At 42.4% G+C, this 144,179-nt stretch overlaps 2 protein-coding genes and 1 long non-coding RNA gene across 7 annotated transcripts; 1 reads left to right on the top strand and 2 right to left on the bottom strand.

Annotated features, from left to right (window-relative positions):
- Positions 1-46,152: 46,152 nt before the first annotated feature.
- Positions 46,153-81,849, bottom strand: ASAH1 (N-acylsphingosine amidohydrolase 1). The gene is made up of 14 exons (XM_008250904.5): positions 81,407-81,849; positions 66,190-66,236; positions 60,688-60,778; positions 60,141-60,227; positions 57,407-57,485; positions 55,119-55,193; positions 53,316-53,361; positions 52,569-52,713; positions 51,335-51,389; positions 51,143-51,224; positions 50,175-50,306; positions 49,619-49,742; positions 48,380-48,436; positions 46,153-47,249 (listed from the first exon to the last, which is right to left on the bottom strand). The coding sequence occupies exons 1-14, from the start codon at positions 81,485-81,487 to the stop codon at positions 47,160-47,162; spliced, it is 1,191 nt and encodes a 396-aa protein (XP_008249126.3). The 5' UTR covers positions 81,488-81,849; the 3' UTR covers positions 46,153-47,159.
- An 11-nt stretch (positions 81,850-81,860) lies between these two features.
- On the top strand, positions 81,861-82,511 carry LOC138848486 (uncharacterized). 2 transcript variants are annotated; one of them, XR_011386319.2, is made up of 2 exons: positions 81,861-82,049; positions 82,248-82,511. It is a non-coding gene; the product is annotated as an uncharacterized LOC138848486 (long non-coding RNA). The 2 variants fall into 2 exon arrangements; XR_016229086.1 differs by having other exon boundaries at positions 81,892-82,049; positions 82,179-82,511.
- Positions 82,512-101,420: 18,909 nt separating this feature from the next.
- FRG1 (FSHD region gene 1) lies at positions 101,421-120,381 on the bottom strand. Of its 4 annotated transcripts, none has more exons than XM_089325833.1 (9): positions 120,193-120,381; positions 117,720-117,790; positions 114,096-114,221; positions 113,267-113,324; positions 109,682-109,824; positions 107,322-107,426; positions 103,671-103,762; positions 102,686-102,796; positions 101,421-101,533 (listed from the first exon to the last, which is right to left on the bottom strand). In XM_089325833.1, exons 3-9 carry the CDS (start codon positions 114,141-114,143, stop codon positions 101,497-101,499), a joined length of 594 nt encoding a protein of 197 aa, XP_089181959.1. In that variant the 5' UTR covers positions 114,144-114,221; positions 117,720-117,790; positions 120,193-120,381; the 3' UTR covers positions 101,421-101,496. The 4 variants fall into 4 exon arrangements, with proteins under 4 accessions (XP_089181959.1, XP_002709550.1, XP_089181957.1 ...); XM_002709504.6 differs by having other exon boundaries at positions 109,682-109,796; XM_089325831.1 differs by lacking the exon at positions 117,720-117,790.
- Between the last annotated feature and the right edge of the window lie 23,798 nt (positions 120,382-144,179).

Below are 144,179 nucleotides of genomic sequence, written 5' to 3'. Positions count from 1 at the left end.
GACGATGCTATTTGACCCCAAAAGGGTCAGAGCATCAAGGAGGAGAATGAGATAGGGACTTGCAGAGGGAAAATTAAGGGCCCTCGATCAACGGGAATGTTCAGGACTCTCCCAGAACAAAGAAAGGGTGATGTGGCCAAACCATACTGTATGCATGCTCAACCTTATAGCTACCCTATAGCCTTAAAGAACCCAATTGGAATGTGTGTAACTATATAAGGTAGACAAAAGAACTAAGATTGTATATAAGGCAATTCCAGATTTAGGGCTTAGATTTTTTGGCTATGAATCCACTGGACCATATGCTGGCATAAATAAATCCTGCTTCCTGCTAAAGCCTTGGTATCCTGTTTCTCTGTCCAAGTATCCTGCAACAACTCTACCTTTCAAAAAATAAAAAAGGCCGGCGCCGCAGCTCACTAGGCTAATCCTCCGCCTTGCGGCGCTGGCACACCAGGTTCTAGTCCTGGTCGGGGCGCTGGGTTCTGTCCCGGTTGCCCCTCTTCCAGGCCAGCTCTCTGCTGTGGCCAGGGAGTGCAGTGGAGGATGGCCCAAGTGCTTGGGTCCTGCACCCCATGGGAGACCAGGATAAGTACCTGGCTCCTGCCATCGGATCGGCGCAGTGCGCCGGCCGCAGCGCGCCAGCCGCAGTGGCCATTGGAGGGTGAACCAATGGCAAAGGAAGACCTTTCTCTCTGTCTCTCTCTCACTGTCCACTCTGCCTGTCAAAAATAAAATAAAATAAAAATAAAAAAGGCTAAGAATTTTAAGGAAAATGATAGACAAATTTTATTCATTAGTAAAGTGAATTTGACAATAAAAAAGATGTTTACTGTGGGGAGCAACTCAGACTAGACTAAGTTACTGGAATTAAGACTTATTCTATGCATCTGCTCTCCCACAATATGGCACTGGGAGAGGAGGAAACAGCTTCTACACAGCTGCCTCTCACCAACTTGACAAGCTGCAGGAGCTGCTCCTGGTTGGAGGAGAGCAGCGTACTCGGCGTGTGGGTAGCAGAGTTGGGATTGGTGGAAGAGGACTATAAAGGAGGAGAGAGACAACATGCACCAGGAACATCTAAAGGGAACATCCGGATAACATCTGAGCAGCCCCCGAGAGAGCCGGCCGGCGGTGTGCCACTCCCCCGCGGAAGTGGGGAAAGTGGCAGGGGGAACCGCCCCTCCACGGAGGTGGAAGGGTCGGCAGCCAACCCGGGAAGAACCAGCAGCAAACCCAGGAAGGGCCGAGCAGACAAAAGAACAACGCAGGGTCCTGTGTCGTTCCTCCGCGAATGGGGGAGCGACAGTTTATATTGGGTTTACTTGAGGGAGGGTTATTATTGGAAAAACCTGTTAATGTGATTATTTGTAGGTTAAATTAAAAAACAAAGGACTAAGGGGTCTTGATAATCAACTTTCTTTTAAAACCTACCAACATTCTTAATGAAAAATTAAGACATTCTCATAAGAACAACAAAAAAAGAATACCCATAATTAAAAAAATCTTTTCTAAATGTAAGTTTTAGGTTTTATGTGTTGTAAAATAAGAAATTAAGTATAAAATTTGGAAGAGAAGAATTCATTGAAAATTTGTTAGGAAAGAAAATTTGAAGTCAACAAATCATTTGGATAACAGAAATGCATTTCATGAAATTTATGATTTTAGAACCAATAATTTTAAGACATTTTCAATTCTTATTCTTACAAAGGAAAGACTGTAATAAATCTTATAAGCTTTCTTGAAAGTCATTTAAAAATATTTCAGTAAATGGACAATGCTTTTGGTAACCCAGCTCAATGTGAAGATTTCAGTTTTCCAAATTAAAGATTTAATATAACCCATATCAGAATCTTAACATAGTTTAACAGTTCTGTGAATGCCTAATTTTCAAAGTAGTAGCAGGGGTCAGAGACCCCAAATAGCCAAGACACTCCTGAAGAATATGAGGTGGAGAGATTGGATTAAGATGGTGGAACATGGAGGGAGCTTGCTGCTCAAGTCTAGGAGAAGACAGTTTTTTTTTTTTTTTTTTTTTTTTTTTTTTTTTTTTTTTTACAGAGTGGACAGTAAGAGAGACAGAGACAGAGAAAAAGGTCCTCCTTTACCGTTGGTTCACCCTCCAATGGCCGCTGGGCCGGCACACCAGCGCTGATCTGAAGCCGAAGCCAGGTGCTTCTCCTGGTCTCCCATGCAGGTGCAGGGCCCAAGTATTTGGGCCATCCTCCACTGCACTCCCGGGCCACAGCAGAGAGCTGGCCTGGAAGAGGAGCAACTGGGACAGAATCCAGCACCCCGACCGGGACTAGAACCCAGTGTGCTGGTGCCACAGGTGGAGGATTTGCCTATTGAGCCACGGCGCCAGCCAACAAGACAGTTTTTAAAAAGTGGAAAGAGTGCAGTCCAAGGAAGAGTTAGGGAGAAAACAGCGGAGCAAACTCCACATCAATTTTAAGAACACAGTGGACCTACATGAAAGACAAAGACACCCACAACTTAAGACCCCACCAGCCAAGAGCCTCCACATCCGTGTGGGAGAGCAAAATGAGACCAGACTGCAGCAGCCCAAGCCACTGGCAAAAAAGCTGTGGCAAGAGTCTAAAGGGAATCTGGCTTGGAGCCCCATGAGGGACAATGTACCCAAACTAGAGGAAAAAGAAGAAAAAATATTGGGGACATGTTTTCTCACCCCAATCATCCTACAGAGGCATCCTGTAACAAGCTGACAGTGCAGTTGCCATTCTGGACATATGTAACAACTATGCCAGCTCATGTCCACACCCAGCAACCAGCCAAGTAAGAGGAGACTCCCGAGTCTGGTGGGGAAAATAGGGGGCTGGGTGCTCCCAACTGTGGGAGGCTTGTGTGCTGGGACTGTGAAAAGACTGAGGCTATGTGGGAGAATTCAGGATGTGGCTGGGACATTGGGCAGTCACTATGGGAGTTTCCACACAATCAGGAGTCCTTGGATACGTGACGAGAGACATTGCTGGGAAATCTGAGCTCATACTGAAAACTGCACATATCTTTTGTGGCAGAGCAGATGAACAATATACTCACTGGGGTTAGTGCCCAGGCACTGGTCTCCCTCAAGGAGAGGGGCTCAGCTGAGTCTATGCCAACAGACAAGAAGAAAACCCCCACCTCCAACTAAAAAAAAATTTACCACGTCAAACCTGGGGGTGTCAACTCAGACACACCCTGTACCCTGATGAACTGAACAGAGCTCCCTGGACTCTCCCACCACACACCTCTAGGTATTCCCCAAAAGCAGACACTCCACTAATCCAATCAGACATAGTCCAAAGATAAAAGACAACACAGCAAAAAATAAACAAATGAGTATCCCCACAAATGCCAAATATACCAATCGAAGAAACAAGGAAGACAATATATGACACCCAAAAAAGAAAACATCTCATACTAGATTGTGAAGACGAGATGCTTCTTCTTCTTGTGAAGAAGAAATGCTAGAAGTGGAATTCAAAAATTCAATCATATTTAGAAGTAATCAGAAGTGGTGCATGAACTAAGGAAATCCATGACATGAGAATTTCTCACAAAATTGAGATCTTAAGGAGAAATCAAAATGAAATTTTTGAAATGAATTCAATAGAACAAAAAAAAGTACAATGTAAAGCCTTAACAGAATCATTGAAGAAAGATTATCCAAGTTAGTCAAAGCACAGGAAATTATATAGTCAGACCAAACACAAGAAATTAGAAAACTAAAAAATAGTTGGAATAGAGGATACAATTAAATTACCCAACATACGGGTTCTAGTTCCTGAAGTTATGGAAAGAGAAAGGATTAGAAGGCCTTTTTAGGGAAATAATGACAGAAAATTTCCCCAATTTGGAGCGAAGAACATCCAAGTACAGGAAGCACATAGAATTCCTAATAAACATGACCAGCAACGATCTTCACCACAACACACTGTAATCAAACTCACAGTAAAACAAAAAGATTCTAAAATGTGCATGAGAGAAATGCCAGATTACTCTCAGAATCTCCAATTAGACTCACAGCAGACTTCTCATCAGAAACCCTACAGGCTAGGAGAGAATGGCAAGATGTATTCCAAGTTTTAAGAAGAAGGAACTGTCAACCCAGGATACTGTATCCTGCAAAGCTCTAATTTACAAATGAAGGTGAAATAAAGACCTTCCATGACAAAAAGGAATTGAATTTGTCACCACTCATCCAGGTTTTCAGAAGGTAGTTAAGGATGTGCTGCACACAGAAACAGTCATCACTACAAAAGGTAAAGGAGAAAAGCTCCAAGTACAAATGAAATCCAAGTATAAAATAGGAATATTTATGGAAAAATGGCAGAGCAAAGCCATTGCTTACCAATAATCACCTTGAATGTAAATGGCCAATGCTCCACTTACAAGACAGACTGAGGGTTGGCACTGTGGTGCAGCAGGTTAAAGCCCTGGCATCCCATGTGGGTGCCGGTTTGAGTCCTGGCGTCTCTTCTGATCCAGCTCTCTGCTATGGCCTGGGAAAGTAGAGGATGGCCCAAGTCTTTGGGCCCCTGCACCCACGTGGGAGACCCAGAAGCAGCTCCTGGCTCCTGCCTTCGGATCAGCACAGCTCCAGCCGATGTGGCCATCCGAGGAGCGAACCAGTGGATTGAAGATCTCTCTGTCTAACTCTGTCTTTCCAATAAAATAAATCTTAAAAAAAAAAAGACTGGCTGAATGGATTAAAAGACATAACTCATGTATTTGCTGCTTATAAGAAACATCTCACCAACAAAGATGCATGCACTGAAAGTGAAAGGATGTAAAACGATATTCCATGCTAACAAAAAACAAAGAGCTGGTGTAGCCATCCTAGTATTAGAAAAAAATAGACTTTAACACAAGAAACAACTATAAAGAGAGATAAAGAGCACTAAGTAATGATTAAGGGATCAATTCAACAGGAAGATGTGACTATTATAAATGTATAGGCACCTAGTTACAGGGCACCTGGCTGTTTAAAAGATATGTTAAGGGATTTAAAGGGAAACAGCCTCCAATACAATAGTAATGGGGGATTTCAGTACTCCACTTTCAGCAATGGACAGATCAACCAGACAGAAAAAAATCAACAAGCAAACACCAGAGATAATCAACACTAGACCAAATGGACCTAACAGGTATGTACATAACTTTTCATCCTACAGTTGCAGAATACACATTCTTCTCACCTGTGCATGGAACCTTCTCTAGGACTGATCACATACTAGGCCATTAAGCAAGTTTCAGTAAGTTGAAAAAAAAAAGTTGAAATCATAACATGCATCTTCTCAACCACAATGGAATGAAGCTGGAAATCACCAACTCAGGAATCTCTAGAGATTATGCAAACACATGGAGATTGAAAACATGCTCCTGAATGAACAGTTGTCACAGACATCAAAACAGAGATCAAACAATTTGTGGAAACAAATGAAGATGAAAAACATCAAAACTTATGTGATACAACAAAAGCAGTGTTAAGAGGAAAGTTAATAGCAATAGTTGTCTACACCAAGAAACTGGAAAAGCATCAAATAAATGAACTATCAAAGCATCTCAAGGCTCTAGAAAACAGCATACCAAACCCAAAACTAGAAGTAAAATAATTGAAATTAAAGAAAACAAAATTGATTCCAAAAAATACAGAAGATCAGCAAAAAGAGCTGGTTTTGAAAAAATAAAGTTGACACATCATTGGTCCAACTAATCAAAAAGAGACAGATGACCCAAATCAGTAAAATTAAGATATGAAAACAGGAATGTAATAGACATCACAAAAATAAAAAGAATCATCGGAAATTACTACCAATAGCTATATGCCAACTGGTAAACCTAGAAGAAATGAATAGATCCCCAGACATATACAACCTACCTAAATTGAACCATGAAGACATAGAAGAGCTAAATATACCCATAACCAAGATGGAAATTATATCAGTAATAAACACCCTCCCAACAAAGAAAAGCCCAGGACCAGATGGATTCACTGAACTCTACCAGGCACTTAAAGAACTAACTCCAATTCTTCTCAAACTATTCAAAACAATTGAAAGAATCCTCCTAAAATCTTTCTATGAAGCCAGCATTACCTTAATTCCTAAACCTGAAAAAGATACAGAGAAAGAATTACAGACCAATTTCCCTAATTCCCAAATTCTAGCCAATCAAATCCAATGCATCAGAAAGATCATCCACCCAGACCAAGTGGGATTTATCCCTGATATGCATGGATAGTTTAACATTCATAAATCAAAGTGATACATCACATTAACAAGCTGAAGAACAAAAACCATACGATTTGATACAGAGAGAGCATTTGCTAAAATACAACACCATTTCCTGATGAAAACTCTAAGCAAACTGAGTGTAGAAGGAACATTCCTCAACACAATCAAGGCAATTTATGACGAACTGACAACCAGCATCCTATTGAATGGGAAAAGTTGGAAGTGTTCTGGTACCAGACAAGGATACATGCTCTCACAATTGCTATTTAATATAGTCCTGGAAGTTTTAGCCAGAGCCATTAGGCAAGAAAAAGAAATCAAAGGGATACAAATTGGGAAGGAGGAAGTCAAGCTATCCCTATTTGCAGAGGACGTATTTCTATATAGAGAAGATCCAAAAGACTCCATGAAGAGACTATTGGAACTCATAGAACAGTTTGGTAAAGTAGGATACAAAGTCAATGCACAGAAATCAACAGCCTTTGTATACACAGACAATGTGGTGGCCGAGGAAGGACTTCTAAGATCAATCCCATTCACAACAGCCACAAAAACAATCAAGTACCTTGGAATAAACTTAACCAAGGATGTCAAAGATCTGATGAAAATTACAAAACATTAAAGAAATAGAAGACATTAAAAAAATGGAAAAATCTGCCATGTTCATGGATTGGAAGAATATCATCAAAACATCCATTCTTCTAAAAGCAATATACAGGATCAATGCCATATCAATCAAAATACTACAGAAATTCTTCAAAGACCTAGAAAAAACGATGCTGAAATTCATATGGAGGGACAGGAGACCGTGAATAGCTTAAGCAATCCTATATAATAAAAACAAAGCTGGAGGCATCACAATTCCAGACTTCAAGACATACAAGGCAGTGATAATCAAAACAGCCTGGTACTGGTACAAAAACAGACCAATGGAACAGCATAGAAACACTGGAAATCAATCCAAACATCTATAACCAACTCACATTTGACAAAGGAGCTAAGTCCAACCTCTGGAACAGGGATAGCCTCTTCAACAAATGGAGCTGGGAAAACTGGATGTCTACATGTCGAAGTATGAAGCAAGACTGCTATCTTAAACCTTACACAAAAATCCACTCAACATGGATTCAAGATCTAAATCTATGACCCGACATCAAATTATTAGAGAACATTGTAGAAATCCTGCAAGAAATTGGCATAGGCAAAGATTTTTTGGAAAAGACCCCAGAGGCACAGGTAGCCAAAGCCAAAATTAACAAATGGGACTACATCAAGGCTGGCGCCGCGGCTCACTAGGCTAATCCTCCTCCTTGCAGCGCCGGCACACTGGGTTCTAGTCCTGGTCGGGGCACCGGATTCTGTCCCGGTTGCCCCTCTTTCAGTCCAGCTCTCTGCTGTGGCCCGGGAGTGCAGTGGAGGATGGCCCAAGAGCTTGGGCCCTGCACCCGCATGGGAGACCAGGAGAAGCACCTGGCTCCCGGCTTCCAATCAGCACCACGTGCTGGCCGCAGCGCGCCAGCTGCAGCGGCCATTGGAGGGTGAACCAACGGTAAAGGAAGACCTTTCTCTCTGTCTCTCTCTCTCTCTCACTGTCCACTCTGCCTGTCAAAAATTCAAAACAAAACAAAACAAAAACAAACAAACAAAAAAAATGAGACTACAAAATTGAGAAGTTTCTGTACTGCAAAAGAAACAGTGAGGAAAGTGAAGAGGCAACCAACAGAATGTGAGAAAATACTTGCAAATTATGCAACTGATAAAGGATTAATAGCCAGAATCTACAAAGTGATCAAGAAGCTCCACAACAACAAACAACCCACTTGAGAGATGGGCAAGGACTCAGACATTTTTCAAAAGAGGAAATTCAAATGACCTACGGACACATGAAAAAAATGTTCAGGATCACAGTTGTCAAAACCACAATGAGGTTTTACCTCACCCCAGTTAGAATAGCTTTAACATAGTAACCAACAATAAAATGCCAGTGAGGATGTGGGGTAAAAGGTACTCTAATCCACGGTTGGTGGGAACACAAACTGGTAAAGCCAGTATGGAAGACAGTATGGAGATACCTCAGAAGTCTGGATATAGTCCTACCATACAATCCAGCCATCCCACTCCTGGGAATTTACCCAAGGAAAATTAAATTGGCAAATAAAACAGCTATCTGCACATCCTTGTTTATTGCAGCTCAATTCACAATGGCTAATACATGGAATCAACATATCAACATAAATGCCCATCAACAGAAGACTAGATAAAGAAGTTATGGGATATGTATGCTATGGAATACTACACAGCAGTTAAAAAATGAAATCTGGTCATTTCCAACAAAATAGATGAATCTAGAAAACATCATTTAGTGAAATAAGCCAATCCCAAAGGGACAAATATACATTCTTCCTGATCTGTGATAACTAAAAGAGCACCTAACAGGAAATCTGTAGAAGTCAAATTGACACTATTAGAAGCAATGACTTGACCAGCCCTTGTCCTGACTGTCGAGGAACAGTTTATTACTATTTTCTTTTTCTACTTAATATCATTGGTAGAATTCTTAAATTGTTTAAATCCAATTGAAAATAGATCCTAGTAAAAAATAAATAAGAGTGGTAATAAGAGGGACAAGATGTACAGTTTGGCCTATGTTCCCATGGACTTACCCCAAGGGTAAAGCTAAAACTTGTCATGAGACCCCAAATCCCATTAATCTAGGTGGTACTAATGCCATCTTACATGTTAAAGTGATCATTTTAACTGTGTAACTGATCATATAGGTAATAATGGTCTTGAACACCTTGAAAAAGTGTCCAGTAATAACAATAGCTAGGATTAAAAAATAATGATCCAACATGGGAAGCAGGCCACACAGCAGACTCACAGAATGACAAATGCCCTAAACAGCACTCTGACCTCAAAATTAGACCTTAAGGCACTCAGATCTGGCTGAAAAGCCCATGAGAGCATTTCAGGCATGGAAAGCCAAGACATTGTGGCAAAAATGACATACATGAAGTAGCTCTGTGAGAGGGACTCCAATGGAAAGAAGGGACCATCAAAGGAGGTACTTTTCTCTGAAGGGAGAACTTCCACTTTGCTTACAGCCCTATCTAAATACTGACGGAGTTTGTGGACTCAAAAGGCTTCAATAATCTTGGCAGCTCATGACAAGGGCATCAGGTGATCACTGACATCATAAATAAGAGTGTCAATTGTTCAATCAATAAAAGGGGTCATTGTGCACTTACTCCCCATCTAGGACCTCTGTCCTTAATGAGTTGTACTATGAGAATTAACAGTAAAACTTGTCTTCTAACAGTACTTCATACTTTGTATCTGTGTGGGTGCAAACTGTTGAAATCCTTACTTAGTATAGAGTTGGTCTTTTGTATATAAAGATAATTAAAAGTGAAACTTAATGAAGAATGGGATGGGAGAGGAATAGGAGATGGGACAAGAGTTGGGGTGGAGGTATGGGGAGGAAAAATATCCCTAAAGCTGTATGTATGGAATTTGTATTTATTAAATAAAACATTTCTAAAAAAAACTTATAGGGTACAGCAAAAACATTGTTAAGAGGCAAGTTTATAGCAATTGATGCCTACAGCAAAAAACTGGAAAGGCACCAAATAAATCATTTATCAGTCTATTTCAAGTATCTAGAAAAATAGCTAACCAAACCCAAAACTAGTAGGAGCAAAGTAATTAAAATTACAGAAAACAAAATTGAAAAAGAAAAATACAAGAGATCAGAAAATGAAGAACTGGTCTTTTGAAAAATAAAATTGACACGCCATTGGCCCAACTAACCGAAAAGGAGACAGAAGACCCAAATTAATAAAATTAGAGATAAAAAAGGAAATGTAATGAAACCACAGAAATAAAGAGAATCATCAGAAATTACTACAAAGAGCTGTACGCAGACTTGGAAACCTAGAAGAAATGGACCGATTCCTGGATACATATAACCTACCTAAATTAGCCATGAAGACATAGAAAAGCTAAATAGGCCCATTACCAAGACAGAAATTGATTCAGTAATAAAGACCCTCCCAACAAGAAAAGCCCAGGACGGAATGGCTTCCATATTGAATTTTACCAGACACCTAAGGAAGAACTAACTCCATTTAAAGCTAATAAAAACAATTAAAAGGTAAGGAATCCTCCCAAAATCTTTCTATGAAGCCAGCATCACCTTAATTCCTAAACCTAAAAATGGTGCAACAGAAAAAAACTACAGACCAATTTCCCGAAGAACATAGATGCAAAAATCCAACAAAATTCAGGCCAATTGAACTCTAATACATCAGATCATCCAACCAGACCAAGTGGGATTTATCCCTGGTATGCAGGGATGGTTCAACATTCACAAATCAAAGTGATATATCACATTAACAAGCTGAAGAACAAAACCCATATGATTATCTCAGTAGATACAGAGAGAGCATTTGATAAAATACAACACCATTTCCTGATGAAAACTCTAAGCAAACTGAGTATAGATAGAGCCTAGGGAGATTACTGACACCATAAACAAGAGTGTCAAATTGCTAAGTCAACAATAGGAGTCACTGTGTACTTCTCATGTGGGATCTCTGTCCTTAATGTGCTGTACATTGTGATTTAATGCTATAACTAGTACTGAAACAGTATTTTATACTTTGTGTTTCTGTGTGGGTGCAAACTGATGAAATCTTTACTTAATATATACTAAGTCAATCTTCTGTATATAAAGAGAATTGAAAAAGAATCTTGATGTGAATGGAATGGGAGAGGGAGCAGAAGATGGGAGGGGTGCAAGTGGGAGGGAAATTATGGGGGGGGAGCCATTGTAATCTGTAAACTGTACTTTGGAAATTAATATTTACTAAATAAAAGTTAAAAAAATTTTAAAAAAACCTGCGTATAGAAGGAACATTCCTCAACACAAGGCAATTTATGATGAACTGACAGGCAGTGTCCTATTGAATGGGAAAAGTTGGAAGTGTTTCCACTGAGATCTGGTACCAGACAAGGATGCGTGCTCTCACAATTGCTATTCAACATAGTCTTGGAAGCTATATCCAGAGCCATTAGACAAGAAAAGGCAAGCAAAAGGATTCAGCTTGGGAAAAAGGAAACCAAACTATCCCTACTTGCATTTGGCATGATGCTATATATAGGGAATCCAAAGGACTTCACCGAGAGGTTCATAGAAGAGTTTGGTAAAGTAGTAGGATACTAAGTCAATACACAAAAATCAACAGCCTTTGTATACAGACAATGTCATTGCTGAGAAAGAATTTTTTTCTTTGACAGACAGTGAAGGGGGGGAGGTCTTCCTTCCGTTGGTTCACCCCCCAAATGGCCACTACGCTGGCGCGCTGTGCCGATCCGAAGCCAGGAGCCAGGTGCTTCCTCCTGGTCTCCCATGCAGGTGCAGGGCCCAAGCACTTGGGCCATCCTCCACTGCCTTCCCAGGCCACAGCAGAGAGCTAGACTGGAACAGGAGCAACCGGGAGAGAATCCAGCGCTCCAACCGGGACTAGAACCCAGGGTGCCGGTGCTGCAGGCGGAGGATTAGCCTAGTGAGCCACAGCGCTGGCAAGAAAGAACTTCTAAAGATCAATCCCATTCACGATAGCTACCAAAACAAACAAACAAGGATGTTAAAGAGCTCTACAATGAGAATTATGTAACAAAGAAAAAAATAGAAGAGAAGATACAAAAAAAAGGAAATATCTTCCATGTTCATGGATTGGAAGAATATCAAAATGTCCATTCTTCTGAAAGCAATTTACAGATTCAATGCGATACCAATCAAAACACCAAAGACACTCTTTTCAGATCTAGAAAAAAATGCTGAAATTCATTTGGCAATACAGAATACCTTGAATAGCTAAAGTAATCTTCTACAACAACAACAACAACAACAAAAAAAACAAAGCGGGGGCCGGCACCATGGTTTACTTAGTTAATCCTCCGCCTTCAGCACCAGCATTCCATATGGGCACCGGGTTCTAGTCCCGGTTGCTCCTCTTCCAGTCCAGCTCTCTGCTGTGGCCCGGGAAGGCAGTGGAGGATGGCTCAAGTGCTTGGGCCCCTGCACCCCATGGGAGACCAGGAGGAAGTGTGGGGAGCAACCCGGACTAGACTGTTACTCGAATTAAGACTTATTCTATGCATCTGCTCTCCCACAATATGGCGCTGGGAGAGGAGAAAACAGCTTCTACACAGCTGCCTCCAGTTCAGCCAATAAACTGTAGGACTTGCTCCTGATTGGAGGAGAGCAGCGTACTTGGCGTGTGGGCAGCCGAGTTGGGATTGGCAGAGGAGGACTATAAAGGAGGAGAGAGACGGCATGCACCAGGAACATCTAAGGGGAACATCTAAGGGGAACACCTGTGCAGCCCCCGAGAGAGCCGGCCGGCGGTGTGCCGCTCCCCTGCGGAAGTGGGGAATGTGGCCAGGGGGAACTGCCCTTCCACGGAGGTGGAAGGGATAGTAGCCAACCCGGGAAGAACCAGCAGCAAACCCGGGGAGGGCCGAGCAGACGAAAGAACAGCGCAGGGTCCTGTGTCGTTCCTCCACGAAGAGGGGGAGCGACAGGAAGCACCTGGCTACTGGCTTTGGATTGGTGCAGTGCTAGGCGTAGTGGCCATTTAGGGGGGTGAACCAACAGAAGGAAGACTTCTGTTTCTCACTGTCTAACTCTGCCAAAAAAAATAAATAAATAAAAAACACAAAGCTAGAGATATCACAATTCCAGATTTCAAGACATACTATAAGGCAATTATAATCAAAACAGCCTGGTACTGGTACAAAAACAGATCGATAGACGAATGGAATAGAATAGAAATGCCAGAAATCAATCCAAGCATCTACAACCAACTTATGTTTGACCAAGGAGTCAAAACCAATCCCTGGAGCAAAGAGTTTTTGGAAAAGACCCCAGAGTAATAGGCAATCAGAGCCATTATAGACAAATGGGATTATATCAAATTGAGAAGTTTCTATATGGCAAAAGATACATTCAGGAAAGTGAAGAGGCAACCGACAGAATGGGAGGAATTATTTCCAAACCATTCAACTGATAAAGGATTAATAACCATATATAAAGAGATGAAGAAACTCCACAACAACAACCCAGTTAACAAGTGGGCCAAGGACTTAGACATTTTTTTTTAACCTAGAAATCTTTTATATAAGGTATACGAACTTCATGCATTTCATATATACAAATTTAGGAACATTGTGATTCTTCCCACCCTAACCTCCTCCCTCCCATCCACTCTCCAATCCTTCTTCCTTCCTTTCTATTCCTGTTTTTTTCTTTTTACAAAGATATATTCAATTAACTTTATACACATAAAATTAACCCCACACTATGTGAAGAGTTCAACAAATAGTACAAAGAAAACAAAAAAGACACTATTGTTCTGCAGTCAAGACCAGGGCTTTTCAAAAATCATCTCACCTCAAAGTGTAAACAGATATTTTTCAAAAGAGGAAATCCAAATGGCCAACAGACACATGAAAAATGCTCAGGCTCACTAGCATCAGGGAAATGCAGATCAAAACCACAATGAGGTTTCACCTCACCCCAGTTAGAATGGCTTTAATAATCAACAAAAACAAGTGCTGGTGAGGATGTGAGGAAAAAGGTACTCTGATCCACAGTTGGTGGCAATGTAAACTGGTAAAACCACTATGGAAAACAGTATGGAGATACCTCAGTAATGCAAGTGAAGACCTACCATTTGACCCAGACATCCCACTCCTCGGAATTTACCCGAGGGAAATGAAATCAGCAAATAAAAGTTATCTGCACCCCCATGTTTATTGCAGCTCAATTCACAATAGATAAAACATGGAATCAACCTAAATGCCAGTCAACGGAAGACTGGATAAATTATGGGATATGTACTCTATGGAATACTACACAGTGGGAAAAAATGAAGTGCAGTCACTTGCAACAAAAAAATGGATCAATCTGGAAAACATCAACCTTAGTGAAATAAGCCAGTCCCCAAAGGGACAAACACCATATGTTCTCTCTGATCTCTGCTAATAGAGCACCTAAAAGGCAATTTGTAGAAGTAAAATTGTCACTTAGAAGTAATGACTTGAACAGCACTTGCCTTGACTATCGAGGAACAGTTTTTATTTATTTTTTATCTTTTAATGGAGAATGGGACTGGGAATGGGAGAGGGAGGAGGAGGTGGACTGGGAGTGGGAGGAGGGATATGATGCAAAGAATCACTATATTCCTCAAATTGTACTTATGAAATTTGTACTCATTAAATACATGGTTTCTTTTGGGGAAAAAAAGGAATATGAACAGGATGAGATGGGATACAAAATAGGAAGATGTATCATGAGTATACTGGTTAGGACAGTGTAACCAGGCCTGGGGTAGACAAACTGAATAATGGGACTGGGTTCAGGTATATAAGGAGTCTTCTATTTTGACAGGACATTACAGAGCAGTGAAGAAAGGAGGAGCTAGTCAACATTCAGACAGTGACTACCTACCTAGAGATCAAAATTATATATCTGTATCATTGTATGCAAAACCCAACTACACATGTATAAGCACAAATGTGAAAGGTAAAATTTTTATTTATATTTATTTTAAGGGGGAAGAAGAATGAGTTTCTATCCACTAGTTCTGTCACTCCCCCTCTTCGTGGAGGAACGACACAGGACCCTGCGCTGTTCTTTTGTCTGCTCGGCCCTTCCCGGGTTTGCTGCTGGTTCTTCCCCGGTTGGCTGCCGTCCTTCCACCTCCGTGGAAGGGCAGTGCCCCCTGCCACTTTCCCCACTTCCACGGGGGAGCGGCACACCGCCGGCCGGCTCTCTCAGGGGCTGCTCAGGTGTTCCTTCAGATAGATGTTCCTGGTGCATGTTGTCTCTCTCCTCCTTTATAGTCCTCTTCCACCAATCCCAACTCTGCTACCCACATGCCGAGTACACTGCTCTCCTCCAACCAGGAGCAGCTCCTGCAGCTTGTCAAGTTGGTGAGAGGCAGCTGTGTAGAAGTTGTTTACTCCTCTCCCAGCGCCATATTGTGGGAGAGCAGATGCATAGAATAAGTCTTAATTCCAGTAACTTAGTCTAGTCTGAGTTGCTCCCCACAGTTCCCCCTTTCTTTTTATTTTTTGGCGTTGATACGCACCTGTCTTCGGTGCCCTGCGGCACACACTCTGCTCTGCTAGCTAGAGTTGCCCACAGGTGCTTACAAGCCCTACCAATCAGGCAAACCAAATCCAGGTCCTCTTTTCACCATGTTGTGAGGAGGTTTTTAGGCGCTGATGCGTGCCTGTGTTCGGTGCCCTGCAGCGCATGCTCTGCTCTGCTAGAACTGCCTGCAGGTGCTTACAAGCCCTACCAATCAGACAAACCGAATCTGAGCCTTCTCATTGCCATGTTGTGGGGGAGACTTATTGATGTTGATTTGTGCCTATCTTCGGTGACCTGGAGCGGATATTCTGCCTGCAGGTGCTTATCGCCTTACTAATCAGGCAGACTGAATCCAAGCCCTCTCATTGCCATGTTGTGGGGAGGCCTTATTTTTCTCTATTTCTCTATCTCCGGGCATTCCTATTTCTCCTATTTTACTTCTATCTGCCAGCATTCCTATTTCTCTCATTTTACTTCTATACTTCTGTTTCTCTTATCCCCGCGGCTTCGCGGCGCCGGCCCTGAGGCAGCTTCTCGGCGCCTCGCCCCGCAGCGGCTTCCCGGCTCTGCGTGGCTTCAGCCCATGCTTCTCTTATCTGCACGGCTTCCCGGCTTCGCGCGCGCTCCACGGTCTCTGCGCCCTTCACGCCTGCATCACGGCCTCCGCGCCAGCCCTGCACTTCCTATCTACTCGCACCCCGTGCACTCTCCCCGCTCGTGCCCCGTGCGCTCTCTCTGCACGCGGCGGCTTCCGCGAATCACACAGCCTAGCTCACGTTTCCGCCACCGGCTTTCAGTCCAAGTTCCTCGGGCTAACCTGACGAAATTCAACCTAGCTTACATCTCCGCTTTGGTTTGGCTTCCCGTCTTTTGCTCCCCGGGCTAATCTGACGGATTCCAACCTAGCTTACGTCTCCACCTCTGGTTTTAGTTTTTCGCCTTTTGCTCCCTGGGCTGACTTGACGAATCCCAACCTAGCTTACATCTCCGCTTCGGCCTGCCCCCGCGGGTTCATTTTCCCTAACATATTTTTCTCTACCCGGTATGTTTCCTAACTTTTCTTCCAACAATATTTCTCTCTCATTTCTCCTGGCTTCTCCCCACAGTCCATATCCCAGTCTGTTTGTTCTAGCTTTCACTTTCGCTTTTAATCTCCTAGCTTCCCGCCACAGTCCGCATCCGAGTCTATGTTTCCTCCAGCTTTCACTTTTGCTTTCAATCCTAACTTCTTTCGGCACTTTTTCCGTCCGGCTTTTCCCTAGGCTCTTCCCTAGTCTCTTTCTCCGGTATTTTCCCACTTCTTCCCGCTTCTTCCCGCCTAGGTTTCCTATCCGAGTCACGGCACCATTATCCCTCTTAGGCTTCCTATCCGAGTCACGGCACCATTATGTCGTTCCCCCTCTTCGTGGAGGAATGACACAGGACCCTGCGCTGTTCTTTTGTCTGCTCGGCCCTTCCCGGGTTTGCTGCTGGTTCTTCCCCGGTTGGCTGCCGTCCTTCCACCTCCGTGGAAGGGCAGTGCCCCCTGCCACTTTCCCCACTTCCACGGGGGAGTGGCACACCGCCGGCCGGCTCTCTCAGGGGCTGCTCAGGTGTTCCTTCAGATAGATGTTCCTGGTGCATGTTATCTCTCTCCTCCTTTATAGTCCTCTTCCACCAATCCTAACTCTGCTACCCACATGCCAAGTACGCTGCTCTCCTCCAACCAGGAGCAGCTCCTGCAGCTTGTCAAGTTGGTGAGAGGCAGCTGTGTAGAAGCTGTTTACTCCTCTCCCAGTGCCATATTGTGGGAGAGCAGATGCATAGAATAAGTCTTAATTCCAGTAACTTAGTCTAGTCTGAGTTGCTCCCCACATAGTTCACCCTCCTAAATACCTGCAACAAAAAGGTTAGGCCAGACCAAACCCAGAGTTTGATCCAGGTCTCCCACGTCAGAGGCAGAGACACAAGGACTTGAGCCATTATCTGCTGTCTCCTAGAATTCAGCTCTGCAGGAAGCTAGAGTGGGAAGTAGAGCCGGACTCAAGCCAGGTACTCTGATAGAGATGTGGGATCTCAAAAGCTAGGCCAAACACCTACCCCCAAACATTAAAATTTAAGAAAGTGTTTTCCCTTGGGCTAAGTAAAGCCTTCATTTTTAAAATGATTTGTGTTTTGTTAAGAGATTAACAATTTTGCTGCATGTAACAATGTGGACAGGTCTTGAATACAGAAGCTAATCAGATTACATACAGGTAGATCCCAGTTTCATTATGCTCACAATTAAACCAGTATGTAGTTAAGGATTACATACATATTCAGTTATTTTTTTAAAACTTAAGTGAGGAAGGAAGATGAAATTAGTGGTAGTAATTCCCTTCGAGGAATGTAATAGAAAGTCACGTGAAAAATACAGTTATTTCAATGTTACTGTTAGGTGATGTTGGCTTGATAGTTATCAATAATTATTATATGTCTTAAATGCTATACATAAATTGTAACAGAGAAGTTAAAATCTCAGCTACTTCAGCTCAGTCACAGGGGGATTATTCTTCCTTTCTCACAACTTAGAAAAATTAAAGTTTACTCGGCATAAAAGGAATGAATTAGTTTTCTTTTAAATTTAGGGTCTAGTGTAGGGGAAGAGTAAAGGGTCAAGCCAAGGAATGATGTTCCTTGTTTTGGGATATGAACAATACACACACCACAGTAGCATAGTCAAGTTCAGGAGGGTGTTAGAGGAGAACACTGATTGAAAGGAATACTGAGACTACTGGAAGAAGGACTGACGATCCCATTTAAAAAGTACTTAAGCCAAGCAAGCATATGGATGCTTCAAGCTGACACCTAAGTGGTTGAATTTGGACTTCAATATTTCCACTCATACTTTAAGGGATTTTTTTTTAATATTTTAAAGTCAGAGTTACACAGAAAGGAGTCAGAAAGAGAGAAGTCTTCCATCCGCTGGTTCACTCCCCAATTGACCACAACTGCCAGAGCCATGCTGATACGAAGCCAGGAGCTTCCCCCGGATCTCCCACGTGGGTGCAGGGGCCCAAGGACTTGGGCCATCTCCACTGCTATCCCAGACCATAGCAGAGAGCTGGACTGGAAGTAGAGCAGCTGGGACTAGAACCAACACCCATATGGGATGCTGGTGCTTCAGGTCAGGGCGTTAACCCACTAAGCCCAAGCACCAGCCCCTCCATTCATACTTTCTAATTAGTGTAGTGATACGGATGCTGTGGGTCCTTCTGCCATGTGTAGCTTGAAGACCTTGCCACCGTTAGACTGATCAAAGCAATCTGAATTTATCTACACAGTTCTTTGAGTACAAAATACAGTGACTGGGGACTGGGCCTGTGGTATATCGGGGAAAGCTGCAGCCTGCAGTGCCAGCATCCCATACATGCTCTGGTTTGAGTCGTGGATGCTTCACTTCTGATCCATTTTTCTGCTATGACCTGGGAAAGCAGAAGACGGCCCAAGTCCTTGGGCCCCTGCACCTGTGTGAGACCTGGAAGAAGGTCTTAGCTTTGCATCAGCCCAGCTCTGGCCATTGTGGCCATCTGGGCAGTGAACTAGAGACTTCTCTCTCTCTCTGTTCTCTGCAACTCTGCCTTTCAATAAATCTTAAAACAAAACAAAACAAACAAAACAAAACGTATAGTGACTATCTCTGATACAGGAGCAACTAGGAGCTTGGCCACCACCAGCAAACATTCCACACTTGCCATTGAGGCTCCATGCCATCTGCTTAGGCAGGGGGCTAAGAATCCTGGGACTTTTAATTACTGAAGGGTCATTGATATGTTCAAAGCCAGACGATTATTTACTGTATTTCCATCCCTCCCAGTCGCTCAGCAGCATTCAAGAGAGCCACAGCCACAGTGCTCGGCAATGCTTGCTGCATCCTAGAAAGGGTTGTCTAATTCTCCCTGTGTCTGGGCTGGCTCATTCATTTGTTTCACCCACTGAACCAAAAGTCAAATTTCTCCTTGATCTTCAAGAGCAACCCACAGTGTGTTATCTCCGAGTTTGTGTAACCTCTGCTTCTTCAGAGGCCAGGCTTGCTGCCTCTTGAGTCTCTGCCCAGAGCTTTACAAGTGTGGCTCTGTGCCAAATCCTGCTGGGCAGACAAGGAGCCCATGAGAACAGAAACCCACATCCTTATAAACCTCTGTACACTTGAAGGCAGTCTGTAATTTAACTGTGCTATTAAACTCCACTGAACCTGCCAATGATGGCTTTGTCAAAGCTTTCTACAGGGTGCTGTTATGGGATTCAGCGGCGTGTCCCATCGGGAGGGTTTTCAGGGACTAGGAAAAGGTAGCTAAAGCTACACATACCCAACATGCAAAATTCCTTGGTGTTAGTTGAGTACTCAAATTATCTGTCATACTCATTAATTTAGTAAATATCCAGGGAATTTTAAAATCAACACAGTTGCAGTGTTAAATTATCAGATACTCATTAACACAAGTCAATTTCCTTTAAAATCATGGCTACTGAGTATTTGAAGGTCAGGAAGGTTGTAAAGCTAAGTTTTCAAAGGGCTCTGGTTAGGAATAACAGGTAATTAACTTGTAACTAGATATTTTAGGCAAGAAAAATTCTTAAGTCATCACAACAGTTTTATTTTTCCCATTCCAAATTTTTTTATTTTACAAGTATTAGCAAGGGGTGTTTCATTTCATTTCCCCTTAATTTTCATCATTTGCCTGCCTATTGAAATGCTTATGGTGCCACTAAAAAGCAATCAACAAGTTAGCACCTTTGAATGATTCACTAACCCTAGTCACTTTTTGGTGGCTTGTGGGCTAATACATTCTAATACAAACCATTAGGCACCCTGTAATTTATTTTAGAAAATATTTACTTGAAAGACAAATTGAGAGGGATTAAACAGAGATCTTCCATCTACTGGTTCATTGCTCAATTGGCCCCAACAGCCAGGTCTGGGCCAGGCTGAAGCTGGGAGCCAAGAACTCTGTCCTAGTCTCCTACACGAATGGCAGGGCACCAGTACCGGGGGCCATCTGCTGCTGCTTTCCCAGGTGCATTAGTAATAGGGAGCTCGATCAGAAGCAGGACAGCCAGAACTCCAAACTCTGATATGGGAGGCTGGCATTGCAGGCTGTGGATTAACACACTGTGCCACAATCTGGCCCCTGTAGACCTATCAAAAATCAAAACATGGGGCCAGGGCTGTGGCATAGTAGGCTAAGCCTCTACCTGCAGCACTGGCATCACCATTGGATGCCAGTTCGTTTCTCGGCTGCTCCTATTCCAATCTGGCTTTTTTTTTTTTTTTTTTTTTTTGGACAGGCAGAGTGGACAGTGGGAGAGAGACAGAGACAAAGGTCTTCGTTTTTCCGTTGGTTTACTCCCCAATGGCTACTGTGGCTGGTGCACTGCAGCTGGCGCACTGCGCTGATCCGAAGCCAGGAGCCAGGTGCTTCTCCTGGTCTCCCATGTGGGTGCAGGGCCCAAGCACTTGGGCCATCCTCCACTGCATTCCCGGGCCACAGCAGAGAGCTGGACTGGAAGAGGGGCAACCGAGACAGAATCCGGTGCCCCAACTGGGACTAGAACCCCGGGGTGCCGGCGCTGCAGGCGGAGGATTAGCCTATTGAGCCACAGAGCTGGCCCTTGCTCTCTTCTTATGGTCCGAGAAAGTAGAAGATGGCCTGGGTGCTTGGACCCCTGTTTGGAGACCTGGAACAAGCTCCTGATTCCTGGCTTCATCAGGCCAGCTCTCACCATTGCAGCCATTTGGAGAATGAACCAGTGGATGGAAGACCTTTTTCTCTGCAACTCTGCCTCTCAAAATCTTTATTTAAAAAAAAAAAATGTTGGGGCCGGCACTGCAGCATAGCTGGTAAGCCGGTAAATCTGCCGCCTGCAGTACCGCTTCCCATATGAGTGCTGGCTCGAGTCCTGGCTGCTCCACTTCCTATCCAGCTCTGTTATGACCTGGGTAAGCAGAAGATGGCCCAAGTCCTTGGGCCCTTGTACTGCATGAGAAACTCGGAAGAAGCTCCTGGCTCCTAGCTTTGGATCAGCGTAGCTCTGGCCATTGCCACCTTCTAGGACGTGAACCAGCAGATCTTTCTCTCTGCCTCTGCCTCGCTGTAACTGCCTTTCAAATCAATTAATTAAAAAAAAAGTCAAAACACAAAACGCCGCCTGAACTTCAGGCCTGAGGACTTAGGGACCTAGCTTCAGTCACACATACATACATAAGTTTTGATCTTATGCAGAGATACAGGATAAGGGCTCAAAAGATCTGAAATTGTCCACATCCTGTTTTTAACATGCTCAGAACTATGGTCTTTCATCCAACCATCATTCCCATTCTGTGGACTGCCATTGCCCCTTCCTTTACCAGAGATCTCTCTGTTCTCGTCCCTTCCCCCACTCTTTTAGAGATCTGCTTCATTTGCATTCCTTAATTTGCCAGTCCCTTGCATATAGACTGAATGCTTCCCTGCCTTCACTAACCTAAACCCTTGGCAAACAACTGATATAATGCCCCTCCTCACAATCTCTGCCTTTAAAACCTATTTAAAATCTTGACGTCCCAGCACAAATTCACAACTGCTTAGATGTTAAGTCTTCCCAAGCTCTAAGCAAGCCCAAAAATCTTTGTTTTAGGAGGCTTGTGTCTCAGTTTCTCTTAAGGGCCAACAACCCCAATGTTGAAGGAATCTGCCTTAGCACAACAAGTCAACCTTGTAGTTATTAGTTACTACTGCTCATATATACCCTTACTCCCAACCCCAAGGTACACATGGAAAGCAGAAGTCAAAACTAGAAATAGAATGTACAACTGACGAGCCTCGGACTAGAAACAGGCCAAACTAACTCCATCTCACGGCTCCTTGCCAGCACGGACACACTAAAGAAAATAGGATGGAAGCCCATTGTAACAAAAATTTGCCAAAGGATAGATAGTATTTAGCTTTTGACAAAAACAAGCTGGGAAAAGCTCCATTAAGATTGCCCTTGCTTTCACAGTAGATAATGTACAACTCCTACATTTGCCCTTTAGAGATGATGTGTTCGAGACACACAGATACCCTTAGGCTGCAAGACCTCAGCAGCTTGGTCTCTTTTCCACCAGTCCTTCCCCTTTGTGGGGAGTGTCTTTTTCTTACTTACATAAAACTTCATTTCTACTGTTGTGTCTGGTCTCGTAAATGGTCATCAACACTGGGACACCAACCTGGACTTGTCCCACCAGTTTTCCTGCAACAAAACCTCTACTCACCAGGAGCCAAAGAACACATTTCTGCTCTTTTTATTGAGCCTTTTGCCCTGATGCAGTACCAGCCCTCCTGAGGAAGGTGAACAGGCTTTTGTAAGAATATAAAAAGATGGAACAGTCTCTATGAACAGAAGTAAGAGAACTCTATCCCAAACAAACGCAGAGCCTTGCTTCAAATTTGGATCAACCAATCCTAGCAGCCCTTGCCTGAGACAATGACTTCATAGATCTGCTGATATCAACTTCTTCCTTTTACATAGTAGGGTCACCATGGAAGGAGAGTCTGTGTCCAGGAAGAGAAACTGAGGAAGAAAATGGAAGGGGGGATTCTTTGATTTCTGAAGATCCCTGAAGGACAGGAATCTACCTTGTCTCTTCACTTTTGTTTAACATGGTAGCCACAATATCTAGTGGACCATCTATATTGTTTTCTATATTGTTGAATGTGCTCCTAATTAACATCTTTAAGATTTTACTTGGTAGAGTTACAGAGAGGGAGGGACACCAAGAGAGCTCTTCCATCCACTGGGTCAGTCTTCAGATGGCTGCAAGGCCTGCGCCAGAAAAGCCAGGAGCTTCTTTGGTGTCTCCCACGTGGGTGCAGGGGCCCAAGCACTTGGGCCATCTTCTGCTGCTTTCCCAGGCTATAGCAGGGAGCTGGATCTGAAGTGGAGCAGCTGGGACTTGAAGCAGTGCCCATATGGAATGCCAGCATTGTTGGCAGAGGCTGCAACTGCTGTGACACAATGCTGGCCCCGTATTTAATTATCCAGGGATAATTGACATGCAGTCAACTATATTTTAAAGTGTACAATTCAAGGTGGGCATTGTCCTAGTGATTAAAGATGCTGGTTAAAGGGGCTGGTGTTGTGGCACATTGGATTCAACAAGCCAATTTCCATATCAACCCATATCTGAACACCAGTTCCAGTCCCACCTCCTCTGCTTCCAATCCAGCTCTTAATGCCACTGGAAAACCAGGAGTTGGCCTAAGTGCTTGGGCACCTACCCATATGGAAACCAAGAGGAAATTCTAGGCTCCTGGCTTCAACCTGGTCCAACCCTGGCCATGGCAGGGTTGTAAACCAGCAGATGGACGATCTCTTTCCCTGTCTGTAATGCTGCCTATAAAACAAGTTACATCTTTTAAAAACTTCTTTTGATATCCTGTCTTTTGCAACAAAGTGTATGCAACTGGAAGCCATTATGCTTAGTGAAATAATCCAGACCCAAGAAGAGAAGTATGCTTTGATTTGTGGTAGCTAATATGTAGACCAAAACAACAAACAAAACCACTCAATGTCTAGACTGAAATTGACATCTTGTGATTTTATTGTTTATAGCCCTTGTCTATATTCCTGTGGAACAGTGAAATAAGTAATTTTTTGAAATCCGTGTTTTTGAGAGACCTTCGAAGTCCATGAAGAAACTAAGCATGAAATTTTTTTTAACTTTTATTTAATGAATATAAATTTCCAAAGTACAGCTTATGGATTACTACGACCTTGTCTAAATTGATCAGAGTTGGTGAACTCAAAAGGCTTCCATAGCCTTGGCAACTCATGACAAGAGCCTAGGGTGATTACTGATGCCATAAACAAGAGTCGTAGTCAAAGTGGAAGTTCTCTCCTCCCTTCAGAGAAAGGTACCTCCTTCTTTGATGACCTGTTCTTTTCACTGGGATCTCACTAGCAGAGATCTTTATATACAGAAGATCAGTTTAGCATATATTAAGTAAAGATTTCAACAGTTTGCACCCACATAGAAACACAAAGTGAAAAATACTGTTTGAGTACTAGTTATAGCATTAAATCACAATGTACAGCACACTAAGGACAGAGATCCTACATGAGGAGTAAGTGCACAGTGACTCCTGTTGTTGACTTAACAAATTGACACTCTTGTTTATGGCCTCAGTAATCACCCTAGGCTCTTGTCATGAGTTGCCAAGGCTATGGAAGCCTTTTGAGTTCACCAACTCTGTCCTTAGTGTGCTGTACATTGTGATTTAATGCTATAACTAGTACTCAAACAGTATATGCTAAACTGATCTTCTGCCATTCTATGGGTCTGCTGTGTATCTCGCTTCCCATGTTGGATTGTTCTCTCCCTTTTTTATTCTATCAGCTAGTATTTGTCGATACTAGTCTTGTTTATGTGCTCCCTTTGGCTCTTAGTCCTATCATTATGATCAATTGTGAACATGGGACATGTACTCTCTAGAATACTATACAGCAGTCAAAAACAATGAAATCTGGTCATTTGCAACAAGATGGAGGAATTTGGAAAACATCATGCTGAGTGAATTAAGCCAGTCCCAAAGGGACAAATATCATATGTTCTCCCTGATCAGCAACAACTAACTATGCATGAATTTTAAAATATTTTGGCACCAATCTCAGTATTGTTTAATTCCATTGTTCTATGAACTTCTTGAGGTACCCTTGTATATTTTCCCTGTTTATTTATTTTGTTAAATATTTATTTTTTATTTATTTCAAAGGCAGAGTTACTGGGAGAGGAGAAGTGACAGAGAGAGAAGAAAGATCCTCCACCCACCAGTTCACTCCCCAACGGTCAGGGCTGTGCTGATCTGAAGCCACGAGCCTGGAGCTTCTTCCAGGTCTCCCATGTGGGTGAAGGGGCCCAAGCACTTGGGCCATCTGCTGCTGCTCACCGAGGCACATCAGAGGGGAGCTGCTTCGGAAGTGAAGCAGCAGGGGCTGCCCGTGTCCCAGACAGAGGCTTAACCTGCTATTCCACAATGCCGGCCCTTATTTTCCCTGTTTACGGCTTGTGTTTTCATTCTCATTTCAGTGCCTATTGAAAAGCAGTTCATTTTTGTTTTTTAATTTATTTGAGAGGCAGAGACCAAGCTTCTAGCCATTGGTTCACTCCACAAGTGCCTGCACCAACTGGGACTGGCCTAGGGCTGGACCAGGTATGGGTGGCAGGAACCCAGTTACTTGAGCCATCACTGTTGCCTTCCAGGCTCTGCCTCACCGGGAAGCTGGAGTCAGCAGCAGGAAATGAGCCCAGGCACTCTGATAAGGCACACAGGTATCTTAACTGTCAGGCTAAACATTTGCTCCTGAAAGTTCTTGATTTTGATGAAGTCCAATTTGTTCATTTTTTTCTTATGTGCACTGTGTTTTTTAATACTGTAACTAAGATATTTTTCCTAACCCAGTCACCAAAAGTTGTCTTGTATTCTTCTATAGGTTTTATAGTTTTCATTTTATATGTAGGTTACTGATCCCTTTTGAATTAATGTTGATATGTGATGTGATATGGATCAACGTTTCATTTGCATTTAATATCCAGTACTCCAGCACCATTAGTTTAAAACACTATTACTGTTAATTGTGTGTTAATTACAGAGTTCAACCAATAGTATTAAGTAGAACAAAAAATACTAAAAGGGATAAAGTATTAAATTGTACATCAACAGTCAGGACAACGGCTGACTTAGGTGTTTAAATTTAACTGAAAAGTGATCCCTGTTAAATATAAGAGTGGGAATAAGAGAGGGAGGAGATGTACAATTTGGGACATGCTCAATCGGACTTGCCCCAAATGGTGGAGTTAGAAATGTGCCAGGGGATTCCAATACAATCCCATCAAGGTGGCATGTACCAATGCCATCTCACTAGTCCAAGTGATCAATTTCAGGTCACAATAGATCATAATGATAGGTCTAAGAGTCAAAGGGATCACATAAACAAGACTAGTGTCTGCAAATACTAACTGATAGAATAAAAAAGGGAGAGAACAATCCAACATGGGCAGCAGGATACACAGCAGACTCATAGAATGGCAGATGTCCTAAACAGCACTCTGGCCTCAGAATCAGCCCTTAAGGCATTCGGATATGGCTGAAGAGCCCATGAGAGTATTTTAGGCATGGAAAGCCAAGACACTCTGGAAAAAAAAAAAAAAAACTTAAATGAAAGATCTCTGTGAGATCCCAGTAGAAAGAACAGGCCATCAAAGAAGGAGGTACCTTTCTCTGAAGGGAGGAGAGAACTTCCACTTTGACTATGACCTTGTCTAAATTAAATAAGATCGAAGTCGGTGAACTCAAAAGGCTTCCATAGCCTTGGCAACCCATGACTAGAGCCTAGGGAGATTACTGATGCCATAAACAAGAGTGTCAAATTGTTAAGTCAACAACAGGAGTCACTGTGTACTTACTCCTCATGTAGGATCTCTGTCCTTAATGTGTTTTTCAATGTGAATTAATGCTATAACTAGTACTGAAACAGTATTTTACACTTTATGTTCTGTGTGGGTGCAAACTGATGAAATCTTTACTTAATATATACTAAATGGATCTTCTGTATATAAAGATAATTGAAAATGAATCTTGATGTGAATGGAATGGAAGAGGGAGTGGGAGATGGGAGGGTTATGGGTGGGAGGGAATTTATGGGGGGGAAAAGCCATTGTAATCCATAAACTGTACTTTGGAAATTTATATTTACTAAATAAAAGTTTAAAAAAAAAACACTATTACTGAATTGCATTTGCACCTTTGTAGAAAATCAGTTGACTGTATAATATGTGTAGATTTGACTGGACTCTTTTCAATTCGATTGGCATACTTGTCTCTATTTTTTTAAAAAAAGATTTATTTATTTATTTGAAAGGCAGAGTTACAGAGAGGCAGAGGCAGAGGCAGAAACAAAGAGAGGTCTTCCATCCACTGGTTGACTCCCCAAATGGCCGCAACGGCCGGAGCTGCACTGATCCGAAGCCAGGAGCCAGGAGCTTCTTTCAGGTCTCCCACGTGGGTGGAGGGGCCCAAAGACTTGGACCATCTTCTACAACTTTCCCGGGCCATAGCAGAGAGCTGGATTGGAAGTAGAGCAGCTGCAAGTAAAACCTGCACCCATATGGGATGTCTACACTGCAGGCAGCAGCTTTACACGATACGCTACAGTACCCGCCCACTTGTCTCTCTTTAAATCATTACCACACTATCTTCTTCCCTAGAAATTTATAATAAGTCAGGTAGTACAAGTGTTCCAACTTTGTATATTTTCAAAGTTTTTTCAGCAATTCTGAATCCTTTGCATTTTTGTGGGAACTGTAGGATCAGCTGAGCAATTTCTGGTTTGGGATTGGATTGAATTTATAGGTAAATTTAGAGAAAATTTTCATCCCAACGCAGTATCAACTTTTCTTTGTTTTATTTAACAAAATGGCATTTTGGGCTGGCACTCGGACGCAGTAGGGTAAAACCCTGGCCTGTGGTGCCAGCATCTTATATGGGCACTGGTTTGAGTCCCAGCTGCTCCACTTCGTATCCAGCTCCCTGCTAATGCACCTGGGAAAGCAGCAGAGGATGGCCCAGGTGCTTGGGCCCCTGCACCGAGTGGGGGTTCTGAAGGAGGCTCCTGGCTCAACTCTGGCCAATGCGGTCATTTGGGGAGTGAACCTGCAGAGGGAAGACTTCTCTATCTCTACCTCTTCTGTAACTCTTTCAAATAAATAAAATAAATCTTTTTTTAAAAAAGGGCATATTAATTTATATTTACAAACAAATTTCAAAAACCAAAGGAAAACATGTATGCTTTCACTTATTAACTTTTTTCAAAATGCCAACAGCCCTCATGCTGTGTGAAGGTCTCAAAGGGGTTACTAGAAAAATCAATATGGTTCACTCACCATTCACCAATACATCACTGAACTCACATGGTTATACAAAAAACAAAAAGGACTAAGGTTCTCTTGTGTTTTGATGGTTTGATTTACTTTGATTTGCCTGAAAGAACAAAAGCATTCCAAGTATCTTTCATTGTGTATTTAATGTCCTGGATTAAACAATCTACTTAACTCTGAACAAAAGGTTATTAGCAACTTTTCAAAATTTTAAGAATTAAACAGTTGTTTCAAAACCTTAAAGTAGTAAATATGTTTAAGGAACGAATTAGGACAGATGCCATAACTTCATTAGAACACCACGGCTCTTTTTTTTTTTTTTTTTTTAAAGGTTTTTTTAAGATTTATTTATTTATTTTATTTTATTTTATTTTTTTGACAGGCAGAGTGGACAGTGAGAGAGAGAGACAGAGAGAAAGGTCTTCCTTTGCCGTTGGTTCACCCTCCAATGGCCGCCGCGGCCGGCGCGCTGCGGCCGGCGCACCGCGCTGATCCGATGGCAGGAGCCAGGAGCCTGGTGCTTTTCCTGGTCTCCCATGGGGTGCAGGGCCCAAGCACCTGGGCCATCCTCCACTGCACTCCCTGGCCACAGCAGAGAGCTGGCCTGGAAGAGGGGCAACCGGGACAGAATTCGGCGCCCCAACCGGGACTAGAACCCGGTGTGTCGGCGCCGCTAGGTGGAGGATTAGCCTAGTGAGCCGCGGCGCCGGCCTTTTTTGGTCTTTTTTTTTTAAGCATTAGTGTTATCTATTTGCTTAAAAGTATTAGCAACTTTATCCTCAGTATTGAACAAGGTTGGAGGCAAAAATTTAGTATAGTTTCAATAGAAACTACTCCTTTTTTCCCCTTGAAAATACAGCAGTATTTGAAGGACTCATTTCTCTCTGCGTAAGGAAGCTCTCCCACTGTGAACAGTAACAACAAAAAATAACCTACAAACCTTCTAAACAGATCTGTATCATTTATCAACATAAATAATCCAAATTCTTAACAGCCAACAGCAGAAATTAAAATACCAATTCAACGATCCAGGACTTTGTCTTGCCCAGTTACCCTTCCCTCTCTCCCATCAAGGATGAGATGAACTAGATGAACTCTGCCAATGCACTGTTCAAGTTCATTCTTAGGTACTGCTGGTGATGCTCGGGGCACTTATGCCGAGTTACTGCTTATCTGTCAGTTCAAAAAAACACCCTCAGTGTGGCAGAAAGCTTTTTTTTTTAAATCTATGTTCATAGAAATGTACCTTTTGACTAGCTTGTCTGTCACAGTTTCACTTTCTTTATAATGCAGCTAGTGGGTTAACACTCAGTTTACACATCAAGGTGATGTTTCCAAACTATGTAACAGGCTTGCTGGGGAACTGGAGGTAGCAGACTTGTTCCTTTTCAACTGTAAGGCGACTTCCACTGTCAGCAGCATGGTTATTTTTATTGGGAGAGCGGGAGAGGACAGTTATGTAGGAACATCACCTTCAGCTTCAGGGTCATCAGTAAGGGGAATATGAGGCTCTGAATCCTCTATGCTAAACTCAGGAGGTGTCATAAAGTTGCGAATTGTACTTCTGCATTCTGGTTTTTCTAACCCTTCATATAAAGAACTACAAAATGCACTAATCACCTGAATTTGTGTTTGTATTGAAGTATAAAGTTTTCCAAAGCATAAACATGACAAATCTCTCTTTAGGGTTGGTCAAATTCCTCTCAATTTTTTATAATATTCATTGTACAGGTTTTAAAGATAATTTACAATGCTATCCTATAAGTATTTTTATTGCTAACACAAAAAATATTACCACAAACTTAGTGACTTACAACGACACACACTGCCACTTGCAATGCCAGCATCCCATGTGGTGCCCGTTTTGAGTCCTGGCTGCTCCACTTCAAGCCAGCCCCTGGCTAACATGCCAGGGAAAGCAGGGGCAAGATGAGCCAAGTGCCTGGGCCCCTCCCTGCACCCGTGTGGGAGACCTGGATGGAGTTCCCAGGCTTTGGCCTGGCCCAGTCCTGGCGATTGGAGCCATTTGAGGAGTGAATCAGCAGCTGGAAGTGCTCTTTCTCTCTCTCTGTCGTATCTCCCTCTCTGTAACTTTGCCTTTCAAATAAAAATAAAACTTTAAAAAATTGTATTATCCTACAATTGTATGGATCAGAAGTACAACGTGGATCACAGTGGGATAACATGAAGATGTCAACAGCTCTGGCACCACTCACTGCCCTCGTTCCTAGGCTCTGGAATTCCGGCTTCCTTGGCTCACGGCTCCCTTCTTCCGTCTTCAGAGTCAGCAGTGTTGCATCTTCTTCCAGCCTTTCTTCAGTAGCTGTATCTCCCTCTGGCCATAGTGGCTAAGTTCTCTGCTTTCCACGTGATTTAAACTGGGCCTACCCAGATAATGGTCCTGTTACAGACCTTTAACTTAATCACATGAGCGAAGTCTCCTTTGCCACATAAGGTGCATATTCACAAGTTCTGGGGATCACAACATGGACCTATTTGAAGAGCCATTATTCCTCTGCTACGCAAACTCCCAGCTCTATCTCTCCAACTCAGGAATACTAACAGGCTCTGCCGTTTTGACTCCATGGCACGAATACTCTGGAGGCAAGAAACTGGGGCAAGCATACAACTTAACTTGATTCCTCCCATATTTCAGATATCTCATATCAAGGGTCTTAAAAATCTTTGCTTCAAGGCTGGCATTTGGCTGAATGGCTGACATGCTGATTAAGATGCCCATGTCCTAGTGCCAGTGTTGTGGTATAGTGGACTAAGCCACTGCCTGCAAAGCTGGCATCCCATTTGGTGCCAGTTTGGTCCTTGCTGCTCCCCTCTCTGTCCAGCTCCCTGTTAATGTAACTCCTGGGAAAATAGTGGAAGATGGCCCGAGTGCTTGGGGCCCAGCACCCACGTGGGAGACCCGGATGAATCTCCTGCCTTTGGTCTGGCCCAGCCTGTTGCGGCCATTTGGGAAGTAAACCAGTGGATGGAGTAAATCTTCTCTGTAACTCTGCCCTTCAAATAAATAAAAATAAATAAATCTTAAAAAAAAAAAAAGTCTATGTCCCACATCCAAGCACCTGAGTTTAGTCCCAGCCTGTACCTCCTGATTCCAACTTTCTGCTAATGCAGACCCTGGGAGGCAGCAAGTGATGGCTTGAACAATTGGGTTCCTGTCACCATGTGGGAGAACTGGATTGCCTCCCTAGTTCCTGGCTCTGGTCCAAATGTCTGCTGTAGACATTTGGAGAGATCCTACAGATAAGAGCTCTCTCTCTGCCTCTTTTTTTTTAATTTTTTTTTAAATTTTTATTTATTTATTTTTTGACAGGCAGAGTGGAGAGTGAGAGAGAGAGACAGAGAGAAAGGTCTTCCTCTGCCGTTAGTTCACCCTCCAATGGCCGCCGCGGCTGGCGCGCTGTGGCCAGCGCACCACGCTGATCCAATTGCAGGAGCCAGGTACTTCTCCTGGTCTCCCATGGGGTGCAGGACCCAAGCACTTGGGCCATCCTCCACTGCACTCCCGGGCCACAGCAGAGAGCTGGCCTGGAAGAGGGGCAACCGGGAAAGAATCCGGCGCCCTGACCGGGACTAGAACCCGGTGTGCCGGCGCTGCAAGGTTGAGGATTAGCTTATTGAGCCGCCGCGTCGGCCTCTCTCTGCCTCTTAAGATAAAAAAAATAGGGGCCGGCCTTGTGGTGCACCGGATTAACACCCTGGCCTGAAGCACCAGCATCCCATATGGGCACCAGTTCCAGTCCCGACTGCTCCTCTTCCAATCCAGCTCTCTGCTGTGGCCTGGGAAAGCAGTAGAAGATGGCCCAGGTCCTTGAGCCCCTGCACCCACGTGGGAGACCTGGAAAAAGCTCCTGGCTCCGGATCGGCACAGCTTCAGCCGTTGCGGCCAATTGGGGAGTGAACCATCGGCTGGAAGACCTCTCTCTCTGACTCTCCTCTCTGTGTGTGTAATTCTTTCAAATAAATAAATCTTTTTTAAAAAGATAAATAAATAAATAAATAAATAAATGACAATTTGGTTTAAAAACAAACAAAGCTGTTTCCTGTATTTTGACTGGTGTTCCCATTTTACCAGGCAGGAGAATCTGACCTGCACCTTGCCCGGCAGCCTGTATTCTGATGACATTTTCTGCTACTGCACATCTTGTTGAGTGACTAAATGGGAACTGAACGGTTGGTTTCTTCACTGATTTGCAAGAAGTAGGAGGAATATAGAGAAGGGCGTCTGACTTGTTTGTACACAGAAGATCGTATGCATGATAGAACACTCCCTTGAGACGCTGCCAGGGGAGCCCTTGCAGCGCAGCACCCAGGGAGCCCAGGTCTTGCCCTTGTGAATAATATGGATCTGGGTCTGAGCAGTAAGTTCACAGGAGGCATTGTTGGAAGGACAAAGTGGAACCTTTTGATTTCTATTCTAGGATAAACTGTTGTCCCCAAAGGCTTCGGGAATGCAGTGATTCAGCAATCAAGGGGGTGGGGTGAATGTTAAGTAAGCTTACATTTTCAAAATGATTTGATCTACAATGGTAATTAGAGGCTCCTGGACACGTCTCTGCGTTGCTGCAGGCACTTTACAAATCCCAGTTCCCCAAGCTGGTCGTGCTGTCTTCCATGCTTCACCTGTATTCTTTTCCTCTGTCATCCATTGTCGCTCCCCCTCTTCATGGAGGAACGACACTAAACCCTGCCTAGGTTTTCTATCCAAGTCACGGCACCATTATGTCGCTCCCCCTCTTCGTGGAGGAACGACACTAAACCCTGCGCTCTTCTTTTGTCTGCTCGGCCCTCCCCGGATTTGCTGCTGGTTCTTCCCGGGTTGGCTACCGACCCTTCCACCTCCATGGAAGGGCGGTTCCCCCGCCACTTTCCCCACTTCCGCGGGGGAGCGGCACACCACCGGCCGGCTCTCTCGGGGGCTGCTCAGATGTTCCTCAGGTGTTCCTTCAGATAGATGTTCCTTGGTGCATGTTGTCTCTTTCCTCCTTTATAGTCCTCTTCCACCAATCCCAACTCTGCTACCCACACGCCGAGTACGCTGCTCTCCTCCAATCAGGAGCAGCTCCTGCTGTTTATTGGTTGAACTGGAGGCAGCTGTGTAGAAGCTGTTTCCTCCTCTCCCAGCGCCATATTGTGGGAGAGCAGATGCGTAAAATAAGTCTTAATTCGAGTAACAGTCTAGTCTGAGTTGCTCCCCACAATCCATCAAACCCCAAACCATTCTTTACAATGACAGTCCTCTCTGACCCTCCTTTTTCAGTTGCAGCTTCTTGTTCACTCTGCACAAACTGCCATCATGGCCAAACACAGGGAGCAACTTACTCCCCCAGATCCACTCTTAGGCTGCAAGATCCTTGAGGGAAGGCATTGTGTCTCAGCCAACCTGGTACAGTGCCTGCTGGACACACTGCAGGTTCTGCTCAGTGCACCTGTTGAATTTAACTGAAGTGCTGTGTTACAGGCTACTCGTTCCATCTTGGTGGGAAATGCTGGCTTAGACTCTAGAGCAATTTTTGGCAGTCTTTTCTATTTAACATGGAATCAAGCTCTTTTTTTTTTTTTTTTTTTTTGCTACTTTTTTGGATCAGATTTTCCAGATGTTCCTTCTGCCTTCAGTTGCCCTGACACAGACAGCTATGCACCAATATTCAGAACTGTCTTTGCCAGATTAAAATTGAAGCCCTGTAAGCCCCATCTCCTCAGGAATGCCTTTGCAGGCTACTCCAGGGGATCCATGAACACAAACCTAGTGATGGGAGTAGTGTAATTGTACTCTTAGTCTTAACACATGTGTGCACTGATGTCATGGCTCTGTGAGGTCTGATAAAAGTTGCTGCTCCGAAGTATCTAGGGGAGAGGCACTCTCCCCGCTGTTGGTGGGAGTTCATGCTTCGATAGTCATAAAATAAACGTGCACCTAACCACATCTGTTCTTGATTCTGTATCTGTTATCCAGTCTTATTAATTTCCCATAAACACAAAGGATGTTCATTGAAGCATTATTTGTAATTGCAAAACTCTGAAAACAAAGTGTCCATCAATATCTGTTAGAATCCTTTAGAGCATTTTAAAAGGATGAAGAAAATCTATAAATAGTGACATGTCAAAGAGGTTTGTACAAGTGGATGTGAGTACTATAAATAGCTTGTGCTCAGACTCTGTGTAGGGGGCAGACCCTCCCCCAAGGCTCTCCGGTGAGCTCTTCCTCTCTCTAACTGTAACTGAGGGGGAACCCAGGCTGGGGGTGGGGGACACCTTGGGCAACAGGATACTGGTTACTTTAGGGGTACCCATTTCTTCTGTCTTTGCACAGTGTTACTGCATCTGATCAAATGTCTCCTGAAACAAAGTGAGAATAAGTGCTCAAAAAAAAAAAAAAAAAAAAGGTTTGTACTGTTTGATAAAAAACAAGAATGACCACAGAGTAGGGCACAGAAAATACCTGTAAGGCAAGGGTAGGTAACATTTTTTTCTGCCAGCAGCCATTTGGATATCTCTAACATCACCTTCAGGTCATGCAAAATTATTAACTCAAATTTTGAATCCCACTTGCGGCTGCCTTGGCAGGGCCAGACCAATGATTTTGTGGGCCTTATATGGCACATGGGCTGGATGTTCCCCACCTCTGCCATAAGGTGTCACCTTTAGAGAGAGAAACAGCATCAGAGGGGTAGTAGAACAAAGGGAGACTTGTTTATTTCTTAAGTTTTTAATCAAAAGGCATAAATGAATTTGTTTATACATTTTTTTAAAGATTTATTTTGTATTTATTTGAAAGAGATACAAAGAGAGGTAGAGGCAGACAGAGAGAGGTCTTTTATTTATTTATTTGTAAGGCAGTTAGAGGCAGAAGCAGAGAGAAAGTGATCTTCCATCTGTTGGTTCACTCCCCAGATGGCCACAATGGCCGGAGCTATGCTGATCCAAAGCCAGGAGCCAGGAACTTTTCCAGGTCTCCCATGTGGGTTCAGGGGCCCAAGCACTTGCCCAATCTTTCACTGCTTTCCCAGGCCATAGCAGAGAGCGGGATCAGAAGAGGAGCAGCAGGGACTAGAATTGGCGCCCATACGGGATGCCGGCGCTTCAGCCCAGGGTGTTAACCCACTGCGCCACAGCGCCAGCCCCGTTTATACATTTTTTTAAAAATAACCTAACTTAACCCAGTGCTTCTTGAATGATTGTACTTGATTCAGAAGCTGTCAGGTCACTCAGAGGTGTAACTGATAAAAATGAATCCTTTATTTTTCTGTACATGGTTGCATTATTGGAATTACAATGAAATACCAGAGACAAGCCACTTACAAACGAAAAGAGAGGTTTATTTAGCTCACAGTTTCGGAGGGTCAAGCCCAAGACTGGGCAGCCCTAGTGGCTGGGCGTCCAGTGTGGCTGGATGGTACTGATGGAGCACCTGCTAAGGATGGATCACCTGGTGATCCAGGCAGCACAGAGCATGCTGGGCCCAATTCCGGCTTTTATAAACAAGCATCTCTCTGGAGAACTCCCTCAGAGGGCATGCCCCAGTGACCTAAGGACCTCCTGCTAGGACTACCTCCCACACACCATACTTGCATAGCCTTTCCCCTAGGTACCCTAAGTCTTTGGGGTTTAAAGTCCTGCATGAGTTCAGGAGCTAAATCTCGTTCAAACCACGGCACTGAGTCATAAAAGTGTACTAGTGAACTTCAGAAATTACCATTTAACAAACTTTGCAGCTATATCTGAAGCAAAATATGAAAAGGTAAGAAACATTCCTTCGACATAGATTTGTTAGTAACAACATCCCTTGATAAAAACTTGCAACTTCCAGGTTCTCAGGTGCTTAAGCTCTCGGTGCTGAGGGCTCTTAAAACATTGCTGTCCACGGTGCTCCCTGAGTTTTGAAGGCATTCTAATTTTGAATGGAGGAGGAAGGTTGTTCTAAAGAAAAACAATGGAACTTTCAAAAAATGGTAACCATTTCAGAAAAAAATATACTCTTGTATTTTACAACTACCTTGATAAATATGCAAAAAGCTATTTGAAAGTTTTACTTTAATGTATTTTATTGATGACAGTAAAATGACACTTGTTTTGGTCATAATTCTTTTCTTAATGTAGCCTGTGAATTTTTTATAAAAGATTTATCTATTTATTTATTTATTTATTAAAAAGAGGGAGGGAAGGAGAAAGGGAGGGAGGGAGAGGGGGAGAATCTTCCATCCACTGGGTTCACTCCACAAATAGTTGAAACAGCCAGTGCTGGGCCAGGCTGAAGCCAGGAACTTCTTCCAGGTCTCCCACGTGGGGCCAGGGGCCCAAGCACTTGGGTCATTTTTTGCTGCTTCTCCCAGGCCAATAGCAGGGAGCTGAATCAGAGGTGGAGCAGCCAGGACACAAACCTGTGCCCATATGGGATGCCAGTGTTGCAGACGGAGGCTTTACTCACTACACAATGCCAGGCCCACTTTGGTCATAATTCTAAGTATGTAAACCACTTGAAAATCTTATTTGCTCCTCTGTGAGTGGTCGTTTATTTAGTTACTCCCATGCATTGATTCACTCCCCAAACGCCTGCAATGGCCAGGGGGCCAAAGCTGGGAGCAGGGAATTCAGTCCAGTTCTCCCAGTGGGTGGCATCACCTGCTGCTTCCCATGGTATGCACTAGCTGGAAGCTAGAACTGCGAGTGGAGCTGGGACGCAAATCCAGGCACTCTGATGCAGGATGCAGGTGGCTTAAATGCTTGTTGGCAATGAACATTATAACTTAAAAACTACTGTGTGTATATGCACATATACACACTCACACACATACACATGAGGCCAAATGCCTGCCTTCTCCGTGTATTTATAATCCTAGATTTGTCACTGCTTTAAATTACTGAGTTGAAAAAAGAAATGCAAGTTTGTACCTATACTCAGCCCTTGAAATCTTGAGTCTAGCTGGGTAGCCACTCAATTCTACAACTAGGGGGAAAAAAAACTAAAATCTCTTCCTAAACACCACTTAAGATTTTAAACACTTCCTTTCTCCCCACATCCTCTCCAGCATCTATTGTTGGTAGATTTCTGAATGTGAGCCATTGTAACCGGGGTGAGGTGAAACCTCATTGTGGTTTTGATTTGCATTTCCCTGATTGCTAGTGATCTTGAACATTTTTTCATGTGTCTGTTGGCCATTTGGATTTCCTCCTTTGAAAAATGTCTATTGAGGTCCTTGGCCCATCTCCTAAGTGGGTTGTTTGATGTTGTGGAGTTTCTTGATCTCTTTGTAGATTCTGGTTATTAACCCTTTATCTGTTGCATAGTTTGCAAATATTTTGTCCCATTCTGTCGGTTGTCTCTTCACTCTCCTGTTTCTTTTGAAGTACAGAAACTTCTCAATTTGATGTAATCCCAAATGTTCATTTTGGCTTTGACTGCCTGTGCTTCTGGGGTATTTTCCAAGAAGTCTTTGCCAGTACCTATATCTTGCAGGGTTTTTCCAATGCTCTCTAATAATTTGATGGTGTCAGGTCATAGATTTAAGTCTTTAATCCATGTTGAGTGAATTTTTATGTAAGGTGAAAGGTAGGGGTCTTGCTTCATGATTCTGCACATGGAAATCCAGTTTTCCCAGCACCATTTATTGAATAACTGTCCTTACTCCAGGGATTGGTTTTGGATACTTGATCAAATATAAGTTGGCTGTAGATGTTTGGGTTGATTTCTGGTGTTTCAATTCTGTTCCATTGGTCTATCCATCTGTTTCTGTACCAGTAGCATGCTGTTTTGATAACAACTGCCCTGTAGTATGTCCTGAAATCTGGTATTGTGATGCCTCTGGCTTTCTTTTTGTTGTACAAGATTGCTTTAGCTATTCTAGGTCTCCTGTGTCTCCATATGAATTTCTGCATAATTTTTTCCAGATCTGAGAAGAATGTCTTTGGTATCTTGATTGGTATTGCATTGAATGTATAAATTGCTTTTGGGAGAATGGACATTTTGATGATATTGATTCTTCCAATCCATGAGCAAGGAAGATTTTTCCATTTCTTGGTATCCTCTTCTATTTCTTTCTTTAAGGTTTTGTAATTCTCATCGTAGAGATCTTTAACGTCCTTGGTTAAGTTTATTCCAAGGTATTTGATTGTTTTTGTGGCTATTGTGAATGGGATTGATCTTTGAAGTTCTTTCTCAGCTGTGGCATTGCCTGTGTATACAAAGGCTGTTAATTTTTGTGCATTGATTTTATACCCTGCTACTTTGCCAAACTCTCCTATGAGTTCCAATAGTCTCTTAGTAGAGTTCTTTGGATCCCCTAAATAAAGAACCACATCATCTGCAAAGAGGGATAGTTTGACTTCTACCATATTTCTGTTCACAATTGATCATAATGATAGGACTAAGAGCCAAAAGGAGCACATAAACAAGACTAGTGTCTGCAAATACTAACTGATAGAATAAAAAAGGGAGAGAACAATCCAACATGGGAAGTGAGATACACAGCAGACTCACAGAATGGCAGATGTCCTAAACAGCACTCTGGCCTCAGAATCAGCCCTTAAGGCATGTGGATCTGGCTGAAAAGCCCATGAGAGTATTACAGGCATGGAAAGCCAAAACACTCTGGCAAAAAAAAAAAAAAAAAAAAAAAAAAAAAAACAAACCCTACATGAAAGATCTCCGCGAGTGAGATCCCAGTGAAAAGCACAGGTCATCAAAGAAGGAGGTACCTTTCTCTGAAGGGAGGAGAGAACTTCCACTTTGACTACACCTTGTCTAAATATGATCAGAGTCGGTGAACTCAGGGGGCTTCCATAGCCTTGGCGACTCATGACAAGAGCCTAGGGTGATTACTGAGGCCATAAACAAGAGTGTCAATTTGTTAAGTCAACAACAGGAGTCACTGTGCACTTACTCCTCATGTAGGATCTCTGTCCTTAGTGTGCTGTACATTGTGATTTAATGCTATAACTAGTACTCAAACAGTATTTTTCACTTCGTGTTTCTGTGTGGGAGCAAACTGTTGAAATCTTTACTTAACATATGCTAAAGTGATCTTCTGTATATAAAGAGAATTGAAAATGAATCTTGATGTAAATGGAAGGGGAGAGAGAGCAGGAAAGGGGAGGGTTGCGGGTGGGAGGGAAGTTATGGGGGGGGGGAAGCCATTGTAATCCATAAGCTGTACTTTGGAAATTTATATTCATTAAATAAAAGTTAAAAAAAAAGATTTTAAACACTTCCTTAGAGTAACACTGAACCCTCAAGGGGATGACTGAGAAATATTTCATTGTCATTAGGTTGTTTTGGCAGTGACAGAATCTCCTCAAGGAGAATGATTTGAAGAAAACATAAAATTTTATCTGGCTTATAGGACAGCAGTACTGTTGGTAAATATTACGTGTTACAGATTCCTACATTCTTTGGGTTAAAAAACAGCCAACTATCAAAGGACTATCAAAACTTTGCATTCTGGGGCTAGCGCAGTGGTGTAGCAGGTAAAGTTGCTATCTGCAGTGGTAGCTAGGCTTCCCAGCTAGTCCTGGCTGTTCCACTTCTGATCCAGCTCTAGCTATGGCCTGGGAAAGCAGCAGAAGATGGCCCAAGTGCTTGTGCCCCTGCACCCACTTGGGAGACCTGGAGGAGGCTCCTGACTTTGAGTAGCCCTGCTCTGGCCGTTGTGGCCATTCAGGGAGGGAGCCAGCAGATAGAGGACCTCTCTCCCTCTCTGCTTCTGCCTTTCTGTGACTCTTTCAAAAAAAATAATAAATCTAAAAAAAACCAAAAAACAAAAAACTTTGCATTCTTCAGCAGCCCTAAAATTTAAGCACATATCAAAGATCCATCATTGTGTCTGTTTCTTCATATTTAAAATATAGGAAAACTAAGTGGCAGAGCCAGCATGCAGTAAGTCTCTTAAGTTAAACTTTCCTCATGACACCACTGCTTGTTGGTAATAAACATTATAACTTAAAAACTACTCTGTGTATATATGCAAGTATACACACACACACACACACACACACACACACACACACTCTCTCTCTCTCTCTCTCATGTTTATGCAGGAAAGCTTCAAAAAGTCAGTGGGAAAGTGGAATTTGGGGCTGGCGCTGTGGCATACTGGGTAAAGCTGCTGCCTGCAGTGCAGGCATCCCATATGGGCGCTGTTTCGAGTCCTGGCTGCTGTACTTCCAATCCAGCTCTCTGCTATGACCTGGGAAAGCAGTGGAAGGTGGCCCAAGTCCTTGGGCCCCTGCACCCATGTGGGAAGACCTGGAGGAGACTCCAGGCTCCTGGTTTTGGATCAGCTCAGCTCCGGCTGTTGCAGCTATCTGGGGAGTGAACCAGTGGATGGACGACCTTTCTTTTCTTTCCTCTTCTCTCTCTCTCTCTCTCTCTCTCTCTGCCTCTGTAGTTCTGCCTTCCAAATAAATAAATAAATAAATCTTTTAAAAAAAAAGGAAAAATGGAATTAGAGATCACATGGGAGGTGGTGCCATGGCACAGTGGATAAACCCTCTTTCTGCAGCACTGGCTTAAGTTCCAGCTGTTTCACTTCTGATCCAGCTCCCTGCTGATGCGCCCAGGAAAGCAGTGGAAGATGGCCCAAGTACCTGGGCACTGCACCAATGTGGGAGATCCGGAAGCTCTTGGCTCCTGGCTTCAGCCTGGCTCAGCTCTGGCCATTGCAGCCATCTGGGCCATTTGGGGAGTGAATCAGCGGATGGAAGATCTCTCTGCCTTTGCCGAGAGAAAGAAAGGAAAGAAAGCAAGGGAGGGGAGGGGAGGGGAGGGGAGGGGAGGAAGAAGGGAGGAAGGGAGGGATAAAACAAAGAAATGCAGTTCATTAAATCTATTTTCAAAAAAGTTTTTTTTAAATGTAGACAACGTGGGAGGCTGGGATTGTGTTGCAGCAGGTTCAGCCACGGTGCTTCCATATCTGAGCACCAGTGTGAGTCCCCACTGCTCTGCTTCTGATCCAGCTCCCTGTTCGTGTGCTTGGGAAGCAGCAGCATATGACACAAATGCTTGGGCCCCTGCCACCATGTGGGAGACCAGGTGGAGTTCCTGCCTCCTGGATTCGGTGTGGCCCAGCTCCACCTGTTGCAGCCATACAGGGAGTAAACCAAGGATGGAAGATCTGCCACTCTGATCCAAATAAATAAACAGATCTTCAAAAGATAATGTGAATTCTTCATGAACTTCAAAAAATTTTTTAGAAAGTTGTCTGAAAGGCGGAGACGGAGCTTCCCTCTGCTGGTTCACTCCTCAAATGCCAGCAAAGCTGGGGCTGGGCCAGGGCAAACCCAGGAAGGAGCCAGGAGCTCAATCCTGGTCTCCGACATGGGTGGAAGGGACCTAGCTACTTGCTGGCTTCCAGGATGCACCTTAGCAGGAAGTTGAAATCAACTGGGAGTAAGGCTGGGACTCAAATCCAAGCACTGATATGGGGTGTAGGCACCCAAAGTGGTACCTTAACTATGGTGCCAAACACCTGCTACTCCAAGAACTTTTCTACGCTAAGTGTGTGTGTGTGTGTGTGTGTGTGTGTGTGATGTGCACTCATTATGGCAAGCAAAAGTGAAAATTTTACACGTTCTTGCTGCCCAGCCACTGTAAATTAACAATCAGACACAAAAGTGCAGTTAAACTCAAGTTCTGAAACTTGACTGCCTAATCTTTAGGAAGACAATACACCTCATTCTCTACTGATAATGAAAGACTCAGCCACTGGCTGTTAGATTTACAAGGGAATACTTTCTTCAATAACTAAGGTGAAAAGTCTGACTTATTCCCTCTGGCAACGTGGTATGTGAAAAACAGAAACTGGTATTGCCATCAAGTTATTTCTCTTTGGGTACTGACCCTTGTCTTAATGAGATTTCACTTACCTTCACACACCTGGGCACACCTGATTTTCCAGTTGACTCCTTTGGACTCCTATCTCTTACCATAACATTCTGAAAGCATGCCATCAACATGTTGTCACTCTTATCTATAAAGTTAGAGGAGCTGCAGCTGTTTAGGTTAAGGCACTACCATGGAACACAACTTGAATTTGTTATATTTTTCTGAGACTCAAACAGGGTTGGTGTTAAACCTACATGTTTTCTTTTTTTTTTATTTTTTTTTATTTTTTTTTATTTTTGACAGGCAGAGTGGACAGTGAGAGAGAGAGACAGAGAGAGAAAGGTCTTCCTTTTTTGCCGTTGGTTCACCCTCCAATGGCCGCCGCTGCAGCCGGCGCACCGCGCTGATCCGATGGCAGGAGCCAGGATCCAGGTGCTTTTCCTGGTCTCCCATGGGGTGCAGGGCCCAAGCACCTGGGCCATCCTCCACTGCACTCCCTGGCCATAGCAGAGAGCTGGCCTGGAAGAGGGGCAACCGGGACAGAATCCGGCGCCCCGACCGGGACTAGAACCCGGTGTGCCGGCGCCGCAAGGTGGAGGATTAGCCTATTGAGCCACGGCGCCGGCTCATACCTACATGTTTTCAAACATATTTACTGTCAATCCCTATGCATGTAAATATATATATATGTGTATTATATGCTATACACATATAAAATTACATCACTTGCAGCTGACAGGCTATTTAGTAGGTATCCAAGCAAGCTGCCTTTGAGTGTCATGCTCTCTGCCAAATAGCTCATCATCTTAAAACACCTGATGTGAAAATACTGCCCAGATTCACTCATGCACGTGTATGAGTAACAAACACTACAGCAATCGTGTTGTGCCCAGTCATCCCCGGAGAGTGGCTGCTACTGAACTGTCTGCTAACAAAATATTGATGCCTCACTCTGTTAAAAGGCACTGTGCATGGTTAGAAGACTCACAGGCAGCAGGCTGAAAGGCTTCCAGGTTGGCCTGTCCGCTCCAAATGGACAGAAGACATCAACTGGATGTGGTATGTGAAGTGAATTAACTGGGACAAACGCTGCCCCAAAAGCTACAGTAGTGCCATGGAAAGCCCAGCGCCCACCGGAATCCCCCATGGCACTGGGCTGGGAAACCCTGCTTTTGCAATCTAAGAGGGAGTTAAGTCCCTTTGACCTCATGTGACCCTACAACCCTTTAAGTTGCTGCCACCAGAGGTTACGTTAATGGTAGAGGGGCCAGGCATTCTTTCTGGGGCTTGTCGACTATGGGGCTAGTGCACAGGACAGTGTGTTGGACCTGATGGCCATTTCTGTCATATATGATATTAAGCTGGTGAACTGTATCAATTAATCAAGACTTTCCCATATACTCTGGGACAACTGCCCAAGCTTTTGCATTCTGCTCCATTCTAAGACCTAAATTTTTAATTTAATTTTTTAAACTATTTATTTAATTCACTTGAAAGTGAGAGTTAGAGAGAGAAGAGAGGCAGAGAGAGAGAGAGAGGTCTTCCATCCGCTGGTTCATTCCCCCAATTGGCTGCAACGGCCAGATCTGTGCCCATCCGAAGTCAGGAGCCAGGAGCTTCTGAGTCTCCCATGCGTGTGCAGGGGCCAAAGAACTTGGGCCATCTTCCATTGCTTTCCCAGGCCATAGCAGAGAGCTGGATAGTAAGTGGAGCAGCTGGGACACGAACTGGCACCCACATGGGATGCCCGCACTGCAGGCAGTGGCTTTACCCGCTATGCCACAGCACTGGTCCCCTAAATTTTTTTAAAAAAATTTCTAAACTTTGTATTTTTAATGTATAGTTGGCTATAGCCACAAAAAGCCTGATGTTATTTAACTCTGACTGGGTACATGCTGAGCACAATTGGGGTAGTGAAAAACAAGCAATGTGTTAGATGAATAAGTACATTGACACCAAATTCCTAACCCCCAATGGCTTCCCTTCCACATGGGAGCAAATGATTTATAAACAACTAGAAGAAGGCAGACCAAAATGATGGCTAAACTCCATGCTTGGAACACTCCAGCTCAAGGGCTGGTCTCCTATGGCAGAACTGCTCGTTCATCTTGTTTGTAAAGTTAAGAAGGGAGAGGGCAGGGCTAAGAGCAGAAAGTCAGGTAGACCTGGCTCAAATCCTAGCTTTCACTCTTTCTGTTGAGGTAACTCTGTGCAAGTTACTTGATTTTATTCTCATTGTTAGCAACAGATGATTAAAAGTATGACAGAACACAGATAAGTACATGGAGAAATGGAATTAAACTGCTACCCATATGAAGCTCCTGCCTGCTGGCTTTGGCCTTGCTGAGTGCTGGCTGTAGCAGCCATCTGGGGAATGAACCAGTGGGTAGAAGACCTCTCTGTCTCTGTAACTCTTTCAAATAAATAAATGAATCTTAAAAAAAAATAAGGTATCTAGGAGCTATGCATGTGGAGAAAATAGCTCTGTTAAATAGACTCTATCAAACAAGACAGACAAAAAGAGTTCATGGTTTGGGTCCAACCTGATTCTTAATTTTGAATAGTATTTCTAAAAATTGTCTCAGTAATGTTCACCATGAGTGTATTTTCTCCTCTCAAAATTACATCAGCAATTATTACCACATTCAGTATTTGGGGAATACTCTCCCAGCCATGTTCATATTCTAGACATGTATTTAGTTATGCATAAGTACACACACAGCATGTTACATAAATAGGCTTATACTGTACCATACTATTTTATAAACTGCTTATCTACTACAAAATACTGCCTAAAATTTTAATGCCTACTATTTCCTCTATACTCTTTAAGGAGGGATCAGTCTGCAGCAATTATCATCCCACCTCTTTATCACCATGCACATCATAGACTATGACATTAAGAAAAATATATCGTTTGCCTTCATTTTTATAAAAGAGACAAAATCTGAAGAAAAGGTTTGTTTCATTAATGGGATCCTATTTGAAAACAAATTCTCTGGGGCCCGTGCTGTGGCGCAGTGGGGTAAAGCCCCAGCCTGCAGCGCCGGTATCCTGTATGGGCGCCGGTTCGAGTCTTGGCTGCTCCACTTCTGATCCAGCTCTCTGCTATGGCCTGGGAAAGCGGTAGAAGATGGCCCAAGTCCTTGGGCCCCTGCACCTGCATGGGAGACCTGGAAGAAGCTCCTGGCTTTGGATCAGCTCAGCTCTGGCCATTGGGTCATTTGGGGAGTGAACCAATGGAATGGAGAACCTCTCTCTCTCCCTCTCTCTCTGGCTCTACCTCTCTTTGTAATTTTGTCTTTGAAAACAAACAAACAAACAAAAAACACAGAACAAAATTATCTTGTAATTCCTCTTGTTTTACTTGAGTGATGCTGGAAATGCATTCATAAAGTTTTATGGAAGCCTATCCTATCTTGGTGGGGGAGGACTCTGTCTTTGGACACCTGCAAACCAGGCTAATGCTAGCTAACAGGTGGGAAGGAGGGCCCAGAGCCGTGGCCCAGTGGGTTAAAGCTGTGGCCTGCAGTGTTGGCATCTCATATGGGCGCTGGTTCAAGTCCAGGCTGCTCTACTTCTGATCCAGCTGTGTGCTAATGGCCTGGGAAAGCAGCAGAAGATGGCCCAAGTGTTTAGGCCCCTGCCATCCACGTGGGAGACCTGGAAGAAGCTCCTGGCTTTGGCCTGGTCCAGCCATGGCTATTGCAGCCATTTGGGGAATCAATCAATGGATGGAAGATCCCTTTCTCTCTGTTTCTCCTTCTCTCTGTAACTCTGCCTTTCAGATAAATAAATAAATCTTAAAAAAAAAAAAAAAGAGTTGGTAAGTATTAGTCATGCAAGACTGTGACCATTTAGTCACATATTTAATAACCTACTTACATAACTCCTGCTATTTAACTCAGATACTATGTTCAGCTTGTATTTCTCCATAACAACCCCGCACCCTCAAACCAACACAACTGCACACACCCAATCAGCATGCATGACCGCTGACTGACACTGTTTCCAGTGGCTGTTTATTGAGTACCAGGATACAGCTGAGATCATACAAAATGATATGGACACAATCTTGCACAAATGGCACATATTTCACAGTTAATTGTAAAGGTTAGACAGATTAACAGGTCTCATTAGTGTTTTTCATAAGTAGATTGATTTCTGTAAAACATTTTTAACAACTGTTCTATAAATTTTTTAAAAAAATACATGTTAATCAGAAGTAAAAACTAAAAATTTATTTATTAGATAGATGATACTTATGAGAATTTAATGAGTTCACCTCCTATTTTATATAGGTTGTAGACAAGTTTACTTATTAATTCATAGAATCAAGGACTCAATTTTTAAAGTCACTGGGAGGTAGAATAATTATGCTAAAGGGAACACTGTGGTACTTTGTGTAAAAGACTGCCTTGCACAGTGCTTACTTCATGAACCTTCCAGAAGTACCACTTACACAGTCAGAGGCCCATTTATTGACCATTAAAAGAAACACACAGTTGAATGTTTCATCCCCCAGTCAAATGTGGTAAAATTATATTGCTGTCACTAATAGCAGAGTAACTTTAACAGTGGTTAGGAGCAGCAGGCTAAGACTGGTACTTAGGAAAGCATCCATCTACAAGAGTAGAAGTGAAAAACTGAATCACGTGGGCTGTTTACTCACACATTCCACCTGCAGGTGTTCTACAGCAGACACCTAGACAACCCTGGATTATTCCGTGGAGATGGGTCTCACAGGGTTTAATGGCCCATCTCCAAATGTCAAAGTAAAATGGAAGGCATCAAATTTCTAGAAGATTGTTTTACCTGTTCATAAGAAGAAATCAACTGATCTGGCAAAAACAGTGCAGAAGTTGTAAACCACTTGAGAAGACAAGCTCATGACTTCAGGGAACCTGACCTGAGACTCAGGCCCTGGAAGGAGATGGGACGCTGCCCAGGCACGCTTGTGATCTCAGCCTCACGTCTCAGAGCATGGTCTGTCGGCCCCTTGCGTGCTCACCAACCTATGCAAGGGTCTGGGCAGTCCCGCAGGTAAGTTTCATAACGACCTCTGGTAACATCCATCAAGGTTGTGAATACTGTCAGCTGAAAGAAAAATTAATTTTTTTCTTTTAAGGATATTTTCAATCTTAAGGTGTTCTGACAAGTATTAACATTTTCTGTACTTGCAGGATTTGTTTTATGAAGTTACTTAAACAACAAACACAGAACAATTATATACTAACATAATATGTAATACATTTATAATAATAAGCTATTAATAATACTAATATATTAATTAAAGCAACCAACTTCATTAGAACCATGGTTCCAGGTCAGGAATAGAAACAAGCTCAGGGGGATTCTCCAGCCCTGACAAGAGCTTACTCCTGAGCAGTTCACTGCTCCATGGCTGGTGCTCTAAGACTCAGTGAACCATTCCCAGGTCTAACAGTGTCCAGGAGTCCCACACGTGTGGCTATCTTTAGCCTCCAAGTATTTCTAAGACAGTGGGGCACTCTGCAGGCATAGGGCTCACAAAGCATGCGCCTACACCCACACTGGGGTCACACAGACGGTGGAATCACCAACCGTGCACCATCTGTGAGCTCACAGGAAGATGGTGTGGGCAACAAGAGAAGTAGGGCAGGGTCACTGCGCTAAGGAACATGATTTGTTCGGGCAGATGTAGTGGACGCGCATGCGTTTTAGGGAGAGCGAGGGAAAAGGTTCAAGAAAAAGAAGAGAAGGGACACAAGGGGTAAGTTAGGAGGAGTCTATCCGGAACACAGGAAGAATGACTACTGGCAAACAGCAGGACTGCAATTTGCACTTCTCAGCTACAGTGTGAGAAAAACAAAAAACAGGATGCGAGGAAGTTGAAGGGAACCCTGACCTCCCAAGTCACAGATCTCCGTCTGAAAATGGATTGCAGACTTTATTTTTCTGAGTTTTAGGTGTTAGCCTTTGAGTATGGTATGAGACCTTTTGAAAGCTCAAGAGTTAAATGCCAGACTTAATCAAAATGCCACTCGAGTAAGGCTGGAAACAGAACTCTTCCCTGTCAAAACTCCAAACTTTATGGTTTAGCCACAGGAAGACCTTTTTTAAAAAAGCAATCTTTAGTTGAATAAAAATTCTGTGCTCAAGACTGATCCAAGATAACAGGGGAACATACCACACAGGACTAAATTTGCTCCCTAAATAAACAAACTGATGTAAATATTTTACAGTACCTTGTTGAGGACAGGTTTTGTTGACAGGACATCATATAAGGCTGCAAATGAGATATTCTAAAACATAAAAATTGTTTTGTTCAGTAAGTGCAACACCTATGTCAGCAGCATTTATCCACACAAAAGGGCACTCTTCAGTCCCTCTCCCCTCCCCCACCAGTGCTCTTAGAAGGCTCCCTGTGGGCTCCCTGCTGCAGGGAACCATTCCTGTGTATTATTGTCCCTTTTCTCTCTTCCTTCCCTCTTTTTATTACCTGTTTGCTATTCAACTGCACAACTGCACAGAGAGGCACCCAGCATTAGAATAAGAAAGGGAAGCTATTGCAAATTTTTGTTCTTTTTTGTTTTTGACAGGCAGAGTTAGAGAGACAGATAGACAGTTATAGACAGTGAGAGAGACAGAGAGACAGGTCTTCCTTCCATTGGTTCACTCCCTTAATGGCCGCTACGACTGGCGCACTGTGCCGATCCGAAGCCAGGAGCCAGGAGCTTCCCCCTGGTCTCCCACGCAGGTGCAGGGCCCAAGGAGCTGAGCCATCCTCCACTGCACTCCCGGGCCACAGCAGAGAGCTGGACTGGAAGAGAAGCAACCGGGACTAGTACCCGGTGTCCCAACCGGGACTAGAACCCAGGGTGCTGGTGCCGCAGGTGGAGGATTAGCCAAGTGAGCCACGGGCGCCGGCCCCAAATTTTTGTTTTTAAATTAAAAAAAAAAAAAAAAAAAAAAAAACAAACCTAGTGGGGATTGTCTGGGGATACTGAAGAATGCCAGGTTCATAAAATGCTTGTAAAATCTCTAAAGAGCAAAGAGCAATGCCAGAACTAAGACCATCATCTTTTTTTTTTCCTGATGTATATTTTTTTTTTAGTATAAAGATTTATTTATTTATCTGAGAGGTAGAGTTATAGACACAGAGAGGTAGAGACTGAGGAAAAGGTCTTCCATCTGCTGGTTCAATCCCCAAATGGCCGCAACGGCTGGCTCTGAAGCCAGGAGCATCTTCCAGGTCTCCCATGTGGATGCAGGGACCCAGGCACTTGGGCCATCTTCTGCTTTCCCAGGTCATTAGCAGAGAGCTGGAAGGGAAGATGAGCAGCCGGGACACGAACCTGTGAACCTGTGCCATATGGGATGTTGGCGTGGCAGGTGGAAGCTTAGCCTACTATGCCACAGTGCCAGCCCCAACTAAGATCACCTTTAATGGTGACAGTTCCTATGTACGACACTGCAAATGTTACCTCTTGGGTTGTGCGGTTTAGACACATCTTGGCAGGTGTTCTGCGATCATCAAGGAAGAGGGGGTTTTTCCAACGATCATAATTTGTTTCCACCACATACCATCTCCCCTGCTTAGCAGCCAATCTGGATACAAAAGGAGAGACTTCCTTTTAGATTTCACGCCTTAAATCTGTACATCAGTCTATGTTTCGGCTTCTACTTTCAAAGATAAATTTATTTGTAATTTTATTTATTTGAATGAGCGAGAGACAGAGATTTTCATCACTGGTTCACTTTCCAATGCCCACAACAGCCTGGGACAGGGGGCCAGGCCACAATAGGGAGCCTGGAACTCAATCTGGGTCTTCCACATGGATAGTAGGGACCCAAGATGACTTGGGCCATCGTCTGCTACCTCCCAGGATATATATTAGCAGGATGCCAGAATTGAGAGTAGAGCTGGGACTTGAACACAGTGACTCTAATGTGGGATGTGGGCAATACAAGTGGTATTTCAACCAGTACACCGAGTACCCCAAGTCCCCCTGTTTACTTTGCTTTAACAAGTCTACTTACTCATAAACATCCAGAGCGTCTTTTCTTTCCCGGGTGATCACACAACCCTCCCCAGACCGGTTGCCTCCCAGGATAAAGTACGCTGGAGCCAATAGTTTGGTCTTGGTCAGTATATTCTTGGCTTCTTCATAACTACATAGAAACATGTTTTTTTAGGAAGAAATTATTTTTAGATGACTTGGAACTGTTCTGGATCTATGGAAACTAAGGGAAAACAAGTATCTGAGGAACATTTGGTCTTTAAAGACAGCCAGTGAGCAAATGGCTGCAGGAGGAGTGATCCCTCCCAAGCGGTGTGACGCAGAGATCAGAGATGGGAACAGCAGAAGGTCCCTCTTCTCTGAAAGAGAGACAAATGGGCCTCAAGGCATCATCCTCCACCCTTAAGTCACTCAACCTCACAACACAGGGAAACAGTACTATACAGTACATCAGACTTTGGGAATAGAAGGTAAACTTCTTGAAAATGAGGGCTATTAAAAACTGGAATGGATTATCCAAGAAGACAACCTAATATTATTCCTTGGAAAGTAGGAGAGATAGGATCGACGCCCACACATCTGAAGTCATTCAGATGCAGTGTTGGCTGAAGGAATGGTAATTTTGCTATTGCAGGATTTCTGTGCTGGGGCAGAGTATAACTTATAGATTAACAGGTATCATCATTTAAATGGTGATGTTATGGTACAGCTTTTCTTTGGTGTGTGAGTGATTTCCTTTTTAAACAAAAAGATTCATAAATATTCTTCATTGTATCATTATCGCAAGTACTGTTTAAATAATTCATTTCCTTGTACATTTTTAGATAGTTCAATTCATTTCCTTGCTATAAGAACACACAACAAAAGAAATTCTACAGTAGTTCCTCAAAGAAGGAGAAGGTACACTGCAATTTAGGAGATACCTTGTATTTTGATGTACTTTAAAATATGCTAAATATGTGATCATACAGCAGCCAATCACTTTACCTTGTGCTGTTTTCCAGAACTGATCTAGTGATAAACCCGATCCACATGGCATCTTTCTTTCCCAAAATCCATTCTAAGACACCTGGAAAAGAGCAAGCACACACAGTGGCGCAGCACCTTATCCAGGAGGCACAGTCCAGTCTTCCTCCTAAAACAGCTGTGAAATTCCCATTTCAGTTACACGCTACTCACCCAGGTAACCACCATTTATACTGAAACGCTCATTCAGTGTAAGACTAAACAGTCCCTGAAAAAAAAAAAAAAAGACAAAGCGATGAAGTCAAAATCTTCAGTCAATCTCTTTAAGGCCCTATCACTTTGCTTTATAGCAGCACATAAAGGTCTGGGTTGGGTCGGAGGGAAAGCCAAAGAAAAATCTAAATTGGGCCCACATTGTGGCACAGCAGGTTAAGCTGTCACTTGAAACACCGGGTGGAGTGTCAATTCTAGTCCTGGGAGCTCTCTAGTGCTTGGGCTCTTCCCATCCATGTGGGAGACCCAGAAGCAGTTCCTGGCTCTTGACTTCAGCCTGGCCTTGCCCTCACTTATTGTGGCCATTGCATTTGGGGAGTCAATTAGTAGATGAAAGATCTCTCCCTTACTTTGTCTCTTTCTGTCTCCCTGTTGCTCTGCCTTCAAAATAAATAAATCTTAAAACAACAACAACAACAACAACATGATAGTAATAGTTTAAACTAACAAGGCCTCAGGGGCTGGCGCTGTGGTGTAGTGGGTTAACGCCCTGGCCTACAGTGCCAGCATCCCATATGGGTGTTGGTTCAAGACCCGGCTGCTCCACTTTTGATCCAGCTCTCTGCTGTAGCCTGGGAAAGCAGTAGAAGATGGCCCAAGTCCTTGGGCCCCTGCACCCATGTGGGAGACCCGGAAGAAGCTCCTGGCTCCTGGCTTCTGTTAGTGCAGCTCCCGCCGTTGAGGCCATCTGGGGAGTGAACCATCGGATGGAAGACCTCTCTCTCTCTCTGCCTCTCCTCTCTCTGTGTAACTCTGACTTTCAAATAAATAAATAAATCTTTTAAAAAAATTAACAAGGCCTCTTAAAAAGTTCAAGTCATTTTTTACATCTGGTATGTGAGGTAAGTAGACCATATTTTTTGGACAAGAAATTGAAGAGCAGAGAAGGATTCACTTGTCTAAGTAAACTGCAGACCCAAGTCAGATCCCAAATTTTGACTCTCAGCCCTGGACACCGGGCTGCATGCTCTTTCACTGGCTAAGAAGCCTTTATTTTCTTTCTACTCTTCTCTACCACGTGATCACATACCTATGCAAGTGACAAGAAGTACAACGGACGCACTGTGGCTTCATATTTCTATTAGGCTCCCATTTTCTTAGACTGCACCCTTCACAGAGAGTAAAAACAGGACAGAAAGCTACCTGTAAAATCATGTAATAAGAGATTCCTTACTGGTTTGAATCCTGTTAACATGCCCACATAGCCAGCAAAGCTTGAAGCCTTGAAGACAGTTTTATTGTTTCTTTGGAAGTCCAAATTTACTGTTAAAGGTTTTAGATCCTCAGTTACAGTCCAGGTATTATTATTTACATTCCACCTACAAAAGACAAATTTCAGTAACAGTTAAGAACAAGGATGAGCCTGATGATGAACGTGGCTGAGAAAGAGAGCCAGACTTATCAGCAGATAACCACTGAAGATCACTTTATCTGATCTCTAATGATCAATCCTATTAGGATGTGCTAACACCTTCCCAAGAGGGGCTGCTTTTATCTCCAGTTTTCCAGAGGATAAAACTGAGGCCACAAAAGTTGAGTGAGCTCCCAGGATCACAGAGACTATGAGTAACAAGCTCCAGAATCAAATGTTAGTCTCTAAGTACAAAACCGTTATTTTTTTTTTTTTAAGAAATGTTAAGACATACATACAATACAATGCTACTCTTCCTTCTAAGCAATACATGAACTACAGATGTGCTTCTGTGGCCATCAAACACGCCCTAAATTTGTTGACTAGGTGTCATTTCTCAGACACAAACTCAAATAACAGAGTAAGTGGGCCTATCTCATCTCAAAACGCAAGAATTCAGTTATCTTTACTTCTGGTCATATTGTGGCCATGACTCGGTACTTAACTTTTCATCCATTTAACACGATCTACTCTTTCAAAGGAATGATGTATATTGTGTTCTTTACTTACCCAAGAAATATTCCAAAATCCATGTTTCTCCCATGCAGTAGATGACCTATTTAAAAGTAAGCAGAAGGGACTTGCAGCAGCAATTGAGATAGTATAACTGATTCTAAGTCACTGCTAGAAACTTAATTTTGGTTAATTTATTTTTATAACTGCTTCATCTAATAAGAATTAAGAAGCAGTCTGAGATCATAAGTCTTAAGATCAAACTGCTGTCATCATCACATTTGCTACATATTCCCATTAATTCTGAAAGCACAGGGTTCAAGGTAAGATCAGAATAAGGGAAAAGGATCACTGGTTATTCTTTGGTCCACTATGATGTGGTTCTGCCAGGACATAGACATGTGGGGCTCAACTAATGTGACTGAACAATGCTTCCCTTCAGAGACTGTCACCTCCAGCTGGAAATGTCAAGGGATCAGAGGTGCAAGCAGAACATACCACAGTATAGGTCAAAAGTCAGGGTGAATCACGGGAAGTCATCTTGTATTTTGTACTTTGGGAACCAGCCAGGAGAAATAAAGGAAAGTGAGGCTAATACAATGGGAGAATGTTTGTTCCAGGTCTCAAGAAAAACATACACCTTTACAAATATGAAGATAAGGAAGCACTTCTAGGAAATCACACAGATGGGATTAGCTGACTGATGAAAGTTAAGAATGTTTCTTGGGGCCAGTGCTGTGGCTTGGCAGGTAAAGCCGAAAGCTGCCGCCTGCAGTGCTGGCATCCCATGTGGGCACCAGTTCAAGTCTCAGCTACTGTGCTTCTGATCCAGCTCTCTGCTATGGCCTGGGAAAGCAGCAGAAGATGGCCCAGGACCTTGGGCCCTTGCACCCACGTGGGAAACCTGGAAGAAGTTCCTGGCTCCTGGTTTCAGATTGGCGCAGCTCCAGCTGATGCTACCAATTGGGGAGTGAACCAGCAAATGGAAGACCTCTCTCTCTCTCTCCTTTTATCTCTGTGTAATTCTGACTTTCAAATAAATCAATCTTAAAAAAAAAAAAAAAGAATGTTTCTTGTCCTGAAATACTTCTTCCAAGTTATTTGCATCCTAATTAAACTTTAATAGATATATTATAGTATTAAATAAGGACAGTTTTCAATGCTCTGATAAAAAATTTGCCAAGATAAATAAACATACAACATATACCACATTTACACAGAAGTTCTAATTCCAGTAATTTCTTAGAAGATTGTTCTCAGAGCCAGTGGCTTAGCAGGTTAAGATGCTCCATTTCCAATCCAGTTCCCTGCTGATGGCCTGGGAAAGCAGTAGAAGATGGCCCAAGTGCTTGGGCCCCTGCACACACATGGGAGATCTGGAAGAAGCCCCTAGCTCCAGCCCTGACCATTGTGGCCATTTGGGAAGTGGACCAGTGGATGGAAGATCTCTCTCTCTCTCTCTTTGTAATTATGTCTTTAAGATAACCAAACTGGGGCAGGTGCTGTGGTGCAGTGAGTTAATGCCCTTGCTTGAAGTGCCGGTATACCACATGGGCGCTGGTTTGAGACCTGGCTGCTCTGCTATGGCCCGGGAAAGCAGTAGAAGATGGCCCAAGCCCTTGGGGCCCTGTACCCACGTGGGAGACCGGGAAGAAGCTCCTGGCTCCTGGCTTCAGATCGGTGCAGTGCTGGTCATTGCAGCCATCTGGGAGTGAACCATCGGACGAAAGACACCGCCCCCACCCCCCCGTGTTAACTCTGACTTTCAAATAAATAAATAAATCTTAAAAAAAAAATAACCAAACCAAACCAAATAAAAAAAGATTTTTCTTGGCCTACTCTTCCTCAATACATATTTACCTTTTTTGTCTTCTGTTATGATTGAAGTACACATGGTAAAAAATTCATAAAAAATGTTGAATGAAATAATCTCTCCTGTGAGGAAAGAAAGAATTTTTGTTAACAGACTGAATTATAACCGTATGAGGAAACTGAAGAAGTTTAACTCTTCGTTGTGTTAGAATGTGCAGTCTGAATGTGCCTGAGCAGCTGGCCAAGGGGCAGTGTCCCCCACTGCCTACGCTCGAGTCTGAAGACAACACAGATCCTCAAGGAGGCAGCTACCTGGTGTGATGAACATCTGGGCAAGCTGGAATGTGCTACAAAATAAGGTCCATCGTGCTTCATTTTACGTTTTCTTTGGGGAGCACAAACATGACAATATAATCCATCTAGTTCTTGGCTGTGTGCTGAAAATGCACTTTGTCCAGAAAAAATTTTTAGGTGTGACTAACATTTTTAAGGTAAGAAAGGAAATTTAAGAACCATTAATAATTACTGCAGAGCTGCCAAGAAAATCCATTGTAGAATATCTTATTTCTTGAATATTTTTCTAAAACTATATACTACTATTTAGCATTTAATTCAAAGATACACAGCACACTTGATCACTGTCCCATTTAATGTCAACACGCTAAGCTTACCGTGCTTTTCAGCACAATCCAATGTTTATTTCCATTTTGGTTAAATTCCACTCTTATTATAAATCATCTGTTAACCCATTTTGCTCCTGATATTTACATTTAGTATTGATTTGCTAGCATTCCTAACATAAAATAGTTATAATAATTAAGGTAGCATGGTATTGATATAAGGAAAGGCAAAGAGATCAATGCAACTTAATATAGTTCCCAATCAGAAACAGCTGTTTACAATAATCTGAATTATATCAAAGATACCATTGTAATTTACTGAGAGAAGAATAGTCTTTTTAATAGATGTCTAGTCAACTGGAGGTACCAAATGAAAAAAAACTTTGATCCTTAACATACACAAAATCTATTTCAAAGGGTTGGTTTTATGGCACAGCAAGGCAAGCCACCATATGTGTTAGCCTGTATCAGAATGCTGGCTCCGGTTTGGGCTGCTCTCTTTCTGATCTAGCTTTCTGTTAATGCACCTGGAAAGCAGGTGCATTAATATACAGCTACCCTGGTACCCAACAGTTCAGTTCCTACTCAATATACTCAATATCAAAAAAAAAAAAAAAAAAGTGTGCACATGCTCATCAAAGGACACAGGGGCAGGTGTTGTAGCACAATGGGAGGGGGCCCACACTGCATTTCTGAATGCTGGTTCAAGTCCAGGCTTCCTTGCTTCTGATCCACCCTCCCACTAATGCGGCTGGGAAGGCAGTGGATGACTGGATGACTGCCGAAGTGCCTGGGTCCACGTCACACATGTGGGAGACCTGGATGGAGTTTCTGGTTCCTGCCTTTAGCCTGGCCCACCCAGGATGTTGTGGGCATTTGAGGAGTCAATGAGCAAATGAAAGATCTGTCTCTTCCTCTCTATCACTCTGCCTTTCAAACAAATGAATTAATTTTTTTAAAAGTCCCCCAAAAAACCTCCTGTTAAAAAAAAAAAAGTCAGTTAGGCCAGCTCTGTGGCATAGTGGGTAAAGCCACCTGCAGTGCTGGCATCCCATATGGGTGCCGGTTCGAGTTCCAGCTGTTCCACTTCTGATCCAGCTCTCTGCTGTGGCCTGGGAAAGCAGTGGTCCTTGGGCCCCTGCACCCACGTGGGAGACCCGGAAGAATCTCCTGGCTCCTGGCTTCAGACTGATGCAGCTCTAGCCGTTGCAACCAATTGGGGAGTGAACTATTGGATGGAAAATCTCTCTTTCTCTCTGCCTCTCCTTCTCTTTCTGTGTAACTCAGACTTTCAAATAAATAAATAAATAAATCTTTTTAAAAAAGGCAATACAAGAATGTTCATATAACTGCTTTATTCTTAATATCCAACCTAAATTTCCTACTCATACAACAGCTTACTACCTGTAAAAATAAACACAAGAAACTATACACAATAGTTCAATTTATAAGCCATGAAGAGACAAAGCTGATCTATGAGCAGGTCAGACTAGTGGTTACTTAAGGAGACAGTGAAGGGCATGGAGCACTCAGGGGTGCTGGAACGTCCCACATCTTGATCTGAGTGGTGACTGCATGCACGTATGCAGTCAAAACACAAGTTCATTGATCTGTATACTTAAGATCTATACAGTTTACTACATTTATATCATGCCTCAATCAAAATATTTTAAAGTACTTTATTGAAGTTTTTAAATGCTACAAAGTGAACGTTACCTAAAGGTATACCAGTAACATCTGCGATTCCCTTCATTTCCTCTTCAAAAGGGCCAGGAAAGTTGCCAAGCATACTAGGCTGAAAACAAGTAAATTAACAATGATTTAACCTAAAAGCATGCTCTGAGATCTGGTGCTTTGACATATAATTTGTCTTGGATAATGTTACCACTTCAGGTGATAAGTTATTTTCACATCAAATATTTCTAAAAGCTCCTATGTTGTACTCAGAATTAGGTCCTATAAAGAAGGAGACCTGTGATTCTCAGACTGTTTTTTCCTGCCTGATATTTCCCCCATTCTCCAGAGAGAGCAGATACTGGGATGATTCCCCCTGGCTGACCTAACACACTCCACAATACAGAGAATCATAACAAGCACTCCTTACTGCCATTACAACTTACCCTTGTAAATATTAACCACATTCTGTTAGCAAACCACAGAAACACAACAGCAAGTTCAACAGGAGACATCATGCTTTTATTTACAACTGGAATGACTCGCTAACACTGAGATCACAACTGAAGTTCACAGGCTCTTGCTGACATAATGTGCTTAAAATTCACAAGTCCTAGCCAGTGCCGGCTCACTAGGCTAATCCTCCTCCGCTTGCAGCGCTGGCACCCCGGGTTCTAGTCCCGGTTGCTCCTCTTCCAGTCCAGCTCTCTGCTGTGGCCCGAGAAGGCAGTGGAGGATGGCCCAAGTGCTTGGGCCCTGCACCCGCATGGGAGACCAGGAGGAAGCTCCTGGCTCCTGGCTTCAGATCGGCACAACGTGCCGGCCACAGCAGCCATTTGGGGGGTGAACAACGGCAAAAGGAAGACCTTTCTCTCTGTCTCTCTCTCTGTCTAACTCTGCCTGTCAAAAAAAAAAAAAAAATTCACAAGTCCCATTCCTCACCAACTTGGTACTGTGACCTTGTTTTTTCCTAATAATTCAAAGTATTGCATAAGTGTAACTTAACAGATACAATTCAATGAACATTCATTAAACATTTATGTTCTAAAACCATGCTTCACATACAGTATGTCACTTATTCCTCACAACCACCATGCAAAAAACATATAATTACTAAATACTAAGTTTCATAGGTTAAGAAACTTAACAAGAACACACAGCCAGTCTGTGATGGATCAGCCTTAAAGCCTAATGCCTGATTTCAAAGCAAGGCAGCAAACACTTTGCAGTGCTGTTACCCCTATTGATATTCAAGGCAGAGGGAAATGAGGGCAGAGGAGGGAAGCAGGGACCTGTTCCTCTTTTGCTCCTGTCAAGATTGCTCATGTTGGGGGAAGTCTGGGCAGGTACAAACATCAAAGACCGCTTTAATCAAAGGCTCTGAGGGCATGAACTGTGGTCAGCAGGTCAAGTGTTATAAAGAGGATGTGTCCAGGACCCAGCTTCTAGGACGATGATTCTCAACAGAGGCAGTTTTGTCCCCCATGGGAGATTCGGCGAAGTCTCAAGACACTTTTGGTTGTCACGACTGAGACTGTGGTAGCAGCACCCAGTAGGCAGAGGCCAGGTGTGCTGCTAAACCTCAACAATGCGCAGGACTACTCCTGAACAAAGTGTTCAATAAGCCCCGTGTGCTCAGTGTGCCCTACGGCCTTGGTGTTCTCCCCTAGCCCTCTGCACCCTGCAGAAACATGAGAGGAGACTGAGAAAAGGGAGCTCCAGGAGCTGGGTCCTACCTAGATGAAAAAGAAGCTGGGAAACGGGGTCTTCCTGCATGACCAAGGAAGAATGAAAGTCACAAGGAACCCTCAAGTGTGGGGAGCAACTCGGACTAGACTAAATTACTGGAATTAAGACTTATTCTATGCATCTGCTCTCCCACAATATGGCGCTGGGAGAGAAGTAAACAACTTCTACACAGCTGCCTCCAGTTCGACCAATAACCTGCAGGAGCTGATCTTGCTCCTGATTGGAGGAGAGTAGCGTACTCGGCGTGTGGGTAGCAGAGTTGGGATTGGTGGAAGAGGACTATAAAGGAGGAGAGAGACAACATGCACCACGAACATCTAAGGGGAACACCTGAGGAACATCTGAGCAGCCCCCGAGAGAGCCGGCCGGCGGTGTGCCGCTCCCCCGGCGGAAGTGGGGAAAGTGGCAGGGGGAGCCGCCCTTCCACGGAGGTGGAAGGATCGGCAGTCAACCCGGGAAGGACCAGCAGCAAACCCGGGAAGGGCCAAGCAGACAAAAGAAGAGCGCAGGGTCCTGTGTCGTTCCTCCGTGAAGAGGGGGAGCGACACCAAGTGAGTTTCAAGGGCCGTAGCTGTATGAAAGGATTCCACAGAACATATTTATTTGGTTAGAGCTAGAAAAATCTTGGGGTGTCCTGAGATACCAAGGCAAAGTACTCAAGAAAGGAACTAAGTTTTCAATAATGGACTTAAAAATGAAAACATGCAAGAGGACAGGAAATTCCATATTCATATTCATGAAATATGTATATTGTTCTCTGCTCTGCCAGAGTCCAGACTTTCAAAAATCACCAAGAGAGTAGTTAACTGCCAACATTTCCCATGCTTTATGTCCTGTTACTCTAATCTTTCCAATCCCCAGAGTTTAAGTCCTTCTGAAGTTTTCACAGTGACCTACAATAAATGCAAATTTGCCTAAGATCCTCAGAAGATACCTTCTGAATTATCCATTAAATAAATATCAGAGCATTTTTTGAACTCTCTGTGTATATGCATATTTATATTGTGTGTAGGAAATAATTTCTTACCAACTTTTCATCCACCATCTGCATAATTTTCCCACTTGGCACAAATGCATTTACTACATTCTTCAAGGAATTCACTAGAACTTTTACCTGAAAAATAAATAAGTAAAACACAATAAAATATATAAAGAAGTGCTGACCTTAGGATTAATATTGGTATAACAGGAGTGGATGTAGACCTTTTGACTTATTCACAGCTAGATCAAATAGAGAATATTTGTTATTAAGTGAAAAGATTCAAAAATATTTTAAAATAATCACAATTTATTTTTAAAATGACACTTGACTTTTAGTCACTTAGATGAAGGGATTTTCATTCTTTTGCTTCAAAAATCTACAGAAACAAAAGCAAAGTCTACAGAAAGGAGCAAGAAGCTGTATCTCTCCTAGATGACATATTTTCCTCCACTATTATTCCTTGTGCTGGCTAGAAAAGTATCAAGGGTATACTTTTAAACTCTTTAGTGGATAACTTTAAGCAGTTATTCTTTAAAAAGCACACTTTTATTCAGTAAGGTCAGAAATAGAGGATTTAAGAATCATAGCATACCGTTGCTGCCTTGTCAACCATCAATTCATGCCATCTTTTGTAGGGTGGTAAATCAAGATTTATGGTATACCATGGAACTTGTCCCCTAAAGCTGCAACAAAAGATGTATCATCTTAAAATGTTGAAAGTGTTTTTTTTTGAGGGGGTTAGACAGTTATATCTATAAGGATATATTTGAGACATATTCTTAGTAACAGTATAGATGTTAGTTACTCAAACCAGAAGTTGCAAAAAAAAAAAAAAAAAAAAAAGAGTTCATTTTCCACCCAGTGTTTCTGCTCTATGTTGCACATATAATCAATCATAGATCTTGGAAATCTTAGAAGAGGATTACACTTGTACATTCTAGAGGTTAATGAGAATTGATAATACATGAAAAAAGAATGGACTGTGAGACCTATAATCTGAGTATTATTGATAGTAAATACCTGCCTTTTTTCCCCTCCTATATATCTACAAATACTCAGTCTAGGCTTAGACACTTCTCCAACTGGTTTCTCAGTACCAGAATGCTCTCTGAGATAGCCTAACATTATTGCCAAATCATTGTCGGTAAAGTCAATTTTTTTAAAAGATTTATTTATTTGAAAGTCAGAGTTATAGTGAGAGAGGGAGACACATACACACATAAACACACAGAGATAGAAAAACAGAGAGAGAGAAAGACAGAGTATCTTCCAACTACTGGTTCACTCCCCAGATGGCTGCAATGACCAGGGCTGGGCCAGGCTGAAGCCAGGAGCTAGGAGCCAGGACTTCATCTGGGTCTCCCATGTAGGTGCAGGGACTCAAGCACTTGGGCCATCCTCTGCTGCTTTCCCAGGCACAGTAGCAGGGAACTGTACTGGAAGTGGAACAGCTGGGACTGGAACAAGCACCAGTAGGGGATCTGGTGCTACAGACAGTAGCTTAACACGCTACATCACAGTGCAGGCCCTGGTAAAGTCATCTTTTAAGGCCTAGAGTAGAAACACACATTAGCTCCCCATGATTGACTTGAGAGCCTTCAGTGTTTTCCCTGCTGTCTCAATCTTCCCTTGTGTGTATTTCCTTCTTCCTCCTTCTTCTGCACTAAATGCAAGCCCACCCCCTATTCTATCACATCCATTCTCCAGCTCCCCACTCTGTCTTACAAACAGCAGTACTACCGTGAGACACTCCTTTATCCATGACTGGATCAGAGATCTGGTGGATGAACTCTATCATGACTTTCTGGCACTTGTTACCAAACTGAAAAGCTTTTAGGAGTGTGCCATTCGGCGCTTTAACAACATTGGATCCATTATTGTACTGTTCCAGAGAAAAGCAGGGTGTCCTTGGTGTGTGCTACCATATGAACAGCCTCTGAAAACTTCACCTAGACTTATGTCTATAGCGGGGCAATGGGTTACTCCTAAGTCATGAATTGTGCTTCCGTTTATACGTACACTTCCATTTGTAAGTACACTTTCATGAACAATAATTTGGTTCTCTAAATAACACTGCCAAGCTTGGGGTCCCGGGATATGTAAAAAGTTTTACAAAACTATGAACCAGCAGCCACTTGTGGTGCGAGTTAGACAGAAAAACACACTCAGTTTTGGAAACATGCATTTAAACAAAATCACACTGAATGAATTTTGTTCTTCTGAAAGCAGTTTTAAGTTTCCCACTTCCCTTAGCACCTGATACCCATATGAATGAAATACTATTCTACTTAAAATCTAGAAAAACAACTTTTCATTCCAACAAATTCCATTTCTGACTATAATTTCATATTCAAAATTCAGTCCCATAACTCAGTTATTTGTTCCTACCAATGGTGGGCAGATACTACATAACTCTTCCTTCCTCAATCATGGGTTTACATTTCCATGTCTAGTAGCAATGACAAATCAATGGCCCCTGGAGCTATGCATGTTGGTAGCACTACTGTAAAATGTATTCTACTTTTAAATTCCAATCATTTGCTCCTCCCCTGACAAGACTCCACAAAACCCAATCATACCACTCTATCTGCCATAAATTCCCAATTCTTTTTCAGGCTAGAGTCTGGGACAGACTCAAGGTTTCTTTTTTTTTCTTTAAAGATTTATTTATTTATTTATTTGAAAGTCAGAGTTACACAGAGAGAGAAGGAGAGGCAGAGAGAGAGAGAATTCTTCATCCACTGGTTCACTCCCCAATTGTCCACAATAGCCGGAGCTGTGCTGATCCAAAGCCAGGAGCCAGGAGCTTCTTCCAGGTCTCCCACATGAGTGCAGGGGCCCAAGGACTTGTACCATACTTGGACCATCTTTTACTGCTTTCCCAGGCCACAGCAGAGAGCTGGATCGGAAGTGGAGCAGCTGGGACTCGAACCGGTGCCCATACGGGATGCTGGCACTGCAGGCGGCGGCTTTACCCACTACACCACAGCATCGGCCCCAAAGGCTCAAGGTTTCAAAGAGGAAACAGAGAGGCAATCCGATCACTACAATAGGGGATCTCAACCACGTGGGGATGGTAAGACTCCAGAGGCCTCTCCAAAATCAAACCTCTGCTAATCAGAATGCTTGAGATAACTGCTTATTCTAACAGAATTACTTTAACATCTTAAACTTAACCATAATCCCACATTTTATCTCTTATTACATATGCTTGTAAAATATCTCAGCACTGTACACCTACATTTCAACTTCCTATGGAAAAAAAACAGTATCTCCTATGAGAGCAGTGAGGATTATATAAAATATGGAAAAAATATCTAGGAGCACTGGTACTCAATAATAACTATTACAGTATGTTTTCTTACTTTACTACAAACAGCAAATACCACTTAATCATTTTTGAGACTTAGCATGTGCTAAGTCCAGGTCATCATAATACCTGTCTTATGTCCTGACCCCACATGATTCCCCAGGTGGCTTGGAAACTAGACCAAGTGACACAACACAGACAAACAAATAAAAGAGCAGATGTTTAACACCCAATGAGCAGAAATAAAGAAATGCTTAATGGGATTAAGAAGGATACAGGGGTGATGGGCTATCAGTTCCTTGATCTCCAGCTAGATTTGACAGGTCACGCTGGATGAACAGGTGTCTCTGCCCTCCCTCCCAGTTGCCCAAGCATGCTGCCAAAATCCATGCACTTGGATGAAAAGGATGGCCTCACTGGTTCAGGAAGACTGACTGTCTTTCTAAGGTACATGGACACCACACTTCTTCCCCAGGTCTCAAGATCCACTTATAGTTCAGAGCAGAGCAGGACCTGAGCAGAGAGGAGGATTTCTGTGTAGGCAACCAGGCTAGTAAGGTTGGAAGAAACCCAGCAGAAATGCCAATGCAAGGAGAGAAACACAGACATTAAGTGTGTTAAGTGCATGGACAAATACGTATGTGTTTAGGTGTATATATGTGAACATTTGTACATGCACATCTATGTGTACACACACACACACACACACACAAAGCAACAAGGAACCAGTCAAATGCCCAATCAGGGAAGGTTTACAGTTTGCACAGCTATTGCTTCACAGAGACATGAAAAGTATGTATAAAAGGGAGGAAGAAAAGGGGCCTTAACCATGGAAGATACTCATTAAATGTTCACCAAACTGGGCAATGAGACCATCCAAGAGATGCAATCAGTGAGATACTGAAGGCCAGTCTCAGTGGTGACAGAAAGGAAGGCCTTTAGTAGCCGGCACTATGGCGTAGCGGGTAAGGCCACTGCCTGTAGTGCTGGCATCCCATATGGGCACAGGTTTGAGTCCTGGCTGCTCCACTTCTGACCCAGCTCTGTTATGATCTGGGAAAGCAGTGGAAGATGGCCCAAGTCCTTGGGCCCGTACACCCACATGGGAGACCTGAAAGAAGCTCCTGGTTTCAGATTAGTGCAGCTCCGGCCGGTGAGGCCAATTGGGGAGTGAATCAGTGGATGGAAGACCTCTCTCTCTCTCTGCCTCTCCTGTTCCTGTGTAACTCTGACTTTCAAATAAATAAATAAATCTTAAAAAAAAAAAAAGGCCTTTAAACAAGCCCTTAAAAAGAACACTGGAATGTGAATTAGCTTGAGAAATACATGGAAATTGGTTAGCTCTAAATTACTTCCTGCCTGGTACTTGTCTCTTTCTACATAAAGGTGAGTAAATCCAAAGAATTTAGGTTAATACAGTTTCACTCAACCAGAAGTAATTGGTACTCAATCAACAGCAATTACCATGGTAGAGCTTCCTACTTTACTAAACAGTAAATATCATTTAATCACTTCCGAGACTTAGCATTTGCTATGTCTAGGTCATCATAATATCAATCACGTTGCCTGAACCCACCATTCCAAGTGGTACAACAGATACAAAGAGGACACAGATGCTAATTACTCAGTGAACAGCATAAAAGAAACACACTATGGGACTCAGGGATACAGGGGTGATAGTTCAGTATCCTAGAGACATTGGACTAGAGGCTATTTAGAATATAGAATTTAGACAACTATATATATATATATTTGGAATATATATATATTAGACAACTATATATATATATATATTTGGAATGCCCTTCTTTTGTTTTCCAATTCTGTTTTTTCTCAGTAGTGCCATTATATCAGTTTATTTCTTGAATGTTTCACATATGAGGTCTTGTGTGCTTTTGTTCCAATATAATTTGCTAGTTTATTTCCAGATACCACGTGTGTGTGTGTGTGTGTGAGAGAGAGAGAGAGAGAGAGAGAGAGAGAGAAGGGGAGGAGAGAGAGAGTGTGTGTGTGTGTATGTGTGTGTGTAAAGAGAGGTAGAGAGGGAGAGATTTGGAACATCAAGAAAACTCAGAATCACCTTGGTATCAATTCCTGCTCTCCGCTACCTCAGCAGGCCATGTTCAGTGAGAGGGAAGAAGGGAAGGAAATACTCCTGTTCCCCAGGCCGCTTCCCTCTTTGCCACATTCTGTAGACACTGGGCCTATGCTCTACTGTCGTGTCATTCTTATAGGCCCATTTAGCCACAGAGGATGTGGAAAGATCAAAATTTAGACTAAAAGCAATGCTGAACATGATCTTTGCTCTTCTTTTCTCCAATCCTGTTTTATCCTCAATGGCTTTCCTTTTTCATGTCAAGGTTATTTCTTGACCTTTTTTTTTTTTTTTTTACATAAGTGGTCTTGTGCTTTTTTATTCCAATATAATTTGGTGATTTATTTCCAGGGACAAAAGAAAATTTCAAGTCAGTCTGAATACAGGCCTTGGCTTGCATCTGTCAAAGATGAGAAAAATGCTTAGTAGTAGACAGAGGAATTTAATGGAGAATTGACACACCTGTATTTCCTATGACTTTCATAGACAAGAAATGGGCATTTTAATCACTGAGTATTTTAATATTTGTCCAGGTTCTTAGCCAAATACAGAGTATAGAGACTTTTGTCTTGGGATAAAGGAAATGATCTGCTTATTATTCATTACTGGTTTTATTTTTATTTGAGATTACATAAAGAAAAACCCCCATAAAGGTCAAAGTGAGTTTTGATCATGTGAGGTTTACTCACGTTGGTCCAGAAGGAGGGTAAGTTGATTTTCTGCAGTCTTCTGTCCACTGAAAAACAGAATTTTAAAAGTTTCTGAGAATCATAAATGCTCATTGACAGCTGGTGAGTACAAAATCAAATGTGATTTTGCCCTTTCAGATCATTTTAATACCTCCTAAAAGTCTTTGCCTCTCAAGAAGACTTCTAAAATCCCAAACCAGTAAGTGCATTTTCAATTCAATTCAGTCTCAATTCAATGTGCGCAAGGGCCAGGTTTTATAAATGGGGTCTTCTATCGCAAGTACACTGAGCAAAGGGGAGATATCAGAAAGCAGATGGAAAATTTCATGTTAGCTAGGCTGGCTTATCAAACCAGAAGTAACAGGCTTGGTAAGCTGTGATGGTCCCCTCATTATGAGTCAAGTCTACTGCAACCTGTCCTGAGATTTGCATCCCAAACCAGATTTTCAGGGCACACTGCACGGGGCCCTTCCATAATCTGGCCATACTTTACCATCCCAGACGCAACTCCTTACACTCTTAATAGTTACAGCCTTACACAAACACTTCTCTGACCTCTCACCCTTCCATGCACAGCAGGTGCTGCTCCTTCTGCCTTGCACGGCCAGTCCTGACCCAGTGAACTTCTGCTTCTAAGATCCAATTCAAACACTTTTTTTCCATTTCCACAGCACTGGAACACTTCTCCATTACCACATGACACTCATTATAACTGTCCATATCTCTCTACCAGACTGGAGTTTCTTGAGGTGAGGGGAGCCCTCAATATTGCGGCCACTGCTTGAGACAATGAATGAGTCTCAGTTTTGTTTTATTTTTTTTGTTTGTTTTATGAACAAAGTGTCAAATTTAATTATGCAAAACAACCTAACCAGAGAAAAATCACACCTCATGGAATTCATATGGAAAATTTCTGCAAAAATCCAAACAATCGATTATATTAAAGGGGAGTCTGTCTCGAGCTTAGGAGCAAAACAGAATTTTCAGCTAACATAAAGTTATCCATAAAACCCAAACAAACCCATATTTATGACTCTTTTATTAAAAGTTCAACATGGCAATTATGTTTATCTCCTTTTCACTGGAGACCCAATGTTGTAAAATCATTGTTTTAAAGAAGTATAAATCCATAAAATGACAGAAGGACAGTACTAGAACTGTAGTTTGAGCTCAGAAAATATATCTGCTACAGATCTGGTACATTTCTTTAGGGGTGGAGATTTCACATTTTAATTTCTGAAGCACAGGGAATATATATTTATATAGTATATAGTATGTATAGTTCTGTTTTTTTTTTTAATATAAACGCAGCTTTGCCCTGTAGTTCTGAGTTACATTCATCAAGAAACAAATCAACTGTGTTGCAAAAGCTAATTTCCAAAGTCATTCAAGTTCAATAACAGTGGTTGAAAGAGACTCTTCTTGTTCAGAATGGCCTGAGCTCTAAACTCTGAAGTTGTGCAGAACTCTGCTGCTACACAAGCTGCCTCACTGCCCCGTCACGGGGGAAGTCGGGCTGTTCAGCTTCTGTATCTGACAAAAGTAGATGATGACGGCTGTATCCACAAGCACAAATGAAGCTCATGGTTTACTCCGCTGCTTCAGCAACATGTTAGATTCAACTATTTTCCACAAAATACACAAGTTTTGTAAATTTGCTCAAGTTAGCCTTTTTTGGATCACAGGTATTTTTACCCATCAAGCTTCCATTTCTTGGCAGATTTCCTCTTTTATTATATTGAATTGCTATTTTCTCAACTTCTTTGAAAACTTCCTTGCCTGTAGCTATTTCACATAGACTATTCACAGAGGCTGTTCTTCAGTCATTGCATTTAATGACTAATATATATCTTCTAATAAATAAAATAAAAAATCTTCTAATAAATAAATATCTTCTATTACATCAGTCTTCTAATAAATTTCAACAAGTGATCAGTATCTTTAATTTCAAGAGCCAAGGAACCCACTCAAAATCCTTTGCCTTGTTCTCACTTAAAGCAATGTGAAACAATTTCATTTTCATTTCCTTTCTTTTTCTGCTATAATCAAGTGCAAATTAATTCTCCATCAGTAAACAGCTTTACCTGCTTTCCTAACAAACGCACTACTTGGAGACTTCTGGTTGCAACCTCATTTTATGTTTTGAAATTTGTAAATGTATTCTGCTGTGATAGACGGTGTGCTTTAACGTTTTTTGTTGTTCAAACCATTACTTTCCTAGGAGTTTCAAATATTGTAACCAGTCCTTAATCTGGTAATGTCAACATGTATTCTTTTTCTTAAAAAATTTTTTTGAGAGAGAGAGAGAGAGAGAGATTGCACACAAATGCACATTCCTATCCACTGGTAGTTCACTACCCAAAAGCTCACAACCTGCATGGGCAGTAGGAATCCAATCACTTGAGCCATCGCCACTTCTACCACTTCCTTCCAGGGTCTGTATTAGCAGGAAGCTGGTCTGCAGGCAGATCCAGAACTTGAACTCAGGCACTCTGATAGGGGATGCAGGCTAAGCTAAATACCAGCTCCCTCGGTATGTATTCTTTTTATGCAATTACAGAGACAATGCGTAATAAACAATGCTTTGCCAATCCATGCAATGTTACAATATAATCCACGGTCCACATTACCTTTCTTTTTATGTTTTGACTTCATGGGAATGCACTGATAATTTTTTTTAAAGATGTCATGGTCTATTGATACACATGGCACTTAAAATGCTATTGGGAAATTCATGACACAAAAAAGAATAAAGACTGTGCCAACTGTAATAGAAATTTCATAGGTTTCATACCTACTCTTCTTGAAACCTATGAAATTTCTATTACAGTTGGCACAGTCTTTATTCTTTTTTGTGTCGTGAATTTCCCAATAGCATCTTAAGTGTCATGTGTATCAATAGACCATGACATCTTATCTTTAAAAAAAAAATTATCAGTGCATTCCCATGAAGTCAAGAAGAGTAGATAAAGTAAATGTTAAGAAAATAAGTCAGAAGTTGGAGAATATACAGGATATAGTGATGATGACATAGGTTTGATTTCTTCCTCCAATAAGAAAAAAAGAAAAGCTGGTGCCGCGGCTCAATAGGCTAATCCTCTGCCTTGCGGCACCGGCACACCAGGTTCCAGTCCCGGTCGGGGCGCCGGATTCTGTCCCGGTTGCCCCTCTTCCAGACCAGCTCTCTGCTGTGGCCAGGGAGTGCACTGGAGGATGGCCCAAGTCCTTGGGCCCTGCACCCCATGGGAGACCAGGAGAAGCACCTGGCTCCTGCCATCGGATCAGCGCGGTGCGCCGGCCGCAGCGCGCCGGCCGCGGTGGCCATTGGAGGGTGAACCAATAGCAAAGGAAGACCTTTCTCTCTGTCTCTCTCTTACTGTCCACTCTGCCTGTCAAAAAAAGAAAAAAAAGAAAAAAAAAAAAAAAAAAAAAACAATGAACAACCTTGTGGGGAAGTCTGTACAATTAAGGTATGCTAAAAATATGAAGCATACTAAAATGCTGCATGATTTTGAGTACTGGTAGAGGACATATTTGAATATTCCTTAAGAGCTCTAGGAGTTTCAGCATTAGAATTATAGAAAATAAACATAATCAAGCACATTGAATAATGACAGATATTTACAAGTCTAATTCTTTAAATATTGTTTACTGTTTTCAATTTTTTAAGGAGGCATATAGACAAAGCATGGAAAACTCAATTACCGTTACAATTACGTTATCAAGAACTAAAGAAGTAAAGTGCGAAATAAAAGGCAGGGGCCAGTGTTGTGGCTCAGTGGGTTAGGCTGCTGCTTGCTATGCCGGCATGTCAGCTGCTCCACATCTGATTCAGCTTCCTGCCAATGAGCCTGAGAAGGCAGTGGAAGATGGCCCAAATACTTGGGCTTCCGCCACTCGTGAGAGACCAGGATGGAGTTTTGGCTCCCAGCACTGGCCTGGTCCAGACCTTGCTGTTGTGGCCACTTGGAGAGTGAAACAGTGGATGGGAGGGATCTCTCTCTGTTTCTCCCTCTCTCTCTTACTCTGCCTTTCAAATAAATAAATAAATAAATTTTTTTTTTAAAAAAGCAAAGGGGACATGATTACAACTTGCTTTATTTCAACTTTGTAGGAGGTTCTAGTCAGGACAACTCCCAAAGATGATATTAAAAATATTCAAAATGGAAAAGAAATAAAACTACTTCTATTTATATAAAGTTGTATATAGGAAATCCTAAAGAATCCATTAAAAACTTATGAGAATAAATGCATTCATCAACGTTTCAGGACACCACACCAATGTACAAAACTCAATTGTGCATCTATAAAGTAGCAATGAGCAAAGTGAAAATAAAATTAAGAAAACAATTCCATTTACAATAAATACCGAAAAGAAAAAAAAATACTTAGGAATAAATTTAACCAAGGGCAAGACTTGTACATTTAAAACTACAGAACAGGGGCTGGCATTGTGGCACAAGAGGTAAAGCTTCCTCCTACAAATGTCAGCATCCCTTTTGGGCTCTGGCCCCTGCTACCCACAAGGGAGACCCAGAAGAAGCTTTTGGCTCCTGGTTTTGGTCTGGCCTAGGCCCAGCCTAAGCCACTGTGGTCATATGGGGAGTGAACCAGCAGATGGAAGATTTCTCTGTCTCTGTCTCTTCCCCTTCTCTCTGTAACTCTGGCTTCCAAATAAATAAATATTTAAAAAAAAAAAACCCACAGAACAAAGAAAGTAAATTCAAATAAATGGAATTAAATCCATATTCATGGACTGGAAGATTTAATATTGTTAACAGGGAAATATTCCCCATTCATCATACTTTTTTTTTTTTTAAGGGAAAGGGTTTATTGGGGAAAACCAGCAGGCTGGAGGGAAGGGGGAAGAGGGAAAAAGGGAGAGAAGGAGAGTATAAGAGAGAGAGAGAGAGAGAGAGAGAGAGAGAGAAGCGGAGCTAGCCAGGAGAGAAGAGAGAGAGCAGAGAGAAGAGAGACAGGAGGAGAGGAGAGCAGACGAGAGGAGCCAAGAGAGCCACATGTTCAGGAACAGGCCCTTTTATAACTTTCCCCCATTCATCATACTAACCATCAAAATCCCAGCTAGTTTCTTTGCAGAAATAATCAAACTTATCCTAAAATTCATATGGAAAGTCAATGGATCCAGAAGAGCCAAAACAATCTTCAAAAATAATATAGTTGGAAGACTCATACTTCACAATTTAAAAACTTACTGCAATAGTAAGTAGAGTAAGAGTGTGTTACACTAAGTTACTGTAATAAGATATGTTTTTACATAAATAAGTCCAACAAAATGTATTGACTATAGTAGTCAAGACAGTGTGGTACCAGCATAAATGTAGACATACAAAGCAAAAGAACAGAATCAAAAGTATAGAAATAAACCACATTCATGCCATTGCATAAAACTGATGAGACTTACATCTAAAAGACATAAAAATCTTATATTCAATAATAAAAAAAGACAACCCAATTTAAAAATGAGTAAAGGATTTGAACAGGCATTTCTTTGAAGATGATATATGAATGGCCAATAAACACACGAAAAGATTCTCAATATCATTGGCCTTCAGGAAAATAATATCAAAGCCACAAGGAGACACCTTGTCACACACACCCTGATGCCTCTAATATTGTAACAATAAGTGTTGGTGAGAATGTGAAGAAACCACCACTCATACATGCTGCTGGAATGTAAAACAGTGTGGCTGCTTTGGAAAACAACCTGTCAGTTCCATAAACAGTTAAAATACAGAGTTATTGTAGAACACAGCAGGGACCGGTGCTGTGGCATAGTGGGTAAAGCTGCCGCCTGCCGTGCCAGCGTGATGAAGAAGATAACTGGGGGATGGCACCGTGGCATGGTAGGTTAATCCTCTGCCTGTGGCGCCCAGCATCCCATATGGGCTCCAGTTCGAGTCTCGGCTGCTCCACTTTCGATCCAGCTCTCTGCTATGGCCTGGGAAAGCAGCAAAAGATGGCCCAAGTCCTTGGGCCCCTGCACCTGCGTGAAAGACCCAGAAGAAGCTACTAGCTCTTAGCTTCAGATTGGCACAGCTCCGGCCACTGAGGCCAACTGGGGAGTGAACTAGAAGATGGAAGAGCTCTCTCACTCTCTCTCTCTGCCTCTCCTTCTCTCTCTCTGTAACTCTTTCAAGTAAATAAATAAATCTTAAAAAAAAAAAAAACTACAGAACACACACACAAATATTTGTATACCAATCACAAATATGTGGATACTAATGTATACACATAGCAGCATTATTCATCTTACCCAAAAGTTGGAAATGGCCAAATACCTATTAACTGAAAAATAAATGGGTAAGCAAATATGGCATACCTCTATTATGGAATATTATTTAGCAATGAGGAGAAGTGGAGGGGCTGGAGTTGTGGTGTAGCAGGTAAAGGCACCACCTAAAGTGCTGGCATCCCATATGGGTGCCACTTTGTGTCCTGGCTGCTCTGCTTCTGATCCATCTCCCTGTTAATAGCCTGGGAAAGCAGCAGAAGATGGCCCAACTGCTCTGGCCTCTGCCACCCACATGGGATACCTGGAAGAAGCTCCTGGCTCCAGCCTGGCCTAGTGCTGGCCATTGTGGCCATCTGGTGAGTGAACCAGCAGATGGGAGATCTCTCTTTCCTTTTGTCTCTCTCTCTGACTTTCAAATTAAATAAATAAATCTTTTTTAAAAAAGAAGAAATGTAATATTGCTACATGCTACAAGAAGGATTAACTGTGAATACTAATATGTGTACTTTAAAAATGCCATTCAAGGCCGGTGCCGCGGCTCACTAGGCTAATCCTCCACCTTGCAGTGCCAACACCCCGGGTTCTAGTCCCGGTCGGGGCGCCGGATTCTGTCCCGGTTGCCCCTCTTCCAGGCCAGCTCTCTGCTGTGGCCAGGGAGTGCAGTGGAGGATGGCCCAAGTGCTTGGGCCCTGCACCCCATGGGAGACCAGGACAAGTACCTAGCTCCTGCCATCGGATCAGCGTGGTGCGCCGGCCGCAGTGCACCGGCCGCGGCGGCCATTGGAGGGTGAACCAACGGCAAAGGAAGACCTTTCTCTCTGTGTCTCTCTCTCACTGTCCACTCTGCCTGTCAAAAAATAAATAAATAAATAAATAAAATGCCATTCGAAAACAACACCCATTTTATGGCCCCCTTTATATGAAATGGGCAGAACAGGCAAATCTACAGAGATAAAAACAGATTACAGGAGAGGGTATATTCGAAGTGTGAGAGCTGAGTGGTGAAGACTTTCTTTTGGAGCTGATGAAAATATTCTAAAGTTGGCTTCACAACCCTGGAAATATATTGAGGCCACTGAATTCTACGTTTTTAATGGGTGATTTGTATGACATATGGCTATTTTCAATAACTTTTTTTTCTTGACAGGCAGAGTGGACAGTGAGAGAGACAGAGAGAAAGGTCTTCCTTTGCCATTGGTTCACCCTCCAATGGCCGCCGCGGCCAGCACGCTGCGGCCGGCACACTGTGCTGATCCGATGGCAGGAGCCAGGAGCCAGGTGCTTTTCCTGGTCTCCCATGGGGTGCAGGGCCCAAGCACCTGGGCCATCCTCCACTGCACTCCCTGGCCACAGCAGAGAGCTGGCCTGGAAGAGGGGCAACCGGGACAGAATCCGGCGCCCCAACCGGGACTAGAACCCAGTATGCCGGCGCCACTAGGCGGAGGATTAGCCTAGTGAGCCGCAGCGCCGGCCTATTTTCAATAACATTATTTTTAAAAAGAAGAGGGAGGAATATGGAAATGCCCATCATTGCAGTATAAGATAGGCAATGGCTTAAGTCAATTAATCCAGACAAATATAGGATAAACTTATTGTCGATATTCATAAAGATAACTAGGGATGAAATTAAGTTTTAGCACCCTTAATGGGCAGAACACCAATCAAACCAGAGACACTACGCTGCAAACAACTAGATGGCAACAGACGTGGGTTCTGGCTGGATTTCACCCTTGGGTGAAATGACTACCTGGTTAACCAGGGGCAGGAACAGTTGGAAGTGGCTGCTCCTAGGAACGGGTGCTAGTGTAGAAAGAATGGAGCAGGAAACTGTCACTTTTCTTTTCTTTATTATTATTTTTTTTTTATTTTTATTTTTTTGCCAGGCAGAGTTAGACAGTGAGAGAGAGAGAAAGAGAGAGAGTTACAGACAGTGAGAGAGAGAGACAGAGAGAAAGGTCTTTCTTCCGTTGGTTCACTCTCCTAATGGCTGCTACGGCCGGCGCTGCGCTGATCCGAAGCCAGAAGCCAGGTGCTTCCTCTAGGTCTCCCATGTGGGTGCAGGGACCCAAGCACTTGGGCCATCTTCTGCTGACCTCCTGGGCCATAGCAGAGAGCTGGACTGGAAGAGGAGCAACCGGGACTAGTACCTGACGCCCCAACTGGGATTAGAACCCGGAGTGCTGGCGCTGCAGGCGGAGGATTAGCCAAGTGAGCCACGGCACTGGCCGAAACTGTCACTTTTCATAAGCTTGTACAGATTGTTTCATTTCCTTTGGTCATGCACAGTTTGATACAAACTCTTAAACATTAAACTTAAAAATGGCATGATATTATTTATTTTACATAAAAAATTTCAGAGAATGATTCTTTGTTATTATTTTTAAATGTCTTAAGCGGTAAGTTTCTAAAAGTAATGTAAAACAACAACAGCTACTGCAATGGAGGGCATGGTACTCTAAACTCATTAGTCCTTGTTAGCAAATTTGGAAACAGATAAAAAAATAGCACATTGCTTAAGAAACTTTCTTTTTCTTTTTTTTTTTTTTTTGACAGGCAGAGTGGACAGTGAGAGAGAGAGACAGAGAGAAAGGTCTTCCTTTTTGCCGTTGGTTCACCCTCCAATAGCTGCCGCGGCTGGCGCGCTGCGGCTGGCGCACCGCGCTGATCCGATGGCAGGAGCCAGGAGCCAGGTGCTTTTCCTGGTCTCCCATGGGGTGCAGGGCCCAAGCACCTGGGCCATCCTCCACTGCACTCCCTGGCCACAGCAGAGGGCTGGCCTGGAAGAGGGGCAACCGGGACAGAATCCGGCGCCCCGACCGGGACTAGAACCCGGTGTGCCGGCGCCGCTAGGTGGAGGATTAGCCTAGTGAGCCACGGCGCCGGCCTTAAGAAACTTTCAATTTACTAATATGAACTTTCCAAATACATCATTTAGTAACACAGCCAATTATTAACCTCATAATTGCAATCCTTACTCTATACAAATTTATTTCAGTGTAAGAGTGTTCTAAATATCAAACTTTTCGGTTAGTTTAAAATATGATTTGAGTCACAAAAAATCCAACCTTTGTCCTTTTACTGAGTCTCAGGCTATTGGGGATTTTACGGCCAGGGTCTGAATGTAAAAGTGAGTTGTAGATTACACAGCTGGTGACAGGATCAGAGCCCAGGGTTTCTGCAGTTTTATCACGCCACTTCCCGTTGTGATCGCAGAACAATCAATGCCTCAATTCAACTGCACATCAGGAATAATCTGCACTTACTGCAGGGCTTTTGATGATCACTAGAATCAACCCAGCAAATGAGTGAAACATAGTGACTCCTACACCTCCCTAACAACCGCATACCCATGCCCTGCACAGCTGACATAAAAACCAACTACAGGCACATTTCCTACTAGACAAATGTGAAGGAGTTGCAAACCCTGTCAAGGATTAGGAGAATCTGACCTGCCCCATGGGTAACAGCTAAAGATCAATTTTGCAACAGTACATATGGGATTCTGAGGTTGAAACTATGATACTTCTTGCTGCAATAAACAGACTTGGAATCTGTAGAAACCAGCTGCAAGCATAAAGGGTTAATACGAGTGAAAACAAGAAAGGCAGCCAAAGACCAAGTTATTTCAGGTGCGCAGAAGGCATTAACACAGAGGTCATTTAAACGAAGAAGGTTCCTTCTCAAGATAGGGCAGAAAGAGAGCTGTATCCTCACCCTCAGGGGAGAATTCCACAAAGGAAACACAGCTTTATTATTTTTTCTTTTTTGGGGGAATGGGGGACACAAATGGATGTACAGCCCTGAGACAGTCCTAATGAGTTCGTTGGTTATTGAAGTTTCTTACTATTTCCAAATCTAACTGCATAATTGTTAACATTGAACATCCCTTCAAGATAGGTAAGAATTTAAATAGATGATAGGCAGAGTACACAGTCTCCTTGATATACTATGCTCCTCTATCATAGGAGAAACAAATTCAGAATCTATTTCTCTGTTTCTGACTGCGCCCTCCCTCCCACCCCGCCCCCAAAGCCTCTCAAGGGCAGAGGAAGGCAGTGAAGTTCTGATCCTCCAATCTGTTTATAAACTAACTCTGTAAAATGTCTTTACAAGATGTCTGCGACAGCAAAATCTCTAAGTATTCTGGTTATTTGGCTGGAAACTAAACCTCTTTCAAATTAGGAGACTTTATGTCCTCTTAACTCATTAGGAAAAACTAATTACAGATCTACTGAACATAACATACTTAGGAAGATGTCATATGAAGTTCAGATTACTTTGTTAAGCACTTTATGCTTCACTCCTAAAAGAAATGACATCCTTGTCTAGCTCCTTAAAATGAGTCCTGCACAATTAGTGAGAAATCAATGAAATGTATGCTTCTAATAATTTACAATGAGGTTCAGAAAGATCTGTGTGCGTCTTATTCATATACCCAGAAAATAAAATAGTTTAAACAAAATCATACAGCTCATGCCAGTTTTCATAGTCATCAGAAAAGAAAGCAAACAACTCCAGCAAGGCAATTTCTAACTTAATTCTTTAATTTATTAATAATTATTTTCTAGGCCGGCGCCGCGGCTCACTAGGCTAATCCTCCGCCTAGCGGCGCCGGCACACCGGGTTCTAGTCCCGGTTGGGGCGCCGGATTCTGTCCCGGTTGCCCCTCTTCCAGGCCAGCTCTCTGCTGTGGCCAGGGAGTGCAGTGGAGGATGGCCCAGGTGCTTGGGCCCTGCACCCCATGGGAAACCAGGAAAAGCACCTGGCTCCTGGCTCCTGCCATCGGATCAGCGCGGTGCGCCGGCCGCGGCGGCCATTGGAGGGTGAACCAACGGCAAAAGGAAGACCTTTCTCTCTGTCTCTCTCTCTCGCTGTCCACTCTGCCTGTCAAAAAATTAAAAAAAAAAAATTTATTTTCTAGGTCTCTGTTTTCTAAAATGTTCTTTATGTACAATTTAGCAGACACAAACTTACTATGAAAGGCCATGTTTCCTGTGAAATTCACAGATGAACCTGTGAATGTTTTCATGTCTTCTGGGCTTTGATAGATAGCATTCTATTCAACTACTCACAGGTAAGAGGAATGTGAATGCACCCTCCTTGGAGGTAGGGGCCTGTCCATCTTGATGACTGACCCAGGGCCAGAGCAGGCACACAGTGGGTGTGCAGTATTTGTTGAATGGTGAACAGATTACCTGTGTGCCACTTCCTCTGGAGTTTAAGGGGAATGTGGACGCAATGCAGTAACACTCATAAGGACAGATGGGCTTTATGAGATTTCTGGAAATTTTCTGAGAACCATTGCTAATGCTGACTCAACAGCTAATGTCAATAGTGTCATTCCTCACATGAGAAACTGGTGCAAAAAAAAAAATAAGTTTGCTTCAGTAATTACTGAGCAATTTTGTTTCATTCTCACCCATGTTATGAACCTGCACAATTTTATTACTGAGACTAATTAACTTTCCCACTCCAGTCGTTTCCTTCTTGATCACTCCTCCTCCACCCATCAACCTCTACTTTCTGTCCCTAGCACTGTGCTCCGGCCAAGATGGCCAATGACCCCTAGTTGCCAATCATAAAGGACACCTTACATTCAGTGTAAGGAGACTGTCTGTCTCTTCCCTGACCAGCCTGTCACACTTACTTTCCTGTTTAGGTCACTGCTTTAACGTTGCCAGTTTCTTCCCACCTGGCACACATAAGTGCAAATCACTTACCCATTGCCTACTTTTCCCTCTTCCTAGGTGAGGTCTTCTGCTCCAATGGCTTCGAATAACATTACACCTACAACTCCCAACATCTCCCTCTCTCCTACGCTCCAGTCCCATCAGTTTGTGGGGACTGCTACCTGAAATTCAACCCAAATCAGAATGAAAATGACCCTCATTCTTTAGCCTCCACACTTTCCCCTCCCTGCGTTCCTTGCCATTGGTCACGCTGACACTGCACTTCCACCTCCTCATCCAATCCTTCCTTCTGTGCATTCCGCCTCCTGGTTTTTTCTAGAACACCCACTTCTCTCCCTTGCCCCTGGCACCACCTTCCTCTAATGCCCTCTATTTGTTCCTCTGGATGATTCCTCATACTCACTCTTGCTTCTTTCTGATCCAAACTGATCTTTTTCAAATGAGGTTTTCATTCTGTCATTAAAAGTTCATCTTGGTTAAAATCCATTATTTTTAGGATAAAGTCATAATTCTCCAGAATCCTGGGTGGTGGTGACCTGTTCTCCCTTTACATATTTTTCCTTCTGAGCTTTGATGACACCTATTAAATCACAGGTATTATTTTAGTAAAAGGAATGTGAGTAAACCCTCCTGGAAGGTAGGGGCCTGTCTACCTCTATGGCTGACCAGGACCGCATTTGGAACAGAGCAAGCATAAAGAGAGTGAGTGTGCTGAACTTGCTGAGGAGTGAAGACTACCAAAATCATCTCATAATGGGCTTCAATAGACTCAGTAATGAAAAATAGCTCAGGAGGACCTTAAATGGACATATTGTGAAAAGCTTAAAAAAAAAAAGCACTCCTACATATGCTCCAGATCAAGTGACTCTTGTTTGTCACTTAAAGCTGGTCTTCATTATTCATATTTATCAAAAGACGTTTTGAAATATTCTGTTACCACGGAACTACAGTTTATCATAGAATGGTGCAAACTGAAATGATGCTTATTCCCAAGGGAGACAGAAGTCACTTGATTTCTGTGAGGTTCCAAAGGTGTTTCTGGTAAAATGAACAGGGACCTGGTACAGAAGGGTTCCCTTTTCCACTCTGCTAAGCAGAGATACTCACAGAAAATAATGCAAATCCTATGTGTACTACATCTACCTGTATATTTTATTTTTTAGAAGAATGTTTTAACAACAACAGTTGGATGTCCATAAAGTCTAACATTATAAATTATTGGTTTTATTTTTCACTTTCATTGAAGATCTGTGAAAACAGCCTCTCAATTTCACACCAGTGGCTGGACTAGATTTTGATACTGTTATTCCAGACAAGAGCTAGTACTAAACTCACTGAAAGCAGCTTCTAAAATGTTTGCTTAAAAGAAAGGGGGAAAGAGCAGCCCTTATCTCTGAAAGTTTCTCAAGTTTACAGCAAAACCTCAACAGTATTTCAAGTTGGAGTGACACAGCCAAGTTATTCCTCCTCCTGGACACAAGCGATCTTAGAACATCTAGCTCTGAGAAGGTTACACTAAGATACGATAAAGTGCGACAAAGCAAGGCCACTCCACGACTCTAAGCACAGGCACAAACAAGAGCAGGGTATAACCCACAAAACACCAGATGTTCTGTTCTTTTGCCATATGAATATTACTTCTTCATCCAATCACAGAACAGCCTCGTTTTCCAAAAGCATTCAACCAAAGGCAAATCCTATCTCTCAGACTTTACCCCAAACCACACAATCAAAGTCTTAATTCTGTAACAGATTTTTTGTGACCCACTTACGCCCCTGGCGTGGGTTCTCCCTTGCCTCAGAGAATAACACTAAACCTAATTTGTTCCATTACTAGTGTGTTCTTGATGCTATGTGGACTTCACAGTACCAAGGTATTAAATTATTTTTAAAAATCCCATAATCCAACACACTCTCAAGCGATTTCTTACCCACACTTACAACCTTACAATATGTCCATATGTACTTACCACGTAGGAGTATTACTGAAATACTGAAAGACATACTATTTCCAATTCTGTTTTTGTCTGCTCAACGTTCTGTATCAGTTTTAATGGCTGTATAATATACCACCATGTTTTTTTTTGTTTGTTTTTAAAATCCATACAGCATTTGTCTTTACAAGAATAAAGGAGGAGAATGTACAACATTCAACATCCTACCTAATAAAGTCTTTTTTTTTTTTTTTTTTTGACAGGCAGAGTGGACAGTGAGAGAGAAAGGTCTTCCTTTGCCATTGGTTCACCCTCCAATGGCCGTCGCGGCCGGTGTACTGCGCCAGGTGCTTCTCCTGGTCTCCCATGGGGTGCAGGGCCCAAGCACTTGGGCCATCCTCCACTGCACTCCCGGGCCACAGCAGAGAGCTGGCCTGGAAGAGGGGCAACTAGGACAGAATCCGGCGCCCTGACCGGGACTAGAACCCGGTGTGCTGGTGCCGCAAGGCGGAGGATTAGCCTAGTGAGCCACAGCGCCGGCCTCAACATCCTAAGAGTCAAGCGCACCCCCACTAGCCTCAGGTCAGATGCCGCCAGGTTCCTAATTACCTGCCCTGTTGCCAAAGTAACATGTAGTGCTATTGCTTTATAACCAACCGAATGATGAAAGAGCTCCAGACCCGGCGATGAGAGGCTGGATTCAGGAATGCATGTGTAAACACTAGGGTGACCTCTGGCTAGGGTTTTCTCGCTCTAGGTCTACTTCCTCTAGTGCAGAGCACAGTCACGCGGGTCCCTCACTTGCGAAGTCCCTGTCCTGTGACTTGCCTGCGGGCTAGAGTCACGGCACAGGCGCCAGCTCCCGTGACTGGCATCAAGGCCACAGCAGGCACGCCAGGACTCGCTCCCGGCTGCCGCCGCTGCCTTCAGGGCCGGGCCACGGCGCGGGCACGGTCCTGCAAGGAACTTATCCAGGAGAAAGCACCTGGTCAGAGGCCACATTTCACGGCGCGTGTCGCTGGAGGGACGTTCGGGAGGCGACCAGAACCTTTCCCGTTAACGGCCGTGACTGCCTAGAGCCCGGCATCATCACGCCACTCGGAGGATGTGCCAATCACACCCAGCCGTTCTGCAGAGTGGGGTCTCCCTAACAGGTGTTCCGGCTTCACCCCGGGGATGGGGCTCACCAGCCCGGCTCGCCTCCACACCCGAGCCACGCGCACGACATCACGCACTCTCGCAGGGATGTGGCCTGGGCCCGGGCGCTCCGCACCTCCGGGCCACCCCGCCCCGCCTGCACCTGGGCGCCCCCGGTCGCGCCTCTGCTCGCGCCCACTCACCGGCGGCGCGTGCTGCGCCACGGCACAGGTGGCTACCGCCACCAGGAGAATACAGGTGAGGGGACTCCGACCCAGCATCATTCCGGTCGCGGGCACCGCTCCAAAGGACGCCTGCAGACGCCGCGAAAGGTACCACCCGCGGCGGGGCGGGAGGTCGGGTGGGGTGGGGGGGATAGCAAGCCGCGCCTTCGCCGACGCGGCCGCGTAACCCACGGCCCCGGGACCACACCACAGGAGGCGAGGGGGGTAGCGGAGAAAACAGCGCGGGAAGAACTCCGCGTTTCAGGGTGGAGGAAGGGGCGGCAGGAAGAGGGAGCCTCCCAGCCGCAGCACGCGCCCGCAGGATGCGAGTGGGGGCTCGTGTTTTGAAGCGATCGTCGATCGGCGCTCCCCCCACCTTCCTCGCCGCCCCGCGGGCAGTGGTTGGGCCCTGCCGGAGCCCCGCCCCGGGGGTGGGGCCGCGGGACCTTTCCCCTGGTGCGTGCGGGGGCGGGCGAGCGCAGGAGGCGGGGGCGTGGCGAGCGGACCTGGCTGCGGTTTTCGCGTGGGTTTATTGGAGCCGGGTGGGCAGTGTGACGGCTCGTGTTTGCCTTCAGAGCGGAGGTGGCCCCGAGGGAATCTGGCCGTTGGGCCTGACTGCAAGGTCACGGGACAACGCCGGGGAGGGGGAGGGCGTCTGGTCCACTCGGCCGCTGCCGGCCGCTGTCACCCACGCGGGCTTTCACCGCGGAGCTGGCCTCTCAGAATTTCGGCTTCGGTTATTTGCCCGCAGGCTCAGGTGGAATGGCCGGGGGAGAACCCGCGGATCCTAGTTTCACGTGTGTGTCCCGCCATTCGGTAGGTGGGTGTTTTCGTCTGACTCGTGCGTGGGTGACTTTAGTTTGGTGGAACCGAGCTAATCCTGGAAAGGAGGGTCGCCCGCTCCTGGAGAACGGAGATGGACAGGAGTACAGCAGCCGCTGACCTTTCGTGCCATCCTCGGACCGATCACCCTCGTGGCCTGAGTTACGTAAAGGCCGTCAGGAAATCCTGCCCTCTGGGTTGCACTTTCTGGTTGAGCCTCTGACATCCCATGCTTCAATAAACACAAAATACTGTTCACGAACATCTTCATGTGTTTCTCCTTTCTTCTACGTATGTGTGTGAAATCGCAGTTTTGTTTGTACTACTTTAGAAAATTCAAAGCCTCTTTGTTGGACGTTGGGAAATGAGAATTTGATCCCCCCCACCATTGTTCTCTTTAAGGAGGAAGTTTGACTTTTGAAACGAATCAGATGATGAGGGCATATCTGAGTTCCTGCTTCAGCGATAAGTAGGCAGATCATAAAAATATTCACTAGTAATGTAAGAATTCACTGGGGATCTGCGGTGTACCAGGGATTTTTCTGGATGTAAAGCAATGAACAATAAACATCCTTCTATTATGAGGCTTACATTCTAGATGAGATATTGGCAGTGAGAAGATTATGCAGGATGTGGGAAGGTAATAAATGCTACAGAGAAAAAGCAAGGCACAGGGGATCAAGGATGTGCAGGCTGGGAGCAGAGAGTTACTATTTTAAGTTAGCCAGGTAGGACGGGACAGTGCTGAGAAGGAGGTGAAAGACCAGCAGACATTTGAAGGAGGTGAGGAAGTCAGCCTTGTGCGTGCCCAGGAAAGAGTATTCCAGGCAGAGGGAGCAGCAGGTGCAAAGCTTTCAAAGTGAGGATGTGCCTAGGGTGTTCTGCCTCAGCAAGGAGCCAGTGTGGCTGGAGCAGATGGAACAGGGGAAAGTAGAGGTTGGAGAGGTGAGGAGAGAATGGCAAATTTTACAAGGTAATGTTGAATATACATATTTAATGTTGAATATGTTGAATTACCTGAAGCTTAAAATAAGTCGGTCAGGATAGAGGATTCCGAGTTTTAGTAGCTATTGCTAAATCAGTTATTTGCTTTGAAGATCATTCACTGTAAACACTACTGAGAATTATTTCAATGTGTCAGTGCACATTTTCCCTATGAAAGAGTATTACTTGGTAGTCTGTCAAAATCAGATTCTTTATACAGATTTTTGTCAGTTTATACAATTTAATGTCAATATGTAATATTCTTATGGAAACTTTATATAATTCTGCATATAACTTTCAAAGGCCTACTATATACTGTTAATTTTAGTCACTTTGAGATTTAAATCTACTTACCTAAAATTATGGTATTTTGATGCATGTCTGTTTTTTTACACATATATGGCTTTGCCTACCTGGTTCTCTGGTACTAGCAGTGTACACACATAGGGTGTGTGGCCACTGGAAACTTTGCCATGGTTTTTAACACACTGACCTATTCATAGAAAAGGGTATTTAAATGTACAAATGAATGATTGTGTCTGTTTAAAGGGTGGTTCAAATACTGTACAGAAGTTTAAGACTTGGATAACCTGTTTAGTATGCAAGAGTCAGCATAAGTAATGAGATTGTTTATGTGAATAGCTAAAGTTCTTGGCAAGCAATGGACATCCTAATCTCCTACCTAACATTCCTAGGTTCTTGAGGTGGAGCCTTGATTTAAAGTCATTGCAACGTAAGCACCCCACCCTAACTGAAATATAAAACCGCATAACCCAGAACAGGTATGACTTGATTTACTCAAACTAAGTATTCAAATATTTGTACTAGAAGGTCAATAAATACGGAGATAATATTTCATTTTGAAAATAACAAATATTTACCAATTGGTTATTTAAGTTTTTTTGAAAAAAAAAAAGGCTTAGTTTATTTAAAATGTATTTCAAATGTTTTTCAAAACAGATTCCACTCTCTAGCTTAATACTGTATCTTGTGGCTTGTGTACCAACATCAGCTCCACTGTTCTGTGATGTGGCGCCCATATGATTTGGATGAGACCCTGATTGGCTAAAAACATTTGAAAGTACGATAACCCTCTTGCCGAAGTGCTTGGTGTAGACCTTAGTCACCTGGACACCAGAACCAGTGTGTGGTTTGAAGCTCAGAATTTTTGCTTTGTAATTGGGCCAACTGCCCTCTCTCTTCTAACAGAAAAGAGGAAGTTAGTTCCCAGTGTTGCGGTATTCACGCTGTAAATTGAAGGGAGCTGCCCAAGATGAAACAGATACTGTGGATAGCACAATGGAAATATAAAAAAGAAACTGGGTCATTGATGACATTGTTAACATACTAGATTAACCAACCACGGAGACTGTCCAACAACTGGACTTTTCATTTTTATGAGCCACTACTCTTCTGTGAGGTCACTTTGTTTGCAAGTTGAATTATTATATCTGAGCACATTCTAACTGGAATACACATAAGAATAGGTTTTTCTCCCTTCTCAAGAGCAGAAGAGGCTTACCATAACCCTATGAACCTGGGGCCAGCATTGTGGTACAGGAGGTAAAGCCACTGAGCTGTGACACTGGGACTAGTGAGATGGCATTGGTACATGCAACCTTGACGGGATTGTACTGGAATCCCCTGGCACATTTCTAACTCCACCATTTGGAGCAAGTCCGATTGAGCATGTCCCAAATTGTACATCTCCTCCTTCTCTTATTCCCACTCTTATATTTAACGGGGATCACTTTTCAGTTAAATTTAAACACCTAAGAATAATTGTGTGTTAATTACAGAGTTCAACCAATAGTACTAGAACAAAAAAAAATACTAAAAGGGATAAAGTATTAAATTGTACATCAACAGTCAGGACAAGGGCTGATCAAGTCACTGTTTCTCATAGTGTCCATTTTACTTCAACAGGTTTCCCCTTTGGTGCTCAGTTTACATGATAATATTCTTTTCTTTCCCTCCTCCCTCTCTCCCTCTTTTTTTTTTTAGTTTTTTTTTTTTTTTTTAATTTGGCAGGTAGAGTTATAGACAATGAGAGAGAGACAGAGAGAAAGGTCTTCCTTCTGTTGGTTCACTTCCCAAATGGCTGCTACCACCGGCGCTGCGCCAATCCGAAGCCAGTAGCCAGGTGCTTCTTCGTGCAGGTGCAGGGGCCCAAGCACTTGGGCCATCCTCCACTGCCCTCCCGGGCCACAGCAGAGAGCTGGACTGAAAAAGGAGCAACAGGGACTAGAACCCAGGGCCCATATAGGATGCTGGCACCACAGGCAGAGGATTAACCAGTGAGCCACAGCGCCAGCACCCCCCCTTTTTTTTATTTTTTATTATTATTTTTTTTTTGCTTTTTTTCCAGCCCCTTTTTTAAGTTTTTGAGTAACATGTTTCAAATTTACCTTACACTAAAAAGGGTTAATACTTCATCAAATAAGAAGTTTGTTTTTTTTCTTTTTTAATATTTATTTATTTATTTGAGATGCAGAGTTATAGTCAGAGAGGGGGAAGAGACAGAGAGAGAGCTTCCATCCACTTGTTCACTCCCCAAATGGCAGCAATGTCCGGATCTGGGCTGATTCAAAGCCAGGAGCCAGGAGCTTCTTCCAGGTCTGCCATGTGGGTGCTGGGGCCCAAGCACTTGGGCCATCTTCTACTGCTTTCCCAGGCCATTAGCAGAGATCTGGACTGGAAGAGGGGCAGCTGGGACAAGAACTGGCCCCATATGGGATTCTGGCATCGCAGGAGGAGGCTTAGCCTAGTAAGCCATAGTGCCGGCCCCTTGGTTTTTTCTTAAAGAGCACCACCCTTACTGTATATGTTTCAGGTCTCACAAAGCCAGGATCTACCATCAGAGGTTTTTGGAGAGAACTTCCTTTCTCCTATTCTTCTCCATTGATATTTCCCCAGGGGAGGAGTGACTCTAAGTAGCTGAAAGGGTTATAGAATATATGGCCCCTCTCTGACTCTCTCATTCAACTAGCCAGTCCACAGTGCTAGGCTCACTGCACCCAGCCGGCGTGATGCGAGCAGAAGGAAAGTAGTTGCTGACTTTGCCATTATCTTCCTAAGTGGACAGATCTCCAACCCACTTAAAAAATCCATGTTCACATGGTTGCTGTGAAAACTCTGAAAGGGGAGCTTTGGGAGACAAGGAGAGGAGGGATTCAAGAAATGGAGCCTTTTGGGAATACTTGCACCCCGACTGCCCATGGTACAGGTCCTGTCCTGCCCTTCCAGTCTCACCCTGCCCTTCCAGCCTCTCCCTGCTCTCAGTCCACTCCCTCTCAAGTTGGAAACTGGTAGTGTTCCTAAGAGGCAATTAGTATTTGTCAGGTGACTGAGTGCTCAGATACTTTCCAAAGGAGAAGGAGTTGGAATCTCACTTTGGCCTCAGCTCCAAGCTGTTTCTCTATTTCAGCATAATCATCAGTAAAGCTGATATTGAGCCCTCTCTAATGCCCATGTTTTAAAAAAGATGAGGAGGGTGCTGATCACTCTGAAATGACAACAGAAGCCAACAGTGGCAATTACAGGATACTTTTGTCCACCACTGCAATTCAGTTCTCTCTGTTCTTCTCCAAAATGTCCTCTCAACTACAGCCAGAATGTTCTTTGAAAAATGCAAGTCTGATCGTATGACTTCTGTACCTGCAGTGCTTTTCTGTTATCCCTGCAGCCGAGTCCAGAATTCTCAGCATGGTTCAGAAGGCTCTGCTCAGGTGCTTGGTTGCCTCTGACTTCCTCACTGGTTTGTTTCTCCTCATTCTCACTCTTTCACTACATTCTAGCCAAAAAGTAGCTCCTACAAAAAACACCCTGTTCTCTTCTCTCATTGTTGCTGCTCATGGAGTTCCAGTGCATGGAATAATTTCTCCTATGCCAGTCTTCGCATGCATAGCTCCTACTCATCCCTCAGAATTCAGCTTAATTTACATCCTTGTTAAAGAACACTTTCCTGACCTATATAAGTCCCTACCAAGTTTATTCACCCTACTTATCAGTTCTTAAATATCTTGTACTTTTCTTTGCCAATATTTTGCATACATAATTATTTGATAAATCATTTGTGAATTATTTCTTTAATGTTTGCCCTCCTTAATCTGTAAACTATAAGGCAGGGATCAGGGTCCTGTCATTTATTTATTTATTTATTTATTTATTTTCTTGACAGGCAGAGTGCACAGTGAGAGAGAGAGAGACAGAGAGAAAGGTCTTCCTTTTTGCCGTTGGTTCATCCTCCAATGGCCGCTGCGGCTGGCGCACCGCGCTGATCCAATGGCAGGAGCCAGGTACTTATCCTGGTCTCCCATGGGGTGCAGGGCCCAAGTACTTGCGCCATCCTCCACTGCACTCTGGGCCACAGCAGAGAGCTGGCCTGGAAGAGGGGCAACCGGGACAGAATCCGGTGCCCCGACCGGGACTAGAACCCGGTGTGCTGGCACCACAGGCAGAGGATTAGCCAAGTGAGCCATGGCGCCGGCCTCTGTCATTTATCACCATATCTGTAGCATCTAGCATAATGCCTTGACAGAGTGTGAATCCATAACAAATATATGATTACTTACAGAAAAGATCCTAACCTCTCTAAATTGCAGTGTTTTGTGGGAGAATGCATAGTTTCTCCTCTTTCCTTAACTATTCTTTCATTTTTTTCTATCTATTGCTATCTCCATATATGTAGAAATGATATTTACACTCTAGCTTGTGTGTGAGAAAGTCTGCATGTGATGGGTATTGGAATAAGTATGGTAAGTATGGGTTCTGGAAGAATTGGGCAAGACACCTTGGGAATCAGGTTTTAAATCTCTGAGCACATCATATATAAATTTTCTCCTTATTTCTTAAGGCTCTAAAGTTTTAGAGATTTTTGTTGTAGTGGTTCTGGTAAAGACAAGAAGTGCAACCAAATGAACCACAATCTTATACCTCCTTTCATCGTGATCATGTAGGAAAAGACAAAATCTACTCTTTTTTTCTTAGAAAAAAAAATCATTTTTTAAAAAGATTTATTTATTTGAGAGGTAGAGTTACAGACAAAGAGAGAGAAAGACACAGAGAAAGGTCTTCCATTCACTGGTTCACTCCCTTATGGCTGTAACAGCCATCTGAAGCCAGGAACCAGGAGCTTCTTCCAGGTCTCCTGTGTAGGTGCAGGGGCCCGAGCATTTGGGCCACCTGCCACTGCTTTCCCAGGCCATTATCTGAAAACTGGATGGGAAATGGAACAGTCAGGATTTGAACTGGGGCCCATATGGGATGCTGGTGCTGCAGGCAGAGGCTTAACCTACTATGCCACAGCACCCGCCCCGACAAAATCTACTCTTGCACACTACCTCTGAGTCTGTATATAAATGCAGACAGGTATTTGGCACAGCAAAGACTGCTTGTGACCCTCACTTCTCATATTGGAGTGCCTGAGTTTGAGTCCTAGCTCTGCTTCTTATTCCAGTTTCCTGATAATGCGCACCTTGGGAGGCAGTAGATCATGGCTCAAGTACTTGGATACCTGCCACCCATGTGGGATACCTGGATTGAGTTCTGGGTTCCTGGCTTCAACTTGGCCCAGCCCTGGCTGTTATGGGCATTTGAGGAGTAAACAAGTGGATGGAAGATTTCTTGCTCTCTATCTGTCTCCTTTGTCTCTCTGCCTTTCAAATAAAATGAAAATAAACAAATAAATAAATAAGGAGAATCCTTTGATTCACTCATTCTGTAAATATTGTAAGTTTCTGTTATCGTAGGATTTGACTGTATCACTGAACAAAGGAGACAAAGATCTCTGCTTCCTTGGTACCAGTGGGAGGGAACAGACGGTAAGTAACAAACACGATAAATACATACATTAGCAGAGGTAGGGGACCTTAAGGCGGAGCCTCGCAGGAAGCAGTTAGGTCATTGGGGACCTGTCCTTAGAAGAGAACCCTGGTCTCTCTGTGGCTTCCTGAGTGGCATGCCGTCACCCTCTCTCACGTCCTTCCACCCCTGTGTTGCCATCGCCATTACTGCCATCATGCCTTTGCACATCCAAAACTGTGAGCCGAATAAACCACTTTACTTTTTAAAGTACCTTGCCTCAGGCATTGCTATAACAATGGAAACCTGACTGATAGAAAGGTACTACAAATGTCTTCTCTCAGCAGGAAGCTTTTTTCTTTATTTATTTTTGGTAATAATCCTTAAGATTTTTTTCGGACATAGGAAAAGTGGTACATAATTAACATACACAACTTGATGATTTCAGAGATAAGTATAGTCCAATGACAGTCACTATAATCTATGCTAATAACCTATTAGTCACCTTCAAATGTTTCTTCCTCCCCTCGTTTTTTTTTTTTTTTTTGTGTGTGATAAGAATAATTAACATAAGATCTATCTGCTTGACAGAATTTTAAGTACACAGTACAGTATTGTTAGCTATGCTGTATCCTTGCTCTCTAGGGCCTGTTTATCTTGTATAACTAAAACCTTATACCCTTTGACTAATACCTTCCTTCCATTTCGTTTTTCCTTTTCAAAGATTCTGGCAGCCACTGTTCTACTCTGCTTCTATGGGTTTAACTGTTTCAGATAACATTTGTCCCTCTATATCTGTTTACTTCCCTAAGCATAATGTCCTCCATGTTCATTCATGCTGTAGCAAATCTGTAAGATTTCATTGTTTTTAAGGATGATATTGCATTGTGTGCATATACCACATTGTCTTTATCCCCTGGTATATCTGGACATTTGGATTATTTCTATTTCTTGGCTATTGTGAATAATGCTACAGAACCTGGGAGAGAGCTATCTCTTTGGGATCTTGATTTTAATTTGCTTACACACACATATATTCACACACAAAGATTACTGGCTCATGTGTGTTGTGTTAGTAGTTTTATGAGGCACCTCCATAATATTTTCTTTCTTTTTTTTTTTTTTTTTTTTTTTTTGACAGGCAGAGTGGACAGTGAGAGAGAGAGACAGAGAGAGAAAGGTCTTCCTTTGCCGTTGGTTCACCCTCCAATGGCCGCCGCTGCAGCCGGCGCACCGCGCTGATCCGATGGCAGGAGCCAGGAGCCAGGTGCTTTTCCTGGTCTCCCATGGGGTGCAGGGCCCAAGCACCTGGGCCATCCTCCACTGCACTCCTTGGCCATAGCAGAGAGCTGGCCTGGAAGAGGGGCAACCGGGACAGAATCTGGCGCCCCGACCGGGACTAGAACCCGGTGTGCCGGCGCCGCAAGGTGGAGGATTAGCCTATTGAGCCACGGCGCCGGCCCATAATATTTTCTATAGTGACTGCTCCACTTTATATTCTCCTCAGCAGTGTACTGGGGCTCCCACTTCTCTACAATCTTGCCAACATTTGTTACTTTTTTTTTTTTTTTGACAGGCAGAGTTAGACAGTGAGAGAGAGAGACAGAGAGAAAGGTCTTCCTTTTCTGTTGGTTCAACCCCCAAATGGCTGCTACAGCCGGCACTGCGCTGATCTGAAGCCAGGAGCCAAGTGCTTCCTCCTGGTCTCCCAGGAGGTGCAGGGCCCAGGGACCTGGGCCATCCTCCACTGCCTTCCCGGGCCACAGCAGAGAGCTGGACTGGAAGAGGAGCAACCGGGACTAGAACCCTGCGCCCCAACCGGGACTAGAACCTGGGGTTCCGGCGCCACAGGCAGAGGATTAGCCAAGTGAGCTGCAGTGCCGGCCATTTTTTATTTATTTATTTTTTAATAAAAGCCAGCCTAACAGGTGTGAGGTGATCTCAATGTGGCTTTAAAAAAACATTTCTTTGATGATTAGTGATGTTGACTACTCTTTACATATCTGTAGGTCATTTGTATGTCTTGTTTGGAGAAATGCTTATTCAATTACTTTGCAAATTTTTAATCAGAATTTCTTAAAAAATTGAACTGTAGAACTACAGTTCTTTTATATGTTTTGGATATTACCGCTTTATTAGATACACAGTTTGCAAAGATCTCCTGTTCTGTAGTGTAGGCTGTCTTTTCATTTCCTTTGCTGAGCAGAAACTTTTTAAAGTTTGATTGTGATCCTACTTGTCTATATTTTTGCTTTTATTCTCTGAACCTTTAGTGTCATATCAAAGAAATAATCAGGCAAAACAGATGTTAAAATGCTTTTGGAGTTTTATGGCTTCAGGTCTCATGCTTTGTCATTAACCTATTTTGAGTTGATTTTTGTATATGGTGAGATGAGGTCCAGTTTTGTTCTTTGAAGAGAGACTATGGTTACTGTTATCTTAGAACCCTTGTCAAACATCAGTTGACTGTACATATGTGGGCTTATATTTGGTCTATTTGTCTATTTTTTATGCCAGTATCATACTATTTTGTTTAATGTAGCTTGGTAATATATATTGAAGTCAAGGAGCATTATGCTTCTACCTATGGTTCCACTTTCTTTCAAATTTACTTTGACTATTTGTAATCCTTTGTGGTTCTATTGTGTTTTAGGATTTTTTTTATTTCTGTGAAAAATACCCTGGAATTTTTAGAGAGATTACAATAAATATGAATTCAATCTGAGTGCTATGAACATCTTAATATTAAGTTTTCCCATCTATCAACATGGAGCATCTTTCCATTTATTAGTGTTTGCCTTAATTTTTTTATTTTTATATTTTATTTTTATATACTTGAAAGGCAGAGCCTCTCACACAGACAGACATAGAGACAGAGAGAGACTTTCCATCAGCTGGTTCACTCCCTAGATGTCTGCAGGACTAGTGCTGGCCAGTCTGAAGCTGAGAGCCCAGAACTCCATCTTGGTCTCCCCTGTGGGTGGCAGAGACCTAAATACTTGAGCCATCACCTGCTGCCTCCCAGAGTTTGCATTAACAGGAAGCTGATCCAGAGCACAGTGGAAACTTGAACCTAGGCACTGTGATCTGGGATGCAGGTGTCCCAGTGCCTGCCCCATGCCTCACTTTAATTTCAATGTTTTATGGTTTTCAGGGTATAATTTTTTTTTCCTCGAGTAGACTTATTCCTAAGTAAATTTACTGTTTTTGATGTTACTGGAAATGAGATTTTCTTAATTTTCTTTTTGGTGATTTGTAGTGTATAGAAATGCCACTGATATTTTGTGTTGATTTTATATCTTACAACTTTGTTGGATTTATTAGTTCTCACACTATTTTTTTTTTTCAGGATTCTCTAGATATATGATCGTGTTATCTGGACAGATAATTTTACTTCTTCCTTTTCATGTGGCTGCATCTTATTTTGTTTCTTGTGAATTGCTCTGGCTAGGATTTTCAGAAGTGTGCTGAGCAGAAGTGGTGAGTGAACATTCTTGCCTTGCTCTTGACCTTAGAGGAAAAGCGTTCAATTTTTCACTATTGATGTGTTAACTGTGGGCTTCTTTTTATGCCTTCATTTTGTTAAGTCCTTTCTACATTTTAGTTTGTTGTTTTTATCATGAAAGGGTATTGAATTTTGTCATTTTTTTCCACTATATTTTTGGATGATAATGTGATTTTTTTATTTGGTTCTTTTAAACTGTTAATATGATAAATCAGTTAACTTCAAAATAATAACATTGCACTTGCTTTGCTGGCATAACTGATCAGTCATAGCTTTTTTTTTTAATACTTTATGGGATATTGTTTGCTATTATTTTGGTTAGGCATTTTGTATTTATGTTCATGAGTGACCCTGGTCTGTACTTTTATCTTCATAGCTTTGAATTTTTATTTTTCTCTCTGATTTTGATATCAAATATTATGCTAGCCTTGTAAAATTAATGAGGTATATTCCTTTTTTCCCCTGTATTTTTTCAAAGAGTTTGTTCAAGTCTGGAATTAACCTGTTCCTTGAGTGTTGGTAAAGTATGCCTCTCTTGGTCTAGTATTTTCTATCTGAAAATTTTTAAAACTATTAATTTTCTGGAAGTTAATAAGATTAATCAGGATTTTAGTTTCTTCTCGAATCAATTTGTCTTTTCTTTAGAAATTAGCTTCATTTAAGCTTTCAAGTTTTGGTTGATCATGAAACCCCACTATTAATCTCCACAGGAGCTGTAGTTACTCCCACTTTCTCATTTGCAAAATTGTTGATTTATGTCTACTCTTTGTTTTTTATTATAGACCACAAAAGGAGATAGCTCTATGTATATCAAAGGCATCACTTACTAAGTATCAACTTACATTTTTAAGATATTGTTATGGTTTCAAAACTAACTGCATTTTAAAGAATAGTCTATTCCTTTTTTTCATTTTTGAAGGCTAACATTATTACTAATAATTAAGTCATTTTATAGATATGCCCCTAAAAAGAATGCCAGTCCTTATTGTTTCAAAAATTTCTCTATGTATACAGATCATACTTTATGATCATGATTAATTTGCTCCCTAATCAGTCTACAGTTAATATTTTTATTATCCTTAGAACAAATTACACTTTGCAATGGTTTAATCTGAATTACTACTTCCCCATCTGAGTGAGAGCAAGAGAAATCTTCCATCTGCTGGCTCACTCCCCAAATGCCCACAACAGCCACAGCTGAACTGATCTGAAGCCAGGAGCTTCTGCTGGGTCTCCCACACAGGTGCAGGGGCCCAAGGGCCATCTTCTGCTCTTCCAAGCCACAGCAGAGTTGAATTGGAAGTGGAGCAGCTAGGACTCAAACTGGCACACATGCAGGCAGCTTTACCATTATGCCACAGCACCAGCCTACTGGGAATTTGTGATAACCTTTCTGTCATATGCTTAAATCTTTAACCATTTTCCCTTGGTTATGCAGGGAGAGAACACTGGTGTGGAATGAGGATTTGACAGGAAAAGGAACATGGTTAAAGAAAAATGGTAGGGGCTGGCATAGTGGGTAAAGTTGTCATCTGCAATGCAGGCATCCCACATGGGCACCAGTTTTTAGTCCTGGCTGTTTCACTTCTGATCCATCTCCCTGATAATGCACCTGGGAAAGCAGTGCAAGATGGCCCAACTGCTCCGGCCCCTGCATCCACGTGGGAGACCCAAAGGAAAAAAAGAAAGGGCAGTGACAACAGATGCAGAGGTAAAGAGGTTGAAGGTGTAGTAGGGGATATAGGTCTTCCAGAGAGGATTTGGGGACTAACAATTAAAAGCAAAGAAACATTCCAGAAGGTTAATATATGCAGTTGAGGAAATGTTTTTCCTACAGAATAATAGGGAGGGAGACACATTCAAAGAATTCCTGCTGCTCTGCTTTAAAGGTGATCTAAGGGGCCGGCATTTGGTGCAGTGGATTAAGCCACTGCTTTTGAAGCTGGCTTCCCATGTGGGCTGCTCTGCTTCTGATCCAGCTCCCTGCTAATGAGCCTGGGGAAGCAGCACAAGATGGCTCAACTGCTTGGGTCCCTGCCCCCATGTGGGTGACCTGGATGGAGCTCCTGGCTTCTGCCTGGTGAACCAGCTGATGGATTCCTTTCTCTTCCTCTAACTCTGCCAAATCAATAAATAAATCTAAAAAAAATTAAAGCTAATTTATTTATTTATTTGGAAGTCACAGAGAGAGGAGAGGGGGAGAGAGAAAGAGAGGGAGAGAGTCTTCCATCCGATGGTTCACTCCCCAACTGGCCGCAACGGACAGAACTGCGCCGATCCGAGGCCAGGATCAGGAGCTTCTTTCGTGTGTCCGAGTTGGGTGCAGGGGCCCAAGCACTTGGGACATCTTCCACTGCTTTCCCAGGCCATAGCAGAGAGCTGGATCAGAAGAGGAGCAGCCAGGACTAGAACCGGTGCCCATATGGGATGCTGGCGCTTCAGGCCAGGGCATTAACCCGCTGAGCCATAGCGCCGGCCTCTGAAGCTAATTTAGAGTTTGTGACTGAGGAGTTACAGAGCAGCCTAGGTTGGTATGAACAAGTCACCAGTCAGTAGGTGGCCAACTCAAACACACAGGCAGCATCAGATTGAATGGGTGTAGGTGACCAGCTAAACTGTTAACTTTAGGCTTTCCTGAATCTCAGTACATACTTGCGTTTTTCTAGTATTAGTTTAAAACAAACAAACAAACAAAAAAATCTTGGGGTATATACTTAACAGCAGGGTAACAAAACAGGTAATAGTAACAGGTGTTTAGCATGGTGTTTAAGATGCCCCTTGGGACACCTGCATCCCATAATGGAATACCTGTGTTCAAGTCCTGGCTCTGACTGCTATTCCAACTTCCTGCTAATGTAGACCCTGGGAGGCAGCAAGTGGAGGCTCAAGTAGTAGGGTCCCTGCCACCCATGTGGTTGATCTGGATTGAGTTCTGGGCTTGTAACTTTGGCCTGACTCAGCCACAGCTGTTGAGGGAATTTGGAAATAAAACAGTTTATAGAAGATCTCTCTCCCTCTGCCTTTCAAATAAACAAAAATCAATAAACAAAAAAACCCAGTGAATAATAATTAGCAACACAGGCATAATGAATAATAAAAATAAAAATAAAGAGAGTTTAAATCCCGCACTCCCCATGTGACTGAAATTATGCCACTTAGTCATGTGGCAGTTAAGGAAACTAAGGATGGAAGTTGACTTGCTTGTTTACCTTGGAATCTACATATACTTAAGTTTCTACTGCTGAGAGGAATAAGGAGATGTACTCTGTATTCCTTGTTCCATTTCTTACCATTCCACTTGGGTTCCAAGGGCCAGAATTAGGAAATCGCATGATGGGAAGACAAACACTAACAAGCAGCGCTACACCCTTCAGCTCTAGCAGCAGCACTGGGAACAGCATTGCAACACTTCATTAGATTTGCAAAACACTCTAAGAACCACCTGCAGATCTGAATTTATAAGTCCTGGCTATGACTGTGAACAAAATTTTTTAAAAAACTGAAATACAAAGGCAGTGTTGAAACACAAGGTTAAATAGAAAGAACCCAAATTTTCTCTATCCAAGCCTCAGTAAAACTTAAGCCTAACATCCCTTTGAAATAAATACACCCAAGACTGCTAGAGATTTCCCTAGAATATAGTTTTCAAGAAATGTCAAAAATAAAAAAAATTTTTCACACCATCAAATTCCCTTAACAAAATATGTACTATTAAAGAAACTAAAATGGCAGGTGAGGAAAGGAACACAAAAGATATGGAATCATCTATATCTCATATTTTGTTTTACATATTTTCATGAAATGGATTTCCACATTTGCAAGCCTAAAATGGTACAATTAAGCTTGCCTACATTATGCTTTTCAGAACTGTACTGTGACAATACCATAAAAGAACAATATTATGAAAACAATTTTTGGGCTGGCGCCGCGGCTCACTTGGCTAATCCTCTGCCTGCGGCACCGGCACCCCAGGTTCTAGTTCCGGTTGGGGCGCCGGATTCTGTCCCGGTTGCTCCTCTTCCAGTCCAGCTCTCTGCTGTGGCCCGGGAAGGCCGTGGAGGATGGCCCAAGTGCTTAGGCCCTGCATCTGCATGGGAGACCAGGAGAAGAACCTGGCTCCTGGCTTCGGATCGGCACAGCGCGCCGGCCGTAGCGGCCATTTGGGGGGTGAACCAACGGAAAAGGAAGTCCTTTTTCTTTCTCTCTCTCTAACTCTGCCTGTCAAAAAAACAAAACAAAACAAAAAAACAATTTTTGATGTTTTTCTACCAGTTTGAAAGTAATTTCATAATTTGCTTAATAATTAAGCTAGCATATTTTAACATGGTCTTGTGTCTCAAGGGTTAGAATAACCTTATAAACAGAATCCTGCATAGTGAGTTGAATCCATGTAACGATTGAAATCTACACCAGTGCTGACTCAGGAACTCCACATTGTTGTGGGGCAGGTATAGTCATCAAGTTGATGAGCCGACTTTTAAATTAGGCCTATTTTAAGATGTATGGATGCATCATTTAGACAATTTCTTTACTTCCTTATTCATGTCAGAGTCCTTTGTCTATAAAGGAAAGTCCAGGTCCTCATATGGGGAGGAGAGGGCAATGAACCACTTCGTTCTCCCTAGCTGAGCAATTACAGGACAAAATTCAGAATAAATAATCTGGAAAGTGAGGGAGACATCCTGAACTGACAACAGCCACAAGAGGGAAGCCGCACTCCCAGTTCTGTGATCCCTGAACCTCACACACTTGGGGCTGACTTCAAGCAGCCCAACCGACACGACTGAAGAGATTCTACCTGTGACCCACTGCAAGGAGACTGAATTTAGGGCTTGAGTTACTTGAAGTTTTTGTGCCTACTATACAAAAACATCAACACTCTTCTGAGGAATAAAATGAAACAGTTTCTACTGTGATTAGGCTATCAACTAATTTTCACACATGGACAAACATTAAAAGAAAAAGCAGTTAATGGAGCCAAGTCCCAAGAAGACCCAGATTTTGGAAGCAGTAGACATAAATTTAAAAAGTATGTTTGTTTTCATCTTATTTGAAGGGTAGAGAGAAAGATAAAGCTCTTCATCTATTGGTTAACTACCCAAATGCCTGCAACAGCCTGGGCTGGGAACTCAATCTGGTCTTCCGTGTTGGTGGCAGGGACCTACGTACTTGGGTCATCATTTGCTATTTCCCAGGGTGCACATTAGCAGGAAGCTGGTACTGCAACCAGAACTGGGACTTGAACCCAGGTAGTTTGATGTGATTTGGGTGTCCCAGGCAGCCATCTTCACCTCTGCACCAAGTGTACCACTCAAACAGATTTTTGAAGTAACTGTTACATCTCTGCTCAAAACCAGAAAGGAAAAGAACCCTCATAACATATAAGCAACTGCAGTAAAGAAAAAGAATTATAATAGAAATAAAATAATACAAACAGGAATTACTATATATATATATATTTTTTATTTTTGACAGGCAGAGTGGACAGTGAGAGAAAGAGACAGAGAGAAAGGTCTTCCTTTGCCGTTGGTTCACCCTCCAATGGCCGCCACAGCTGGTGCGCTGCGGCAGGTGCACCGTGCTGATCCGAAGGCAGGAGCCAGGTACTTATGCTGGTTTCCCATGGGGTGCAGGGCCCAAGCACTTGGGCCATCCTCCACTGCACTCCCTGGCCACAGCAGAGAGCTGGACTGGAAGAGGGGCAACTGGGACAGAATCCGGCGCACCGACCCCGACTAGAACCTGGTGTGCCGGTGCTGCAGGCAAAGGATTAGCCTAGTGAGCTGCGGCACCGGCCCACTACTATAAATTCTAAAAGTGAAAAATACAGTTTGAAAAGTAAAAAAAAATTATCAGATGTGCTCAATAGCATTTTGACAATGCTAAGTTAGGGAAACTGACAACAAAAGAATTGAAATTAATATGAAAAATATTAAAAAAATAGGTTGGGGCCAATGCTGTGGCGTAGTGGGAAAGCCACTGCCTGCAGTGCCAGCACCCCGTATGGGCCTCAGATCAAGTCCTGGCTACTCCACTTCCGATCCAGCTCTCTGCTATGACCTTGGGAACACAGTGGAAGATGGATCAAGTCTTTGGGCCCCTGCACCCACGTGGGAGACCCAGAAGCTCCTGGCTCTTGATTGGCCCAGCTTTAACCATTGTAGTCATCTGGGGAGTGAATCAGTGGATGGAAGACCCCCTTTCTCTCTGCCTCTTCGTCTGTAACTCTTTCAAATAAATAAAGAAAATAGGTTGGGTGCAGGGAGATTTTTCTGTGTTAGCCATTTAGTTTTATGTAATCCTATTCTTGGTAAGGGTTCTAGAGTGGTAAATCAGGGGGATGTTTTGCAATTTGATTTTTTTTTTTTAAATTTACTTGAAAGGCAGTTACAGAGAGGGAAAGGCAGAGAGATCAATCATTCATCCACTGGTTCACTCCCCAAATGGCCATAATGGCCTGGGCTGGGCCAGGCCAAAGCCAGGAGCTTTATCCAGGTCTCCCACCTGGGTGTTGGGGCCCAAGTACTGAGGCCCTCCTCAACTGCTTTCCAAAGCACATCAGCAGGGAGCCGAATTGGAAGTGGCACAGCTGGGACTTGAACCAGCACCCATAACGAGATGCCAGGTTGCAGCCGGCAGCTTTACCCTGTATGCCACAGCGCCAGTTCTACAATAGTGATTCTTGACTTCAGTGGTATTTTAAATACCTCATGATGTCCTCATGTTCAGGCTGGAAAAATGTGGACTACATGACAACATTTAGATCTCTTTGCCTCTGCCAATCTCCTATACTGAAATCACTTTTTAATTTTTTTTTAAAGATTTTATTTATTTTACTTGAGAGTTACAGACTGAGAGAGGGAGAGCCAGAGAGTCTCCCCAAGTGGCAGCAATGGCCAGAGATATGCCAATCCGAAGCCAGGAGCTTCTTCCGGGTCTCCCACGTGGGTGCAGGGGCCCAAGGACTTGGGCTATCTTCTACTGCTTTCCCAGGCCATAGCAGAGAGCTGGACTGGAAGAGGAGCAGCTGGGACTAGAACCAGCGCCCACATGGGATGCTGGCGTTGCAGGCAGAGGATTAACCTATTGCGCCATGGTGCCGGCCCCTGAAATCACTGTTAGAGCAGGGTTTGTATATCTCTTCCACTGAAATCAGTGTTATAGCAGGATTTGTATAAAGTACACTAGGATAATCAGGGGAGGAGCACTCATCTGTTAACAGCACTGGTTGTTGTTTCCCTAGCATATAAACCCTGTAACAGGCAATGCATTAAAAAAACTCTTATCTTCTTTTTGTTGGCATCTGTAGTTCTGCTCAATGGAATGGGGCAGGAACTAGGGGAAACATGGGAGTGAGTGATGCGACAGGAATCCAGGAACACTCTATGTTCAGAAATGCAGGCCACCACAGTGTTCCAGGGGAATCAGTCAGCAGGCAGAAGGTCTCTGGTATCATACTCATCTCGTGTTTGAAGGCTGGATACCATCTCTTTAGGACTATGTTGGTCAAACTGTGGTTCATATTACTCGCTTTAGAATTTTCTAGAGTACTCATTGAAATGAGCTCTAGGGCTCAATCCTAGACCTGCTAAGCCTGCATCTCCTGAATGAGTCTTGAAAATCTACACTGGAAAACTAGAGACCCTAGGTCCCTGTTCTAATTATTTTTAGGGGCTGGGAGCTGGCAAAAGTGAGGACTAGGTCGAGTACAGGGCAGGTTTCTTTTCCTCGGCATTGTCCATTTTGGGCCAAACAACGCATCGTTGTGCAGGGCTGTGCTGTGCACAGCAGGATGTTTAGCAGCATTCCTGGCCTCCACCCACTAGATGCCAGCAGTACTGTTTTCCAGCTGCGACAACCAAGGATGTCTCCAGTCGCTGTGAAATGTCCCTTGAGATTTAAAAGTGATCCCAGCTGGAAGCCAGAACCAATGCTTCTGAGATCACAGTAATCACATTTCCAATCTAAGCATCTGAAGGAGAACCTCAAGATGAAGAATGTCCAGCTTCGGAAAAAGTGTCAAGTTGGGGCTACACCTACCTACAGAAACAGCTCTTTTGTAAGGCTGTGATGGGCAGCTTAGGCACCTTGCGTGTTGAGAAGCCATGCAACTCTAGATTTGGTGACGGTCTGGCAGGTTAGCCCAGGTCTGAATCCTAGTTATGCAATGGATTCAATGTGGACTTCCAAAAATGTACGGATGCTTGAGCCAACCTCAGTCCTGAATCAGAATTTCCTGTGGTGAAATCCAGGATCTGATCCCCAACCTAGATTCTGAACACTCACTGGAATTGAAGGACACTCAGAATATTGTGTGCAGGAACTGGGTAAGAGCCAGGTCTCAGCAAAGCAGACCTCAGCAGTACTTAGATCTGAGCCTCTATAAAGCTCCCCTCCCGCCCCACAAGTAAGGATGAACGCATCACATCCATTTCCGTTGTGGATAAATGCCCTAGTTAAGGCTTCTCCCCAGTGTGTCCCTACCCTCTGTTCTGAGTCTGCCTGCTCTTTTGTAATGTGTCCACTTTCCCATCCCAATGCCTTACTAGGTAATGTCATTCTGCCCAGTCCCCTGTTCTGATACTTCTTTGGACTGTGATTTGGGCAGCATATAAGGAGTTTTCCAAAGTCTTGCGGATTGACTGGCTTGGGATTTTCTAACTTCCTTTCAAAGCATCTATCAAGGGACAGCACAGGAAACAGCAGTTTCTCAGAAGGAAACCCAGAAAAAAAAAAAATACACACACATACACAAACACATTCTGCAGTACTTTGTGGATACTAAATTTCCCTTCCATGGGACATACGACATGCATAAAGAATCTACTACATTTGATCAATCTTGGTTGAACTAGCTACTAGTTAAGCAATAAGCCCATATTAAATCTGTAAAAATACTCAGTGAATATTTTATTCAATAGAAAACCAAAGGATAAGACAGAAACAAAAATTCTGGTCATTTGCAGTATCTATCAGCTTTCAATTTGGCTCTCCTGTGAAACAAAGACAAATAACAAAAAACTGTTTAAACAAAGACAAAAAAGAATCACTGTATAACATACCATTCTCACAGTCAAATGCTATTACATATGAAACTGATGCTTACAAACTATGTGTTCAATTTTGGTTATATTACTAATAAACATCAAAGCATTTTAACATTTTAAATTTCAACTTTATTTCTATACAACATAGGTCTAGTCTTATTAAAGTTACTTCCTAATATTAAACAAAGGTTGCCTAGGATTTTTTCAATTCACAATTTTAATTACTACTGCTTTTAAGTATGCTCTAAATTTCTATTTAAAAGGGTGTCAATGCTTATTTTTTGCAATGCAATATATTTACATCTGATAAATTTCCAGAAAAGAGATTATGTTTTAGAGTCTCTATTGTGATTGTGTTTTATAGCCTCTTAATTTTTAAAAAATTTCTTAAAGATATTGGTCAGCTGGAAAAAAATGAAATGTTTACATTGTTTACTGACTTTGAGTAGGAACTGTATCAACTAGTAAATAGGAAATATATGATTAAGTATTGCCTTTTACAAATAATGTAAGGAAATGTTAAGAGTAATTTAATAATAATCTGGAATTTGATTTAGCTGTAAACTCAACACAGCTAAATGCCTCTGCCTATTTTTCTAGGTTGAGAACCTAGTATATTACTTACCTAAATAAGAATAGTGGTAAATACTAATAATGTGCTATGACAAATATTCAGTACACTTCTGAATCTAACTTAATAAAATCACTTCAATGTCTCTTATTTAACTTTTATGCTTAGTCATTTTTAAAACTGATCTATTATTGCCTCATGTCTAGGAACCTGAGCCACTCTAACAGAAGGCACATGATTTTAATTAGTCAAACTTTCTAACAGTTAGAAAAAGATGAAATTTATGAAGTAGTTTCAATCAAACCTCAATTTCCTACAAAAAGGTATTAGTACTGAAAATCTTGTTACAGAATTTAGATATCCTTTTTTGGTAATCATTTCTCAGAATTGTAATTTTCTCTCTAGGTAATATTATTATACACACACATTATAAATTAAGACAAAAAACTGAAAATCATAATAATTTAAGAAGGACATGCCAGGTCCTACTAATGAAAATAGTTGGAAATGAGTAAGTTGATAACCACCTGTCCAGAAGTGTCTCATGTAAAAATCCATCTTTCCGAGCCTTTTTAAGGATTTTACTATCTTCTTTGCTTATTTTAAGTTTGTGATCTTGAAAGCTCTGAAATTTCTTCCTGTAAAGAAAATGTCTTTGTTGAAAAATACTTCAAATTTTGATTATAGATGTTTAATGATGAATTTACAAATACTGTTACTCTTTTCATTTATTTAAAAATTGTAATAGTATTTAATTATATCTTTTCAATTACAAAGATGACCTGTGTGATTCAACACACAGAGGGCTGTTGTCTGGCAGTTCTACAAAACCCCCTTACCCTGGGGAATGTTTGCTGGAGTCCCCATGTCCTGGTCATGCAACATCATCTGGTTGGCCTTACAGCCATTCTAAGAATGAACCCTGAGAACTGACTATCCCAGTGACTGTAGCTTTCACAGCCAGTGGGATAATTAGGAAAACTGGAATCACCAGAAAAGTGAAGCATTCAGCTCAGAGCTCTGTGTTGAAGTCTGTATTATGCTGTCTCTCTTTGTGCCTTTCAGGCATATTATTATTATTATTATTATTTTTTTTTTGACAGGCAGAGTGGACAGTGAGAGAAAGAGACAGAGAGAAAGGTCTTCCTTTGCCGTTGGTTCACCCTCCAATGGCCGCCGCGGCTGGCGTGCTGCGGCCGGCGCACGGCGCTGATCCGATGGCAGGAGCCAGGAGCCAGGTGCTTTTCCTGGTCTCCCATGGGGTGCAGGGCCCAAGCACTTGGGCCATCCTCCACTGCACTCCCTGGCCACAGCAGAGAGCTGGCCTGGAAGAGGGGCAACCGGGACAGAATCCGGCGCCCCAACCGGGACTAGAACCCGGTGTGCCGGCGCCGCTAGGCGGAGGATTAGCCTAGTGAGCCGCGGCGCTGGCCTCAGGCATATTATTTTAAAAATGTTTTGAGAAGCACTTCACTGTCAAATCTGTAAGTCTAACAGGAGAAGAATACATACACGTAGTTGATTTCACACTGTTTTACATTTCCTTTGTCCTCTTCTGGGATGTCATCTTTTTTCTTGGTTTCCCTTTCAGCACAGGACCTAATCTGGTATTAGAGATGAGAAGCCAAGAGTTTAAACATTTTTGTTCCATCTTCCCTGCTTTACTCATTATACTAACCATTCTAGGTGACTGCTTATGCAAAAGAAGAAAACAACCAACTTAGCAATTACATTCAGATAAAACCAGGTTCTGGACACATGGTTTTGTTTTTATGAATGCATAGTTTATATGAATAACTGTTATTTGAAACATATTTGTTTTACTATACTCCTCAAATAAAGTGTGTTTTTTTTTTTTTTTTTAACAAACTGAAGTTTTCTGGCAATCCGGTGTTGAGCCAATCTATTAGTGTCATTTTTCCAACAGTGCAGATAATTGTTAGGCTTTTTCAGCAATAAAATATTTTTAAATTGAAATACATACATTATGGGATAGGTGTTTTCCCTACTAGTTAAATGCCAATCTCTTACAGTGAAGTACATGGGTTTGATTTCTGGCTCTGCCTCCTGACTCCAGTTTCCTATAGTGTGATCCCTGGGAGGCAGGGGTGACAGCTCAAGTAACTGAGTTCTGTTACCCAAATGAGACCTTGCAACTTGCTTCAGCCATTGTCCAATACTGGTTATTATAGGCACTTCTGGAGTAAACCAGTGGATGGGACCTCTCATTATGTCTGCCTGTGATTCTCAAATAAATTAAAATAAAATTAAAAATGCATGCATACCAGTTTTTTAGACACAATGATATCATATACAATAGTCAACAGTCACTATAAACATAGCTCTCATTTGCACTAGACATCTACAACTGTGTGATTTGCTTTATTATGCACAGCATTTGATTTACTGTGGTGTCTGGAACAAAACCTGAAATGTATTAATTCTCTACATGCCTTCTATTAGAAACACTAAAAATTATTTGAAAGCTATTTTACAGATACTTCTGAGCAATTAAGCAATAATTTCATTAACTTAATGCTGGCCTCAAAATAAACACACCAGAGTCAAGAGAGAAGGTACATAATGGTCATTTTATCTGATTCATAGCTTAATAGTTATTTTTACTTAGCACAATTACCAAATAAATACATAAAATTTTTAATAACAATTTGTTTTTACTTAATTGACATCTACCACCTCTAAATTTGCCTTATAACCAAGTATTGACAGATATTTACTATCATATGCCACAGATTAATTGAATATAGAACAATACAATCAAGTGTGGAATTAGGAGGTTTTTTTTTTAAAGATTTATTTATTTAGAGAGGGAGAGGGGAGAGACAAGAGATCTTCTATCCACTGGTTCATTTCCCAAATGGCCACGATGGCCAGAGCTGGGCTGGTCTGGGTCTCCCATATGGTTGCAGGGGCGTAAGCACTTGGGCCATCTTCTGCTGCCATCCCAGGCACATTAGCAGGGAGCTGGATTGGAAGTGGAGCAGCCATGATTGGAAAGGATGCACATATGGGATGCTGGCATCACAGGTGGTGGCTTTACCTACTATATCACAGCACAAGCCCTGGAACTAGAAGTTTGTAACCTAAAGGACTCAAGTCTGCAAAGTGATCTCTGTGGCTCATTGCTGAGAAAGTGATGACCAATAGGATCTTTGTGCCAATGACATGTATGATTTATGAGACAATTCTGGTTCCAAAATTCAGGGGCCAATGTTGTGGCATAATGGGTGAAGCTGCTGTCTATGATGCTAGCATCCCATATAGGTGCTGGTTCATGTCTCACCTGCTCCTTCTGATCTGGCTCCCTGTTAACGGCCTGGGGAAAAACAGAAGAAGATGGGTTAAGTGTTTGGGTCCCTGCCACTCATGTGGGAGACCTGGATGGCCTGGCCCAGCATGGGCTGTTGCAACCATCTGGGGAGTGAATCCGGGGATGAAGAGTCTCTCTTCTTCTATATGTAACTCTTTCAAAATAAATCAATAGATCTTTTTTTCAAAGAAGGAATCTACATGAAAAATAATTTAAACACATCTTGGTGTCTGTCATTGAAAATCAAGTGGCTTCTGTAAGAATCAAGCCTTATAGGTCTTCACCAGGGGCTGGCACTGTGGCATAATGGGTAAAGCCACTACCTGCAGTGCTGGCAACCCATATGGGCGCTGGTTCAAGTCTTGGCTGCTCCACTTCTGATCAGCTCTCTGCTATGGCCTGGGAAAGCAGTGGAAGAAGACCCAAGTCCTTGGGTCCCTGTACCTGCTTGGAGACCCAGAAGAAGTTCGTGGCTTCTGGCTTTGGATTGGAACAGCTCCAGCCGTTGCAGCCAATTGGCGAGTGAACCAGCGAATGGAAGACCTTTCTCTCTCTCCTTCTCTCTTTGTGTAACTCTTGACTTTCAACTAAATAAATAAATCTTTAAAAAAAAAAAAAGTCTTCACCAGATTTCAGTTAATTTACCTGATGCACCCAAGTAATCTTAAAAGTTTTATTTAGAATTTCACCTTGATATGAAGATGTCCGTGTAATTTTTATAATGAAGTCAAACAAAGAGTAGGACTAGGGAATTTGGCCTGGAATAAGGAATATTCATAACCAGCTTAGTGATTAATAGAAAAAAAAAGTTTTATGTACTTCATATTTGTCCTCATGTAAAGATGACTTATGCTTATTCCTAAAAAGATCAAAACTTTGAAGGCTAAAGCTTTAGAAGCTCTGTTATGACTTTTATGTTTTATACAGGGACTAGTCTCACGTATGCTTAATTAGCAAACCAAGCAAAACAACCTAGTAACTTTCTCATACATGCTGGCTGGAGTGTAGTTCAGTACAACCTCTGTGAAATGGCCAGTCTCTAACCAAATCAGAAATACATATTCCCCTTGAGCCTATAATTCTGTTTCTGGAAATTTACATTCAGATACACTTACACACCTACAAAACAATGCACATTCATAGTTACATACTGCAGCGCTGCTTGGAAGCACAAAAGCCTAGAAACAACCCACATTTCCATAGACAGAAACTGATTAAATTATGGCACATATCTAAAATGGAATAGGATGCAGCTATGACTGAGAAACAGCAGAAGAGCAAACTTTCCACATATACTGTGGGAGGAAGTCCCCAAGATATAATATGAAGGAAAAAAGCCAAGGTTTAGAAGAATGTGTATAAGAGGTCATCTTTAGTGTAAAAAATAGAAATTATAAACATATTCTCCTGTTGATAAGAAAGCTAAACAAGAAACAAGAGGAAGGATGTGGACAGGACAGATGGGAGATAGGAGATCAGGTGGATGGCAGACACATTCACATCATTGCATATTTTTATTTAAAATATTTGTGCTGTGTGAACAAATTATATATTTACAAAATTAAAATTTAAAATTCAACAAACAGAAAACATAGACCTAAAAAGCAGAACTACTCACAAAAAGATATTAACACATGGGGACCAAGGTAGTTCATGAATGCAGTAATTTCTTGACCACACTGTGTTAACAAGCTGTAAGTTATGGAATTTATAATTGAAAACAAAGCCTACTTGGAACATCATATTATTAAGCTATTAATTAAATCTTTAGGGATAGTAAATGGCTAGTCAATATTTTAAAGAGATGTCATATGTTAAAATGTCATGATTACCTTTATCATTTCTTCTTCTCCAGCTGTTTTACTTTTTGCTTCTATATCACCTGCTTCATTGCATCTAATAAAGCAGCTATTTGAGGCCAATAAAGCCATTTTCCCCTAAAAATAGCAAAAAATAGATCTATAAGAACACCTGCAGAAGAAATCTTAAGTCTTTAGATAAATTAACTTTCCCTTCCAGATTCTAAAAATCAAGAATAATAATTTGGAGAAAACCTGGAAAACAAAAACAAATAGAAAATAAAATTACCTATAATCTTACGACTTCAGGATTACCATAATAAACATTTTTGGTATATTCTTTTAGTAGACTAAAATCTAGCCATATGAAATATAATTGTTTCCTAGAAGGCCTTAAAATATTTATTGAGGGGGCAGGTGCTGTGGTGCAGGTTAATCCTCTGCCTGTGGTTCTGGCATCCCATATGGGTGTCAGTTCTAGTCCTGGCTGCTCCTCTTCCGATTCAGTTTTCTGCTATGGCCTGGGAAAGCAGTAGAAGATGGCCCACAGTGCTTTGGCCCCTGCACCCACATGGGAGACCAGGAAAAGCACCTGGCTCCTGGCTCCTGCCATCGGATCAGCGCGGTGCGCCGGCCGCAGCGCGCCGGCCGCGGCGGCCATTGGAGGGTGAACCAACGGCAAAAGGAAGACCTTTCTCTCTGTCTCTCTCTCTCTCACTGTCCACTCTGCCTGTCAAAAAAATAAAAAAATAAAAATAAAATAAAAAAAAAAAAAGATCGTTTGGGTATAAAAAAAGATGAAGATAGTATATTTATTAATTTTTAATAATTTTAATAAGTAAGCAGTTCTAACATATGGTTGTTTGTTAAGTCTTTGTTGTTCAGGATACATAATTTCCTTTTTCTCTTTCTCTAAGCAATAGACTTAACAAAATATCCAAGAGCTAAATAGTTTCCAGAAAATAAATGATATATCAAAATTGAGACCACTTGGCACCAAGTAGAACAATGAACCAAGTGGAAGAGAGGCTGAATAGTTGAGCAGCACCTATGGAAAAATTCAATAACATATTCAAAATAGAACCAACAGTGTTTTCCCAAAATGTTAACCAGCCAATATCCGTAAAGGAGATGATTACTTACACACATTGCCTCAGTGATTTTCCAATTCTGGCCACAACCCTGTGAGAACAGCATTTTTTTTTTTAAGATTTATTTATTTATTTGAGAGGCAGAGTTAGAGAGAGGGAGAAACAGAGACCAAGCTTCCATCCACTGGTTCATTCCCCAAATGGCCACAATGACCAGAACTGGGCAGTTTGAGGAGCCAGGAGCCTCTTAGGAGTCTCTCACATGGGTGCAAGGGCCCAAGTACTTGGGCCATCTTCTGTTGCCTTCCTAGGCCTTGAGCAGAGAGAGAAAGAGGTCTTCCATCAGCTGGTTCACTACCCAAATGGCCGTAACAGCCAGAGCTGGGCCAGTCTGAAGCCAGGAGCCAGAAAGGATTTAAAAATTTTATTTACTTTCATTTATTTGAAATGCAGAGGGAGAGAAAGAAATGGAAAGAGAGAGATCTTCTAGGAGCCAGGAGCTTCTTTATTTCAATGAACCATTACCATAATTTACTATTTTATGTAGAAATTGTCAAAACTTGGCCTAGCTTGCTCCACTGTCAGGATTCCTAACACAGTCTCTAATGTTTATGGAAGAACTAATGATTACCACTAATAAGATACTCCTGAATTAGTGTGTCTAATGAGACTTGAAACTGGCTACCATCTAGAGTCCTGGTTCTTTAAAGAAAGTAAGAGAGAGCCACATGCTGGCACCAAGAATGTATGGAAACAATGGTAGGAAAAAGCAATACTGATATTTTTGCTGCACTATTTTTTGAGATTTTTTTTTAAGATTTATTTTTAAGATTTTGAGATTTATTTATTTGAGAGGCAGAGTTACAGAGAATAGATACACACACAGAGGTTTCCATCTGCTGGTTTACTCCCCAGATGGCTGCAATGGCTGGAGCTGGGCTGATCCAAAGCCAGGAGCCAGGAGCTACTTCCGGATCTCCCATGTTAGTGCAGAGGCCCAAGTACTTGGGCCATCCTCTGCTGATTTCCCAGGCCATTAGCAGAGAACTGGATTGGAAGTAGAGCAGCCAGGACTCAAACTGGCACCCACATGAGATGGTGGTGCTGCAGGTAGGGGTTTAACCTACTGTGTCACAGGGCTGGCCCCATGAGATCTTTTTAAGGTTATGAAATTATACTGAGTGTTGCCAATTCAATGTATCATATTCATCCTTTTTATTTATTTTGGTTTCCTTTGGAAAACATACTTTCATAGACAACGACTTTTACTAAGAAGCTCTTGTAAACAAAAACAAAACTTACGTCTTGAAAGACTGGTTCCCACTGTTCTCTTGGTCCAATTGCATCTGAACGCCCGACAACAAGTCCATCTGAATTTATACCAAGATATTTTCCATAGCCAGATTTCAGGGCAATTCTTTCATAAAACAGATAAATGATAAAAACTGAGAGAAATAAAACAGAAAAACAGCATGCATATATATATATGTGTGTGTGTGTGTGTGTGTAAACAAATATGAAACAATTTAGACATGTACCAAGTGTTCAAAAGCAACATGTGGCTAGTTGCTATATCAGACAGTGCGGTTTTATGTATAAATGGTATTTTCTGCTTTCTAATATAAGCATTACATAATATTTTACATATTATATAGCAAACATTTTCCAAATTCATTATTTTTCAAATATAGTACTTTTAATAGGTATAAATGCTCCATTACAGTTGTGTTAAATTTTTTTCTATTATCAGCAGTTCTCTGACATCATTTCCACATACAGATTTCTTGATTTATCCTTAGAAGAGGTTCCTAGAAAGGATTTAAAAGTTTTATTTACTTTCATTTATTTGAAATGCAGAGGGAGAGAAAGAAATGGAAAGAGAGAGATCTTCCATCTTTTGATTCAATTCCCAAATGTCCTAACAGCCAGGGCTGGGCCAGGCTGAAGCCAGGAGCCTGGAACTCGATTTGGGTCTCCAACATGGGTGACAGCGACTCAAGTGCTTGAGCCATCACCTACTATTCATGATGTGTGTTATTTGCTGACAGCTGGAATCAGACTAGAGCCGGGACTTAAATCCAGGCACTCCAATATGGGATGCAGGTATCCCAAGTGGCTTCTTAACTGCTGTGCCAAATGCTTTCCCACAGAAAGGAAATTATTGACATGTATGACAACACTCATATTTTGCTGTCAAAATATTTTCCAAAAAACTGTGTCAACTTGTATTCTCATCTCATATTGGTATCTTTTTTTTATCATAGAATTTAAAAAAGTACTTTATTTGCATTTTATTTATTTCATTTGTATTTTAATTATTAGTGAGTGATTTACTTTCCTGTTTAAAATTATCTGGATAGGTTGCTTGTCCATTTCTCTACAGAGGTCTTATTGTTTGCCATTTTTCTATTGAGTCAACAGTACTGTACATATACAGGAAGAGTAAAGAAACCTATTAAGGTTATTGCAAACATTTTTCTCATTTGTCTTAATTTTTTACACTGTGCTTTCTTTATAAAGAAGTTTTTATCAACTTATTTCTTTAAGTTGATTCACTTGATTCTTTAAGTCTTTTACTATGCTTAAGGCTTTCAAGTACAATAAAATAATTATTGTGATTTTAAAAAAAAGATGATTTCCAACTTTTTACCATACCAATGTTTTGTGATACCAGAACTGACTTCATATTCTTATTGGTTAATGGAAATATATTACAAATGATTAACATGTTGAAAGAACCAACTATTAGAATACTGAAATTCCGTATTATGTATAAATTTTCTACATCTACTATACAAAGGATCATTCTGCATTTTTGCATTGTAAGAACATAAAATGTCAGGTTCTAAAATGGTTGTAAAAAGAGTAAAAATTTTTTTTGTTAACTTTGTTATCGTTATGTTGTATTCTCTCCTGTTATTTATTTATTTATTTAAAAGATATATTTATTTGAAAGGCAGAGTTACAGAAAAGCAGAGGCAGAGAGAGAGAGAAAAATTTTCCATTTGCTGGTTCATTCCCCAAATGGCCACCACAGCCAGTACTGGGCCAATCTGAAGCCAAGAGTCAGGAGCCAGGAGCTTCCTCTGAGTCTCCCACATGAGTGCAGGTGACCAGGCACGTGGGCCATCTTCTACTGCTTTCCTAAGCCATAGCAGAGAGCTGGATCGGAAGTGGAGCAGCCAGGTCTCAAACCGGTGCCTATATGGGATGTCCGCACTGTAGGTGGCAGCTTTTCCCACTATGCCACAGCACTGGCCCCTCTGCTGATTTTAGCAATCTACTAAAACTTTTAAAACAATTCATTTTTTATCTTCTTGAACAGCACAGAGAGAGAATGCCAGCCGACAGAGATCTTCTAACCATTGATTCACTCTCCAAATGCCTGGAACAGCCAGGGCTGAGTCAAAGCCAGGAGCCCAGAAGTCAATCTGGGTGGCAGAGACCAAAGTACTTGAGCTTTCACCTGCTGCCCTCCTACGCATTTAGCAGGAAAGTGGAACTGAAGAGGAGTTGGGACTCCAACAAAAGCATTCCAACAAGGGAAAGAGGCATCCCCAGTGGCATCTTTTACCATTGTGGCCAAGACCTTCCCCAGTACTCCTTTCTTTGACTCTCTTATTTATGTATCTTGCCTTTGAACCAGTACAAGTTTATACAAGGGGACTCCAAAAAATTTCTGGAAAAATGGGATTAAAAGATGTATATTCATGTATAAAAAATTTGAAATCCATGCACAGTTTTTTCATATTATGCATTTTTTGTGAACTTTCTGAAGATCACACAGATAAATGTATTTCAAAACTTTTTTGCACCATAATCATTTTATTTTCCATGTCCTTTTTGAAGTACCGCAAGTATCACAGCAACATTAGACCAGGTTTTGTCCTCTGTTTTCTTCACACCATCTTTCTGGTCTGTGACAGTATCAATATTCATTGTTTTAACTTACAAATATATTTACAGCCTACTATCACATATGGGTATAAAACATAATGTACACTTTATGTTGGAGCTTTAATTTTTTTTTATATTTATTTATTTGCAAAGCAGAATTACAGAGAGGCAGAAGCAGAGAGAGAGAAAGTGAAAGTGAAAGTGTTCTCTCCGCTGGTTCACTCCCCAAATGGCTGCAATGGCTGGAGCTGGGCTGATTTGAAGCCAGGAGTCAGGAGCTATTTCTAGGTCTCCCAAAAGGGTACAGTGGGCCAAGGACTTAGGCCGTCTTCCACTGCTTTCCCAGGCATAGCAGAGAGCTAGATTGGAAGTGGAGCAGCTGGGACTTGAATCAGCACCCACATGGGGTGCCGGCACTTCAGGCTGCCGCTTTACCTCTATGCCACAGTGCTGGCCTCTAATTCTCTTTTAAAAACACAGTTACTATATATCTGATTTATATACTTAAAATATTTACTGGGCACATAATGTTAGATATTTAAAATGGCATAAAATCTATTTATTTGGCTTTATCTACATAGATACTAGAATTTTTTAGGGAATGAAATTAAATTAGGAAATAAAAAGTTATGGATCTGGCATTTTGGTGTAGCAGGTTCAATCTCCACTGCGATGTCAGCATCTCATATGGTTCAAGTCCCAGCTGCTCACTTTCCATCCAGCTCCCTGCTAATGTGCCTGGAAAAGCAGCAGAAGATGGCCCAAGTGTTTGAGTCTCTGCACCCAAGTGGAGACCTGAAAAAAGCTCCTGGCTCCTGGCTTTGGCTCGGCCCAGCCCTGGTCATTGTGACCATTTGGGGAGTGAAACAGCGGATGGATTTCTCTCTCTGTCTCTCCTTCTCTCTCTGTAACTCTGCCCTTCCAATAAATGAAAGAATAAATCTTTAGAAAAGGGAAAAAGTTACTAATTGTAGATCAACACAAACTTACCTTGAATCAGACAATTTGACAGCAGTAAACTGCTCTGGAGGACTGGGGCCCTCATCAACTACAGGAAAAAAAACATAGAAAATAAACTTGTCATTTGTTTTTATTTATATGTAGAGACACTCCTGGGCTTTTAAAAATGTAGCTTTTTATTCTAAAATGTAAGAACATCATGATATTCAGACATACTATAATAATATAGCATCTACAGTATCAAGATCTGTTTCACTGTATCATAAGTACAGTGCTAATTTACATTATAAGGGAAGTCGGCAAGATGCTTAGTCATTCCCAAGGTATTTGCTCTTTGTTTTAAAATACAGTACATAAACATGGAAGCACTGAACTCCTAAAACAGTAAATGCTTTTATTTATTGAAGGGACAGCCATTTTGACCAAAATGACACTACTTCTTACTTTCTAATTACTTCATATCTCATTAGTGCTTTCTCTGATGGACTAGAGCATGAGAAAACTTCTAAATGTTAACTATAAAACTATGTTAATTTTGGAAAAATGTCTGAAGTTCAAACCTTTGACTTAACCAGGTTCTCTTTTTCTTTTCACTTACTATTTCAGTTGTTCGTGCTGTTTTTGATTTCCATTTGTGCTCTTCTGGAACTACATAGAATATTTCAAATGCTTATACTGGAAAAAGTAAGCTGTCAATAGTTGGTAAATATTGAGAAAGAACAAAAATGGAAGAGTCCACTGAACAGGATCCACTTCTTTGGAATATGCTTGACTAGTCAGAATTTGGCCTCAGTCAAAGAACTTAAAATATATACTTCTAAAGGATTTTTCCATTCTGTTGCTACAACCAGATACAAACCTTCTTTATGTGGAGCTCCCAGAGTAAAAAGACCATTGTCAAGTGCATGGATATAGGTTCCTTTATCCATTTCAATAGCTATGGTTCCAGAAATGTCACCGAAGTTTGCCACTGTCCACCAAATCCCTAAAAAAAAATTGATATTTAACCTTTATATTTTAAATACAGGTTCTTTTTTGTTGTTGTCACAAATTTTTTAAAAACTATTTATTTTGCAGCTGCAAGAAATAAATGTATAGAGAACTCATACACCTTTTACTCTCTTCCAATGCATCTTTCCTAACTATAGTACAGTGTCAAAGCCGGGAAGCTGACATTGATAACCCATGAATCTCACTCAGATTTCACTAGTTTTACATGAACTGTGTGTTTGTGTGACAACCGTCAAAGTTAAGATCTAAGTGCTTGGGCCTCTGCCACTCACACAGGATGTATTCCAGGCTTCTGGCTTTCGCCTGGTCCAAACCTGGCTGCTGCAGCATTTCAGGGAGTGAACTGGTAGATGGAAGATCTCTCCTGATATCCATCTATCTATCTATCTACTTACCTCTCTCTCCCCCACTCTGTCACTCTGCCGTTAAAAAAAATAAATATATGCTTATTTATACATCAAGCTCAGCAAATCCATAATGCGAGAGAAGGAGTCAAGAAAAGAAACTGCTCCTGAGCTTGCCCTCCTACCATGAAACAATGGACAGGATGTATGAGAAAACGCTTTTCAGGAATTGAGCACACACACAGCAGGACTGAGATTTCTGACAAATGCAAACAACAAGCTAACCCTCACATTCACTTTGGTTTTCTGCCTAATGGCAGTCTCTCCACTAGAGAGCAGGGGCACAGAGCTCCAGAAGAACAAGAAACTACATTATAAGAAGAGGCTGAACTGACAAGGGACACTTAACAATTCTAAATGTCATGCATCATAATATAAGTGTTTAAAACACTTTAGGCAAAAAGTGACAGAGGAGAAAAAAATCCAGAACTAGAGTTGGAGATTTTAAAACAGCTGTCTCAGTAAACTGTAGAATTAGTCATAAATCAGAAATAGATTATCTGAACATCTACTGCCTCCACCAATCAATCTTCTTGCAAAGTACACAATCTTTTCAAGTGTACATGGAAATTCACCAAGAAAGTATGTTCTCTAACCACATTATGAGTTAATTGACAATAACAATTACTATGTTTCTAAGTAGAAAAACTTAAACAGCACACCTAAATAACCCATGAATCAAACAAACAAACAAAAGAAAACCACAAGAAAAATTAAATTTTTTACCTTTTTTAAAAAAAGATTTCTTTATTTTAAAGGCAGAGTTACAGGGATAGGGAGAGGTAGAGAGCGAATCTTCCACCCACTAGTTCACTCCCCAAATGGCTGCAACGACCAGGGCTGGGCCAGGTCAAGGTTGGGAGCCAGGAGCTTCATCTGGGTCTCCCACATGGGTGCAATGACCCAAGGACTTGGCCGTCCTCTGTTGCTTTCCCAGGCACATTAGCAGGGAGCTGGATTGCAAGTGGAATAGTCAGGACTTGAACATGTGCCCATATGGGAGATGCTGGAGTCGCAGGAAATGGCTTTAAGAGCACTGTCTCCCCAAAACATTTTTTAAAAAAAATTTATTTATTTATTTGAAAGTCAGAGTCACACATAGAGAGAAAAGGAGAGGCAGAGAGAGCGAGAGCGAGAGCTAGAAAGAGGGAGAAAAAGAGAGAGGTCTTCCATCAGCTAGTTCACTCCCCAGTTGGCCAAAATGGCTGGAACTGCGCCAATCCAAAGCCAGGAGCTTCTTCCGGGTCTCCCATGTGGGCACAGGGGCCCAAGGTCTTGGACCATCTTCTACTGCTTTCCCAGGCCAAAGCAGAGAGCTGGATCAAAAGTGGAGCAGCCAGAACTTAAACTGGCACCCTTATGGGATGCCCACACTGCAGGCAGCGGCTTTACCCGCTACACCACAGCACGGGCCGCCACAAAACTTTTTTAATTGAATGAAAATAAAACACGAAAATCTGTGGATGTAGCTACAGTAGGGTGAAGGAGTTCTAATCTTCCACAGTAAAGAGGTATACAATAAGAGTAAATTAAATCTATAGTAAGTTAAATGAAGAAAATAATACATCTGTTAAATGAATGAAAGAGAAAATCAGGAGAAGTTGTTTAACCACTAGGCTCTGTATCCTCTTATAGGAGTATTGAATTCAATTCTTGGCTGTGGCTCCTGAATCCAGCTTCTTGCTAAAGCAAACCTGGGAGGCAGCAGTGACAGCTCACGTGGTTGAATTCCTGCAACCCACATGAGGGACCTGGATTGAGCTTCTGCTCCCAGCTTTGGACCCAGTCTAGCAAAAGCTGTTGCAGATGTTTGGGGAATGAAGCAGTGGATAGGAACTTACTTTCTTTGGCTCTCTGCCTCTCAAAGGAGGGAAGGAAGGAAGGAAGGATGGCTCGAAGTCAAGTACAAGTCAGTACGAGAAAAAAGTTAATAAAACTGGAATTTATAAAGATTAACAAATTGGTAAATCTCCATCTAGATTAAATAATCCAAGAAAAAAGTTGCAAAAACACAAAATACCAATATGAGGATGAGTGAAGAGACTGCAATATAGCATCTACAGAAGTTACAGGAATATTAAGAGACTTTTCTGAACAATTTTATAACAGATTCACAAGGTAGATGAAATAAAAATTTTCTTAAAAGATATAAATTGCCAAAAGTGAAACAATAAAAAGCTAAAAATGTCTATTAAGGAAATGTAATTGAAAATTTTACATTTTCATACAATAAAACAAAAAACAAAACTAAACAAAACTCTAAGTCCAGATATATTCCTTGGTAAATTATACCAAACATGTAAATAGAAATCTTATACAGCTAGTTCCAAATTAGGGGAAGATAGGGTGCTTACCAACTCATTTTGAGATCAGTATTATCTTAACACCAAAATCAAATAAGGACATTAGGAGAAAAGGAAACAAAAGTCCAGTTTTGCTCAACACAACTGCAAAAAGCCTGAAAAATACTAGAAATCAAATCCAGCAATAAATCAAAGGAAAACAAACACATTATAAACCAAGTGAGGTGTAGCTTAGGCATAGGAAGTTGGCTTTACAGTTGAAAATGAAACCAGGGTAATTCATTGGCAAAAGTCTTGCCATGTTATCATCTGAACAGGCATAGAAAAAACACTTGATGGAACTACACCGCTTAATAACAGCTCCCAGGAAACTAAGTGTAAAAGGAAACATCCTCATTTTGAAAGACAGGGAAGGAGAGAAAAGGAGAGGGAAGGAGGGAAAGGAGAGGGAGAGAGGGAAAGTAGGGGAAGGAGAAAGGAGGAGGGAGAGAGGAAGGGAGGGAGAGGGGGAGAGACCCTTCTTCTGGGTCTCCCACTTGGGTCATCCTCCACTGCTTTTCCCAGATGCATCAGCAGGGAGCTGGATGGGGAATGGAGCAGTAGATACTTGAACTGGCATCAACAAGGGATGCTGGTGCTGCAGGCGGTGGCTTTACTAAGTCACAATACCAGCCCCTGGTAATAAATTCTTACCTAGGAAAATACTTTAAATGAGAATTCAACACATGTTAACTTTTCTCAGAATAAAGTACTGAACTGACTCACCAACAACATCAAGTTGGGTTTCTTCATCCTCTTCTCTTTTTCTCTTCTTATCTTTGTTCTTTTTCTTCTTACTACAGGAGATAATTTATCTGGATGAGTATATATATTGACTTATATGTTAAATATCAATAGATGGAAGCTTATATGGACTTTTGAAGCTATGTGTTAATTTATAAATTATTGATTTATACTGAAATACTCTTACTTATAGAATAGAGAAGTTGCTTCTGGCCCTGTGGATACTGTGTCATGGGTAAGAGCAGACTCTGGAGCCAGATTACACGGCTTTAAGTACTGATTCTGTCGATTTTTAGCTGTGATTTTTGGAAAAGGTACTTAATATCTCGGTGAGTGAATTTCCCACTTAATAAAACGAGGATAACTTAACCCAATTCTTTAGGTCACCATGAGGATTTAGAATTAATATGAGGGCTGTGGCATAGAGGGTAAAGCCACACCTGCAGTGCTGGCATCCCATATGGGTGCAGGTTTGAGTCCCAGCTGCTCCACTTCCGATCCAGCTCTCTGCTATGGCCTGGGAAAGCAGTAGAAGATGGCCTGACTCCTTGGGCCCCGCACCCGTGTGGGAGACCCAGAGGAGGCTCTTGGCTTCAGATAGGTGCAGCTCCAGCTGTTGTGGTCAATTAGGGAGTAGGCCATCGATGCAAGACCTCTCTCTCTCTCTCTCTACCTCTCCTTCTTTCTCTGTGTAACTCTGACTTTCAAGTAAATAAATAAATCTTTAAAAATAAAAGTTAACATGTACTTCCTACATTGCTAATGGGAATTTTAGTGGAGCAGCCTCTTTGGAAATTAGTTTGGGGTTTCTAAAAATTTAAACACAGAGTTACCATAGGACTCAGCAATTCCACACCTAAAAATATATACTCAAGAAAAATGTAAAGATACCACGTAAACACTTAACAAGAATATGCATATCAGAATTATCCATAATAGCCAAAGAGTAGAAACAACTGATGAATGGACAAAATGTGTGATAACTAGACAACAGATTATTATTCAGCTACAAAACAGACCAAGTGCCAATGTATGCTACAACATGGGTGAACCTCAAGAAAATTATGATAAATACAGGAAACCAGATAAAAAGTCCACATCAGATATGTTTCCATTTACATGAGATACTCAGAATAGGTAAATCCCTATCAACAGAAAGCAGATGACAGGTTGTCAAGGAATTAGGAGAGGAGGGGACAAGGAGTGAGACTTCTTAATAGGTAAAAGGTTTCTTTTTGGGCTGATGAAAACGTTGAATAAGTAGATAGCAGTGACCCTTATAAATATACTAACTACCGAATACTACAGTGAATTTTATGGTGCATGAATTACATCTCGAAAATGATAAAACAGACTCTAAGGGTGATTTTAGGAAAAAATTTATATGCAAACTGCTTAGAACAATTCTTGGCACACAGAAAGTGACACATTCCTGCTGTGGCCAGTAATTACAAATAAGACACATTTATTTGCGTTTTAATAATAAAGTAACTTTTCAAAAGCTAATTCTCCACTCCGCCCGGCAAACTCAGACAGTAAAAGTTTCACATTTACTCCAGACCAGTTCTTCATGATGCCAGACCTCTAGGCAGGATTCTCAAGGGCTATGGCCTCAGTTGGCTCCTCGACACTTTGTCTACAATTCAGTCCAAATTACCCAAAACTGTTTATCTCTGTGCTCAGCTGTAAACGTTCCACATTTCTAAAAGCCGTCAACCCCGGACAAACCTACCAGTTCAAAACGAGGTGGAGATACGAGTGGACAGCTATCTTTCCCTCAAAGTTAATCACAATTCATCACCACGGGCCCTTGCATTTGGTTCTATTGACTGCACACACGTTATTTCATTCAATCTTTATAATCATTCTTTTAGAGTACATATGGACACTCAAAAACATCTGAGCTAAGCGGAAGCTCAGATATAAACCAATCCGCAGCAGACCACATCAGCTGCCTGGTGGAGACCAGACTCCAGGCCGTATTCCTACCAACACACCCTTAGTCTCCATGAGATTCAGCCCAGGTCCACTCTCCGCATTTCGTTAGAAAAAAGAATGAACCAATAGTTATTTTAGGCGGAAAGGAATACAAGGTGAAGATAAATACCTACAAAGTTGTCCGACTTCCTGGATCAGACTAAAGCCAACCCGTCACACACAGGTCTGGAGGGGAAGCTCGGGGGACCCAAACTGTTAGCTATTGGGCTACTGGTCTCCCCCGCTCCTTCCTTCTCAGGGCATAACAACGAGGGGCCAGGGCCTCGGTGTTCCCTCTCCCCGGCCCTGTACCGGCGCGGCGAACCGAGCGGCCGCCTCCGTCCATCCAGGACACGGGGCCAGGCTCAAATTCCAGCAGACGAGAAAAGACAGCTCTCAACGGCTCCCACGGGGCTCGGGGTGGGCAGGGACACGTCAAAAAGAACCGAAGATTTCCCGCGCCAGAGTCAGGTCTCACCTCTTAGCCTTCGTTCCTTTGAGCACGAGTTTGGTGGACTTCACATAGGAGTATTCCGCCATGGTTCTGCAGAGCCGCCTCCGGACAAAACGTCCACACTGGAGCAGGAACGCGGGAGAAGTAACAACTCTCAGAAAGACTGCGCAACCAGCCCTCCGCTCAAAACACCGTTTGTTTTCCACCGGAAGAGAAGTTCCAACCCAGGAACTCCTATTTCCTGTTTTAATGTGAGGCGCTACGGCGGCTGCAGAGGGTCAAAATACATCAGCGTTCATGGGCGCCCTCTGGCGGAACTCTTGAATGTTAAGTCTTTGTCAAACGAGAACGCTTGGAAGGACTCGCCCTCTGGCGGATGCGGCAGCTCTCACAGCAGTGGCGGTATGCCTTTTTTGTTCAGCTTCCTGCAGGGTCTCAGGAGGAGGTGAGGATTTGCTTAGTCACAGGGTGAAATAACCCAGTCAACCCTTCCCGTGCTTGTCTACAGCGGACCGGGCCTGACTACCTGGTGCAGCCGAATGCTGGGCCTTGGGCAAGGTGTTTTTTTTTTTTTTTTTTTGATTTATTTATTTATTTGAAAGAATTAGAGAGGGAGGGAGAGAGAGAGAGAGAGAGAGAGAGAGATCTTCTATACTCTGGTTCACTCCCTAAATGGCTACAACTACCAGGGCTGGGCCAGGCCAAAACCGGGAGCCGGGAGTTTCTTCTGGGTCTCCTACATGTGTGACAGGGGCTCAAGGCATCCTCTGCTGCCTTCCCAGGCCATTAGCAGGGAACTGGATATGAAGTGGAGCAGCCCAGACTCCAACGGGCACGCTTGTGTGATGCTGGCCGCTGCGACGACTTTACTTGCTATGCCGCAGTGCAGGCCCCTTTGGGCAGTTTTATAAGCCACTTTAATGCCACAGGCTTTTACTATATTGTTTGAACAAGGGAGGCTTGAGTAATGTGCAGGAAGCAATTAGGGAATAACATAATATATAATTAAGTGCCAGTTTGGGGTTGCACAAGTCACAAGAGCTGTAGGGATGTGGGTAGAGCTGAGGTGGCAGGTTGGCATTGAAGAGCCAGAAGACAGAGAAAAATGTCAGAGAGCATCCTAGAGTTGCTTACCGAGTGTTTCTCCTGCCTCTTTCAGGGTCTTCCATTGTGACGCAGGGCTCAAGGATTCTAGCAGCAGGCTGCTGGTGACTTGACCTTTTTTCCCATCACCTAACCCCTGACAGTTACACTCAGTTATTGGAAATTTTCATATGCTCTGTCTGTTGTCTGCTGTCCAGAATGCAGTCTTTGTCCCTTTTCCAAACGTTCAAGCTCAGGCATCATGTCCTTCAAAATCCATCTTTGAATGACCCCCTGTGTTTCCCCAAATAGCCTACATTTCTCATGCTATCTCTTAATGTGTGCTTTTTTTTTTAGTACATGAATTGTAGCTTATTCACTCTCATTTCACCTATACCCTCCTTATTGCCAGCTTTTAAGTAGGCACTACCTGGGTGTCTGTTAAAGAATTAAGATTCTATCTAGTGATGGCTCAAGCAGTTGGGTCCCTGCCACCCGTGTGGGAGGCCTGGATTGAGTTCCTGGCTTAATGTGGGAAGTGAACCAGTGGCTGTGAAGTCTCTCTCTCTCAAATAGATAAATAAACACATTTTTTTTCTTTCCTTTTTTTTTTTTTTTGGACAGGCAGAGTTAGAGAGAGAGAGAGAGAGAGACAGAGAGAAAGGTCTTCCTTTTCTGTTGGTTCACCCCCCAAATGGCTGCTATGGTCGGCGCGCTGTGCTGATCCGATGGCAGGAGCCAGGTGCTTCCTCCTGGTCTCCTATGCGGGTACAGGGCCCAAGCACTTGGGCCATCCTCCACTGCACTCCCGGGCCACAGCAGAGAGCTGGCCTGGAAGAGGGGCAACCGGGACAGAACCGGCGCCCCAACCGGGACTAGAACCCTGGGTGCCAGCACCGCAGGTGGAGGGTTAGCCTAGTGAGCCGTGGCGCCAGCCACTTTTTATTTTTGTTAAGATTTATTTATTTATTTATTAGGGAGGCAGAGTTACAGAGAGGTAGGGGCAGGGGCAGGAAGAGAGAGATCTTCCATTCACTGGTTCACTCCTCAGATGGTCGTGATGGCCAGAGCTGGGCTGATCCAAAGTCAGGAGCCAGGAGTTCTTCTGGGTCTCCCACGCTACTGCAGGGGCCCAAGGACTTGGGCCATCTTCTACTGCTTTCCCAGGCCATAGCAGAGAGCTGGATCGGAAGTGGAGGAGCCGGGAATCAGACCGGCACTGCAGGCGGCAGTTTTACCCAATATGCCACAGCGCTGGCCCTCTCACTCTGTTTTTAGAAGATGGGTGACTTTGTGCAAGTAATTTAGACCTGTGTATCTCCTTCTTCAGCTAATGAATCAGATGATACTTTAATTAATATAGTAAAACACTTTTAAAACCCTGATAAATAGTACATCATACATGCTATTTATTATTATTCACTGTCCAAGTTCCTGAGAAAGATACAAGCAAGATATTCTATTAGGATATGGAAGCAACATGTTCATGTTCAGAGTAAATGCTCAATGGCATGTTCCGGGAATAGGAGAAGCATAATAGTCAAGAAGGCATCTGAGGAGGGTCTTGAACAACGGGTAGGATTTTGCTAAATGGAGATTGTTTGTGTGTGTATGTGTATATAGGCTGTCAGATAGTGGAATCCCTGTGTGCAGAGGCATGGTGGTAGAACAGTAGCAGGCTAGGTAAGGGTGCAGTGTGTAGAACTGGGACTGAGTCAGTAAGATGAGGTCATTTTGGAGTTGAAGAATGTGAATGAAATCAGTAAGCAATTGAGACTGATTGAATGACAGGAAAATGAGATAAACGGAGAAGTACTCTGGGATAATTATTCTGCAGCAACAAATAGGATGGATTCTGTAAGACATAAGCATCCTGCAGTATTGATGTTTATCTCACTTTCCTGCCACTTAATGTCTCAACTGCTTACTGATTTCATTCAAGTTCTTCAATTCCAACACGACCTTGATTTATCCTCTCAGACTTAGTTCCCATCACTCCACAAGGCCCTATACTCCAACCACCTGCCTCCTCCCCCTCCCCGCCCAGTGTCTCCATTTGCCAAATCCTACCTGTTGTTCAAGATCTTCTTTATGTGAACTAAAAACCAAAGAGGAGAGTTTGGATAGAAGAATCTTGGCAGTTGTTATGATTCCATAGCAGCACTGAATCAGGGTAAGTCCATCACAAACCCAAGTCAGAAGACAAATTTATCATTCATAAGTTTTAGTCCAGTGTCTTTACTATTATAACATCTTTTCTAACATTTTTATAATAATTCCCTATTATATCAGTCTATAGGTCATGATGAAAAAACTAGAGTCAGTAGCAAAATAGATGATGGGAGGCCATTTATGTTGGCTTTTTTAGGGTTTTGACAAAAAAACTGTTTAAAAAACCTCATCTCTTAAAATAGAGTTAGTGAAAGAATCTCTTAGGGTTGTGGGGATTAAATGGTATAAGTCATAGAGTGCTTAATTTGGGCTGCTTAGATGTTAGCTATGATAAGCCCATGAGAGTATTTCAGGCATGGAAAACCAAGACACTGTGGCAAAAAAAAGCCTAAATGAAAGATCTCTGTGAGTGAGATCCCAGTGGAAAGAATGGGCCATCAAAGAAGGAGGTACCTTTCTCTGAAGGGAGAACTTCCACTTGGATTAAGACCTTGTCTAAAGAAGATTGGAGTTGGCGAACTCAGAAGGCTTCCATAGCCTTGGCACTCACGACAAGAGCCTAGGGTGATTACTGACGCCATAAACAAGAGTGTCAATTGTTAAATCAACAACAGGAGTCACTGTGCACTTACTCCTCATGTAGGATATCTGTCCTTAATGTGTTGTACTATGTGAATTAACAGTATAACTAGTATTCAAACAGCACTTTATACTTTGTGTTTCTGTGTGGATGCAAACTGTTGAAATCTTTACTTAGTATATACTAAATTAATCTTCTATATATAAAGATAATTGAAAATGAATCTTGATGTGGATGGGATGGGAGAGGGAGCGGGAGATGGGAGATGGGAGATGGGAGCGGGTGGTGGGTGGGAAGGAGGTTATGGGGGGAAAATCCACTGTAATCTAAAAGCTGTACTTTGGAAATTTATATTTATTAAATAAAAGTTAAAAAAATCCCCCCCAAAAGATGTTAGCTATGATAATCCTGTCATTTGAAGCAAAATTGATAGAATTGGAAGATGTCATGTTAGTGAAATAAGCCAGACACAGAAAGATATATACTACATGTTCTCCCTAATTTGTGGGAACTAAAAGAAAAAAAAACCCTCAATCTGAACGCAGGATGGTGATTAGTAAAGATTGGAAGGGGTTTGGAGTTTGGATACCAGGAACCAAAACTTTTTTTTTAAAAGATTTGTTTATTTATTTAAAAGTCAGAGTTACACAGAGAGAAGGAAAGGCAGAGAGAGAGAGAGAGAGAGAGAGGTCTTCTATCCGCTGGTTAACTCCCCATTTGGCTGCAAGGGTTGGAGCTATGCAGATCCGAAGCTAGGAACCAGGAGCCAGGAGCTTCCTCGGGGTCTCCCATGCGAGTGCAGGGGCCCAAGGAGTTGGGCCATCTTCTACTGCTTTCCAGGCCACAGCAGAGAGCTAGATCAAAGTGAAGCAGCCGGATCTCGAGCTGACATCCACATGGGATGCTGGCACTGCAGGCGGCGGCTTTCCCTGCTACACCACAGTGCTGGCCCCAACCAAAACTTAAAGCAGTCAAATTTACATAGCAGAGTAGGATGGTGATTGCCAGGGACTGTGTAGAATGGGAAATGGGGAGTTGTTGGGTGAATGGTGCAATTTTTCAGTTAGAATAATTTCTGAAGATTTAATATCTAGCATGGAAATGATAGTTAACAAAACTAGTGTGTACTTCTAATTTGCTAAGAGAATAGATCATAAATGAAAGCTTCTCAACACACATGAAGACAGTTCTGTCAAGATAATATTTATAATGTGCATGATTATAGTGATTGATTCATAATGTATATCCTAATATATCAAAATATCAAATTGTACACCTTAAATATATCCATTTTTTAAAATATATGAACAATGCTCTTTTTCTTTTTCTTTTTAAAGATTTATTTATTTATTTGGAAGAGTTACACAGAGAGAGGAGAGGCAGAGAGAGAGAGAGAGAGAGGGAGAGAGAGAGGTCTTTCATTCGGCTGATACGGCCGGGAGGAAATGGGAGGAAAACTGGATGAAAGGGGAGATACTATATTTGTAGGTAATTAGAAGTCAATTCTCTACTGATTTATCAGCCATCTCTGTGTAGGCAAGTGTGCTTGGGGACTGTAAAAGATAAAAGATAATGGGCCTGATGTTGAGGACTTCCTTTTTTTTTTTTTTTTTTTAAAGATTTATTGATTTATTTATTTGGGAGGCAGAGTTACAGAGAGGTAGGGGCAGAGGCAGAGAGAGAGAGGGGGCGGGGAGAGATCTTCCATCCACTGGTTCACTCTTCAGATGGTTGCAATGGCTGGAGCTGGGCTGATCCAAAGCCAGGAGCCAGGAGCTTCTTCTAGGTCTCCCACGCGGGTGCAGGGGTCCAAGGACTTGGGCCATCTTCTACTGCTTTCCCAGGCCATAGCAGAGAGCTGCATGGGAAGTGGAGCATCCAGGTCTCCAACCAGTGCCCATATGGGATGCCGGCGCTTCAGGCCAGGGCGTTAATCCACTGCGTTGCAGTGCCGGCCCCAAAGCTGTTTTTCTAATAAAATATATTTTACTTATTTATTTGAGGGGGAGAGAGACAAAAAAGAGAGAGGGAGAGAGAAAAGGGGGAGGGAGCGAGTTCCCATCAACTGGCTTACTCTAAATAACTGTAAGGGATGGCACTAGTTTGGGGTCAAAGCCAGGAGCCAGGGATGTAATCTAGATCTCCCACATGTGTGGCAGGAACTTAACCACTTGAGTCATCACTGCAAACATCCCCCCCCGCCAAGGAAGCTGGAGTGAGTGCCAGGGCTGGGACTCAAACCAGGTACTTCAATATGGGATGTGAGTGTCTTAACTGCTACACAAAACACACACCCCTCAAGGAAACTCTTAAAAAAAAAAAGAGGCTAATAGGTGATGCTTATAACACTCAGAACTCCATAACAGGAAGGACTGGAATAGGGAAATACTCTTAGATTTTTGCAATAAGAGTTGTAGAATGAGAGTATTGGGAGTTGATTGATGAAGTGTTTCTTTAAGAAATGGACTGACTGTAAGCTACATCAGAAGGAATGTACTTCCCATGCAGGACTTCTGTCCTCAAAGAGTTGTATTATAATTATATCTAAGTGCCTCCAAAAGATGTGTCATTCTTGGGTGCTTCTTTAAAGATAAGTTTCTAAAAAAAAAAAAAAAAGAAGTGAAATTAACTTCAAGAGGCAATGACTTCGAACAGCCCTTGTCTCGACTGTTGAGGAACAAGTGGTTTGTGTGTGTGTGTGTGTGCAAATTGTTGAACTCTTTACTTAGTATAGAGTTAGCCTTCTGTGTATAAAGTTAATGGAAATTAACTTAGTGGAAATTCTCGTGGTGGAGAATGGGACTGGAAATGGGAGAGGGAGGAGGGGGGTGGGGTGGGAGGGTGGGTACAGTGGGAAGCATCACTATATTCCTAAAGCTGTACTTATGAAATGTATGAAGTTTGTATTCCTTAAATAAAAGGTTTCTTTGGGAATAAATAAATAAATAAATAAAAGCATCTAAAAACTAAACAAAAAAGCCATGTATAAGTTTTCAGACTTACTGAAAGTTTAAAAGCTTTGTGGTTCTCAAACTTGTTGATCTCTCTCTCTCTTTTTTTTAAAAGATTTTATTTATTTATTTGAGAGGTAAAGTTACAGACAGTGGGAGGGAGAGACAGAAAGATCTTTCATTTGCTGGTTCATTCCCCAAATTGTCACAACGGCCGCAGCTGGGCTTATCTGAAGCCAGGAGCCAGGAGCTTCTTCCCAGTCTCCCACATGGGTGCAGGCCCAAGCACTTGGGCCATCTTCTGCCACTTTCCCAGGCCATAGCAGAGAGCTGGATCAGAAGTGGAGGCAGAGAGCTGAATCAGAAGTGGAGCAGCCGGGACATGAACCAGTGCCCATCTGATGGATGCTGGCACCGCAGGCAGAGGATTAACCTACTGCACCACAGCGCTGGCCCTGATCTCTTTACACTTTTTGAAGTTACTAAGGAGCACACGGAACTTCTGTTTATGTGGATCATATCTGTTTCTGTTAATGGCATAAAGATTAGAAGTGGGGCAGCACTATGGCACAATGAATTAAGCTGTCATCTGCAATGCTGGCATCCCATATGGGTGCCAGTTTGAGTCCTGGCTGCTCCACTTCTATCCAGCTCCCTGCTAATGTGCCTGGGAAAGCAGTGGAAGATGTCCCAAGTACTTGGGCCTCTGCACCCACGTGGGTAACCCTTATGAAGTTCCTGGCTGTGACCTTGCCCAACCCTGGCCGTTGCAGCCATTTGGGGAATGAACCAGCAAATGAAAGATCTCTCTCTCTCTTTCTTTCTCTTTCTCTCCCCTTTGTGATTCTGACTTTCAAATAAATAAATAAATCTTTAAAAAAAATAAAGATTAGAACTAAGGAATTTAAAAAATTAAAAATATTTTTATTATAAATCAGCATAAATCATTGTTATTAAAATTACTGTTTTCAGAGCAATAAAATTGATGAGTAGAGTGGTATTGTTTTGTATATTTGCTCATATCTTTAATGTCTGGCTGAAAAGAAGAGGGCTTGGTCCTTTTATCTGCTTCCACATTCAGTTTCTTGTGATATGCTATGTTTGGTAGCCTTCAGGATGCTCCAGTGTACATTTGTGATAGAATGTGAGTAGAAATAACACCTGCAAAATTTGTAAAGAAGTGTTTTGACTTTGCAGATACCCAAGAAGGAATTCCAGAAACTCCCAGGGTTTCCTGGGCCGCAGAGTAGAGGATAAACCCAGGAGACAAAGCAGTGATTGTGAGTTGTGGGAGCTCTTGTTGAGTGGTGGTGGAGGTGGTTTGGGGTATGGAAAGCATAGTTTTTGTCATTTTCCTTTCCTTTCCTTTGGGCTTCAAAAAAATATTGTTTGTCTATGTATTTGATGAGAGAGAGAGAGAGTGGCAAAGAGAGAGACTGCCATCTCCTGTCCCACTCCCCAAACGGCTACAGCCGTTGGGGCTGGGTCAAACAGAAACCTGGAGCCAGGAACTGCATCTGAATTTCCCACATGGGTGGCAGGGACTCAAGTACTTGAGCCATCACCTCTTGCTTCCTAAGATCATTAGCAGGGAGCAGGATCAAAACTGGAATAGCCAAGGGTAGAACTGGCACTCAGATATGGGATGCAAGTGTCCAGGTGGTGGTTTAACCTGTAGTACTACAGTTGCGTCTTCCATTGGGATCTTGCTGCTGGGATTTGCTTTTTATATTATGATATTATCATGAATTAGGAATGGTGTGATTGTGTATACTTAATACTTCCTGATTAAAGCTTTTTTTGATTTGTTTTTCCTTTTCTCCTGAGTTTTGGTGCATTTCAAGAAGTCTTCTTTTCATTCCATCCCCACTCCCCCAAAATAATTCAGATACCTATCTTTAGATGATAGAGCTCCATGAAGACCTTGTAGGTTTGTTTATAAATATCTATGAGCAGTGCCGTGGTGTCCCTTAATACAGACATGATACTACTTTGAAAGCACAGGTGTTTTTAATATAACCTGGTACTATTGGAGCAAAATCCACCCAGTTTCTCATTTGTCCACAAGAGGCTGCTGTTTCCCTTCTAATAATACAAGGCTGCTCATTCCTGCCCAAGAACACAATGTACTCTAAAAAATTACCATAGTTCCTGTCCCATAATTATTAAGCTTTCAGGCTGCTATTAAGTTAATACCATAGAAGGTGTGTGTGGGTTTTCTTGAAGAAATGTATTTTTCAGCAATGAGCTCAAAATCCAGCATTGCCAGAGTAAAGATTGCTTTTTATTTTCCTACAATTTTATCTATAATATTTTAGTGATACTGAGTGCTTTATAAAAACATCATTATTTTATATACACAGTGACTGAAATCATCTGCTTTGAAGCATAGTACAATCATCAATCAGCAAACTAGGTTTAAAATGGTGCCATTTTAAGAAAGCTATTTACACTCCAATTTGCAAGTTGGTTTTTTTTGGAAATTAAAATATTTCTAAAATGCACTAACTATGATTGTTTAAAAAAGGTAATGGTTCTTTTTATGGTAAGGAGATAAATTGAACCTCTGTGCTGGAAAGTACAGAAAACAAATCAGCATTCTTTATAAATAGATTTTACTGCTTGTTTAGAAATTACCTTATGTGCTTTTTAGAAGATGGAAAAATGAAGTTGGCTGTGGTTTGCATCATATTTGCTGTGTCACTTTCAGCAGGATTATGGAATATTGGGAGGTCAGGATTCTCTAAATGGAGAATTCTAAGAAATGGCAAATGAGAAAACGAAAATAGAGTGAGCCTGCTTGTTTAATGTATATACTGATAAACTGGGGAGAAATACTAGATTGGGAGCCAGCACATCGGTCTCCTGACTTTGACTAGGTCTTTGGTGGCCACAGCAGGCCAAGCACACAATAAGTGCCAATTGGGCTGCATGGGAGTTGGCTGGCAACTGGAATAAGGGGAGAGGACACCAGCCAGAGGTAATGGCCCAAAGCTCAGTGTTCCGTGCTAAGTAGGTATTAACGCACATCTTGAGGACAAAGCTGACTTCAGAATCTGAGCTTCCTGACTGCACTGAGACCCCGGTCTGATGGGCAGGATTAAGTGATCTCAGAAATCCAAGGCAGACAGAATCCACAGAAGTGTGTTCTGCAGGTGCAGTCTGGTGAGCAGCATCAAAATGTTTAAATCCATTTAGCAAACATTCTCTGATTGTTTAGGTTAGACAGAACACCCCACAGGAGCAGAGATAGAGTTTTCAGGTCTGGGATACAGATTCAGCTCTGTGAATCTATAGTCCCAGAATTTACACTTCAAGGGAAGAGGTGGAAACAGCACCTCAGAATGGTAGAGGTCTGCAACTAAGCTGGGTTTCTGGGGGAGAAAAAAATTGGAAAATTCTCTGTCTTAGAGGCTGCTGTCACAGATTATTCCAGACTGAGCAGCTAAAACACCAAATCTGCATTTCTCACATTTCTGAAGGCCGGGAAGTCAAAGATCAGGGCGCCAGCACGTCTGGCGTCAGGTGAAGACCCTAGAATCAGTTTGCAGATGGTTGTCTTCTACTTATATCCTCCATGGCTGAAAGAGTTCTACAATAGTCTCTTTCTCTTTTAATAAGGACACTAATCCCACCACAGGGTCTCTACCTCCGCTAAACCTAATTATCTTCTAAATGTCCTACTGCCTAATACCATCTCATTGCAAGTTAGGCTTTCATCATATGAATTTTGGAAGGACACAAACATGCAGTCAGTACTTCTTATCTAATAACAATTGATTATCCTTTGAAGACAAATGCCATACCTATAAAAAGACAAAATTATAACTTGATCTTTGCCAAAGCTCTCTGCCTTGATTTGTTAAAAACCAAGCATACTTGACCATTTCCTTGACAGATTTTCTCATTCTTCCCTATTATATGTACAGATTTTTACAGAATCACATACCATCACATACACAAAACTTGTAATTGCTCAAAATATTACAGGTAGCTTTGTAATATGATAGGTAAAAGCATGTATTTTTGGTATCATGCAATAGAATTAATTAAATGCCAAAGCTAAACATATAATGTTACTTAATTTCATCCACATGAAACCCCTTTGTTGTTTGCCCTTATTATTCTGGTTTTACAGAGGAACTAGGTTTGGGAGGCTTGTCCCAGGACATCTGTCTGCATAGCAGCTTATTAACCTGTGGTTAGGACACCATATTCCTGACAAATTCTTTGGTGTCTTTAATATTCCTGGTGAGCAAAGGAAAACTTCTGTGGTATTGTCAGTGGGAAAACCGCAGATGGAAGCTTTCTGTGCTCAAGGTCTTTAAGAAGTAGCAGACATACTGTTGGCCTGTAGAGGACATAAAGCTCCCAGTTTCTTACTGATCTCCTTTCATGTCATTTGCAAGGAGATAAACTGCTATGGTTTTATCATCTCAGGGTAACACTTTCATAACTGTAGGTGGGGATTCATGAGCAAGCTGGAGGGGCAGGCCAGCCTGGGGTTGCTCCTTTTGAGAGAAAGTATCATCATTTCCCTTTCTTTTGGAGACTGCTTTTGTTCCTCTAAATGCTGGGAAATATAAGCATGGAGATTAATCCTTTGGCTGTGGACTTCATATCCACTCTTTTACACCCAACACACAACCAAAAACAAATATAAAAACTCAAATCAAATTTAGGTGCACTCCCCTGGCACCAACAAATCTCTTACTGGCTGCTTTCCTCTCTGTCCTCTGTGCCAGGGATTCAGCTCTTTCTCTTATTGGAGTTGCCGGATCTAAAACCATATGGGTTTGAGGAGAAGTAGGCAAAGGGATCGCTGGCTTGCTTTGGGATTAGAACAAATGAGGAACAGAGTTTTTCTGGTTTTAAGTTCAGCTCAGTAGAGCTCACTCAGAAAAAAAAAAAAAACAAACAAACCTCTGGGTAGTCATAAAGTGTAGTTTCACTGTGATTTGTTTTCTGTGCATATATATCTTTCCTAGGGACATTGTGGGGAGGTTTGTTAATGCTATCTTAATAATCTCTGTTATTACAAACTTTATTTCCATTTCAGAGTTAAAATCAAAATGGAGATTCAGGAAACAAGAATGGTGAGAGAATTATGCTATGAGGTGAATCTCTTAGCAGCTTTTTGGGGACATTGATTGCTTCCCCAATCTTCTTCACCAGATACCAGGCATGCATAAGAGTGGTGATGTGGTCTGAGGCAAACTAACTGGTTGGTTCATGGCAAATCATATCCTCACCTTAAGGACTGCTGGGAATAGTCTCTTGTTGCTGTGGCCTGAAATTCCACTAAGTTGACTGGGAAGGCTATTAATATTTATGGAGTATTTGCTTTGTGCTTTGTACTTCTTTGAAAAGGGAGAGAACGATCCATCATGGGAAGCATGATACACAGCAGACTCATAGAATGGCAGATGTCCTAAATAGCACTCTGGCCTCAGAATCAGCCCTTAAGGCATTTGGATCTGGCTGAAGAGCCCATAAGAGTATTTTAGGCATGGAAAGCCAAGACACTATGAAAAAAAAAAAAGAAGACCTAAATGAAAGATCTCTGCAAGTGAGATCCCAGTGGAAAGAACGGGGCCATCAAAGAAGGAGGTACCTTTCTCTGAAGGGAGGAGAGAACTTCCACTTTGACTATGACCCTGTCGGAATAAGATCGAAGTCGGCGAACTCAAATGCCTTCCATGGCCTTGGCAACTCATGACTAGAGCCTAGGGAGATTACTGACGCCATAAACAAGAGTGTCAAATTGTTAAGTCAACAACAGGAGTCACTGTGTACTTACTTCTCATGTGGGATCTGTCCTTAATGTGTTGTCAATGTGAAGTAATGCTATAACTAGTACTGAAACAGTATTTTACACTTTGTGTTTCTGTGTGGGTGCAAACTGATGAAATCTTTACTTAATATATACTATATTGATCTCCTGTATATAAGGAGAATTGAAAATGAGTCTTGATGTGAATGGAATGGGAGAGGGAGCAGGAGATGGGAGGGGTGCGAGTGGGAGGGAAATTATGGGAGGGAAGCCATTGTAATCCATACAGTGTACTTTGTAAATTTATATTTACTAAATGAAAAAATAAAAAAATAGTTGAGTTCAGGATCTCAGCTTCCAGAGGACAGCACGCATAGAGAGGGCATGGAAGCTCCATGCTTCTCCTATATTTTGCTATATGCCTGTCTTCATCTGTATCCTTTTTAATGTCAATAAATGTGTTTCCTTGAAAAAAAAAGAAAATCTTCATCGTCAACCCTCACAAGTGTATATCATTAGTCCCATTTTAGAGCTGATAAAGCCAAGAATTAGAAGGCCAACGATCACAGAGCCAGGAGCAGGTGCCACTGAGATTTGAAGCAGTTCTCTTTAGCTTTAGAGTGACATTTTTTATGGGGTTTCTCCATTAATGAGTTTTTTTTAATTCTTCTAAGTCATTGGTCTTCAGGAATTTATCTTCAGGTTGCATATTTCATAGGGAAGAGATGCCTGAAGCATCAGTGCAGATTTGGAGCTTGGAGAGAGTCATAAGGGAGGGTTTTACTGATAAACTTCATAAACCTGTGGGGCTCTGAAAGACGGTAAACACATTGTTCTGCTGGCTCTTCCACAGTATTCAAATGTTATATGAATCTCTCTTCTGGGTTAGAGTAAGGAAAATCTCTGCAAAAAGTTAAAAAGGCCAGGAAGATAAAACAAGAAGTTGACTTACTTCTTATACTTGGGTCTTAGAGTTGTGTGCAACCCCAACAATCCTCAGTTCAATTGCAAGAAAATAGAATTGATTTTGGTAATCTTTAGCAAACCCTTCAGTGCCCAATTCCCACTAAACCATGAGTAGAAGTTCACTTCACAGGTTTACCAAATTAGTTTGTATAGTCCCAAGGGAAGCAGACACAAGACTGCTAGATTCGACAAGGGCACAAGTCAGATCTGGGGATAGCAAGTCTAGGCAGGCTACTGTGAAGGGGGCAGGGGCTGGAGGAGGAACTGGCTACGTATGGTTTGGCAAAAGATCACAGAAATCCACTCTGCTTTCTTGCAAAGCTGCCCACACCTGGTGGAGTTAAGCAGCGCTCTGAGAAGGACATCACCAGGGCTCGAGCCTGGGTCCTCAGCTGCCCTCACTCATCAGTATCTCAGCTGGTGGCTGTGTGCTCAGGGGTGATATACCCAGCTGTCTTGATGCAGACCAGAAACTTGCTTTTGAAGTGGTCTGGAAAGCTCCAAAAGAGACATGTTTCATGCTGTTGGTATTGCTGCCAAAGAGAAGAGTTTCTGCTTTTCATCAACTGTTTACTTTTGCTCTATTTCTCCAGCACCTATTGCTGTTAGTTCTGGTGATGCTGACACCCAGACAGTGGAGCTGCAGCAGAACAGAAAAGGACCTTGGGGCTCTCCGAGTGCAGGCTGACCTGGGAGCAGGCATAGAGATGTTTGGATGCCTGCATGCAGGCAGGTTGGAGATGCACAGCAATTCTTTTGACGTGAGGCTGGACATTCTTTATGGCTTCCCCAGACACAGGAATTGGCAGGGCTTGAAAAAGAATCACTGGCAGGAAGTTCATTTTCTTTATTGCTACCTCCCTAGCCATAAAACGAAAAGCTTTTTACCTAAATCTTGTTTGTGATCTCAAGGGAGAAGGAGATCATTTTCTTCCATTTTTTTCCGATTGGAGTCTAGTCCCACGGATTCAACAATTTGAGGAGCCCATTTGAATTTGAAGAGCTTTCTAATTGATCTTTCTCATCCTCTCCTTCTGATTTGCTCCCTTCTTCTCCTCATCAAATCTCAGATTCCTGAAAGTGAAATCCTTTCACAATGAATTTCATCACCTTTCATTTAATTAGAATACTCACCTACCTATTATGCTAGCTTTAATCTCATCATTTCAAAATAACCTTCATCTATGTGAAGTTCCTCTATTAGACCCAAGTTATTTAACTGTTGCAAATAATTAGAAAATTGGAAAAAAAACCTTTTTTTAAATTAGAGATTTGTGTAACAGAAGTATTTTAAGGAAGTTACCTCTTTGATTTGTGCTTGGTTAATGAATTGAAAAATCCAACAATATTCTTACTTTCAAGATTGAAAAACATAATAACTGACATGATATCTATTTCTATCTACATTCTGGTATGAAATGTTAACTAAAAATAAGAGTCTGGTTGAGAAATCAAAGTTAAAGTTTTATTCAGTGAGTGCAACTGAGGATTTATACTCGGAAGCAACCAGTCAGCTGCCTGAGCTGGCTGTTCTGCAAGCATAAGTCTGGTTATAGGTTTTCCACTTTTCTTACAGGGTGAGTGCATGCACTGAATCAGGTTTAAACAATAAAGATTTATGTGTGGTTATCGATCACACTGAAAATCAAAGAATACCTCATTGAAAATCGAAGAACACCTGGTAATAGCTAACAGACTTGATTATTTTTATTTTTTAAAGATTTTTTATTTGAAAGACAGAATTACAGAGAGAGGTAGAGACACAGAGAGAGGTGTCTTCTATTCTGATGGCTCACTCCCCAGATGGCAGCAGTGGCCAGAGCTGAGCTTATCGGAAGCCAGGAGCCAAGAGCTGCTGCTGGGTCTCCCACGCAGGTGCAGGGGCCCAAGAACTTGGACCTGACTTCTACTGGATCAGAAGAGGCGCAGCTGGGACTCAAACTGCTGCCCATATGGGATGTTGGTGCTCACTGTGCCACAGTGCCAGTCACCAGACTTGATTATTGATTAAGTAATCACATTATGTTCTCATACTCATTTCCAAAAGCAGGGGAAGGCCAGCAATGGGATCACTAATCCCCCTTCCTACAGTGGCCCTAAGTGTAAAGCTTACAACTTCTACAGTGTAGTGGTTGTTTCCTTGCCCATGGCTGATGTTTGCTTAGTCATGGTTTGATGTGTCTTAAAAGGTCTTGTTACCCGGGAATGAGCTGTAGGGCACTTTCACAGTGCAGACAGTATGCTGTCTGACTTAGCTTCTGCAGGATTTAAGTTCACAGAAGTAGTGAGTCAGGCTCCCTGCAACCATCTATGTGAACTCAAGCCGACCACTTCGTTTTTTTCTGCCCTTTTTTTGTTCATATGTAAATGTGCATAACTTGTCATCTCACAGGCTGACCATATTAGGTCATGTACAACCAAGTTTATTGCAAAGCATAAATCTCTAAAATTGGGTGCATATTGCCAGCCATTTACAAGCTTTTCCAATCCAGGGGCAGTGGATGAAGTATTTGTTTTTTTTTTTTCTTTAACTTTTATTTAATAAATATAAATTTCCAAAGTACAGCTTTTGGACTACAGTTGCTCCCCCCCCCCCATAACCTCCCTCCCACCCACAACCCTCTGATTTTATTGATTTGGGTCTTTTCTTTTTTTAGTTAGTTGGGCCAATGTTGTGTCAATTTTGTTTATTTTTTCAAAAAACCAGCTCTTCATTTGGGTAAACTTTTCTTTTCTTTTCTTTTTTTTATTTAATAAATGTGAATTTACAAATTGCAACTTTTGTATTGTTGTGGCTTCCCCCCCAACCTCCCTCCCTCCCACAGCCCTCCCCTCTCCCACTCCCTCTCCTATCCCACCCTTCATCGAGCTTCATTTTCTTTCTTTCTTTCTTTTTTTTTTTTTTTTGACAGGCAGGAGTGGACAGTGAGAAAGAGAGAGACAGAGAGAAAGGTCTTCCTTTGCCGTTGGTTCACCCTCCAATGGCCGCCGCGGCCGGCGTGCTGCAACCAGCGCACCGCGCCGATCCGATGGCAGGAACCAGGTACTTATCCTGGTCTCCCATAGGGTGCAGGGCCCAAGGACTTGGGCCATCCTCCACTGCGCTCCCTGGCCACAGCAGAGAGCTGGCCTGGAAGAGGGGCAACCGGGACAGAATCCGGCACCCTGACCGGGACTAGAACCCGGTGTGCCGGCGCCGCAAGGTGGAGGATTAGCCTACTGAGCCACGGCGCCGGCCGCTTCATTTTCAATTACCTTCATATACAGATCAACTTAGTATATATACTAAACAAGGATTTCAACAGGCTGCACTCACACAACTGCACAAGTTATAGGGTATTGTTCGACTAGTAATGTTGTTTTTAAGTTTCATAGTAAAACACATTAAGGACAGAGATCCTACATGGGGAGCCTGTACTCAGTGACTCCTGTTGTTGATTTAACAATTGGCACTCTTATTCATGACGTCAGCAATCACCCGAGGCTCTTGCATGAGCTGTCTAGGCTATGGAAGCCCCTTGAGTTCACCAACTCTGAACTTGTTTAGTCAAGGCCATATCACAGTGGAGGTTCCTTCCTCCCTTCAGAGAAAGGCGCCTCCCTCCTTGATGGCCTGTTCCTTCTGCTGGGGTCTTGTTCACCAGGATCTTTCATTTAGGTTGTTTTTGGCACCGTGTCATGGCTTTCCATGCCTGTGAGACTCTCATGGGCCTTTTAATGGCTAATCTTTTGTAACGTTTTTTTTTTTTTGGATTCAATTCTGTTGATTTCTTCCCCGATTTTAATTATTTCTCTTCTCCTACTAGTTTTGGATCTGGTTTGCTGCAGTTTTTCTAGATCCTTGAGATGCATTGAAAGCTCATTTATTTGGTGCCTTTCCAATTTCTTGATGTAGGCACCTATTGCTATAAACTTTCCTCTTAACACTGCTTTTGCTATATCCCATAAGTTTTGATATGTTGTGTTGTTATCCTCATTTACTTCCAGAAAGTTTTTGATTTCTCTTTTGATTTCTTCTATGACCCAGTGTTCATTCAGGAGCATGTTGTTCAGTCTCCATGTGTTTGCATACTCTCTAGGGATTCCTGAGTTGCTAATTTCCACCTTCATTCTGTTGTGATCTGAGAAGCTGCATGGTATGATTCCAATTCTTTTGAATTTGCTGAGGCTTGCTTTATGGCCTGGTATGTGGTCAATCCTAGAGTAGGTTCCATGTACTGCTGAGAAAAATGTAAATTCTTTAAGTGTAGGATGAAAAGTTCTGTAGATATCTATTAACTCCATTTGGGCTATAGTGTTGATTAAATCTGCTGTTTCCTTGTTGATCTTCTGTCTGGTTCATCTGTCTGTTTCTGAAAGTGGAGTATTGAAGTCCCCTAGTACTATTGTATTAGAGTCTAAGACTTCCTTTAAGTCCCTTAACATATCTTTTAAATAAACTGGTGCCCTGTAATTAGGTGCATATGCATTTATAATAGTTACATCTTCCTGTTGAATGGATCCCTTAATCATTATATAGTGCCCCTCTTTGGCTCTCAAGAGTTTTTGTGTTAAAGTTTATTTTGTCTGATATTAATATGGCTACACCAGCTCTTTTTTAGTTTCTGTTGGCATGGAATATCTTTTTCCAATCTTTCACTTTCAGTCTGCATACATCTTTGTTGGAAAGATGTGTTTCTTGTAAGCAGTAAATAGATGGTTTTGTTCCTTAATCCATTCAGCCAGTCTGGAGAGTTGAGGCCATTAACGTTCAATGTGACTATTGATAAGTAGGAACTTTGCCCTGCCATTTTCCCAAAGATATTTTCTAATATATGCTTTGAACTTCCTGTGGTCTTTTACTCAGAGGCTTTCTTCCTTTACCTTCTTTCATATTGATGGCCATGTTTCTGTGTTTCTGTGTGTAACACATCTTTAAGCATCTTTTGCAGGGTTAGATGAGTGGCGACAAATTCTTTCAATTTCTGTTTGCCATGAAAGGTTTTATTTCACCTTCATTCACAAATGAGAGATTTGCAGGATATAATATTCTGGGCTGGCAGTTTTTTTCTCTTAGTACTTGGGCTATATCTCACCATTCCCTCCTAGCCTGTAGGGTTTCTGATGAGAAGTCTGCTGTGAGTCTAATTGGAGATCCTCTGAGAGTAATCTGATGTTTCTCTCTTGCACATTTTAGAATCGTTTCTTTATGTTTCACTGTGGTGAGTTTGATTACAATGTGTCGTGGTGAGGATCTCTTTTGGTCATGTTTATTGGGGATCCTATGTGTTCCTATACTTGGATGTCTCTGTCCTTCTCCAAACCCAGGAAGTTTTCTGCTAGTATCTCACTAAAAAGGCCTTCTAATCCTTTCTCTCTCTCCATGCCTTCAGGAACTCCTAGAACCCAAATGTTGGGTTTTTTAATATTATCCTTTAGATTCCCAACAATATTTTTTAGATTTCTAATTTCCTCTTCTTTTTTTTTTTTGGTTTGATTGTATACTTTCCTGTGCTCTGTCTTCTAACTCTGATATTCTCTCTTCTATCTCACTGATTCTGTTTTTAAGGCTCTCAAATTTGTTTGTAATTTGTTCCATTGAATTCTTCATTTCATTTTGATTTCTCTTCAGTGACTCATTTTCATGTTCTACTAAATTCCTCATTTCATTTTGATTCCTCCTTACAATTTCATTTTCAGGAGAGATATTTTCTATCCTATCCAGTATGGATTTCTGTAGTTCATGAATTTGTTTTTGATAACTTCTAAATGTTCTTATCATAATTTTTTTGAAATCCCTATCTTGCATTTCTTCTATCTATCATCTTCATAATCTTGTATTGGATCCCTGGAGTAAGGACAGTCTATTCAATAAATGGTGCTGGGAAAATTGGATTTTCACGTGCAGAATCATGAAGCAAGACACCTACCTTTCACCTTACACAAAAATTCACTCAACATGGATTAAACACTTAAATCTACGACCTGACACCATCAAATTATTAGAGAGCATTGGAGAAACCCTGAAGATATTGGCACCGGCAAAGACTTCCTAGAAAAGACCCTGGAGGCACAAGCAGTCAAAGCCAAAATTAACATTTGGGATTACATCAAATTGAGAAGTTTCTGTACTTCAAAAGAAACAGTCAGGAGAGTGAAGAGGAAACTGACAGAATGGGAAAAAATACTTGCAAACTACGCAACAGATAAAGGATTGATAACCAGAATCTACAAAGAAATAAAGAAACTCCACAACATCAAAACAAACAACCCACTTAAGAGATGGGCCAAGGACCTCAGTAGACAGTTTTCAAAAGAGGAAATCCAAATGGCCAACAGACACATGAAAAAATGTTCAAGATCACTAGCCATCAGGGAAATGCAAATCAAAACCACAATGAGGTTTCACCTCACCCCGATGAGAATGGCTCACATTCAGAAATCTACCAACAACAGATGCTGGAGAGGATGTGGGGAAAAAGGGACACTAACCCACTGTTGGTGGGAATGCAAACTGGTCAAGCCACTATGGAAGTCAGTTTGGAGATTCCTCAGACACCTGAATATAACCCTACCATACAACGCAGCCATACCACTCCTTGGAATTTACCCAAAGGAAATTAAATTGGCAAACAAAAGAGCTGTCTGCACATTAATGTTTATTGCAGCTCAATTCACAATAGCTAAGACCTGGAACCAACCCAAATGCCCATCAACGGTAGACTGGATAAAGAAATTATGGGACATGTACTCTATAGAATATTATACAGCAGTCAAAAACAATGAAACCCGGTCATTTGCAACAAGATGGAGGAATCTGGAAAGCATTATGCTGAGTGAATTAAAACAGTGCCAAAGGGACAAATATCATATGTTCTCCCTGATCGGCGAAAACTAACTGAGCACCAAAGGGGAAACCTGTTGAAGTGAAATGGACACTATGAGAAAGAGTAACTTGATCAGCTCTTGTCCTGACTGTTGATGTACAATGTAATACTTTATCCATTTTAGTATTTTTTCTTTGTTTTGATCTAGTACTATTGGTTGAACTCTGTAATTAACACACAATTATTCTTAGGTGTTTAAATTTTAACTGAAAAGTGATCCCTGTTAAATATAAGAGTGGGAATAAGAGAGGGAGGAGATGTACAATTTGGAACATGCTCAATCGAACTTGCCCCAAATGGTGGAGTTAGAATCGTGCCAGGGGATCCAATACAATCCCATCAAGGTGGCATGTGCCAATGCCATCTCACTTGTCCAAGTGATTAATTTCAGTTCATAATTGATCACACTGATAGGTCTAAGAGTCAAAGGGATCACACAAACAAGAAGAGTGTCTGCTAATACTAACTGATAGAATTAAAAAGGGAGAGACTGATCCATCATGGGAAGCATGATACACAGCAGACTCATAGAATGGCAGATGTCCTAAATAGCACTCTGACCTCAGAATCAGCCCTTAAGTCATTCGGATCTGGCTGAAGAGCCCATGAGAGTATTTTAGGCATGGAAAGCCAAGACACTCTGGAACAAAAAAAAGACGACAACCTAAATGAAAGATCTCTGCGAGTGAGATCCCAGTGGAATGAACGGGGCCATCAAAGAAGGAGGTACCTTTCTCTGGAGGGAGGAGAGAACTTCCACTTTGACTATGACCCTGTCGGAATAAGATAGAAGATCGAAGTCGGCGAACTCAAAAGCCTTCCATAGCCTTGGCAACTCATGACTAGAGCCTAGGGAGATTACTGACGCCATAAACAAGAGTGTCAAATTGTTAAGTCAACAACAGGAGTCACTGTGTACTTACTTCTCATGTGGGATCTGTCCTTAATGTGTTGTCAATGTGAAGTAATGCTATAACTAGTACTGAAACAGTATTTTACACTTTGTGTTTCTGTGTGGGTGCAAACTGATGAAATCTTTACTTAATATATACTATATTGATCTCCTGTATATAAGGAGAATTGAAAATGAGTCTTGATGTGAATGGAATGGGAGAGGGAGTGGGAGATGGGAGGGGTGCGAGTGGGAGGGAAATTACAGGAGGGGGGAGGCCATTGTAATCCATAAACTGTACTTTGTAAATTTATATTTACAAAAAAAGATATTACATGTTATATGAGTGGAAAAAAAATCTTGTATTGGTTGTCATGTTCATTTGTGCCATCATAATGTCTTCCTTGTTCTTGTTTCCTTGATTTCTGCATTTGTTGTTTGGCATTGTGGAGATATTCTTTGGTTTCTATTTTTTTTTTCCTCACTGTGGTGGTTTTCTCATTATGCTATGACTCCAGATTAAGTGGACGTCTGCTTTTGGTGAATCTCTAATGGCTTGTGGTGTGTGTGGCCAGAGGGCTCTGTTCAGTTCTTCAGGGTTAAGGGTGTGCCAAAGGTGACACACCCAGGTTTGGCATGGTAAATCTCTCTCTCTCTCTCTCTCTCTTTTATTCAGAAGGGAAGTAATTCCGCTCAGCTGAGCTCTTCTCCTTGATGGCAATCAGTGCTTGAATGCTAGCCCCAGTGGGTATAATATTGTCTGCTCTGTCCCAAGGACCACAGAAAGGATCTGTGCAGTCGTCAGTGTAAGCTCAGATTCCCCTGCAATGTCTCCCACTGTATTGCTAAGGTTACCGAGTTTGTGGCGTCTCCCACCGACTCCCACCGAGGACTCGAGTACTCATGTATCAGGCACTCTGTAAGTTGTCTCACACATCCTCAGTTTTTTTTTTTTTTTCCCACAGTCCCAGTTCATAAGCTCCACACATTCACTAGGTCTTAACCTCCTGTTATTTCTCCCCACCAGAGTCAGGTTTTTCTGCTTGGTTGAGAGTGGGCACAGCCCTGAGCTGGCACAGCTGTTATGTATATCCAAAATGGTGCCTGCTGTATTGTTTTCCCCACTTTTGTGAGTGGAGAGAGAGAATTGTGTCCGTACTGGTCCCTTTCATTTATTTATTTTTCTCTCCTCTAGTTAGGCTGGCGAACTTTCCCCCATGGGGCTTCAAGCCTTGTTCCCTCTAGGCACTTCCTGCCTCTTTTCCACCAGTGTCTCGGGCTACTGTGGTTTCGCCTCACCTCCCTTTCCAGAGCTGGTGCATAGACTCTGTGGCTGGGGTCCGAGCCTTTGGGTGCCTGTGCCTTCCACATAGTTCCACTGTGTCCCACTAGTTCTGGAAGAGTTTTCTCTGTAGTTTTTTCCCTAACTCTTCCCTGAGACTACAGTATCTCTGCTTTTTTTTTTTTTTTTTTTGACAGGCAGAGTGGACAGTGAGAGAGAGACAGAGAGAGAAAAGTCTTCCTTTGCCGTTGGTTCACCCTCCAATGGCCGCCGCTGCAGCCGGCGCACCGCGCTGATCCGATGGCAGGAGCCAGGAGCCAGGTGCTTTTCCTGGTCTCCCATGGGGTGCAGGGCCCAAGCACCTGGGCCATCCTCCACTGCACTCCCTGGCCACAGCAGAGAGCTGGCCTGGAAGAGGGGCAACCGGGACAGAATCCGGCCGCCTTACCGGGACTAGAACCCGGTGTGCCGGCGCCGCAAGGTGGAGGATTAGCCTATTGAGCCACGGCGCCGGCTCAGTATCTCTGCTTTTCTTAAACTATCTTTTCCCGGAATATCAGTGTGCTCCCTCCCTGTTCTGCCATCTTGGAGCACTGCCCCGAAGTATTCGTCTTAAGGTAAAAGGACATCCCTTTACATGATCTCTGGGCCCCTTCTTTTCCTTGCTTTTCAAGGAATCTTGTTATTGTTTTCTTTTTTGTATCTCATCTACATCTCCAATCACTCTCCTTCTTGATGCTTTCTCTTGGCATTTAAATATAAATCTTTCATTTAAAAAAATGTTAACTTTTGTCTTGGAGAAACCTTTCCCTTGACTCTGCATGGCGTTCTAGTTACTGAGCCAACTCCCTTCTCTTCTTGACCAAAATCTCCCACATTTTCTGACTCTTCTTTGTTTTCCTTTCACTTTTTATTGAGGGCAATTTGGCTTTAGTTTTTACAGGTCTCTCCTTTTGTTAAGTCAATGTGTTAGTGTGGTAGGGCTGCAAGAACAGGAGGCCTCAATTTGGATGCTTTATTTTCTTGCAGTTCTGGAGACAAGAAGTCTTAAAATTAAGATGCTGGCAGGTTTGGTTTCTTCTGAGGCTCCCTTGGCTGGCACCTAATCCTCTATTATAAGGACATCAATCATGTTGGATTGCAGTACAACCATATTGCTTAATCTTAAATACCTCTTGACATGCTATGTCTCCAATATAGTAAAATTAAAAACAAATTTAAATTTATTTAAAGAGAGAGTTACAGAGGGAGAAGGAGAGCCAGAGGAAGAGAGAGAGAGAGAGAGAGAGAGAGAGAGAGAGAGTTTTAGAGAGTTCTTCCATCTACTGCTTTACTCCCCAAATTGCCATAATGGCCAGGACTGGCCCGGCTGAAGGCAGGAGCAAGGAACTTCATCCGGGTCTTCCGAGTGGGTGTGGGAGCCCAAGTATTTGGGCTGTCTTCCAC

The sequence above is a fragment of the Oryctolagus cuniculus genome, chromosome 2 (genome assembly GCF_051225735.1).
Source record: "Oryctolagus cuniculus isolate XC-2025 breed Fujian yellow rabbit chromosome 2, ASM5122573v1, whole genome shotgun sequence".
NCBI lineage: Eukaryota > Metazoa > Chordata > Mammalia > Lagomorpha > Leporidae > Oryctolagus > Oryctolagus cuniculus.
This window is presented reverse-complemented; position numbering and strand designations above follow the sequence as displayed.

Excerpts from the sequence above, each read along its gene's own strand:
- ASAH1 (XM_008250904.5), bottom strand. The coding sequence starts at position 81,487 with ATGATGCTGGGTCGGAGTCCCCTCACCTGTATTCTCCTGGTGGCGGTA. Across the intron at positions 60,228-60,687 it reads TGGTTGACAAGGCAGCAACG|GTAAAAGTTCTAGTGAATTC; the intron begins GTATGCTATGAT and ends TTTATTTTTCAG. Across the intron at positions 52,714-53,315 it reads GATTTTGGAATATTTCTTGG|GTGGAATGTAAATAATAATA; the intron begins GTAAGTAAAGAA and ends TGTCTTTTGTAG.
- FRG1 (XM_002709504.6), bottom strand. The coding sequence starts at position 120,254 with ATGGCGGAATACTCCTATGTGAAGTCCACCAAACTCGTGCTCAAAGGA. Across the intron at positions 114,222-117,719 it reads AACCCAACTTGATGTTGTTG|GGATTTGGTGGACAGTGGCA; the intron begins GTGAGTCAGTTC and ends ATTTTTTTTTAG. Across the intron at positions 113,325-114,095 it reads GGGAGCTCCACATAAAGAAG|TTGATGAGGGCCCCAGTCCT; the intron begins GTTTGTATCTGG and ends TTTTTCCTGTAG.